The following is a 120,831-nucleotide window of genomic DNA, read 5'->3' on the forward strand; positions in this document are numbered from 1 at the left end:
AACATGTGAGCACGTATGACGTACCCAAGAAAGTAAAACAGACAATAATCAGCATCTCTACCGTCTTCAAAGCTCAAATAGGAAATAAAATTTGTTAAAATGTACATGAGAAGTGAGCCCAGTAGAAAAATGGAAATGTAATAACACAAATGCAAACCCAGATAGGAAAACATAAAAATTTCACCCAGAAATGTAATGAAAGACCGAAGGGTCCAATACTGTGTATAAAGAGAGAATAAATATTAAATCCAAAAGGCAAAACATACCAAATGCGCAGCTATGGCAAAAGAACAGATAGAATATACGAGAAAAAAAATGGAAGTTAAAGGCTTATTGACAGAACTCACCCGTCAGCAATGGTGGAGCTGTGACGGAGGACTCAAAGCACATTTCTCGCCAAACCCATCATCTACCAGGAATCGAAGAAAGAAATCGACACGCTGCAGAAATGATAGATCGAGAGTGAGAGGGAGAAATACACTTTCGTGGGCTTAATAAATATTGAGCTTTAATTTGGACCCCTGACCCGAAAGCCCACTAAAATCAAATGTGGGCCTTCCGTTTGGGCCGGGTCATCGATATTTTTTGGAATAGTCCTAATCAAATGTGTTTATACGAATGAACAGATATCAACCGGCAGCATTAATTGCTTATATATATATAGATTGGTAATGTGACGTCGTTTCAGTACATATGTTCAAAAGTTAATTATAACGCAAATAAATATAATTGTAGATTAGGTGATAAGAGTTTGTGTAGTTTGAATTCTTAAACTCTTTTACTATCATGATTAGGAAATAAAGTTCAACTATAGCTTGGATTCTTGAATTCCTCCACTATATATATATTCTAAGATCATAAAACAATATCCCTCGTAGTGTTTTGTGAAATTGATTTATTATTAGAAAAAGAAAGATGGAGAACTGGAGACGGATCTCTTCCCTTGTTGGATTGAGTTTGGTGGTTTGCTTCTTCTTCTTGGTTGTAAAGATCCCAATTGATATTGCTTCTATCAAGATCCCAAGGTTAATTGAATTCTTCCTCATCGATTAATTCTTAATATGTTTTCTTCGATCTTTTCATATATATATATATATATATATTGGTTGTGTTGCCTTCTTTTCATATAATCGTAAGATAAGAATTTTTAAAATTCTACGAATTCAAAACCACACGTTCTCTCTCATGCATGCATACATACAGTACTACAAAGTACAATGCAGGAAAATATATTATTGAGTTTGTATATATTCCAATAATTCTAATAATATATTATTGAGTTTTTATATATTTTTGTTTTTTATATACAATGCAGGAAAATTCTATCGGACGTCAAAGACCAAGAATTTAGTGATGTTAAGCTGCTTACCCGCCACCGTCAGGTAAATGCATTAATGCCTCCCACATTATATATATATATATATATATATATATATATATATATTGGACATTTTATGGGGAAAGGCCAGCCAAATTTATTTTTTTTCCGGTTCTTTAGAATTTTTTTTTAAAAAAAAATATTTTTTTTTTGTTATTTTTTATGAACTAAAGACTATCATATGGGCCAAAAAATTTATTAGCCCTATCCAGAATTTTTTATTGGATAGGGCTAAAAAAATTTAAAAATAGGATTAAAAATTTTGTTGGGAAGCCGAATGACTAAAATTAAAACTTTACTTTTTTTCCTTTTTACTTATAAAATTTTTTTTCCTTATTTTTTGGGGGGCCATGCTCCTCCCTTCGACACTGTATACATGTGATTTGAATAATTTCACGTGCAAACATATTCCTTAAATTAAAGAATTTGATCATTTAAATCATCTAAATTCAAGAATTTCTATCTGTAAATTTATTTTTATAAAAGCAATAGAATTTACATTTTTTTTTTTTTCTCAATCCTAAAATGTTATTATAAATATCTCTAAACATTAATTACTTTCTCAGGTAGTGGTGGATAATGGCATTGTGCGTGTCACATTGTCGAGACCGGACGGTGATGTGTTGCAAATAGAGTATAATGGTATCACTAATTTACTTGAGGATCATAATAAAAGAGAAAATAGGGGGTACGTATATATATCACTTGCTTTTAAATTTGATCACTTAATTAAATATTCTTGCTTTTAGATTTTTCCATCTTATATATTATTCTTTCTTCTATCCTAGTTATTGGGATGTAGCTTGGAATCAGCCAGATCAAGGTCCTAAGGGTTCAATTGAGAGGTAAATCAATTATCTAATATTTTACGATCATTTATTATACCAACTGCACATTATAATTAAATTAGTGTAAACTATTTTAAGTAGTTGACATATAAAGTTACTTAAAACACGTCACATCACATTAGCCAATGTAAGATGAGTGAGATAAATGGATTCATTAATTACTCGCTTGAATTTGTAGGATTTACATAAAAAATAAAAATAAAAATGCATTTTTCCCATGCTAATAAGATATGTATATGAATATTTGCAGAATAGCAGGAACAAAATTTAGGATTATAACCGAGAACAAGGACCAAGTAGAACTTTCATTTACTCAGACATGGAATGTTTTGTCCCATGAAAAAGGACGTGTTCCCTTAAATGTAGACAAAAGGTACATGTGCAATTAAGCCTTTTCCTTTCATCAATTTTGGAACTAATCAATGAGTGGTAATTCTAATATAGTATTACATATATATTTTAACTTTGTAGGTACATATTTCGCCGCGGCACTTCAGGATATTATACATACTCAATATTTGAGCGCCTTAAAGGATGGCCGAAGGTAGATTTGGGTTATATTAGGGCTGCTTACAAGCTCAAAAAGGACAAGTGAGTAAATAAAAGATGTTCATTTCATTTTATACAAAATAAATTGAATGTCAAAAGGCGAATAATTATAATCATTACATTTGAAAATGAATGGTCAGGTTTCAATACATGGCACTATCAGACGATAAGCTAAGGATCATGCCAACGCAGAAGGACCGAGAAATGAGTCACACCCTAGCCTACCCAGAGGCAGTTCTTTTGACGAATGCAACCAATCCTACACTTAGAGGAGAGGTGGATGACAAGTATCAGTACTCGTCGGATGTGAAAGACACCAAAGTTCATGGGTGGATATCCCTTGAACCACCTGTTGGGTTCTGGATCATAACACCCAGTGAAGAGTTTCGTTCAGGTGGGCCCACCAAGCAAGAACTCACCTCTCATGTCGGCCCCACTGCCCTCTGTGTAAGTCCACCTATCCATACACTACTAATTCAATTACTTATTTTCACTACCACATCGTCAAATTATATGATAGTTATATAATAATCTACTAAATGTGATTACTTTTTGAGATGACAAACGGAGATGACGAATAGTGGGATAATGTTTAAAAGGAAAACACTTAACTAAATATTTTAGTATAATTTTTAAACAAATTCAGATCACATTTCGTATGAGTATCATGTGACATAAAATGAATAAAAAAAAATTAGGTACTAAAATTTAATAGATACATTTAATTGTTGAGTAGCTGACATAGTAAATAACTAAATATCACGTAAATTGTCACGTAAATTGTCACGTCAACTTATAATGGAAAAAAAAAAAATATATATATATATAATGTACTTGTGTTAAATATTGTAATACTCTTAACAACATTCAAAATTAAGCATAAACTCTATTCGTAGTAAAAATAGTTAGGCATTCATAATTTTTTTTCGTTTATAATTAATATGATAGTCAACTTTCTAATTCAGTTATTCATATTCAGGTGTTTATGAGCGCACACTATTCGGGAATGGACCTTGAGATAAAATTCAAGGATGGAGAGCCGTGGAAAAAGGTCTTTGGACCTATATTCATTTATATGAACTCAGTTTCTCATCAAAATGATTACCAAAAGCTTTGGGTAGACGCTAAGGAGAAGGTATATTTAAATTGAAGCACTCTTTTCTCTGAATCTTAACTAAATCTTGAATTAACTCACAATTGATTTTTATTTAGATGTTGCTTGAGGTTGATAGCTGGCCATATAATTTCACTGAGTCAAGAGATTTCCCTTCTGTTGATCAACGTGGAACTGTTGCGGGTCAACTGCTAGTTAGTGACCAGTATGTCCCTTCTCTACTTGCACATAATTTTTTTTTCGACGGGTTAAATTTGGGTTCAGTTCTAGTTAAATCTAGATTCTTTGGGACTGAAACACTTGTTCAAAATAAAAGGGCCACGTGTCTTGTCACAAAACACAAGAAACATGTGTTCCAATACCAATAATTTCAATTCCAGCTAAAATCAAACATGAGTTAAATCTTTTTTATACATAAGATGATTTTAATTATCTTGCTTTTTCAGGTATATCAATAAGAGCTTAATTTTGGGGCGATCTGCTTATGTTGGTTTGGCAGCTCCCGGAGAGGTAGGGTCATGGCAAAGAGAAAGCAAGGTATTTTTCTCCTACATAATTTCACTTTCAATTAATTATGAATGTTGATCGAGCACTAATTAGCTATAAATTTTGTTTCTTTGTTTATTTCTTTTAGGGGTATCAATTCTGGACCCAAGCTGACGATGAAGGACATTTCGTGATTAAAAATGTCCGACCAGGGGACTATAATTTGTATGCATGGGTCCCTGGTGTTATTGGAGATTACAAAAATGACACCAAGATTGCTATTAAACCAGGTAAGCATATAAATGAGCATCTCTTATATATTGTTTACTTAAAGACCAAAGCATAACCCAAGAGACTAGTCAACTTTTTTTTAACATAAGAAAATGAGTCCATAATATTATAGTAAAATTTTAAGGATAATATAGCTTTTACTACAAATTCTTTTCAAACTGAATTAATAGTTCATACATCATTAAATGGTTAAGCAAAAAATATGTGTTGTCACATTAATTTGAAAAGAGATTGTCGTAAAATACATAGAATCTCAAACATTGTTCAAGTGATGAACTAATGACTGAATTTTATTGTCACGTCATTAAGTTGTATGATAGTAATAAAATAATCTATTAAATAAAGTTGCTTTATTTGGGTGGGTCGCATCGTTAAATCACATGTAGCATATGTTTCATACTTTAAATATTGTCATAAAATATCTTACCCCCTATACTAACTAATTTGACTTAATCAAGAGAGAAGTGTACTAGCTTTCCATGCAACTCGGTGATTGATATAGATTTATTGACATCCAATGCAGGTTTGCAACTCAACTTGGGAGCCCTTGTGTATGAGCCTCCGAGACATGGTCCAACCCTATGGGAAATTGGCATTCCTGATCGCACCGCTGCAGAGTTCTATATACCAGACCCATATCCAACGCTCACTAACCGACTGTACAACCACTCTGAGAAGTTAGTCACATGCACTAACATCACAAATTGTTGCTGCAATCTTTATTAAATTTTATTGCTTAGTTTTGAATAATTTATGTTTGCAGGTTTAGACAGTATGGTTTGTGGGATCGATATACAGATTTATATCATGACCAAGATCTCGTCTACACCATCAATGTTAGCGATTATCGTAAAGATTGGTTCTTTGCTCATGTTAACAGGTATATATATTTGTTTCACCTTTCTTAACATGTTTTTTTTTTTTTTTAAATGAAGTGTAAATCCTTCAAGGTATAGGCATTTTTGTTGAGTAAACCTTGGATACATGACACCACCCATAAGAACCATGTATCGATTGAGTGAGGACTCGAACATTCGATCTTGTGATATTAACAAAAACGAGTTGACCATTAAGCTAACCCTGGTGGGCATGCCCTTCTTTATTTTCTTTACCATAATTCTCGATTCTAATAATGCATTACAGGAATATAAATAATGGGACATGTGAATCAGCAACGTGGCAGATCAGATTTGAACTTGTTAATGTGAACAAGAACAGAAATTATACATTCCAATTGGCCTTGGCATCAGCCCATTATGCGGTAGTACAGGTACAAAACATCAATCTCGATCTCGTACAATAAGTTTTCCTTTTGCACTATAATATATAGGGCAATCTATGTGAAAGTTATAGGGAATAGGCTCTACTTCCTCTGATAGGTGTTTGAAGTATTTGAACAATTGTCCAAACAGATCAGGTTTGTTCCTACTTTCATGCGAGGCTATCATTGCTTTGGATCCGATAGCTTTACTAAGTCCATCAAATGAAATAACTTCTTTTTTTTTTTAATTATTATTATTTTAGTTAATATTTTGCTTATGATTTGATGATTGGATTGTAAGGTTCGATTCAACGACGCACGCGCCAGACCAGCTCACTTTTCAACAGGATATATAGGAATGGACAATGCCATCGCAAGGCATGGAATCCATGGGTTGTATTGGCTCTACAGCATTGATGTAAAAGGCAATCTACTCCAGGAAGGAAACAACACAATCTATCTTAGACAAGCAAAAAGTGAAAACTATTTTCAAGGAGTCATGTACGACTACCTTCGTCTAGAAGGGCCTTCAGAAGCCTGATCATTAATTTAGAAGATTCTAGATCTTGTTTCCCCACTTGGGAACATATAGTCACATATGGTTGTCACGTACAATTGTATGTAGCTATACGAACAAATTTATTTACTATGTTTTAAGGCTAATTTAGCATCAACCTTAATTTCCAAGTTCAAAAATGAAACGAAATTTTTGTGGTTATACATGTATTCCACCTGACTTCAGATATGTCGCCCTCCATCTTTTACATCCTTTTAAATACCTAATTTCTTTACCCTTTGTAACGAAATCATAAGAAACTGTGTGATGCGGTACAAGACAATTTTATTGGGTCATGTAATTTCATTTGAATTTTTTTTTTTTTTAATGGGCTTGGCCCAAAGACAATTATGAGCCCATTGATCACATTTTGTAAAATGGCTTTCAGGAAAATTCTTTCAACCAATCTCTAAAAAAATTTTGCTTGCTTTTTAATAGCAATAACTAAAATATAAAAATTACAAATTCTTCTCATATGCTCAAGAAAAATATGACATTTTTAGATACTGGTTTGAGAAATACCTACGATCCAGTTTGTAAGAAATTTATATCCTTTGTAAAATAACCTACAAATTATAGAGGACGGTAATGCCCAATTCAACATTCCAAAATAAAATTTCATAAGTGTCATAATCACACAAAATAATTTAACAAGAAATTAGGAGCTTAATTGTGCATGTGAACTTTGACATTCCAAAATACATTGCATCTTAAGGTAAATGACACATTCTATGTCATCACCTAATTATTATTATTATTATTATTATTATTATTATTATTATCACCTAATTTAACCAAGTCTTAGGATTAGTTAAAAAATGATGATATTCCAACACCTTTATTGCCTACCAAGGTTTAATTTATGAAATCGAATGTGTTACGGCATTGTGGCCGAGTCATGGGGAGCAACCTATAGGATGGATTAAAATGTCTTTATACTATGTATGAATATAATATTAACTCATTGAATATTGGTAGATGAAGAGAACCGCCAAAATAAAAGGTTTATCATCGGATCAATATTGATAGAGTGGGTCGTCGTAGATGTTGGTTGCGGAGCATAATGATATATTACGATCCTTAAATGTCGCATGCAGGTTAAGAATGAATTCTACCTCAAGTTTATATGAATCCGCGGTCACAAAATCTATAGATTGATTTTATTTTATCTTGATGAGTTGCTACAGACCCCTTTTCATGGCTGCATCTCCTTTGACCATTAGCTAGGCATGTAAGTAGAGTAGGCTTCCTTTTAAGCTTTGTTTAGAATTCATTCATCCCTGTATTTAAGGGAGGGGAATTGACGATGCTTCAGCAATCACATGCACCTCCGTTCCCTTTACATAATTGCAAGGTATTTTACTCCCTAATATATTAGAAAAAAGACTACTATCACCAATGGGGGCATGCATTTTTGTGAGTTTTGAGGACATGTAACCCCACATATTAATGAAGTATGAACAACCTTGTCTGTCGTTGTTAATTTGTTAGACAAAGAGAATCAATTCTTTAGGTTGCCGTTAATGCAAGTTACTTAGTAGAATTCTTTTATTGCATATTGTTGCCACTTAACAACAATTCTACTTTGAAAAATTGGGATTAAGATTCTCTACAATTTCAAATAAATTGTAGATTCTTACATTACAAAATTTAGGTTATTTCTTAGTATCAAAACGCTCGAAAAATATCACATATTAAAAATGTTACATGTTATTGAGACGGTCAGAAAGAATTTTCCTCTCAAAAAGTTTTTTTTTTTTTTTTTTTTCTCACTTTTGCAAAGATGCTTATTGTTCAGATCAAAACACAATTTTTAGCTCAAAGCATTTTTACAACATAGAAAGCAAAGATTTTATAAGAATATACTTAATTATCAATTGTAACGTGTCATTTTTTTAATATGTGACATTTTTCAAACATTTCGAGTCAATAAACGACTTAATTTAAAATTGTTGAGAATTGTAAGAGAAAGCTTGTCAACATAATGCATATATTTTATTGGAAACTTTAATGCATGAAGAAACATAGGAGAGTCAAAGATTCTTAAATGGAAGATGTGTACTCTAAAAGAGAAGAAACTTTTAATGGCATCACATGCTTGCTTTTGCCACCCATAATTCATTTTTTACGGTTGGTTTTTGACTATCATCATTATTTTCCCCCACTTTATTTTTAACTGTCTAAATGTTAATCTTTGTTTGGTCAAAAGGGTTTTCTTTAAAATGGTATCTAATATCACCACCACTGTAAAGGCAAAGCGTACGTGTGGAGATGATTTACATGTTTTTATTTCCAGAAAAGTATTTTAATTTATTAGAAGTCTTGTGTATTACGTTTCTTCCTTGAGTAATATGAATTATTATTGAGCAAATAGTCCTATAATGACAAAATATATTGACTTTAGAGCAGAAAGAAAGGCATGTATTTAACACATTCTAATACATTTATCCTTGAAAAGTAAATTATAAAAAGAATGTGCCCAATCATTTATATACACATAATTAAAATTATACTTTATATTATTATATACTAGTAGGTGAAGAAGTTATTATTCATTTACAAGCAATATGAATGGCTAAAGATAGACATTATGCTGATTTTTATATAATAAATTTATACGGTTTCGAACTCCAAGATATTTTTTGGTCCAAATGAATTGAACAGTATCTGGTCTATTATATCACAAAGACAAAATTATCCTTCATATTTTTTGACAATTTTATCCTTGTGATATAAAAAACTGAATCTTCTCTAATTCATTTTCAACCGAAAATGGTCCTTTTGCATTGTTTTCATCTTAAAAGATAAAAATAAAATTCATGGTATCTAGGCATTATAAAATTGATCCGTTGAAGAAAGGTGGTTGAGAAACAAAACTCCTACGACGAGAGAGAGAGAGAGAGAGGAAGCAGATATTGACAAAACCTGCGTCATAACTGCTTTGAGTATTAACAAATAGTTGGTGTTCTGATCCCAATGAAAGTCTTACCAATGTGTCGACACAAACATGAAACACCTCATAAATATGTTATAAAACTGTTTAGTATATGATCTAAAGGTTGTTAAATCTTGTTATGTCACTGTTATGAGATGTTTGTGTGGTATATAGCTTTTTTTTTTTTTCTTAGAGAAATATTTCTTTGCATTTTGGCGCCCATCTCGTGTACGTTTCCGCTAAATTGGCTACACCCTTAATTAAAACTTATTAAAAAAAAAATTGATGGATGAAACATGCCTACTCAGCAAAGAAGTAAACTAAATGGACGGCAGAATACAAAAAAGTATTTATCATTTTCTTAATGTGTACACATGAATAGTATCCTTAAAAAAGCAAAGGGGGGCAACATAGTTATCATTATAAAGTAGAAAATGATGGAGAGGGAATTATGTAAACATGCAAACCATTATCGTCCACAAAGCAAATACTAAAGAAGAATCTCTCAACCACCCCTCCTTAACTTCTCATTAGTTTTTCTTTATAAGAGGTTCCTCTACTGTTAGCAGACTCACTCACCTCATGTCCTCAACAACATCAGCAATAAAAACAAAAAAAAAATGCAGAAGCAACGCACCCATTTGCTCTTCATTCTTTGCTTTTGTTTTTCTGCAGTGGCAGCTCTTTCATGGAGCCAAGACAAGCAGTTCAATCAGGCTAAGAACTATGAGGGCTCCTCCGATCTAGTGGACCTTCAGTACCACATGGGTCCTGTCCTTGCATCTCCTATAAACCTTTATATAATCTGGTATGGAAATTGGAACCCAACTCACCAATCCATTATAAGAGATTTCCTCTACTCCTTTTCTTCTTCCTCCTCCTCCTCTTCCTACCCGTCTGTCGCCGATTGGTGGCGGACGGTCCGGCTCTACACCGACCAAACGGAATTGAATATTACAGGGAACATCGTCCTCTCCGGCGAGCACTACGACACTAAATACTCCCACGGTGCGTATCTCAGCCGTTTAGCAATCCAATCCGTCATCAAAAGTGCAGTCACTTCATATCCAAGGGCTTTACCTCTCAACCCTCACAATGGCCTCTACTTAGTCCTGACCTCTTCGGATGTTCGAGTTCAAGACTTTTGCCGGGCAGTCTGCGGCTTCCACTACTTCACCTTCCCGACCATTGTCGGTGTCACCGTGCCGTACGCGTGGGTTGGTTACAGCGGAAAGCAATGTCCGGGCATCTGTGCCTACCCTTTTGCGTGGCCTGAGAATTCAGGAAGGCCGTCACCAGGCACAAATGAAGGCAACAAGATTATGGCTGCACCTAATGGGGATGTGGGTGCTGATGGGATGATCAGTGTGATTGCTCATGAGCTCGCGGAGGTGACGAGTAATCCGCTGGTGAATGCGTGGTATGCCGGCGATGATCCGACCGCACCGACCGAAATAGCAGACTTGTGTGTGGGTGTTTATGGCAGTGGAGGGGGTGGTGGATATGTGGGGAAAGTGTACAGGGACTCTTGGGGATCTGGGTATAATGTGAATGGAGTGAAGGGAAGAAGGTTTCTGGTGCAATGGGTATGGAACCCTGTGAAAAGGAGATGCTTTGGTCCCAATGCCGTGGACTAAAGACTCTGTTCAATGTATATAATTTCAAAAGATTTCTTTCTTCCACAACCTCTTGCTTTTGATGTATTATCTCAGAAAGGGCTGGAGCCTGGAGGGAAAGAATATGGGAATCAAATGGGCAAAGGCTGACACGTGCTAAAGGTGATGAGCAGCTTGCTGCATGTGGAAGTAAATATGGTGCTTTTAATAGAGCTGATTGCTTTCTATATATACTTGTATCTCTACTTCTGTGTATGCAACGAAGGATATCTGGAAAACAGTTTATGTTTTGCAAATATTTAGTGTTGTACAACACAAGCATGAATAAACGAAATATAGCTTTTAGTATACAAAGTTGTCTAAACAGTACACAAAAGAAGTTCACTGTGAAAGTTAATTCAATAGAGCTGGATCATAAATTTTACCTGTGAAAAATATTGTGAAAGAAAGAACCATTTCTCTCAAAATACTAAATAATTACTCTTGGATGTCACACCAATCCATTTCTCAATGTTTTACGTGGCTAAAGAGATAAGGCATTAGGTGAATAAGATGATTATCTCATTAGTATTTTTATTATTCTTAATATTTTCAATAACCAGTCATGTTATTGTCGCCTAATAGCTTGATGTCTTCTTGACACGTGTTACCAAGGTTTTATTTCACACTATTGGTTTTCAATTGTTCAACAGAAGTCTAGTACCAAAGAACAAATCTCACTTCCTACAATTTCTAGTCAACTAGAATTACAAAAATTCAGACAGCCTAAGAAACGGGAGTAGTAAAACCAACCCGCCCTGGACAGGTAGACAGATGGGTCCTGCAATCTGTCTCTTAGAATACATGAGCTTCTCTTAAATACGGGCAACCCTAATAACTGAAATCCATCCCTCTAATGTGGCGATGTCAAGAATGTCAACCTAGAAAGAACATTCACATAAAATGAAGCCTAAGGAGATAGCATATGCACCATCAAGAAGGAAACCTTCATCCACCGAGTGTAGAGAGAAAGAGAGATTATTCCAGCATCCTCAGGGAATAATTACAACCAACATATATACCCAATAAATCTGTACAATTGCCAACCTAAACTCAGATGGCCGATACAACTCAAAGCCTCAGACTTCTCAAAGAATAGCTACAAAAAATGTAAGCTTCAACAAGTTTGGATGCCATTTGCTACATTCTATTTTAACAGGTTTTGGACAAAAGAAGTCTCCCATGAAATTCACAACACGTCGAAACATCGGATACAGGGATGATCAATAAGCCTAGTTACAAGGCTGTCTGGCTCTGGGATGAGAGCAGATGTCAAGCTGTTCCAAAAATGAAAAGTCAACGAGCCATTCAGAATCTTTCTGAACAAAGCATCTTGTTGAGCTTTATCAGCCTCGGTTGCCGGTGTAGTAAAGTATCTGTTTGCAGCTCAAATGGGTTAAGGAATAAACAAGGAAGAATAGGAGAGGTATGTGAACAGTAGGTGCTACATAATTTCTTTAAAGGCAAAGTGTAGAGCTATCTAATAATTCTAAAAAAAAAATAGTAAAGCTATATAATAGGGAAAATAGAAGAAAACATAAATCAGACACACCCACATGGTAACTATATTGCTCTGGGGAGCAAAAATCAACGATGTAAGTGACCTGGCTTTCTATGTCAAGCTTTAACATATATCAATTGTCCTTATCATATGATAAATAGCCTTTACCAAAAGCTATAATTAAGACAATAATAGAATGCAACCTATATTGTTTTTCATTAGGGACTGGAAACTTATAACTTTGTCGTTAGGTATCGGAAGCTTCTATTCTGGTTAAACAGGATCTGGTAAGAAAAAAAATATTACTAAAAAAGAAACAAAAGCCTAACCACTAAAAGTCACTGAAAGCACAAAACCAACAAACGGCCAAAAAAACAAACAAACAAAAAATCCAAGACCTACAAAGAGGAAAGGAGACACTACTAAAAGACCAGGGAACTCCAAAAGAAATTTAAGAAGAATATTTCAAACTTTAATAACACACCAGAGGAGACCTACTGAAATCAATATTTTTAATTACTTTTGCTCTTTTTGCACCCAAACCAACCATCCATCTCAAAATGCCCCTCAGACCCAGGAAATGCCCAAGAATTGAAGAAACAAAAAGAAAAAGAAAAGCGCGGGCCCAAATGAAATAGATAGATCAACTGAACCTGGCTACTTAAATCACCACCATAAGACACATTTCTACCCTCATCAAAGTAAGGGGAAACAGAGATTGCTGTTGATTTGAAAAATTGTGCTGGCAGCTGAGTTTCAACATTGAAGTTAATTGAACTCTTTTTTTTTTTTGATAAGTAATAACTAGTTTTATTAAAAGCGTAAAGGCACCCCAAAGTATACCGAGAGTATACAATAGGATCACCTAACTAGAAAGGGAAAAGCGAATAAGAAAGTCATCGTAACTAATCGACACCGGGAATTAATTGAACTCTAAAAAGGGCCCAAAATGTTAAAAGGGGTTCATAGACTTAAATGGGGTTAGTAGATGGCAGCATGGGCCTCATGATAGATGTTAAATAGCCTCAAACTTAAGCCCAAAACAGGTAATAAGACTGGTGCCATGTTTCAGGCATTTGCTGGGAAGTGTGAACCAAGAACACTCTATGGCAACCACTTCTATCCTGCAACATGCTTGTAATGTCCTGGATCTTTTTCTTTTAGAGATGGGAAGAAAAGTAGGGTCCCACCAGGCATGAGAAGCAACTTGAAAGTAGAAATTTCAGTCTTAGGTTTAGTAGGCATAAAAATGGTAAAACCAAATTTGCTTTTTGAAGATTATAGAATCACCAATCAAGTAGAAACTTGATTGTTATATGCACATATAGCTACCTTCGATTCTAAAAGAAAATGGCAATACAAAGAACTTAAATAACACAACATATACAAGAAACACTCTGGATTCTTTATCAAACATATTTACAGGAGAGATTGATCCTAAGAATTTAAGGAAAGAACTTAAATAGCATAAAGATAAGCACAAAGAATAACAAAAATCGGAATTCTATTCCATTCTGCTAGCAGGGATTTATTTTGGTGTCTCTCACAAGAAAATTCAGCGAAACACTTGAGTATGTTTGATAACGGTTTTGAAAAGTGTTTTATAGTTTTTATTTGAAAAAGTGTTTTGATGTGACATAACAGTGAGAAGTGGTTTTTTGTGAGGTCCACATTTGAGAGAATGTTTATTGTGTGCGGTCCACTTATGAAAATTGTTTGGTTGTATTTTCAAAAAAACAAATACTAAACATGCTTATTTTGAGAAAACACAAGTGGGTGTAGAGCTGACTTCTTGCATATAAAAAATTAAAAATAATAATAAAAAATAAATAAGTAGAAAGTTAACTCCTTAAATTTTCACGTGATTTCAATTTACTCCTTCAGTATTTAAATCCAACTCCTTTGGTCTTTCACTTCACTCCTATCCAAAATTTCTTACATTGCATTAACGGGATTAAAGCCATGTAGGCAGTTTTGCCACATCACATGCTGTATTTTAAAAAATCTTTATTTATTTATTTATTTTTTTATTTTGTTAAAAAATACCAAAATCCAAAACAAAAGTCCAAAACTAAAGGTGTGGGAATGGCTTGCGCGGTCACCCCTATCGAAGGGTGGCTCCTGCCACCAATGGAAGGGGCAGCTCTTGTGGACAACCACAGCAAAGGGGTGGCTTGCGCAGCTGCCCCCAACTAAGGGGCTGGCTTGGCAGCCAACCCCTGCAAGGGTGTCTCCACCCCCACTACTGGGTGTGGCCTTGCGAGTCACCCCTTGTGTTTTAGGGTGGCTGCACAAGCACCCTCGGTTAGAGGCGACTGTGCAAACCACTTGGGTTTGGATCAGTCATGCATGCCACCCCTTCTGTTTCGAATTTCCTCGCTAGCCACCGCCTATGTTTAAGGGTAGCCACACGAGTTGGAAAATTGAGTTTGTAGATCTCCTATTCATCAATTACTTGTATGCTTAGATGATATGGGCACCTAAACTGATGTGATTTTGAAGTACATCTCATGGTGCCTGCGAGCAAATGGAAGAAGTCTTTTTCAATAATAAACCAAGGCTTTATTATAGTGCCTGCTTGTGATGGATCTTGACTTTGAGTTGCAATTTGTTTTCTAGGTATTCAGTTTGCAAATGTTTTAGTGATCAAAATAGATTTTACTTTATGATTGTAAAGTATTTAGAAATATAATTTCCCATCCTATCTTATTGAGGCCTTATAGCCGGATGCCTAAGATTCATTAAATAGATTTTGTTTCAAAAGAAGCACTGCAAAGAATTCATGACCCTTCATAAATCATAATATTGATTAACAAACCCTGAAATTGCAAAGAAAATAAGTTGACACTGCAACAAGGTGTAGTGCATCAGCCATTTGCCTCCCACTCAGGCACTACTTCTAAAAGTTTGACACCATGAAAATCATATCAGTTTAGGTGCCCACATCATCTAAGCATACAAGTAATTGATGAATAGGAGATCTACAATTTGAGGTTAATACTAGAAGATTTCTGTTTTATTTGTCTCTCTCTTAAATATATTACCATGCTCATGCTCAAACAATGTGTGGATTGTCAATGCCTTTGCATGTCTATGCACTAAAACCTATAAGATGGTAAAGAATTTAGAAATATACCTCCTGATATTCTGAGAACTGAGAGGGAAGAAAATGTAAGATGCTTGCACATTCAACTCAAGTTGTTTACTGGATGTCTTCTCTTGACTTGAAAACCTTCTTGCAACTCTTGTCAAAAGATCAGCCCCATTCCATCTCAAACGGGTATCATCATATGTCATATAGAACTCGTTCAAGCATTCCATTATGAAGGGACTACATGGAAAGTGGAAGAATATATCATATCCAAACTTTCAGTGTATAACGCAAAGAAAAATAATTTATCAAATTACTAGACCTCTTACAAAATAACTAATGGAACAAGGAATGCCCGTAAATTAGAGCATATATGTACATATATATAGATGTGTGTGTGTGTGTGTGTGTGTGTGTGTGTAGAAAGATAACATCAGCACCTCATCTGACATCTCTAACATAATTCATTCTTCTAAATTCTAGAGAAAATCTTTCCCTTCAACTCCATGCTCTTTTACCTCAAACTTCCTAAGAAAATTATTACAGTTCAGTGTGATGTTGAGAAACAGAACAGGGTTGATAACAAAATGTATCACAAACAAACAAGCAACCATCCACAGAAGAAAATTTAATAATGTTGTTTTTGAAGAAATCCTGCATATCCCCCAACTCCAGACTCTCTCCTCCCCCAACAATTCAAGGAAAGATTTCAGTTCAGTGCAATGTTAACAAACAGAACATAGAAAGTAGCATTGTTCCTGATAAGAATCCTTATCCAGCTGGATGGTGAAGAGGAAAGAAGAACAGCAGGGGCAGGTGGGGGCACGTGCTAACCATATATCTGGCAGAAAACTACTTCTAAATGCACTAGAACCTCAAAATCAAATGAAGATAAATGACAAATACCAAGTGTAACCAAAAACTGATTTCAAATAAACTAGCAAATGAATTCTTACTATCCGAGAATAAGTTCAGTTAGTACCTGTGCTTTCTAAATGCCATCACAGCACCATTCAAAGAACTTTCAGTGAGACGATCCTCCATACCAACAGAGTTATTAAGCAAAGACAATGGTTTCAAAACTATGATATCGGAATCAAGATATATTCCACCATATCTGGACAACACAACAAAAGAGAAACAAATAATTTAAGTTGAAAACACAAACAAAATCAACAAAATTGCTCATATTAGAAACAATGTAGTCTATTCCAATCCATTATTAGATGACCAGATATCAGCATCCAGAAAATTATAAAGGATACATCCAACTAAGAATAACTTGTTCAGCATTAGCCACTAAAAACAGACGCTGTGAGCTTAAGAACTCAACACATGCATGGTTTCCTCCTCAACATGTCAAAGGGAAACAACCTCTTGCGATAGTATAGTCTCTTCAGATAGCAGTCAAAAGTGCAGTTTTAAGGAAGCACATATAACATGCAATTCATCTATTTGTCAAAATCTCTAGAAACAAAGTGAAATGAAAGTGCTCCCATAACTGCTTGGCTTACAAGAAAAGTTTCGAGGAAATAATACACTACTTTCCCACAATGCATTATCCTGTAAAAAATCCAAGATTAAATTTGAGTCAACTTTTTCTTGCAGGAAACTACTACCAGTGAGATCAGCATCTTTTATTGACAACCAAGCACATAAAATGAATAAAAAAATAGGGAAAAGGTACAAATCCCCCCCCCCCCCCCCCCCTCTCTCTCAAACTACCACCCCATTATCAATGTCCCCCTAAACTACCAATTGACATTTTAGTTTATTCCAGACGCTAGAAGAGTAAGACTATTCTTAAGTCTCTTGGCCAAACGTCAACTTTGGATTTAGGTAATCCTATGCCTACTTCTACTTTAGACACCTCAATACCTGTAGTTAATGATATGAATCTTCTTATTGCCAAACGCAAAGGAACTAGATCTTGTACTTGGCATTCCATGTCTGATTTTGTTTCTTATAATAATCTTTCATTATCCTATCATACTTTTATTTCCAAACTATCTTCTATGTCTATTCCCCTAAGTGCCCAAGAGGCACTTGGCAATCCAAAGTGGAGGGAAGCAATGGAGGAAGAGATGAAAGCACTTCAGAAAGACCTTAGGAGGGTTAGTAATGACACAATTCATTGGGACATTAACTTCACCAGGTTGTTGCATGCTTGGGAGGTGGACTCCACCTCCTTTTTCTTCAAGGTTTTGTATTCCGCTAGAGTGGGTAGGGAGGGTGATGATAGCCTATGTTGGAAGCCCTCAAAAAGAAGATCTTTTGAGGTCAAAACTTTTTATAAGGTTCTTCTTCCTAATGTCGCTTCCCCTTTCACTTGGAAGAGTGTTTGGAGGACTAAGGCTCCTTTGTGTGGCTTTCTTTACGTGGACAGTTTCCCTTGGGAAAATTCTCACTTTGGATAATCTCCACAAGCGTCACATCATAATGACAAATTGGTGTTGTATGTGTAAAAAGAGTGGAAAAACTCCGGATCATCTCCTACTTCATTGTAATGTCGCTAGAGAGCTGTGGATTATAGTTTTTCAAATGTTTGGGGTAGAGTGGGTTATGCCTCAACAGATGGTGGACCTTTTGGTGTGTTGGAATAGGAGGGTCGGCTGGAGTGACAACATTATTGTTTGGAATATGATACCTTCCTTCTTATTATGGTGCATATGAGAGAGAAAGGAACGCTCAAAGTTTCAGTGATCAAGAGAGAACGAGCACGGATCGATGGACCTGTCTTCTCAAATTCTTATTTGAGTGGAGTGGTTAATGGTAAAGTGTGTAAATTGAAGAAGGCATTGTATGGACCAAAACAATCTCCTAGAACGTGGTTTGAGAGATTTTCCAGAGCTTGACTATAGGTAGACAAGGCTTATCACACCTTTTTTCATCATACATCTTTACAAGGAATGGTAACTACTCTAATTGTTTATGTGGATAACGTAGTACTGACTGAAAATGATGATGAAGAAATTTTTTTTTTTTGATAAGTGATGATAAAGAAATATAAAAGTTAATAAAATACTGCCAATGAGTTTGAAATAAAAGACTTGAGAACTTTAAAATATGTTTTGAGCCTTGAGGTAACTAGATTGAGACATGTTATATTCGTCTAGTAGATAAAGGTAGATATCAACAATTAGTTGGTACGCTAATCTATTTGTCTCACACTCGTTCAGACATTGCCTATGCGGTTAGTGTATTGAGCCAACTTATGCACCACATGAGTCTCATACGGAAGCAGTTAACAGAATTCTTTGCTATCTGAAAACCTCATTAGACATGATCATTTGAAAATAGAATTCTATTTAGATGCAAATTAAGCTAAGTCAATCACGAATCGGAGATCTACTTCAAGAAATTGCACTTTTGTGGGAGAAAAACTAGGCTATGCTTGGAAATATCCCTAAAAACTTTTTTTTTTCTTTTTTTTTTTCACACCTAATAAGAATATTTTTACAAAATAGGTGCATAAATTTTTTTTTTTTTTTAGGTAATATCAATTTATATAAAAGCGCAAAGAGGCGCAACCCATGTACACAAGAAGTATACAATAAAGCCCACATATACAAACCCTCAACATAGGAGACGGGTGGTCGCGCAGCCACCACAACAGGCCAGGGGTAGCTCGACCACCTCAACAAGCCAAAGGTGGCGGTGCAAGCACTCGACTAGATAGGGCTGACTGCAAGGCTTGTACTGGTTAGAGGTGGTTGTGCAGCTATCACAATAGGTCACGGGTGGCCGCATGGGGACACCTCAACCAGATCAAGGTAGCCGCGCAACCACCCAAACCAAATTAGGTTGGACGGATGGCCACCTCTGTCCTGATCGAAGGCAGCTACACGGCCACTCTTTTTTTTTTAATTTTTTATTTTATAAGTAACAAACTAGCTCTACATCTGCTTGTGTTTTCTCAAAATAAGTATCTGCACCCCCGCGGAAAACATTTTCTCAAATGTGACCAAAAAATACTTCTCACCTTTAAATCACATCAAAACACTTTTTCTTTTTTCTTTTTTTATAAAAAAAAATAAAATTAAAAAATAAATAAAAACACTTTTGAAACGCATTATCAAACATACCCCTAGTTACCTAGTGTAGTAGGAAACAGTGAGTAGTTTCTAGATCAAGTGTAAAAGTTGAATTTCAAGCCATGGCACACGAGGTATATAATTTTTTTTCATTGAAGATACTATTGAAAGAACTTAGATACGACTATAACAATCCTATATGATTATAGCACTGTCTGGCAACCCCTTCCCCTCTCCTCAACACTATTCACGCTTCATTTTCCCAAAAAAATCAACATCAAAACATTCTTTCTTTTTTCATTTTTTTATATCACATCATGTACTTTTTACTACTATTCAAATAAAAAAAATACCACAAAACAAAGCTTTTTCGTTTTTCTATACCAAACATTCTTACTTTTTTCTACATCAATCCACGTCAACTATAGTAATAACGGGAAAAAAAAATTTAACAAACACTCCCTATATTGCGACATTAGGACTTCAATTAATATTGTTCATAATTTAGTTCAACAAGATTGAACTACATACATTGAAATTTATAGACATTTTATCAAGAAAAATATTGCATGCAAGATTAATTAGCAAACCTTATTTGAAGAAAGGAGAACAACTTGCAAATATTTGGATGAAAGTGTCCAGTAGTGTTCCTTATGCATGAGAGAGATCTTTTTTTTCTCAGCTTGAAGGGGAGAGTTGAAAAAGGAGACTTACTGAATTTATGCTCTAATTTTATTCTATGAGCTTATTGCCATTATTCTCTTATTTTATTGTCATTATTAGTGTAATCTGCATTAACTACATATCCATAATAATTTGTATTACTTTTCGATTTAAACACATGTATATGCCGTATGCATGGTAGGTGTATCAAGTAAGAATACAATTTCTTCTTTCTCTCTTCCTTCTTCTCTTCATTTTCTTTGCTTTCAACTTTTATAACAGACATTCCATGTCCAGAACTAAGATGGGAGAAAAAAGTAGAGGTTCTAAAGACGGTTCAATATGCAACTCTATAGTCACAGAGAATTAAGAGACAAATGGCATAATTAATATATATATATATATATATCATAGTGCAAGTGTCTACCCTTGATCTGAACATCAAGCAATATTAGACCAATTCAAACTAGAGATATAGTTGAAGATAAATACAATGAAGATATAGTTGAAAAGGGGATTTGTTGTGAGTGACCTTGGAAGGTAGGTGGTTGATGAGGTAAGCGGTTGTTTCAAATGTAGAATCCCATAGAGTTAGGGGGGCTTGAGCCATGGCAAGGAGGGTGAGGCCGGTTTCGACAATGTGTCTATGGCGACGCTGAACAGAACCTATTTGGTGATGAATGTGAGGACAGCTGGATCTATAGGTGATGCCTAGTGACGGTAAGGAGGATTGGAGAGGGCGAAATTCCTCTCCATTGTCACTTTGGACAGATTGTATTTTATGGCCAAAATAGGTTTCAACCAGATTCTTAAAACGAAGAAATATAGTAGGAACCTCAGATTTGTGTGTTACAAGAAAGAGCCAGATATATTTGGTGAAATCATCAACAATGCAAATACCTTACCTCCAATCCTATGTTTCATGGACGAACAAAGCATATTGCCATTGACTACCACTTTGTACGTGATAAAGTGGCTGACAAGATTCTAGATATCTGATTCATATCTATTAAGGATCAAGTGGCTGCCATTCTCACTAAGCCTCTAGTCTCCAAGAAGTTCACACTACTCAAGTCCAATCTCAGCGTTAGACCTCCACCGTCGAGATTGCAGGGGTATATTAGACCAATTCAAACTAGAGATATAGTTGAAGATAAATACAAGGAAGATATAGTTGAAGATAAATACAAGGAAGATGAACATCAAGTAGAATACTCACAATAGGACTCTAGTTCTCATCTTGAGTGTAACGTGTATTACTGTTATAGAGTTTAAGTTAGAATTGTTTTGTATCTCAATTGATTATATATATACAACACTGCTGTACCGGTTGGGGTAAGCAGCATTGCAGAAACGTACATCTCATAAGCAAGCTCATATAGAAATCACATTTGTGTGTCAAAGTACATCTCATTCCCAAACAAAAACTTATAGGATAAAGCTATTATTTTCTAATATGAATGTACAAATCCTGCTTCTGATAAATATTTGCTTTAACTTGAGTAGAAAATACCAAAGATCTGCCTCATAGGCATGTGAGGGTTGTGGTTTATCAATGACGCAATTATGGAGACATCTTTGCAATAGTATGCTTCACAGAGTAATTAGTGAAGTGATAACCATAGAGTATTTATTGTTTTCATGAAAAATAAGAACCCTAGCCGTTAGTTTCAAACCTTCAACCTCAAGATTTGTAGTTTCAAACATGCAACCTCAAGATTTGAGTTATTCATATTAACCTTGCTGAATGTGATTGTGTAGCAGAAATTTTGTAAAATGTTCTGCATTTTTCTCATTCAACCTTTCTTTTCTCTCCTCACAAGAAACTAGAAGGAAAAAAAAAATATTCAAGACTCGCCTATTGATTACCCAATCTTCACATTATGCCTCTGCTTCTCATATCCATATATTTGCATGGGTTATGACCATAACTTGTTAAGGTTACTCATGTAAAACAAACAAAATATACATACTTTAATATAAGATGCTTTCTCTGGGATTACAGCAAATTAGCACGTTCATATGATAACCATGCCTACAAGTATAATGTACTAGTGTTTATCAAATCTTCATGTGTATGACCACCCCCTTTACCAAGTCCTGCTGCATTTCCCTTTTATATGTATATCTAGTCTTCATGATCACTAAATAGAAACTTACAATCTTCATGCTAACTAAAGTAGAAACCAATCAAAGACTTCACTGATAGATAGTCGAAAGTGGAATGAAAAGAACTCACGAAAAGAAAATACTAAAAATTGGCTACCCTATATGATAATATAAATCGTACTAAGCACACTTACTTGTAGAGAGCGGCAAGACGGACAAGCTCACTATAGTGAGTAGGATAGAACTTTGTGTTTCTCCATTCAAACCAGACAGAAGCAAATACATGTGTCCGCGTATCCTTCAGCAATTCATCAAGATTTGGCATGGCCACAGCAACTTTGTACCTGAAAAAATAAATGTGTTTTAGACAGTATACTATAAAATGGTAAAACAAATCAACTAAAAAAAAGGGCAAATAGGATGAGAATATACCCATCATTCACAAAGCTATGCTTAAAAAAATCAAGCTCAATCGTCTCTGAGAACATCACAACACAGGCATCTGGATGCTGAGAGAGCAAACTCTCAAGCCCCCGCTGGTGCCTCACACTATGCATCCAAGGCGGCGAATTCCACACCATAAAAACTCTCATATCACACTTCCCCTTCCTGAAAAACGCATCCATGAAATCCGAAAACGACAAATGCGGATGCAGACCGGGGTAGTACCCCCATCTCTTTCCATCCCCATATATATGACCCGAAAACTCAGTCTTATCCCCAACCTCACCACCCTCTAAACCCAACTCATCATTCAACTTATCATTCTTATTGGAATCCATAATTATATTGCTATCCAATCCATTACCTACATTTTCAACAAAAGTCCTATGCTCTGCTCTCTTACTGTCTCTCTTATCAGACAAATTCAATACCCCATCCTTTTTATTTACAGTCCTACTATTCAATCCATTACCTAAAGTTGTACGCTTTGCTCTATTCAATCCAATGTGGTTTTCTCCGGATTTCGAAACCCTAATCGTGTCCGAAACGCTCAACGGCTTCTTGGCCGAAAATGGGGTTTTCTTGAACTCGTTTAACCACCATTTCTGGACCAGGCGATCGCCCCTCGTGAGCGTGGTGACACCAATGCCATCGGGGTCTTGAAGCATTGGATTGTTGAGAGGGTTCAGAGCCTCCAAATTGGACTTGAACATCTTGTCCCTCCTCAAGAAATCGCTCTTCTTATCGAACCAACTCCCCCAGCCTTCCCTCAATGGCGAGGCTCTCCCACGACCCGTCGTTTTCACTAGCAACGCGTCCTCGATCGAGACCACCTCGCTCGCCTTCCTCCGCACCGTCTCGTCCACCGGCACGTCGTCGGACCCGAACGCTGCCTTACTCCGATCCTCAGACTCAGACCCTGAGCGATCGTCTTCCCACTCGTCGATCGAGCGCTTGTTAAACGACCTCCTGATGGCTCCACTGACATGGTCGAAGAAGTAGCCCGAAACCCGAGGCCGATCCGATCCGTCGCCTTCTGCATCTTCTTCTTCGTCAGATTCGTCTTGTTGCTGTGGATCTTCTTCGACGATGTCGAGCTCGTCGATTTTGTCTTCGGAGTTGGAAACGTCGTCGTCTTGGGTGTCGGAGAGGAGGGGGTTGGATTCCACGTCGTTTCGTGAGTTGGTGAAGTAGCGGTGGTGGCGAGTGTGAGATGGGGCGTGGGAGAGGCGCGTGTACAGGACAGAGACTGAGAGGAGGAGGAGCAGCGCTGAGATGACGGCGCAAGCCTGCGCGCCGTAACGCGGCCGCCGACGTGTCCGGAGGTTACGAAGCATTTTTCCCGCCGTTAGCCTTAACGAGAAACGGTCGCCATCGTACGGGAATGTGAGAGAGAGAGAGATAAAGCGTGAGGAAGAGTGTAATTTCTCAGTCACATCACATGAGACCCGCGGTGTTGTCTGTGGGCCAATCTAACCACGTGTCAAATCTGTAGGCATTTGGAGAAATCTTTAGAGCTCATGCTTTTTTTATAGGAAAAACAAATCTATAGTTTTGTTGTGATTTCAATTTTATCTTTCATTTTTCAATTTCGATAATTCTACCCTCTTTTTTCAATTTCGATAATTAATTCTTTATGTATTACCCATATTTATCATTCTTCCAATTTATATCACACCGGTTAATATGCCATACGTTACGCTCGTCTACCGCATCTAGACCATGTCATACACAAAAAATTAAAAATAAAGGCAAAACTAAGCGAGTGAATGTGATCTAGCCACCACCTTCTAGATAGACGCTCCTAACCTAAACACACGTGGTAATTCATTTTAATCGAAAGTTTTATTAAAAACTCCTTAAGTTTTGTCTAGTTTCTAATTATTTAGAGTTTGGGCCGAAACCACCGGAGGAATGTCGGAGTCTATGTTACTAACAGGGCGGGTGGATAGGATTTTCACCATTACAGTTGATAACGCCTCGTATATTGATCTTGTTATTTTTTTTTTTCTAATAATAATGATCTTGTTATTGATTATATGGAATGAGAATAAAAGATAAGGATTCTACCATTTTGGGAGGTGAGTTTCTTCACATACGGTGTGCTGCACAAATTTTGAATCTTATTGTCACTAATGATTTGAAACACGTTCATGACTTGATAATAAAGGTTAGAAATGATGTGAGATACGTAAGGTATTAGTCAATGAGGTTGGCCAAGTTTAAGGAGCGTATAGGGAAGGTAAAGATTCATAGTAAAAAACTAGTGTTTATAGATATTTTCACAAATGATACTCAACGTACTAAATGTTGAGCGCAGCTGAAAAGTACAAAAGAACCTTTAAACTAATGGGGAAGTGGATAATCATTTAGCACCTCCTAAATATGATGATTGTAAAAAGTTTCATATATTTGTAAAGTTTATATATATATATATAATGTCACATTGAACCTTTTGTGGTTCAATTTATGTGACCTTCAATGTGCATTTTCAGTAAATTTGTATCATTCAAAACACCTTGAATGATATGTGTAGCGGTGATGATCCTATCATGAATGTCATGGCAATTAATATGAAAAGTAAGTATGAGAAGTATTGAGAGAGTATGAAATCTATGGATAGGATAAACTTAATGTTATGTTGTTTTTGTCCTTAACCCACCCCTCAAGATAAACGCTTTGGTATTTTGGATAAAAATGTGCAATGGAAAGTAGTGGTCGGGTGACATAGAGACAAAAGTGAAACACCTTATGAACCGTTTGATTAAGCAATACAATAAGTTACATCGAGGTACTAGTAAAAGTTTTGGTGTGGCTCAAGGAAGTTTTAATGCTACTTTCTTTAATATTATTGATGATGACTCGGTACCGGCCACAGATAAATTTACATTATTGTTTACCCACCTTTAGAGAGGATAATAATTTGGATGGTAGATTAGAGGTGGATATGTATTTTTTGGATGGGCGTGAAACATCAACACTCCGAGTTTAATATTTTAGCTTTGTGGAAAATGAATTCGGTCAAATATCTTATCATTGCAGAAATAGCACGTAATGATTGGTCATCTCTATTTTCGCTATTGCCTCTAAGTCAACCTTTAGCACTGTGGGAAGTATATTGGATCCCTTTACAAGTTCATTGCCTCCATTTACCGCTGAGATCTTGATTTGCACATAAAAATTGATGAGGAACAAACCAATTGATATTCAGGAGTTGGAGGAATTTGTGGAATCCTTTGATAATCAAGGTAAATATTCAAAATTGAAGACTCCGTTTACTTCGACGTAAAATGATTTTCTAGAAAATGATTTCCATATTTTATGGTGTTTACTGCAATGTAAAATAGTGGTCCACGAAAAATATTTTCCTTTTGACCGAAAATTCTTCTTTAATTTTTGGAAAATTGTACCATTTTTCGACTTTAAGCATCTCATTCTCAAATTGACGGACCCTGCCAAGACTCGCCTAAGACCTCACCGGGACTTGCCCAGGACTCGCCAGGACCTGACCGGGACCCGATCAGACCTAAACAGGACCCATCCAAACCTGCCCAAAACCCGCCCAAGACTTGACCAAGACCCGCTCGAGACCTGACCGGGACCCGCCCAAGACTTGTCTGAGACCCCGCCAGGGCTTGCTCAGAACCTGCCCGGGACTTGACCGGGATCCCGTCAAGACCTGTCCAAGACTTGATCGGGACCCTGCTGGGACCTGCCTGAGACCCGCCCGTGACTTTATTGGGACCCGCCCAAGACCCCGTCAAGATTTGACCGAGACTCGCCTAAGACCCGCCCAGGACTCGTCGAAAAATATTTCGGCACAATGAAAATGATTTCTTAGAAAACATTTTTCGGTATTTTGCATGTACGAAAAATCAAGCGGGTCCCGTTCGTCGGAAAACATTTTCAGTAGAAAACATTTTTCGGTATTTGTGTGTACGCAAAATTATATTAAATACTAAATTACGAAAATGTTCCTATCGGGTCTTGGGCGGGTCCTGCTAGGATCTCAGGCTGATCCCGACGGAGCCCTGATAGGGTCTAGACGGGGTTCGGGCAAGTCCCGGGTGAGTCGCAGTGGGGTCCTTGCTGGACTTGGTTTGGACACCTCTAAGACTTGGTCAGGACATTTTTGTAATTTAGAATTTAATATGATTTAATGAAAAAATATATAAAAAAATTTTAATTTTCCATGCGCGGCAAACACCATAAAATATTTTTGATATAAAATATTTTTAGGAAAAATGACTTTTCTGAAAATATTTTATGACGAAAACCATTTTTATGTAAGCATGTTCTTTTTTTATTGTAGATGAGCCTCCACCTTCAACTTCAAGAAGGAAAGCATCTCTTGGCTAACAAGGTTAGTTATTTTTTTTTTTCAACTTTTATTTAATTTTCTTCTCTGTACTGCTGTTATTTGGGCATGCAATTTTCTAGTTAAAAGTACATATTGTAGATACATATTCTAGTTAATCAATTCTAACACTCTCTCTGGTTTCCGGGAAGGCCAAGGAAAAAGAAAAATCATTCATTTCACAAGCTCGTATACCAGAAAGACCATAAAAGACCGGAATCCGAGTCTTTTCTCGGCAGCCAAACAAAGCATAACTCGAAACAACAAGAAGAAGAAAAGTAGGCCTTGAGGGGAAAGAGAACAGAGGATCTAAAAATTTCCTGTACACGAGAATCAAGCCAAGAGCCACAGAAAATCAGAAGGAAATAAAAACCCATTCGGTTGAGGTTCATCTCAAAATCAGAACTTTCAAGAATCAACAATCAAAAACAACCCATAACAACAAAGATCATAGAAGTTCTCATTTTCCAAAATCCACACCCTAGACCCAAAACCTAAATCGCAAATCTGATACGTTAATAGGGAAAGAAACCAAAATCAAAATCGCTCCATGATTTCCAGTTGTCCAACAGAGAAAGAAACCAAAATTAAACGAAAATTACCAAGAGAAATTCGTAGATTTGAATCACTCCATACATATGGTTCAACAAAGAAAGAGAAAGATGAGAGTACCTGCGTCGGGCTTGAAGAGTGAAGCTCGGCCGAGAGAGAGATGAGCGGTGCAGGTGAAGGAGAATCAGCAGCTGTGCGTGAAGGAGAAGGTGAAGGTGAAGGTGAAGGAGAGTGCGCGAAGGTGAGGAGTCGGGGGGGGGGGGGGGGTGTTTGGTGTTTTTTGTAATCAGGAGAGTGTCGGGATTTTTTTGATTGGGCAGGGAAAATGGTTTACGAATTTAAAAAGTGTAAACCATTTTCCCTAGAAATGTAAAGGTTTTTTGGTCAAACCGAAAATGATTTCGGTTTGACCACCATTTTACGGCGTAATAAACACCGTAAAATGCGAAAAATATTTTCTGAAAATTATTTTACGTCGAAGTAAACGAAGCCTAAATTGAATTGTACTTGTTGGGGCACCGACTTGGTTGCTATTGTCTGCGACATAATTAGTGCATTTTGTAGTGTTGCTTGGAATTCCATAGACTATAATTCCAGCCTCTGACAATAATTCAAGGCAATTGAAGTCAATTCATTTGTATTTTTTTCTTCAAAGAATATAATTCAATTCAATTGTATTTTTTAGTTTGTACAATTACATTTAGCAAATTCGAAGTGTATTTACAATCCAATTTACATGAATTGCCCAAAGTTTATAATAGATGTATTTTTTTTTTTTCCAGATTACAATTCAGTTTATTAACACTTGTATTGTCAAATATTTACTATTTAATTTACTTGTGTTTTCATATTACAGGTCTTCTTAATTATTATAATGCATTTTGTTAAAAAAAAAAAGAAGAAAAGATTAAACTCATCTAAAAAAGGCCACATAAGGCTTAAGACTGGTAAAAAAAATTGGGCTAAAAACGACATGCCCATGTAAAAGAAGTCAATAGTTAAAAACCCAAAGGCCAAAAAATCCCAAAACATGAAGCTAAGCTAATGTGCATGGGCAATTAGTTTTAAAAATAAAATAAGATAAAATATAACTCACTAACAACCCTTGAATTTTTACTCGTTTTGAAATCTCCAAAATTTAAAAACTTTTCAATTTCTTTTCATTAGCTCATTCGATTATAATTTTTCATTAATTTTGTCAAAACATCCAAAATACCTATAATTTTTTATAAAAAATAAAAAATAAAAAAAATAAATTGTAAAAATGTTTTTTTATAAAAAAAATAAACGCTTGAATCTTCACAATTTTTTATAACAAAAAATATGGGTATTTTGAGAATTTTGAAGACTTAACGAAAAATTCTAACGGAATGAGATAATTAAAATTTTCAAGGTAAGAAAATTAGCAAATACTGATAGCCCCAGCTAAATGCATTCTTCTGGAGAAGAAAAGAAGCAACATCAAATTAAAATAACGTACACCATTAGGACCAGGGGGATCCTCAGCAATAAAATATCTTCCATTTGCCAAAACACAAGACATTGAATTCTTTCAAGACTAAGGCTTAAAAAAAAGATATTTATCATCTGTATTGAAAACTGTAGCAAAGCAAAAGCATCACTTGAACCTGAAAGAAAAAGGTCCCAATTGCATTAAGGCTATATTTAAGTAGCAATTAAAGTGAGCAACATTCAGACAAGCTTTACAACAGCAGAATCAACTTTGTTTGTACTGATGATACGTGGCATCAAAAAAAACAAAAAAAAAAAGCCCTAAAGCACTTCAAAGTGTGTTTTATAACAACAGCAGCATCTCTATGATTGTCTTCTGCATTGTTACTCCACCACGTTTTAGTGTGTTTTATAAGCCCTTGTAAAAAAGAATTTCAGATGCTTGAATGTGAATGGTAGAACGAACATTTCAGAGGGTGCTTTTGCCCTTTACCTTTCATCATTTGCACCAAATGTCTTCAAATACCCATTGCATTTCCACAACTGCTGAGAAGTTCATTGCTATTTTCAAAAATCTGAGGAAATTCCAATTTCACACCTTCAAACTCCATTGGCTGCAGCCAATATCCATCCGGATCCAATATTTTCCTCGCAAATTTCTTGATGATGCTACTACACCTAGAACTTTCAAAAGATGCCTCTGAGACAACGGCCCCAAAAGCGAATTGCAGATTTCTTTTTCTTACCTTCATATACAGACCTATAAAAACAAAAAACAAAAAAAGGCAACCCCTTTCCGCGATTGATATCACCATAAGCAGTTTCTCTGTAACCATTTTCTTCTTCTATTCCTATAAATCTCTGTTGCAGGATGGAGTGGTATCAGGCAACTCATCCACCACAGAATCCATATTTCTCAAGCCATTCTCAGCATTTTGACTCTTGTCTTCAGAAGCATTTTTTATGACAGCATCTTGTGAAGACTCTTTTCCGTCTTCATATCCAGTTAGTGAGAATGCCTTGCAGCTCTCTGCTTTTGATTCTCCTTTACCATTTGAATCTTTTTCAACATTAATATTCTTATTCTCGCCACTGACTAGAGAAATTACACGCTGCAGCAATTCAACACTTTGAGATGACTTATTTTCTTGATCCTGGCTTCCAACCAAAACCTCACAACTTTCCCTTTTATCTTTATTGTTTACAGAACTTTCTTGTGATAATACATCCGTACTTTTAGAAACATCATCATTGATGCCTTGTTCATTGGAAGGCTCTTTCTTACTGAAGCTAGGCCTGATCAACTTTCTTCTTTTGTAGTGCTGATCTGATGAGATGCCTTGTTCACTGGAAGACTCTTTCTTACTGAAGTTAGGCCTGATCAGCTTACTTCTTTTGTGGCCCCTGCCTGATGAGCCATCGCTCCCAGCAATTTCATTAGTTTGTCTACTCTTGATATTATCTTCACCTTTTCGTATTTCACTCCGACGTTTGAAATCCACACATGGTGTCCGTCCAGCACTCGAATACTTGAAATCCACCAAGCAATCCATTTCCAACTTGGGGCAAAAGGTTGTTTGTTTTGTATCCCTAGAGTTTTCATGCTCCTCATTTTGCTTGACCAACGTTTTAGACTTTCTAGTCTTTGCCGATTGGAAGAGACTTTGACGCAACATTGACATGACTTCATCCACTGATGTATCCCCATCACATTCCTTACTGCCAATGTCATCACCATTTTCCTTTACACGTACATCTGAAGACAAAGTTAAGCGAGAAAACACACTATTCCTGTTCTTCTGACAGCCAGAAGACATGTTTTCAGAACCCCGATAATACTTGAGATCATGATTAAGTGAATTGTATTCATCCACTGGTGTATCCTCGTCATATTCCTTATGGCCAAAGTCATCACCACTTTTCTTTACATGTACATCTGAAGCCAAAGCTAAGCGAGAAAACACACTATTCCTGTTCTTCTGACAGCCAGAAGATGTGTTTTCACAATCCCGATCATACTTGAGATCATAATTAATTGAACTGTGTTCATGGTGGTAGTCACTCTTAGGTTCAACAGAATAATCACGGCCATGCAACTGAAGCTGACCATGATTTGACAAAGGAACATCATCAGTAAATGCTTCATTCTTCTCCTGTCGTGCAACCTCACGCTCAAGCTTGCCTAGTGACTCTCCAGGAAAGCCAGAGTAGAAGGAAGAACCCTTGTTTTCCCTCCCATTATTTTCAGTCTCTGATAAATGTAAGGGAGCTGAAGCATACCGTAAAAAGGAGAGGCCCTTGTAACCTGGATTTTCAGAAGATTCTACTGCCAAGTTTTCAGAATATGCATCCCTGGACAAAGGCATGCTTGTCCCGTAGAGATAATCATCATAATTGTCAGGGGTAGAGACAGAAACAGGGTTCCCAAAACCAGAGCTATCATCTGGGCCTCTCTTTCTACATTTTGGATCCACAGATGGGAAATACAATTGGTTTTTTGGGGAAGGAATGAGAGTCCCAGCATATGTTTTATGAGGGGAAGCACATTCTTTCACTGAATTAGAGCTGTGGTCAATCCTAGGAGATGACGAGTACCTAGAGTAAATATTAGCGGATTCAGGATCAGAAGGAAGTGTACTCATACCAAGTGCATCTCCATAAAGTGTTGAATAGGAAGGGTAACAGATTTGTCTCTCTGTCGAGTCAGAGGATGCAGTGTATAACCTATGTTGATCTTTAAATACAGAATTGTTGGAGTAGACAGATCTATCAAGGTTAGGTTGAAATAAACTACGGCGCTCAGTAGAGATGGGCAGCACAAAGTCATTGTCCATTATATTTTCACTTTCTAGCCTATTAGTCATTGTAAACCTATCATGATCAGGAACTTGTCCAACTTTACCTGAAAGATACCCAGAATGGTCATTTGACACGACATGCCCATGCTCAATGGCCAAGTTACGCGCACTCCCTGACCTATCACAAGCTGCAAATCTGCCTCCATCTCTTCCAACTTTAGCCGAAGAGTCCTCAAAATACTCATTCATTGGTCCAGCTTGACCTGAAAGATACCCAGAATGGTCATTTGACACGACAGACCCATGCTCAATGGCCAAGTTATGTCCACTCCCTGACCATTCACATGCTGCAAATCTGCCTCCATCTCTTCCAGCTTTAGCCAAAGAGTCTTCAAAATACTCATTCATATGTCCAGCTTTACCTGAAAGATACCCAGAAAGGTCATTTGACACGACACGCTCATGCTCAATGGCCAAGTTACGCCCACTCCCTGACCTATCACAAGCTGCAAATCTGCCACCATCTCTTCCAACTTTAGCCAAAGAGTCCTCAAAATGGTCATTCATTGGTCCAGCTTGACCTGAAAGATACCCAGAATGGTCATTTGACATGACAGGCCCATGGTCAATAGCCAAGTTACGTCCACTCCCTGACCTATCACAAGCTGCCAATCTGCCTCCATCTCTTCCAACTTTAGCCAAAGAGTCCTCATAATACTCATTCATAGGTCCAGATTTACCTGAAAGATACCCAGAACGATCATTTGACAGGACCGGCCCATGGTCAATAGCCAAGTTACGTCCACTCCCTGACCTATCATAAGCTGCAAATCTGCCTCCATCTCTTCCAACTTTAGCCAAGGAGTCCTCAAAATACTCATTCATTGGTCCAACTTTACCTGAAAGATACCTAGGAGGATCATTTGACAGGACAGACCCATGCTCAATAGCCAAGTTATGTTCACTCCCTGACCTATAACATCCTGCAAATCTGCCTCCATCTCTTCCAGCATTAGCTAAAGAGTCCTCAAAATATTCATTCCTGGTCACTAGCTCAAGCTCATCATACGATTTATGTTTATTCCCTAACCCATCGCTTTTTGCAAACCAGCTTTCATCACTTTCTCTTTCAGATTTAGCCAAAGAGTCCGCAAAAAACGCTTTATGTTTATTCCCTAACCCATCACTTTTTGCAAACCTGCTTTCGTCACTTTCTCTTCCACCATAGCCAGAGGATTTCCCAGAGTACTCATTCAAAACAACTGGTCCATAATCATTATCCAAATCATTCAAATCTTTTACCTCATCCCTCATTATAGCCCCACCGTCATCAACTCTTCTAACTTTACCCTTATCATTTGCTCTTGCACCTTTAATTTTGCTAGATTGTCTATGAGGTAGATGATCTGTTGCCCTTCTCAGACTGAACAAGCATAGAAGCCTCCGAACCTATAAAAAGCAGAGTAAGTAGCATCAAAATAAGAACTTTATAAATAGATTCCCTTGAAGTCTAACTTCGATAGCAAAGGCGCAGACCTGCTCTTCAGACAAGCCAAAGTTAAACTTCATAGGTGAAAAGTAATTTTCTTTGATTGTGTCACGAAATTCAGCTTCAGTAAGTGGGCTACAGTTCCAAATTTGAGTGAATTTCACCTGGCAAAGAAATCAACAAAAATGGCTATGTTTGTTAATATGTTTTGGAGAGTGTTTTTCTTTTCTTTTCTTTCTGAAAAAGCGTTCCAATGCAATATAAAGATGAAAACAGATTTGAGTGTTTTGTAGTTGTTTGTTAATGTTTTGTTTTGAAAAAAGAAAACAGAAGGGAAAAGGAAAAAATCTTTAACAAACATAGCCATGACTTTTTATACAATAAGTTAGGGAAAAGAAACTGAATCAATCTCCTCAAAATCAACTCTCAAAACCCTTCTCCCTGCTAGTAATTTAATGGAAAAAGAAGAAAAGGGAATTAAATGGACACAATTAAAGATACACATCCACACCTGTGCGGAGAATTGCTTTCCGGATGAACCGAATGCATGGGGCACAATATCAATTGCACCATCAGAACATGCCCGGAAAACACCATGAAGGTGTCTCTTATCATAGTCAAACAAAAACAAAATCATCCCAGCTTTAACCTGCTTTACAAAGTGGCCATGAGAAGATGGAAGGCCAAACAGTCCCCGTCTTAAACATTCTTTTTTGGTTGTACTGTTCGACATAAAAATTGCACCACATTTAGGAACTCTTCCTGAGACACCATGCTGCTCATCATCAAACTCCATCAATGCTGTTGACTTCTGTCAAATTCAATAAGGTTGACAAATATAAAAAGCCACGAATATCAGCGAGACAAGATGCAATAATATGGGTTAAAGCCTTAAAAATTGGAAGTCCCACTGTTTTGTCAAGAACCAATAACTTCATAGGGTAACCCCAATGCAGAAATTTTAACAGACTGCTAAAACCAGCACAAAGACAGATAGAAGCACCTTTTTAAAGCCTATTAAATTATCTCAGAATAAATTAATGAGATCTCTAAACTAGTTCAAAGCAACCAACTCCTGGACTAAAAAAAACACACTCTGATTTCAGGAAAAGGAAGAAATCCCAAACAAGTCCATAAAAACTGAACTCAGATGATAATATGGAGAAATACGATAGCGTTTGTTTAATAGAAAAAGAAACCAACAAATTGAACGCTATTCAAAGGTTCTTTTCTTTTCTTTTTTTCTTTTTTCTTTTTTTTTTTTTTTTTTGGATCCTTTTCACTGTCTAGAATAGGCATAGGACAATGACTGGAACAAAGCTGTAAAAGACGATCACAATCAAGGAACATTTCAAATGACTTTGACAAATTTGCCAAACATTCACACACAAAAAAATAAGAAACCATTGTTATTTTCAGAGAGACCAGGTTCTTTTCAAATAACAACATTTAACTATTTAAGAAATCCTCAAAACAGGACAAGATTTTTTTTTCCCCTGTTTGTTTCCACAGAAAATACTTATAGAAATATCTCTCCCCTAAGAAACACATATATGCATCCCAATATATACATACATACATATAAACGCATCAACGCACTCCGTGTCTGCCATAAACATAACACATATTTCTATTTCTATTTCCTGGAAAAAAATAATTCTACGAAAACAAACGGAAACAGGAGGCCATGAAATGAAGAAATCGAAAATCAGATGTCTGTGCCAGTGTGTGTGTAGAGAGAGAGAGAGAGAGAGACCTTAGGCCCTGTTTGGCTCCAATATCCTGAAGAAAGAAAACGACGAATGAAAATTGGAGAAAAAAAGGGGAAAACAGAAAGTGCGATTATCTTTCAATCGCCATTCACCGAGAAAACGAGAGAGAGAGAGAGAGAGAGAGAGAGAGGATTAGGTTTAAGCAAACATCAAAAGGGCGCTGGTTGTTTGAAAAGAGAGAGAGAGAGAGAGAGAGAGAGACGTGGAGTTTGGTGAGTCCGAAACGTTGCGCAGTTTTGATACGATACGATTGCAAGAGATTAGCGTGAGAGGGGAGGAGAATGTCGCGTCGTGGGTCTCTGGGCATGCGGCGGGTTTTATAGCTTTTTGGCTTTGTCCCCATTGGCTCATACAATGCACCACGGCTACGTCTTCATGCTTTATTACTGATTAGCCATTTTTTAATATCAAATGGTTTAATCAAAACTTCCTTTTTGTTAATTTAGCTTCACCAATTTACAAAACCTCATACATCAGCTTATCTACAACTTTTTCTTTTTCTTTTTTTAATTAAATAAATTATTAATGGTATTATTATATTTTAAGAACTCCACTCCAACCACTATTAAATGATTTTAAAATTCTGGAGGATTCTTATTCAAAATATCTTGGCTTAAAGTAGGATCACTCACTGGATACAAAAAAAAAAAAAAAAAAGCCAGTGTTTTGTGTGGTGGTGGCTCTGTACGTTGGCCTTGTGCGTTTTTTTAACAAAAAAAAAATCACATATTTTAAAATAATTATTTTTAAATTTCACTTTTTGAAACCATAAACTCAATAAAAAATCACTTATTTTAAAATCGTTATTTTTAAATTGCACTTTTTGAATCGCAAACTCAAATAGACTCATATTAAGGTTTTTGGTTAAATTCACTTTACTCCTGAAATTTTAGGGGTTTTTCAATTCGAACTACAATGTTTAAAAATTGGCAATGTACCCCCCTAATGTTTCAAAAAATTTCAAATTCAGACCCTCAGTTACTAATTTTGCGTCTTACGTGAGATTTTGATGCCCTCTATTCCAATTTTGCCCTCATTAAAACTTATAAAATTACATAATTACCCTAATTAATTACGTAATTTCATAAAATTAAAGGTAATTACGTAATTTCATAGGTTTTAATGAGAGCAAAATTAGAATAGAGGGCATCAAAATCCCACATGAGACGCACGTGAGATGATTTCTGTCAAATTAGACAAAAATTAGTAACGGAGGGTTTGAATTGAAAATTTTTAAAACATTAGAAGAGTATATTGCTAATTTTTAAACATTGGAGTTTGAATAGAAAAATTCCTGAAACTTCAGAGGGTAAAGTGAATTTTCTCCTAAGCTTTTACATTCAAGGTTTTCTAACATCACTTTTTTCTTTTTTCTTTTTTATCACTGATTAGACATCTGATTAGACATTGAATGATTTTAAGGATTTGAACAGTTAGTTGTTGGAAAATAATGAGAATGAAAAAGAGTAGAATAATTCAAATTTGAATAAGGATCTGTTTGGGTTTGTGGTTTCAAAAAATGCTATTTAAAAATAGCGATTTTAAAATATGCGATTTAAAAAACTTGATTTTTAAAAACGCAATTAAGCATTTGGCTAAATCGCGGTTTGACTTTTAAAATCCCAATTTAGCCTTAAAAATTATGCATTTTCAAAAAAGCACTTCCTTACATGTGATTTGAAAACACATATTCTCTTTATTTTCAAATCGCGATTTTTTAAAAATGCAATCCCAAACAATCCATTTTTTGATATTTTGTATAAATCGCACTTTTTGTCTATAAAATCGTATTGACAAATGCATCCTAAGACTTGAATAGAGAAATAGAGAGAAAAACTAGAAACTTATAAATAGGAGTTTGTAATTGAATGAAATATTTAAAAACTTTTCATCTTCTTGGCAGTTAATTGTTTTAACGTTGGAATCCAATACTAAATTCATATATTTGTGGACAAAAGCAACATATGTCTCACATTAAAGAGAGAAGAAAAAAAAAATCATATCTCATGCAATGACGATCCAATTGTCAATTGGGACTTGAAATCATAATTTATTAGCTGTCATTGTAAATTATGATAGGAATCTTTGGATGTTCATAATAGGAAACAGAGAATATTGCCCTCTTAAATGCACTAAATGAATCATCTAAAATGGAGAGGATTCTTCTCCCTCATCACCAGGCTCAAAATATCTTTATGACCAACATGAGAATTTTATTTATTTTATTTTTTTGACATGTACGCACAAGAGGGGGGAAGGAGATTCGAACTAGTGATCTCCGCTTTATTAGGCGTGGTCCCAGCTGATTGATCTACCTCTTGGGGACATGAGAATTTTATTTAAAGATGACTTTAATATTAATATTTTATTTTATTTCCTTATTTAATGATATCAATTATTTTAATATTTGTTTCAAGAATTGAATGTTTGAGATTTTAATAGAATCGAAAGATATTAATACATTGGGTAAAGTCCACTTACCCCCCTCAAACTACTACTACATTTACAATGTCCCCCCTAAACTTTCAATTGCGACAATGTCCCCCCCAAACTACCACTAGAATGACAATGTCCCCCCTTCGTCAAATAAAACCGTTAGTACTAACGGCAGGGGCATACTGGTCTTTTCAATGAAATCTAAATGTCTAAAATAACCTTAACAATTACTTTAAACATTTCAACACTTAAAACGACGTCATACCCATTGGCCAAAGAAACCCAAAACACCCGGTCTTCTTCTTCTTCCCTAATATTCTCTTCTAGTCTTCTTCTTCCCCCATTCTTCTCAGCACAATTTCTGTACTTGCAGGAGCATGATTTTCGCTGCTCAAAACGATGTCATACAATTTCTATACTTGCAGGAGCATGATTTTGCAGGAGTATGATTTTTGCTGCTCAAAACGCTGTCACTGCTTGGAAAATGGCAGAGAAAATAAATGCAGAACTCCAAGCGTGAATGTAATCCAACCCGAGTAAATATACTGTGACTCATCTATTTTATGTTGGACGTTAATTTGGCATACATGTATGAAGGACAATTTCTATACCTTTAAGGCTTGACAAGCAATTGGTTGTCAAGCAATTGGTTGGGTCCATGAAACAGAGTATATCTATTGTAATGGCAGATCAGTTTATTTTTTAATGAGATTCAGTGAGCTTCTTCTCCCCATTTTCTTCATCTTCTTCTTTTCTCTCTCTCTTTCTAGAATTTGATATGAAGGACAATTTCTATACATGCGCTGACTATTGAGACGATTGAGATTGAACTATTTCTCAACGGGCGTTTAAGGCTTGACAAGCAATTGATTGGATCCATGGAAATAACTCTATAGAAGTCCAACCTGAACTCTTTAATTGGGTGAAAGAGCTATATGTCTAGGAAATTATCCAAGCATACTGTCATCTACGTACATGTATCTGGAAAACTTTTAGATACCCATAAGTATGCACTTTAGGTGTTTGATAAATTGACTAAATGTCAATTGGTTAATATATATATTTTTTTCTAATTTAATTGGTTAATTGTATATACAATAAACATCTAAAAATAGTTGTTTTACCAAAAGCAGAAGCTTTGCAAGATTTTATATTTTGCTTTCAATTCTCCATTTTGATCCTAATTATGTGACTCATCTAGTCATCTGTATGTTTTTTAGTAAACAAAAAAAAATGGTTTCTAACTAATTTACTTTCATTTTCTTTTTCTTCGTGAACCAAAAAAAAAAAGGTTGCATGATTTATGTTGTTTTAGTGGAGTGTTGTGATTTATCATGTTCCAATTAAAAACAACACCATCAGGCCATCAAAATGTAATATGGATGTCCATGTGAGTGTTGAGAGAAGAAGCAACACAAGACCATCAAACACAAAACTCAGTATAAATTAAGATAAAATCACAAGCATTTAAAGTTTGAACATCAACTTACAATTGACTGTCAACATCATTATTGCAAAATTATGTTAGACGCTTGACAAACTTAAGAAGCATATAAAATGCGTCCCTTGACTCACAAAAGCCTCTATATCCACTAACCCCTAAAAATATTTCATTTGTCACCTAGATATCAAAGTTGAAGCAGAAGCAATGCCAAAATAAAGTGGAGATCCCAATGTAAATTACTCCAAGAAGAGTATGTACACCCTGCCCACCAACACCAAAACCCAAAACAAATATACCCAAATACACACTTGAAACTAAAACATTTAACATTTCCAATTGGGCTTGTTTTTGCTCCTCTTTGCATGTGCCTCGTCCACTGCATCTTTGACAACTCGTTTTCCTTTTGCAACACCCTTCTTGGATGTTATTGGTCCTGGAGCTGGAGCTGGAACCTTCTTTGTAGGAGCCTGCTTTGCAAAAATGAATTAGTACGAGAAATAAAAAATTTCATTGAAGTAAATTACTAGTGCACAATTAAAATATAAGTCACATTGTGCTAGGCATGAGTGTAGCTTATAGCTTGGAGCATACCACTGATGATTTGTTTGGTCTCTTTTCTGGCCTTCCAACACCTGTGGATCCCATATTATGTTCTAACTGCACGAATGGATTATTATTCGAGTCCCAGTGTGGCATTAGTGAGATCTGATTAAAAAAAAAAAAAAATGAGATTAGTTATATTTATATTGCAGGAAAGTGAAAAACTAACTACCCTAAAAAAAGTTCATAATGTTTAGACAATGTAAAATCACCTCTGATATCTCATATGGTCTGCTTTCTGGTCTTCCAACCCCTATGGACCCCATCTCTTGTTCTGACTGCACTGATGGATTAGTATTTGAGTCCCATTGTGTCAATAGTGTGATCTGATTTATTTATAAAAAAAAAAAAAAAAAAAAAAAAAAAAAAAAAAATTAGTTATATTTACATTGCAGGAAATTGAAAAACTAACTACCCTAAAAAACTTCATAGTGTTCAAACAATGTAAAATCACCTCTGATCTCTCATATGGTCTGCTTTTTGGTCTTCCAACCCCTATGGACCCCATCTCTTGTTCTGACTGCACTGATGGATTAGCATTTGAGTCCCGTTGTGGCATTAGTGTGATCTGATTTATTTATTTATTTTTTATTTTTTTTTAAAAAAAGATTAGTTATATTTACACTGCAGGAAATTGACAAACTAACTACCCTAAAAAACTTCATAGTGTTCAGACAATGTAAAATCACCTCTGATCTCTCATATGGTATGTCTCATTGCGGCATTAGTGTGATCTTTTTTTAAAAAAAAATTAATTAAAAAAAAAAAAACAGTTATATATACATTATAGGAAAGTGAACAAACTAATCTAAATTTGGTACAATAGAATGAGGTTTAACTTACATCATCCAAACTCCTGTTTGTTCTAGCATGTTCTGCAGTCCAATTTCTTTGAGCTTTCCTTATTGCATCTTGCCTCTTCTTAACGGGACATGTTCTTGTGTTGTGACCCACCTTTCTACATTTTGAACATTGCATAGTAATACCACCTTTTCTAATCCTATTTGGATTCTTTGGCTCATCAGGCCCCCTCCTCCTTACTTTTTTAGGCCTACCAGGTGTCACTCTATACTTAGGTGGTTCTATCTTCTCCATGTCGGTCTTAACCCATTGCTCTTCACTAGGCATAGGATACACTATTGGCTCATATGCTTTTAAATACATTTCCTTGCTATAATAGTGGTCAACATAATCCTCAGGATTTCCACCATCATATAATATAGCTGAAAATGCATGAGCGCATGGGATACCAACCATCTCCCACTTCCTACAACTACACGTTTTCTTCCCCAAGTCAACCACAAAACTTTTACCCTTGCAATCTACCTCAAATAATCCATTCCCTGCATAGGTTGATGTACAATAAGCTGCTTTATCTCCCTCAGCCTCAATCTTCTCAACTATCCTTGGGCCGAATTTTCCTTTCATAACTTTAATACCCTCCTTCTTCACTTGATACCTCCTCATTAATTTCTTCATAATCCCCTCGAACATATGTAAGATTGGCTTGTCCCTGAATTTTAAAATGTAGGCGTTCCAACTTTCACAAAGGTTGTTGACCAACAGGTCACACTTTGAGTAAGAATGGAAGTATGCCCTACACCATGTATGTGGATCAACTTTTGCAAGGTAATCATACACCTTCTGACTTATTTGCTTCAATTCTTCCATATGTGCAAGACATTCAGCCTCCGTATATGCCGCAGCTATCTTCCAAAGTTTATCCTTTAGTAATACTCCTCGATTACCATCATTTCTAAAATTATCGTACAAATGCTGGACACATGTTCGATGGTCAGACATAGGCAATACTTGCGCGAAGCTTGGAATAAGTCCCTACAAATATCAAACAAAAAATACTTATATAGTAGACATTAAGCACGTATCAATACAAAAGCATAAAAAAAATAGCAACAAATTACAATTAACTGACCTTTTGGCGATCTGAGATGAAAGTCCACCCATGTGTCGAGCCACATTGACCAAGATCACCCACAAGTGTTTCCAAGAACCATGACCAGCTGTCTTTCGTCTCAGCTTCTACAACTGCCATTGCTATGGGGTACATGTTATTATTGGCATCCCTGCTAACTGCACTTATGAGTTGTCCCTTATGAGGGCCCTTGAGAAAACAAGCATCTACCCCAATTACAGGCCTACAACCTACTTTGAACCCTACTTTCATGGCTGCTAAGGAGATATACATCCTTTGGAATCTTGGTGGCAATTCAAACATTGGTCTTTCAACCCTCAATAGTACACAGCTACCAACATTTGTTTTCCTAATAGTTGCAGCATAGTCCCACAATCGATGGTATTGTTCATCTAACTTCCCAAATATTTTTGACTTTGCCTTTCTTCTAGCCCTGTAAAGCTTTCTATCATTCACATCAACATTCCACTTATCTTTCACCTTTTCTTGGAGGGCTTTTATTGGCAAATCAGGTTGGGTTCTAAACTCACCCATTAATTTATCAGTTATCCAAGTAGAATTTATGATATTATTCTTGTACTGCCTCGTGCATGAATGCTTCGGCTTCAAAGACCTTACTTGAAATGTCTCTTCGCCCTTCACTTGACGCCCATATACTCTATACTCACAACTACTATCTTTGCACACTATACACACCCTATCCTTATCATTTTTCTTGAAAACTATATCCTTCCTCCTTAATACATTATATTGTCTAATAGCTTCCCTGAACGTATACACATCTGGAAATCTATGTCCATTCTCCACGTTTGGATTAATCAAGTCAATTGTTTGGAATGTGCGACACCTAGTCACACATTTAGGTAGGGATGACACATCTTCATCACTACCACGAGGGGACTCTAATATATCACTCGGATAATCATATGACTTATCATCATCATCATCTGATGATGATGATGATGAGAATGAGTGAACCTCCTTACCCTTAGATGTGCCTGCATTTGAGATGTCATCAACATTTGAGTTGTTGTACGCAACCATTTGTGACCCATCACCCACATCGCTTCTATCACCCCCCACCGCATCAACTTCTAACTCATGACATCCATCACTTCCATCCTCATCCCCCTCCGCATCAATTTCTACCTCATGACATTCATTATCATTGACTTCTAACTCCTCGTCGTCATCGACTTCAAAAGCATCATCATCATTACTAAGTACCTCAGACCAAAAAGGATCATTCCTATTAGAACGTTGCCTATCACCATCATCATTCAACTCATCTTCGTTTTCATTATCTTCAAAAGATAACAAATATAACACAACTACTTGGTAGCCTATATGGCGCTGAACCATTTTGAGTATGTCATGGTCAGATGACAAGAGCCTTAACCCATCAACAAGGCTTTTGTCTGGTTCTTTGTAGTATATTAGGTCACCTTGGTTGTACCCATATGTCTTTACTATTTTTTCAATTTCCAAATAAGACAACTCATCTGAGTCATATGCATCAGGATATACATGACTATCTCCTCCCAAGTACATGCAACTAGATTCTCGGTTAAACTTACCCCCATGATATGCTTTAAATAGTAAATTATGTCCAGCCATCATATGACCTGTAAAAAAAGATATGAGACACAACTCAAATTTTTATTTTTGTTACAAAAAAAAAAAAAAAAAATCATTTGTCTAATATTTTATTTATTGTTTAATAAAAAAAATATATTGTCTTTGACCACTAGAAAACAAACAAACCTTTATGACTTGTCTTCTTGTGTTTTTCACTAATTAAAAACTTAAAAATAATAATAATAATAATAATAACCAAAAAAAAAAAAAGAAAGACTAGCTGAACCATGAATCAAAAGCTTAATTCCTTCTATCATCTATTTTTTCAAATCATTTGTTTGTCTTTTATTGCTATACTTAAAAGAACGTCTGGTAAAGAACAAAAAAAAAAAAAAATGCAGTATTATATTATTTCAAACAAGAAATCAGAACTATACAAGAAAATAGAACTCTTCATATATATATATATATATATATATATATATATATATATATATATATATATATATATATATATATATATATATATTACATGCTAAGTCATACCTTGCAGGTCCTGCGTCAGTGTTGGCTATGGAAGGGCTATACAAGCGTAGTGCTCTTGGCTGCGTCACTGTTGGCAAAGGCTAAACCCTAAAGGTTTGATAAGTGGACATACCATGTTTAATGCAGGATGTCTTGCGTGAAAAATTGGTAATACTTCTGCAAGGTAAAAAACGAAAAGACACATTAAAGTAGGAGGGTATTGCGGTCATTTTAAGTCAAATAAGGGTATGATAGTATTTTTAAAGTCAAATGTGTGCACATGACATGCACATGATGCCTCTGCCGTTAGTATTAACGGTTTTATTTGACGGAAGGGGGACATTGTCATTCTAGTGGTAGTTTAGGGGGGATATTGTCGCAATTGAAAGTTTAGGGGGGACATTGTCAATGTGGTGGTAGTTTGAGGGGGGTAAGTGGACTTTACCCTAATACATTTCTTAATTACTTATTTACCATTCTTTTGGACCTTAATTAAAAAAACGTTGATTGTAATTAGGGTCTTAAATATTATTTTATTAAAAAAATTATTCATTAATATTTATTAATTAGGGACTTTATTAAATTGGGGGCCGTAGGCAGGCACCTAATTCACCTAAGGATGATATACTTTCAACCAATCAAAATGGCCTAGGAGAGGTACATCCGTTCCATCAAATGTTCCTAGCGAGCGTTATGTTATGCCAATGAAAATATGTTCAAAGTCGAGGATAGTTTTCTCTCTAGAAACCCTAGGAGAGAAGGATAAGTTTTCCATGTGTCGGTGGAAGGTGAACTTTTGTTTTTATTGAGAGAGATTGTGATCATGGCGGACGATTTGTCAAAGATGTAGATGAACATATCCTTCATGGAGGAAGAAAGTGTGGATTTTGAGACACTGGATGAGGAGTTGACAGACCGGGTAACGTGGGGACAATCATGCATGTTGGGAAAACTGATTGTGGATCGGATGGTGAGCAAGGAGACGATCAAAACGACCCTAATGCGTTGGTGGAAACCATCGGGAACACTCTCGTTCCAGGTACTAGGGGAGAATTTGTTCTTGGTGGAATTCACAAACATGGGAGATAAGAAAAGGATTCTGGAAGGCAAACCTTGGGTTTTTGAAGGGAGCCTCTTTCTAATTGAGGACTTTGATCACCACCATCTAAGTTCAATTTTGACATAGCAGCTTTTTGGGTGAGAATGGTGAACCTTCCTTTGGCATGCATGATTAAGGCAAATGGGCGGAGGATTGGCTCTTCCATGGGGTTGGTGGAGGTGATTGATACCGGTGTGGATGGCATCGGATGGGGTGAGTTTTTACGTGTTAAAATTGTAGTGGATTTGGAAAAGCCTCTTGCAAGAGGAAGAATGCTCAAACTACAAGGAAACTCGATTTGGATTGCGTTCCAATATGAACGCCTTCCAAAATTCTGCTTTCATTGTGGAGTTATCAACCATGGGAAGACAGTTTGCCCGTTCTTAAGTAAGATGCGTCATCAAGAGAGTTCTATTGAATTCAGACTATGGCTGAGGGCATCTTCGCCAACACGGAGGCAGGATAGGAGCTATAGGCGCCATACCCACAAGACAAACTAGCCTACTCAGCTTAATCCGCAATTGCAAATCATTAATCCGAACGTGGGTGTAGAACTAGTCGTGAGGGGACAAGGCCGGGAATAGAGTCCGGTGGAGGGGAGGATTCTGATGAGCTAATTCGGGGAAGGTCCAAATCCCGAAGGAGTACTAGGGTATCTCATGGTGAGGATCGTGGAGGTGTAACGGAACCTTTCCATATTGACACACAGATGGAAAAGGAAAGTCAACCTAGGAGTAATCAAAACGGAAACGATGTGCTGTGAGAAACTTGAGAAGTGAAGGGGGGGGGGGGGGGAACATGGCCCCAGCCAGTCCCCCCTCCCTCTGTCTCTGTGTGTAAGAAACGTCATTGCAAACGTGTATTAATTATAGAGACTTTTTGGAAGCTAGCTATAGCAATTTGAATAATCGGTAATATCCTTTTTGAGGAAGTGGGGGGGGGGGGACTATGGCCCAGCCGGTCCCCCCTCCCTCCGTCTCTGATTGTAAGGCTTGTGTTGCCTAGTTGTGTTGGAGGGGACCAAGGTTATAAAGAAGTTGCATCTACTCTTCTATGTTTTTTTTTTTAAAAAAAAATTTGTCTTTGTATGTGATGAAATTGAATTTGCTTGATCCAAATTATGCATATGGTAGAAATTATGCTTGTCTTTTTTGAGGAAGTGGGGGGGGCATGGCCCCAGCCGGTCCCCCCTCCCTCCGTCTCTGTGTGTAAGCAACGTCATTGCAAACGTGTATTAATTATAGAGACTTTTTGAAAGCTAGCTATAGCAATTTGAATAATCTATAATATCTTTTTTGAGGAAGTGGGAGGGGGGGGACCATGGCCCTAGCCGGTCCCCCCTTCCCTCCGTCTCTGATTGTAAGGCTTGTGTTGCCTAGTTGTGTTGGAGGGGACCAAGGTTATAAAGAAGTTGCATCTACTTTCCTATGTTTTTTTTTAGTGATTTTTTTATTTTTTATTTTATTTTTTATTTATTTTTTTTTAAATTTGTCTTTGTATGTGATGAAATTTACTTTGCTTGATCCAAATTATGCATGTGGTAGAAATGAAATGGAATAGTTTTTTGAAACACTTTTTGTATAAAGTATTTTAATATAATGTTACTTTCTAGTATTGTGGTTTTTCGTTTTTCTAATTAAAAAAAAGTTTTGTTATAGTTTGATGTTTTGCTTTGTTTTGTGTTTTCTTGTAGTTTAGAGGGTTTTGAAGAAAAGCAAGCGTTTCCGGCAAATTCCACACTTAAAAGACATTTTTGGGAAAAGCTGGAGGCTGGGATTGATCGCAGGCAGCAATAGGCAGAGCGCACCTGCACACAAGCGCAAGTCGGATCGAGTGCATTAGCGCTCAATCACACACGCAGCAGGATCAAGCACAACAACTCTTGAGCACCCAAGCCAAGGATCGATTGCAGAATTGCGATCGAGTGCAGTCGTGCGCTCGGCAGCCAAGGACACGGTTTCACATGGTTTCAATATGGCTACCTTGTAGTGTATTGTATAGTGAGGTTTAATTTTCATTGCATTGCCATCTGATAAGAAGGTCCTAGTCACTCTTCAACTTATTTTCTTAATACACAAAAGCTCGAAAAAGTTATGCTAACACTCACAAGTTAATTATTGATTAATTAATTCCAGGGGCGTTGCATGTACAATGTATTGAGTTTAAACATACATTTTTTTTTTTTTGTAAGAGAACTTCACCGTTTTTTTTTTTTTTTTTGTAAGAGAACTTCACCGTAGCATGTATTTCATACTACATGTTACACATATAATTATCGGCCCGAGCCCATGGGCCTGGTCCAAGTCAACCCAAAAATATAAAGCATCATCAAAGCCAAAAACCCAAAGGGCACCGTCAAAGACCAGTGCTACCTCAGGAAAACATGAGCTGAATTGCATGTTTCATAGGTATAGAATTTTGATTGCATAGAAAGATGGCTCGGGACAAACTACAACCGAGCCTATCAGAGTGATCTAATAAAGACTTCCGAGAACAAATATAGAAAGATATCGTATGCATTACTCATGGGATATGCAGTGTGCCATTCACGGGATATGCAGTGCGCCATTCACGGGATATGCAATAACAACCGATGCGGATACGATTTGCCTATAATGGTCACAGAATCGGATCCTTGATTTGATTACGCTCCAATTACTCTCAAATCCCAAAAGTCTAGCCAACTTACCATCTTTGGCCCCAGGCAATCCAACCTATAAATATATGCCCACACACGAACTATGAAGGTACGCAACATATTTTTATTCTTGGAAGTGGAATCAAGAGAATGAACTAACTTAAGCATTAGAGAAGGATCCACCGAAACACTCCCGATGAATTCTCTTAACCCTTGTTTGCATTGCAGATTGGCAGAGCGTAGGAAAAGATCACGAAGTTATCCATGTATTCACCGTACTAGAAACTGTATTAACACTACACGTGCTAGTTTAACTAACAATGAAGGTGAGTGAATTGACACCTGCTTCCTCACCATGTGAGCGCCATAGCTCGTTGTTAATGACTTTATTTGTGACTTTTGACTACGTCACGAGGTCAAGATTTAGTGTTTCTTACTCTAACATGTTGCCTATGACCATATATGATGCGGTCTAAAGGAGCATTGCTTAGAAAGTGATTGGACCGAAATTGACTTGAATTGTTAAGTGCCAAAAATATTCATATTTTAGCCCTTAACTTATATTTGTTAATTCCTTAGTTTTGTTAGTTTATGCCATTTTAGTTATTTTATGTGTTTTTTATGTTTTCATAGGCTTTTGGAAGAAAATGAAGCAATTCTGAAAGTATCGGGCTTAAATAGCAGATTTGGGAAAAGCTGGAGGCTCTGGTGGTGCGATCGATCACAGAAGACCTGCGATCGAGCGCACAAGCAGCAGCCTCGATCGCACCTGCGATCGAGCGCCCAACACCAAAGATCAATCGTAGTCTTGCGATCGAGCGCACCCATGCGTGAGGAGCAAGTTAGCCGCAACCCTATTCTAGAAAGTGTTTTCTTTTAGGGTTTTGAAGCCTTGTGTGAACTATGGCTCAAATCCTACGATTTTTAGGGTTTCTAGAGTATTCCTAAGGCTTATAAATAGACCATTAAACCTTTAGAATAGAGAGACAATTTCGAAGGAGAAGAATTGGAGCTCTTCAAGTTCAAGTTTCGAGTTTATTCTTTTCCTTTCTATTTTATTTTATGAAGATGTTTAACATCAAACTCATGTGTAACTAAACTACTTAGTAGGACTAGATTGAAGCCCTAATCATGTTTATTTAATATTTCAATATTAGCGCATTTGTGATGATCATGTTGTGATATTTAACTTGATTAATTCATGTTTTATTGAATTCCTCATGTGTTTGTCTGATGAACATATACATGTTGTATGGATTAGTTAATTAAATCAATTTGTATGATCGAGTCCTGGGTTTAATAAGAGTGACAAAAGAAATCCATACCTGGGTCTTGGGTTAATCAACATGAAAAACCGGGAGTATACACTCATGCCCTAGGTTCCACGTGTTTGTCGATTTCCATAGATTTAATGCTTTCTTAAAGGACAACTTAGTATACACCCATGCTAAATCCTTAAAGAAATAAAAGAGTTAGAGTATACACCCATGCCTAACTCGTTGCTTAAGAAAATCCATAGTTTAAGGAGTATACACCCATGCCTTTAGGTTGGCAAACATTAGGTATGCATAACATGATTAAAGCATGATTAAACCGAGAGTATACACCCATGCCCTAGGTTCCATGTGTTTGTCGATTTCCATAGATTTATACTTTCTTAAAGGACAACTTAGTATACACACATGCTAAATCTTTTAGGAAAGAAAAGAGTTAGAGTATACACCCATGCCTAACTCGTTGCTTAGGAAAATCTATAGCTTAAGGAGTATACACCCATGTCCTTAAGTTGACAAACATTAAGTATGCATAATATGATTAAAACATTTGCATATTGTTATATTATATAAGCATGATTAGTGGTGGATATCAAAGCCCTACTTTTTTATTATTATCAACTCAAAATCAATCTTTGTTTTGTTTTACTTACGAAATTTATTTTAAGCAAAATTTAGCAATTCTCATGGGAATGATCTCATACTTGCACCCTATATTACTATATTGATCTTGTGCACTTGCGAGTTAAACGTACAATTATTTGTCTATTAATTTAGGTGAATATTTGCACAACATAAATGAGGCAAATAGTATAGAAGACTATTTGGTAACATATGTGTGTTGTGTTTATACTAATTGTTAGCAAGTTGTGTTGCTTCTTGGATGTTGCGATGTAACTATGGGTACACCATGTTCTGTGGAGGTTAAAAATTGCTATGACATATTGGAATCGAGAGATATTAGAGATGCTTAGGGCATGTTTAGGTGTGCGTTTGAGGGGCCTAAAAGTACGTTTAACACTCAAAAAGTCTGTTTGGTAAAAAATACAGAAAGCGCTTTTAAGAGTCCAAAATACACTTTTGACATAAGCTTAAAAATGAAACTTTTACCAAAAAGTTTTTTTTTTTTTTTTTTTTTTTTTTTTTTTTTTTATATAACTTAAAAGCTATATTTCTCAAACGCAATCCCAAACAAGCTCTTAATATGATGTGACCAAATAAGCCGGGGCATAATGAGACACTTATAGAGATGTTGTTATACTTGTCTTCACAAAATTTGATATAGTGGTCCCAACCTTTTATGTAGGTGTGCTCAATGGTTTGCACATTCAATTTGCAAGTATGAATATTATTGAAAACATATAGAGATATGCGACTCAGGTTGGGCCTGGTATGTGTGAGTGGTAGATGTAGTATGTAAGGTGCCCATCAATGGGCAACTCAAGTAGAGTAATATTAAATCGTTACTTCAAAACACAACATACAGAATACAACAAATGTCATGAAACAATTACATGCAAGTTGATACTAAATAGTGTATAAAAACACCATATGCAAGCTGTTTGCAAGTGGGTGAGAAAAATTAGGAGTGCAAGTGAAACAACTCGTTACAACAATGTAACAAGTCCAGCGGGAAAATTGCATCTCTCTCTTTTGATTTTTTGAGTGATGTAAGGTTCTTGAGTAACGCTATTTAGTAAACTCTCATACGATTGTCATACAACCATGATGATGTGCAAGTGAAATCAACATTTAGATCAACTAGGGCTTGTAAAAATAAAAATCGATGTATGATATTCACTGCCACATCATAATAATTGTATGATAGTTATATGAGAGTCTACTAAATATCATTTCTCAAGGTTCTTAGATTGTGAAAATGTGTGATTTGCTTTAATAGCAAACACCACTACGAATAAAAAAGGTTTGAACGTGAGGGCACGGTGACAACGGAAACCAAGTAAAAAGGTATTGGAGGTATATTTCTATGTTTCCTAACATAACCGTGAAACAAAATAAAATTTCAACCATAAAATGACTAATCTCTATTTCACTTGAAATGAAATTTATTATTATCTTATCTTTTACGTAGCTTAATATATAGGGTTAATAACTTTTTTAGTACCTCGATTTTAACGTTTTTATTTTTTTCCCTAAGTTTTAAAACCAGACAAATTTGGTATCTCACCTTTGGGAAAAGACAAAATCAATTGTTCTGTTAGTTTCCGTCAATCCCAATTAATGGAATTTCACGTGTCACTCCCATAATACGCCGCGTGACCTAAAAAAATAATTAAATAATAATTTTTTTTTTAAAAAAACTAAACCTAAAAAAAAAAAAATGAAAATCTTATGGGGGTGGCCGGCCCCCATTTTGTCGAAACCACCCCCTTTGGCCTTGGGGGTGGCTCAGAGGCCGGCCTTGGGGTTGGTTCTGCCACCCCTAGACCAGCCTTGGGGCTGGCCAAAATGGGGTGGCCAGCCACCCCATAAGATTTTATTTTTTACTTTTTTTTTTTTTTTTAATTATTATTATTTTTTAATTTTTTTAATTTTTAAGACACGTGGCGTATTATGAGAATGACACGTGTAAATTCTGTTAATTGGGACTAACAGAAACTAACGGGAGTATTGATTTTGTCTTTTCCCATATATGACTAATATGAGGTACCAGATTTGTCTGGTTTTAAAACCTAGAGGTGAAAAAATAAAAACGGTTTAAAAAATGGTCAAATTCTCTAAAAAAGAAAAACCTTACCTTATACATTTTTTTTTTTAATTAATTAATTTTTTTTATTTAATCATTCCTTTTAAAGTAAGTGGTTTCAAAAAAATTATTGTGTTAATATTTTTCACACATACTATTAATAAATTAGAGGAATAAATACAAAATCAGTCCCTTTAGTTAGCATAAATTACAAATTGTTTCCTACGACATAAAAAATAATTCACCCATGGGCCTGAAGATAGAAATTTGCTACAAACTGACTTGTAGTTAATTCATAGAAACTCATCTAATAAAGTAACATGTATCTTATAACTATTAAAAAAATAAAATACATTCAATCAAGATGTGGTGTAAAACCCATATTTTAAAGCATCTAATAAAAAGATGACACACCATCTAATAAGCCCAAAGAAAACAAATCACTAGCAAAAGAAAACCTAATGCAACTAAAGAGAAACTTTTCCCTTTCAAGATTTGGTAACACCGCCTCCTCCTCCACATAATCTGCCCAATGCTACCAGATCTTATGGAATGATGATTGTTTCCCAGCGCCCATAACTGTTTCCCAGCGCCAGATTTTTTTGAAACAATGATGATTTAATCATTCCTGTTTTCTTGTTTTTATTTGGTGAATTAATTGTTTCCCAGCGCCCATAACTGTTTCCCAGCGCCAGATTTTTTTGAAACAATGATGATTTAATCATTCCTGTTTTCTTGTTTTTATTTGGTGAATTAATTGTTTCCCAGCGCCCCATCGCCAGGTATGGTTGCTTTCTTGCACACATGTTGATGCCTCAGTCTCCATGACGATTGTCGCACAGGACAAGCAAAGAATTAAAGCTCTTCGTTTACTTGTTAATGGGTGGTAGCTCCATGCCTGGCTATGCTTCCCAGTGAAGTGGTCAGATCTGTGCTGGTTTCGCCAAAAAGGCAAAAACGGTGGCCGAGGCGGTGATGGGTTTATTAATTTTTAAAAAAATTATTATTATTATTTATTTTTAATTATGTATATCAACATGTATGAGTTTTTAGGGGCATTAACATAGATTTTCATCAAATTTTGGACAAAAAGTTAAACGAAAGTACCATTTTCGTCTAAATATATATCTAATGTACTTTTTATAATAAAAATTAAATTTTAAAGGACAAAAAATAAAATTATTAAATCAAATGGAAAAACTATATATTTAAGCCAAATTGTATTCCCGAGGAGTATGAAAAAATTCATCCGTTTCCAAAGGCCTTGTTTGCCAATGCCCCTGGAACGGTATTGTTCCAGGGCCTCCCTCAATCCCAAAAGAAAAAAATTTCACCTCAAAATTAATCCAACATCTCTACTTTTTATATCACATTAATTATTTTTATTATTATTATTTAAATAAAAAAAATTATTACAAAACAAATTTTTTACATTTTTTCATATAAAATATATTTTTTCACTTTTTTCCACAAAATATTTTCACTAAAACCATTTAAACACTTATTCTCATAAAAATGCTACAGTATCAGCTTAGGAAGAATCGGAACAATACCGTTCCACGGCCATTGACAAACAGGAACAAAAAGTCTAAAAGGAGAAGAATCCGGATCTAAACGCCCATAACTGTCTTGATATGATGTGATAGGTAAATAGACGGAGAGAGAGACAGAGATCTGTTTGAAATCTGGACGTGCTAGGCTGCTAGCTGGGGGTAGGGTCTATTAGAAGCATTTTCTTTCAAAAGGCAGGAAGATGTACTTGTGATGTGATGCTCTACTGTTCTATACATCCTTGCTTCTTTTTGGTATCATACCCCCCAAGAATTTAACTTCCTTTTTCATTCACTTTTTTATTTATTTATTTTTCTTTAAGAATACTCCTTCTATGTGTATTAGAGTATTCTTAGTAGACTCTTATAAGAGAATTTGTTCTTTTAAGTTTTTAAAATATGTTCAAAAAATCACAAAAAATATCACACCGCAGACTCCCTAAATGAACCATAAACATTATGATGACATAAAAAAACAAAAAGTAGTTTAGATTATTAAATGTTGATAAAATAACGAGAAAGCTACTACGAATGCTCTAAGCCTATAAACTTAACCTATATATAGTATTAGGGGAAGAAAATGTTCTAAATGTCTTTGAAATATAACTTTTTATTAAATCATTTTCTAAATTGTAAATTTTATCGATTTACTCCTTAAGGTTTCAAACGTTATCAAATATATCATTACGTCTATTTCCCATTAAAATTCTAATGGTACTATCATTCCATACCAAATCAAAAAGCGACACATACCTTTTAATATGTATAGCCCAAAGGTTGGGGTGGCTGATTAGATGTTTTGTTTACACGGTCAATATTCCTTATATTCGAAGTCTCTCACAAGAAAGACTTCCACTTTACAGGTACAAAGGCAAGCGGTGAGAACACCGACCAAACTAACTTGGCTCTTCCTCCTCATGGCCCACCGTACGTGCCGTTGACGATTTCTTCAAAAATCTCTTTAGTTGGAAGCCATACCCATGCCCAGTTACGTTGATGAAACCGGAGCAATGCTTTGGGATATTAGGGGAATCCTGGAGACAATAAAGCCAGAACCATTAGCCTACTTGGATGGACACACGGGCCCAATTACATTCTTGCCCATGGATCAATGCAAAATAGTTACATGAGAAACCCCAGGATTCTCAAGTTATTGTTTGGTAGGCTGACAATGGTTTAGACCAAACAAATTTGTTGATTTGCTCACAATGGTACCCCACCTTTCGAGTATATTTCCCAACCCGTTAAGACTAAGTTTGTCAATTTATTCACTCAGAAGTGCAAAGCATTATAAGGTCTAAAAAACAATTAACCGAATATAAAAATAAAAGATATGCTATAGTTCAATAAAAAGACTATTTTTTGCCCATAAAATTCTTAGGTAACAAAAAGCCACATGCCCATCAGTAGGTGGGACTACAGTAACTACAGATAAAGCCTATGGCCTTTTGCCACCTAAGACTTTTATGAACCAAAAATAATATTTTTATTGCATTATAGCATTTCTCTAAAAATAAATGCAATATAATGAAAATGACGCAAATTTAAAACTTCATTAATGCAGAAACGATTGGTCAAAATCTCTAATAAAGTTTAATAATTATAACATTTTCCTCGATGTGCAACTACATTTATTAAAAATAAAAAACTTTTTTGGATGACAACATTGGGAGGCTGACAATGGTACACAAACAAATTTGTTGATCCCACAACATTTTGAGTCGCTCAAGTTTGCATATTTAAAAGACTCCCAGCTAGTTCAGAAAGCCAAGCACTTAACCTGCAACAACATTAACCATGCAGGATTTAATTCAAAAGTTTTCTGTTCTTGTTCCCATGAAATGCTGCCATTCTGTCAAGGGCACAGCAATTAAGAGATTTCATCTTCAATAAGTGCCAGAAAAGTCAAGGGAGCCTCGACATATCCAAAAGCAGAAATAAAATACAATCTTTTTTCCCCAGCAAAATAATTTAACACAAATATTTCAACAATAAGTTGGAGATAATTGCTCATGCAAGGGCTTGTGCTCATAGGCGATTGATGACAGCCTCCACCTCAGAAGGGGTATATAGATGGTATGATGGAGCCACCTTTGCGATATCAACATTACTTGGAGTCACCTGGGATCAAACACACAGTTAAAGCAATTTGATTTAAAGAAAATAAAAATAAACTATAGACAAAATATATTAATCTCCAATTCCAAGAAATTATTTTTTACCTTTTCTTCCATAACCTGCCTCAAAATGGAAAGAGCAATGGTTTCAGCTTCTTTAAGAGAGATGTCCTGCAAATATTAACCATATCATATACCTCATCAACTTTTCAAGTTGACAAGAAAGAAATTCTTTACAGACAAAAGTAAGAGGAATATTTCATCTTGACATAGATCAGCACCACTTCAATTATTAGTACATCATTGAAGCATGCACTCAAAGATTTTTTAACTAGTTGACAAGTTTGTCTAGGTCCTTAACTTACAAAGTTAGCATGTATTTAGCCTTCTAGAGGCGGAACAAACCATTTGCACAAAAAGCATGCACACACAGACATATAAGAAGGCAAAGATAACTCATTATATCCACACATGAACAAGAGAACTGCTTGTATTGCAGTGAGAGAACATATAAATGCGAAAGGATACCTTGTTGTACTGCTCTTGCAGAGAGCTGTCTGCACCCTCTGAACCCGAACCAATAGCTTTTGCATTGCATTGCCAAAAAGTGCCAGATGGATCGGTATAGTATCTGCATTAAGTGAGTTTAATTCTAGGGTCAAAGTACGAGGAAAACACCATATGCATATAGCATAAGCAGCAACATTTTAACAATTACTCAAAACTGAAAAAAATAACAAGTTACCTAGGAATATGCACATCTTGGCACTATTACACATAATTGTCACATTCGTGTCCAGAAGAACAAACTATAAATGGAAATCTACAACCAGCCTTTTTTGCTAGTGAATGTGTAGGGAAGGAGCTAAGGTGAATAGTATAGTCATAAAGATGATAGTTTGCAAATAAAATAATAATTAAACCACAGGATTGAGATTACAAAGGCAACAGGTATTGCCGTTAGAATCAGGGATGGCATGACATGTGACTACAGATACAGAGAACTTCAACACTTATCATGTAAGTTTCACACTTAATTGGTATGATGTTGAAACACTGAACACTCAGAGATTGGTGAGAAGAAGTGATAATCATAGCCACAATGTGCCGTGTTGATCGGGATTTTGAGCAGTCCAAGTACCACAGGAATCAAAATGAAAGATACTGTTGTTAGTCTACCCCTTGAGTAATACACATCCACAGGGGTGATTCTACAAATCATCCTAACAATCATTATAATGGTTAAATTTTAGTTGGCAGTAGCAGTTGTCTGGTGTCTCCCACCACCCACACCCCAACTCCCTCAACCGAAAGCAAGAAAATAATCAAATTAAAAAAGAAACAAAGAGAACAAAAAAGGGCATTGATATATACTGGAAGAACAATTATATTATGTGATGCAAGAGCAAGAACACAGGCATGAAAGCATTAAAGCCGGATGTTACAGATTTTTAAAGAGCAGGAGCACCTCTAGAGGATGTCTACATAGATGTGGAAGGAACAAAAAGCACAAAAGGGAAGTCAAAAGTTATGTGGGTAAAAGTTATAAGGAAAAACATAATTGGTAGAAAGGTAACTGTGGACATTGGCCTAAATAGGGCTGAGTGACGTAAAATAATACATGTAGGAAACCCTAATTGGTTGGAATCAAGGCTTTTTTGAATTAAGTTGAGAAGCGTGAGATATAATCGAAGTATGCATAATGACGTCACCTTAGATTTATACAAGAAAACTGCACTTGCAAAATATGTATTTTAGTTTTCTTGCTAGGCAAAAAAAAAGTATACAAACAATGCACTTGCAAAGTAAGCAAAGAAAACAAATACTCACAGGCTGGGCCCATTCTCATCATGGCCAGCAATGAGAAGAGAAACTCCGAAAGGTCGAGACTGCACAAAAGAATACCATACATCAGAAAGCATTTAAGAATGACAAATCTAGGATCTAATATCAAATAGTCAAAGAGGATCCAATTTAAAACAAGCGAAAACATTTTAAATGCAATAGAAGCAAACAGCACTCTATGGACACTGTTCTGCTGTCTCTTTCTCAAGAATGAAGGTATCTGGCACACAGCACAGCGTCCCATACAAAAAGTCCTAGAAGGTGAGTGACAGTAAAATGATTTTTTTTTATAAGTAATAGTCAAGTTTTATTAAAAGCGTAAGGCGCCCTTACGTACACTGAAAGTATACAAGCGGAAACAACTAACTAAAAAAAGAAAAAACCGAAGCTTACCCACATAAGAACCCCAACAGACCCTCAAAAACAAACACCAAGAGAAGCCCAATAGCCCGCAAAACCCACACGAATCGTTACAACAACCCAAGAATCTCAAATAAGAGCCACAGCCATACATAGAAAGCCCAAGCTAAAGCCCAAAGTAAAGCCCAAAAGAACCAAACACAGCCCTAAAAACCCACGGCAGTCACCACCAGCCTGTGCCCCTACTGCACCTCAAGAGGGAAGGAAAACTTATTTTTGGATCCAAAAAACCCCCGCCAGAGCAGGCCTTACACTGGGGTTAGCTTCAAACCCGCCATGGGAAGCTGCAGCTCCCGACCCATAGTGCAGTAAAATGATTACAGAATTTAAAGTATGAAATGCGAATTTCTGCAAGAACATGCAACTTTACATAGGATTTCCTAAAACAGACGGTTTTTTTTCCCTACGAAGTAAATACAATTCACCTGTAGGAACTGAAACCATGACAACCTCCACCTCTTTTTTATGGAGCCGTAGATGTCATTCAGTCCAAAGACCATTGGCCTATCCCCAGGCAACTTCAAAGCATACTAACTTGTTTGGGTAAGAAACAAAATTTCCAAGACTAACAAACTGAACATTGGAGTAGAGCATGTAGGTACGTGTTGTTAGTTTTTCGCTTGTGTTTGTTGAGTCCAAAACCTATGAGTTATCAATGCCAAAAGGGAAGGGGCGGGGGTGGGGGGGTCTTTGCTTTGGATGGTTGAAAGAGGCCAAGGGTGATCCTGTGTGGTGTTGCTTGGTTGTCTTCCACAGTGGAGGATTTGGTTCGTAAGGCAGAGGTGGCTGAGTTCTTCAAATCGTCTAGGGAGGGGTGTGGTTTGCTGGAGGATCCACCGCAAGCTCATGCCGGCATCGTTGCTGGTGCGCAGGTGGAGCAGCCTACTAGCCAGGCGTCTTTGCCAACCATCTGCGATGTTAGCTTGTTGCTTACGGTGGAACCTTTGGGTAAGGTGGCTTAAGGCAGAAGGCTTTATGGATAGGGTAAGGTGGCGGTGGTCTTCTAATCACTTTCAAGGCTCTCCTGTCTTCATTTCAACTCGAAAATTAAAGGCCTTTAAAGCTGATTTAAAAATCTGGGATGAACAGGTGTTTGGCAATGTGGAGTCTCACAAAAAATCTCTTATGGTGTGGAGCTGCATGTTCTTGATGTGTTGGAGGAAGTGAGAAGGCTTATGATTATGTCAATTGGGAATTTTTACTTGTTGAAGAGGTATGGTTTCGAGGAGGTGTGATTTCGAGGAGAAATGGTGCTCTTCAAAAGGGCATTGTATTTCTTCTATGCGTTTTTCCGTCTTGGTGAATGGCAGTTTGTTTGGTTTCTTTAGTAGTTACCATGGGTTGAGACAAGGCAATCCTTTGCCACCTTTTATCTTTGTTATCGTGATGGACTCATTGAGTACAATGCTTTTTGCTACTATTAATGAGGGATTTCTCTCATGCTTTTTTATGGGGCCTAGGCACTATGGTGTGGTTGATATCTAACATCTGTTTTTTGCGTATGACACTTTGGTTATTGGTGGGTCTAAGACCTTCGCCTTCTGCATGCTTTAATTTTATGCTTCAAAGCTGTCTCCGATTTAAAGATTGATCTAGCTAAGTCGGAATTGGTTCTTGTGGGTAATGCGGATACTGTCGATGGGTTAGCGGGCATTCTAGGCTACACAATTTCTTCTCTGCCTTTTAAGTATCTTGGTCTTCAGTTGGGACCTCCTATAAGGCCAAGTATATTTGGAAACATGTTATTGAGAAGATAGAGTATCGGTTGGTTAATTGAAAAAGGTTGAACTTGTTTAAGTATGGTAGGTTACCTTATAAAGAGCACACTTTCCAATTCGCAAACATATTTCATATCCCTTTTTCCTCTCCCTACGAGTGTTGCAAACCGAATATAGAAGCTTCATTGAGATTTCTTATGGGACGAGATAGGCGAAAAGTTTAAATTTCACTTGGTAAGCAGGTCCAAGGTTTGTTCTCCAATTTCTAAGGGATAGTTAGGGGTTCAAAACTTGAGATTGTTTAATCGTGCTCTCTTAGAGAAATGCTTATGACACTATGTGCCTAAGAGAGAGGCATCATGGAGAGTTGTGGTAGACTCTAAATTTAGCAATTCATGGGGTGAGTGGTGTTCTAATGAACATCTTGGGCCGTATGAGCTGGGTTATAGAAGAATATTAGGAGGGGGAGGGTGATGTTTTCAAGTCACACTAGATTTGTGGAGGAAGATGGCGTCAAGATTAGTTTCTAGCATGATATGTGGTGCGGGGACAAAGCCCTAAAGGAAGTTTTTCCAAATTTATATGGTATTTGCTTAAGCCAAGGATGCTTCTGTAGCAGCTCATTTGGAGCTTTCTGGTGGCTCTAATCAATGAATGTAAGTTCTGCTAGAGCAGCTCACGATTGGGAGGTAGATGTCTTTCAATTTTTTATATGAAGTTAGAGTAAGACGGGAATGTGAAGACAAACTTTGGTGGGCCCCTTTCAAAAAAGGGTTGTTCGTTATTAGCTCCTTCCACAGTGTCCTTGCTTGTAATGATAGCATTCCTTTCTCTTGAAAGAGCATTTGGCTGACCAAGATTCGGTTGAGAATAGTTTTTTTTTTTTTTTTTTTTTTCGCTTGATTGGTGGCCCTAGGGAAAATACTTACCATCAACAATCTTAGGAAGCGTCATGTTGTTGTGGTTGATAGATGTTGCAGGTGCAAGAGGAATAGGTAGTTTGTGGACCATCTTCTTCTCCATTGTGAGGTTGCTTGTGCCTTATGGAGTGCGTTCTTCAGTCGTTTTGGGCTTTCTTGGGCTATGCCTAGTAGAGTTGTCGCGTACAGGTGGTAGCACTCAGAGTGCTATTGTGTGGAAGATGGTGTCTTCTTGGCTCTTATGGTGTCTTTGGACGAAAAACAATGATAAAAGTTTTGAGGACCATAAGAGGGCATTGGCATAGCTCAAGTCTTTATTTTTCAATACTCTTTATATTTGGACAGCTATGTTTATGTCTCCTTTGGTGCTTAGCTTTCATGATTTCCCTTTTTTTTATACTCACTCTAATTAGTTGTTCCGCTTGTATATTTCATGTGTTCTAGGATTGCGCCTTCCACTTTTAGTGATAATTTGATTACTTATAAAAATAAATAAATAAATAAATAAAAAATATAAAAATTTAACATTGGGATATAATAATATTGTACAACCTGCATTATCTTCTTTTCTTATTCGAAGTTTTGAAGAGCCAAGAAAGTAGGCTATGTATTTTGCAGCACTCTTGGGTTCTAAAAAATAGGCACTTGCAAATGATATGATGCATTGAAGCATCTGATATTACTTTTCACTTAACAGGGACCCACAACTTATATAACGAAATAGAAAATTAATTGCAGAGGAAAGCAATTAGCCTTTAATAAGAGTAAGGGGTAATTACTTTTTCCCCCCATCAACTACAAGTCTACAACGCATTGTCACTTTGCCCCCATGAACTGACAACCCTACTGCCCAACCCTATCAAACTACCATTTTGTGCCCAAAACCCCCATTCCGTCAGTCAAAGGCGTTAACTCAGACGGTCAACCACTTTTGCCCACAGTAGGGTTGTCAGTTCATGGGGACAAAGTGACAATGCCCCCATGAGTTAACGTCTTTGACTGACGGAATTGGGGTTTTGGGCACAAAATGGTAGTTTGATAGGGTCGGGCAGTAGGATTGTCAATTCATAGGGGCAAAGTAGCAATTCATTGTAGTTGATGGGAGGAAAATGTGAGATAGAAAATTTCAAGATGGCATGTGGGGCGAACATGACAGGTTGACCGTTTGAGTTAACGCCTTTGACTAATGAAATGGGAGTTTTGGGCACAAAATAGAAGTTTGATAAGGTCAGGCAGTAGGGTTGTCAGTTCATGGGGGCAAAGTGACAATGTGTTGTAGTTGATGAAGGGAAGAGGTAATTACCCCTAAGAGTAATAAGTCCTCCAGCCAACTTCCTCATCAGATAACACCACTGCTTTAACTTAAAATATTGGATTCAACTCCATGACTACTTCAGTCTGTTGCTCTTTCTTATGCTTTAGTCCTTCCATTAATTTTCAGCCATCATTACTCGACAAGAGGAGCTTTATTGTGTTATTTGCAACACATTCCCTAGTTGAAACTCCCTTAAAAAAAAGGAATCCTCTGTAAAGTTGGCCGGTATTTCATGCCGATTGTCATTTAAATTAAAAATAATACCACTTCAAGATTTTAACAACAAATCTCTCAATTTAAAAGCATCCAACAAATCCCTATGAATAGTGGGTAGAAAGTTTAAACCACAGAAAAATCTCCAATATGTAATTGGAATAGACACAACAACAGTGAATAGACAAACAAAATCAGGCTGCTAGAACAGCCAACATGCTAACATCTATAATGTCATATTCACATTTAAGTAAAAGACAGGCAGAAAGGAAACAACTTAAAGCAAGTGGAGAAGAAAGATAAGAGGACAAATAAATCAGGTTCAAGATGAAACCATGTATATCTTGAGCTGAAAGCAAGCAAATAAAAGAGAAAAAAAAAAAACAAAAGGGCTATATATAGAAGTACTCGCTATAATTATCAGTTGCATTGTGAAATGCCCAACTTCTGGCTTTTTTTTTTCTTTTCTTTTTCATTAGTATCATATATTTCACAATAAAATCATAAACAAGTGAATCAGTTATTACCATAAATCATGCAAAGTTAAGTGATTATTACCATGGATTCTTCATCACCTTCGCCAAATCGTAGGGCCAGATCACAAAGAGCTTGAGTTGTAGACTCCACAGTCATTGGCTCACCATAGGAGAACCTATGGTTCTGAAAAATAAAAAGAATATAAATCTATTGGCATAGAGCTATTGCTTCCCACTAACACATTGATAACAAAAACTATACCTGAGTTTCCACCCGTGCATGCTCAACAAGTGTTCGAGCATCAGCAATCAATCCACTCATGGCACATCCAATATGGTCATCAATTTCCATAATTTTCTCCACACTGCTGGGTTCCTAAAAGAGAAATATAAACAAATAAGGTCTTGACCAAGTGACAACCCTCTATATTTCTAACATTAGCAAGTGTGGTTAATCTACATCAAGAGAAAAATTCCCTAATCAAAATTCAGATGGTACCACTCTTAGTTTTTAAATGAACAAAAGATTAGGTTAGAATAGAATTTTGAAAAGAATATCATATTTAAATCTGATTGCAAGTTTTATCAATCCTAATGTCGATCCATAATCCTCACTGTCACATTAAATTTGTGAGTTCCTTAATAATGATTAACATATACACAAAAGCTCTTTTCCAGAATTCTTTTATTCTTTTCCATAGCTCGTAGGTTTTGGTGTCAGATTACATGGATCTTTCCAGTCCCCACATCCTTTGGAATCCTACCTTCATTAGAGGATATCATGATTGGGAATTTGAATCTCTAGATTCTTTTCTTACTCTCTTATACTTCGTGAAACCCCATCCGGGATAAGTGGATAGTATGGTGTTAACTCCTTCTAGCCGCCACGGCTTTGCGGTGAAGACTTACTATACTATACTACAATCAGGTGAGCATGGTTCATTCCCTTGGAAAAGTATCTGGAACGTGAAGGCCCTTCCTCGCATTGCTTTCTTCTTATGGGCGGCGGCTTTGGATGGAATTCTCACAGTTGATAATCTCATAAGGCGGGGATTCCAATTAGTTAACTGGTGTTGCCTCTATGTAAAAAGGATGACGAAACTATTAATCATCTTCTCATCCATTGTGAGTATACCGCTAACATCTGGCACTTAGTTCTTAACAACTTCGGTGTCTCCTAGGTCATGCCTAGTAACATCCTTCAGCTTCTCCAATGCTGGAATTTTCAAGGGTGGGGACATCCCAAAAAGGCTATCTAGAAATTTATCCCCGCTCTTCTATTGTGGAGCATTTGGAGAGAAAGGAATTGACGTCTCTTTGAGGATAACGAGACCTACGTGCTTCTCCTTGAATCTTCTTTTCTGAGATATCTTTTGGATTTAGCTATTGTATATGTTCCTAACTTTCCCTTCGTGAAACCGGTAGATCTAATTTGTTTTCTAGATTGTAGGAGTAGCTAGGGCCTCAACTCTCTTATATACTCTTTGTGTACGAGGGCTTTGCCCTTTTTTCTATAAAAATTCTAATTATACATCAAAAAAAAAAAAAAAAAAAAAGCATTCCTGTTAGTTTCACCACTTAAAGAACACAATGTTGTTCCCTGGTAACGAACACACACAGAGATGCATTCCTCGTCGTACCTAAATAAAACAAATAGGATAGGACATTTATAACTTACACTCTTAATAGCAATACAAATCAGTAGGTTATTATCATAACACCGATCTGAAAAAAACATATGCTTTCACAAAATGCATATAAAGTTATCCATAATAAAAACAATAGTGAAAGGCTTTGTAGCCCAATGGTAAAGGACGGTTGGCTTTTGATAGGTCTTAGGTTCCAATCTTGCAAAGTGAGCATACACGCGCATACACACACACACACACTTATTTGTAGTCTAGTAATTTTCATAAAAAAAACTAGCGGTGATAAACAACATCTACCACTAAAGGTCAATGCCAACAAACCTAAAAGGCCTCTCCGCAATGCATTCCTCTAAATATAATCAATTTCTAAATTGAGCACCTTGTGTATATTCAAAAATGCTTTGAAAAATATGGGACCAAATAGAAAGACAAACTCCTAAATCAAGATAAGTTCATTAGGCAACTTTACCTACATGGAAATTGAACTGTAAATCGAAGTCTCAACTCATAAGGACAGATTTCTAGTTAAAAACACCAATCTGTTTTTGCTTCTACTGGATTTTTATTCAATATAAACCAATCAAGACCTACTAGACATTTGTAATCTATACACACACACAGAAGCTAATACCATCTTTTATCTTATGGCCTGTATTCCTTTAGTAGTGTGCTTTGTGTACAAAAGCATACATCTAAAGGTAGCACTACTACTAATACTCATATGGGGCAGAAGATTTGCACTTCATCTAAAAAGGAAATTTCTTTAAGAGTCTAAAAGTTAGGAGAGGGCTTCTTTAACATTGAGCGAATACAATGATTTTCCGGACTTTCTAAACCATCCGACTACTTTTAACATCTGCCTAAAAAGAACGTGAGTTTTACAACAATTCTTCCATCAGAAACAATTAGAAAAAATAAAATACTGTTCAGGACATTTAACAATTAACTGATTACAACTATAAATGTAAACATAAGAACAAATACATGGAAATCACAGAAGGATAAAGTCTTACCAGTAGTGGCGAAGTGATACGTTTCTCAACTGCAAGCACAACTCCTTCTTTCGTCTTCAACCCAATTGCAGTTGAACCCAGCTGTCAATCGATGAACACCCGTATTACATTTACAATCAGAACCATTTGACCACAAAATAAGAAGATATAAAAATAAAAACACATAAATGAACGAATAAGCAAGACCTTGATCTCGTCTCCCCTAATAAATAGCTCGCAGGAAAAAAAATTATTCCAAGGAAACAAACAGAAAGTAGAAAAGAAGAGTGGATTACCTTGATGGCTTCAATGGCATACTCAACCTGAAACAACCGCCCTTCTGGAGAGAAGGTGTTCACTCCTCTGTCATACTCAGTCCTTCACACACCCAACCCACAACCAAAATAAAAACAAAATCAAAAACCAAACATACAAGACAAATAATCAAAATAAACAAACCCTATATATATAGTAGCACCAAATGTCGCTAACCTTGTGAGAAACATTTCCGGTTCAATTCGATTAAAGCCCTAGAATCTGCGTGAGATAAACCCTAGATCAGTATCAGAAAGAGATTATTAAATCAACGGTTTCACACAAAACAGATGAGCACATGAACAACGCCTCAAGGTAATCGATTTTCTCAGGAACCAAACAGAAAAGTATATTAGAAGTTTCTGAAATTGTTGAAAACCCAAAAAACAATGGCATAGATATAGTAACAGAGAGAGACTAACGGATCTCTCGGATATCAAGCTCAGGCAATGAGCTTTTTCACTATTAGTGCATGGATAGAGAAATCAGAAAAACACAGAGAGAGGGAGAGAGATTTACTGGTTTGAATGATATGTGCGAATGTGAGAAAGAGAGAGAGCTGAAGAACGAGCGTTGTACTCTGATGGAAAGCAGAGACGAAAAAGGTCTGGTTTCTTGTTGGGGAAGAAGGCTTTCTAATGGGCTTGGGCCTTTGTTCGGACTTACCCGGGTCATGAAATGTGTTCCACAATGCGGCACTAGCTCCGTCCGATTGGAGCTCAATTTTTCACTACATATTTGATATGAGTTAAAACTTTAGTCCGGTTGAGCCTTAAAAGGCTAGTTTCCCAATCACACACTGCCACATAAGCAAAATCAGACCAGGTGCATAAAATTATCCTACAAGCAGTAGGACCGGATGAAGAAAAGAGATGGAAGAAAAGAAGAAAAGAAGAAAAGAAGAAAAAATGTCCTGGAGAAAGAAAGAAGCAGCGCCATGTGACCATGTCACCCTCTCCGGCGCTGCGGGTCACCTTTCTCTTGCGCTGGTTTTCGGCCTTTAGGTAATAAAATTTTAAGGGTTAAATTTTCGCCTTTAGATTTTAGATTTCAATCCAAAAACGAGTTTTTAGGCATTAAAAACGAGTTTTGAGCATTAGAAACGGGTTTTGAAACATTAGAATTGAGTTTTGAGGTAAATTTCGGCGTATCTCGATGGGTTTGGAGGCGGGTCACAGCCGACCAGCCGCGTGGGTCAAGCCAGACCCACGGCCACTATCGACAGTCTGACCCACGACCGGCATGGGTCTTTCTATGGGTCTACTGGGTTTAGGGTCAGTCTTTTTGGTATTTTTTCACTTTGATTTGCTGTTCTTGTTCTCATTTTGGTTTTTTCCAATTTTCTTGAAATGATGATGTGGCTCATATTGATTGGGTGCTACAAAAGTAGTGTTTTGCATGAGGATCGGATCATAGGGGCTCTCATTAGATATTCACATAAAAGAACCTTAAAGAATAATATATATAATTTATTAAGTTTATAATCATGATGCTTAATAACCTATAAAAGGTAAATTGACATATGTGTAAATTTCAATTTAGCCAATAAAAAAAAAAAAGGAAAATAAGAGTACATTTAAAAATATCATTGATCCAAATCAATTAATAAAAAATTGTTTTCGAAACTTTTTATTCCTCAATGTCAATGTCTTTATCTTAGAGTCTGTTTGGGATTACGGTGGAAAATAGAGCTTTTGGATATAGAGCTTTTGCCTGTGAACTTTTGACAAAAGTATTATTACTGAAAAGCTATTTACATGTTTGGTAACTGCGGGGTTGTTTGGATGACACTTTTTTTGGATTTGTTTTGAAATTAGGTTTTTTCGATTTTGTAAAAATTTTTGGTTCAAATTTCTGGAATGCAACAATTTGCATGTTGACCATGAAGTACAATTTTCATTTTGAAATCCTCATTTTATGTGAATTCCAAAATTGTAGGTAACATTAAATGTCAATTATTGGGTCCTGATTTTCACCCAAGTGTTCAATTATGTTGTCCTAACATGTTTCAAAGAAATGATTACCGAAGATCAACTTCGGCTTTGAAAAACCGGCAAACCATTACTTCATGCATGCTGTTGAGTGAGTAATGGTTTTTTTTTTTTTTAAGCAAAAATGTAAACTATCAAGCAAATAAAATGTGCATGCATACGTTTTGATATATTTTTGTTTTTTCTAACAATGACTAATAAATGCATTTTGCTTTCAATTGGGTGAGGTTAGGAAAGATTGCATTTGATAACGATCTATTTTGAGGCAAGTTTTTGCTATGTCATGTATTTTGCTCCCCAAAAAGGTAGCTTAATCGGTTGGAACCACACTTAATAAAGTGGAGATCACTAGTTCAAATCCTTCTCCCCCCCTCTTGTTAAGACATGTCAAAAAAAAAAAAAAAAAAATACTAAGGGGTAATTACCTTTTGCCCCATTAACTATAGCGTCATAAAAATTTCGATTTCATCAGTCAAAGGGGTTAAAATTGACGGTCAACAATCATGTACAAGTCATGTACAATTCTAATTTTTTTTTTCCCACTTTTGCCCTTATTTTAAATAATAGGTAACTTTTTCAATAATTATTTTGCCTATTTTACTTAGATATGGCATGGAGCGGATATGGGGTTACTTGTGCAGCCAGATTTGAATAGGTGGTCATCTTCTTCGATTGCATTATCACCACCATTCTAGTAGTTTTATTGTTCCATGTCAAGTGGAGTAAAAAAGTTGGTCACAGATTTGACAAGTGAGATTTGGAGTAAAACAGTTAGGAATATTGGAGTAAAAAAGGTTTGGTCTGAGCTGAGATGAGATTTGATTTGATTCATTTATTGTGAATTGTCCCATTTGATGCTAGAAATCAGATCAAATCTTTATGCAGGGGGCATTGAAATTGCCATCCATTTCGAGTCTTTAATGGGTAAAGCTTCCACTTCCGTCAGGTTTTGATATTCTCCAAATTGGTGTAAACTCATCACATTCTTCAATGCTTTATTGATTGATGATCTTGACAATCCGCAAAAGCAGGAAAATGTGTAAACTCATAATCTTATATTTTAAATAAATAAATAATTCCTCCCTTATTATATTGTTCAACTTGATATGTTGGTTGATTTTTTATAAATTCAGTATTGAATCTGAAACTTCTATGTCTCCTATTGCTTGGCGTAATGTCATAGTTATTATTATTTTTTTCAAATCTACATGCAAGCTTAATGAAAAAAAAAAAAAAAAAAAACCAATTGTAGCACAACTACATCAATCATATTGAGACACATTTCAATTACAATTAAAAATTAAATTATAAAAACAGCCAAATAAAAACAAAGGGGTGGTCCCTTCCTTGTTTGGCAAGCACTTTTTTTTTTTTTTTTTCCCTTTTTCAAATCCAAATTTTATGATTTTGTAAATTATTCTGTTTAATATTTCTAAGTAAAAATAAGTTTACAATGCGCTTGGTCATGGTGACTCCCACTACACATTACACTAACGGTCAAAAACCATTCCCCTTATTTTTTCGTTAAGGAGCTAACATTGTGGAAATAGATATACACATAATACAACAAATAGGCAACCATCTTCAATAGATTTTCAAACAATGGTGCGCCCGAGCTACATATAATATCAAACCATGCATTACCGTGATCCTACTAAAAAGAGATCAATTACCAAAAAAAAAGAAATTATCCTTCCAGCAAATTCAACAGCAAAAGACATATAAGTTTAACAGCAAAAGACTAGCAACAACCAGTTCCCATTAATGCAATGCCACCAAAACGCACTTCAAGCAAATAAGAGCACTAATATTAGGAGTACTCCTAGGCAACATAAACAGCACAAGATCGAACCAACATAGCATCGTACTGCAGTATTGAGCCACTGGTTGCCCAATGCACCGCTATTACCATGTTCACCCTCTTCTAAGACATCAGCCGACGGTGTTGATACATTTTCCAACTCATCTTCCCAATCTACTCGCCCTTGCTGGGACGTGGGTGGCGGCAAATTTTGTAGTAGCTCATCTTCCCAATGGAAACTACCTCGATGATTCTGCAAGAACACCAATTGAGCATGGATATAATACCAATGTATTAAAAAAATAAATATAAGCATATTAATAGTTGAAGCAAAAACATTGCATACCTTGTAAAGAGGACACTTGTAAAATCGCCTCATGTAGTTTTTGTCGGTCCTAGAAACGAGTAGTTTCATCGGTCCAGCACCACATGGACATTGCATCTCAAGCTCCATAACTAATTTATTTAACACATTCATAAAGCCAACCAAAATGACATACATGTACAATATAAGGAGTACGACCAGATTGCGCAATACAAGAACAATTATTAAAATGGCATAGATATAGGTATGAGACCACAAGTTTTGATAATTATACATAGCAATCACCAAAATGACATAGCATATATGAGTCCACATCCGACATAATTATACATAGCAAGTACCAAAATAACATAGATATAATACGAATCCACTACCGACAAGCCTATACATTGCATGTTCACATCACACTTGTCGCACACACCATACCATCCATAGTGAGCATGTTGGCACACACAAAAGTAGTCAAGCACAAGTAAATGTGCTATAATGGTGAGCCATACAAAAAAATAGTCCCATGACACAACACATACCATAAACTAATAAACGGTACTGCAGGTACCGTAACAAAACATGAACTATATCACCATAGTTCCATTGCAAAACCCAACACCACGTCAACTAGGCCCAGCCCTATTATCCCACATCAACTGCGCAATCTGGTCCCTAGTGTTTGCCATGGTCAAAGCAGAATCATCAGAGAAGTCATAGTGGTTGGGGTAATCAGCACCATCGCCAAGAATCACAGGAGGGGCATGTTCAAAGAACATATCATTCCGGTCAGCTTGTCGGATGAAGTTGTGTAGTGTGCAGCATGCATTGACTACAAGGGGCTAGCGACAAACTTTGTACTTAGGCATGCCGTTCAAAACATGGAAGCGTGTTTTCAGCACTCCAAAGCATCGTTCAATCACCATACGGAGTGAGGAATGACGGTAGTTGAACAATTCCTTAAACCCCTGCGGGTCTCCACCACTACGGAAATCTTGTAAGTGATATCTCTCCCCACGATAGGGTGGGAGGTAACCCATATAGCATGGAAACCCCGAATCAACCAAGTAGTAGTGATCTGAAAATTACCATACAGAACGTGTCATGATTGAGACCAAAGTTTAAAACATAAACATAGTTAATAGAGTTGGTTCGTGTAGTGAAGAATATTCACCTTCAGGCGCTGTTGGAAATTCATTTTCAGGTCTCGTTATAGCATCGAAGAAGACCCTCGAGTCATTAGCGGTTCCCTCCCACCCGGAATACACGAATGTGAACATCATGTCGAAGTCACATGCGCACACCACATTTTGAGACACGACCCCCTTCCTCCCCCTGAAGGCATTTTGTTTCTGCGCCGGGACCCACGCTTTGATATGGGTGCCATCAATAGCTCCAACACAATTCTACCATACCAGTAATTGTCAATCAGTGTAATGATAAAGTATGGCCCCAAAGACAAGCATATAATTGAAATTACATATTACTATTGTTTCATACCTGAAACCAGGGGTAATATTTCGAATTTTCTTGGATGTATGGGTGCACACCGTCAACATTCCTAGGTCTTATAATGCTCTTGCCTAGGTTGCATAAAGCCCTCATGACACACTTGAAATGACGTGAAATAGTCTCGGTGGAGTGTTGGAACCTATCCGCCGCAACCCTCATCCCTTGGCGGTGCCCAACTATCAAGCAAAATATGGCTAGCGATTCTTCCACACTAACGCTGCGAGTATCTTGTATGTAGTTCGACCTAAGGACATCTGCTAAGGAGACAAAAGTATCTCTTTTCATGCGAAATAGCTCGTAGCAAGTGCCCAGATGCCCATGTAATACCTCATGCACGAATGCAGCACCCGTGAGGGCTGACGTGCGCTGGGGTATCCTGTCCACTTCGTTTTCTTCATCAAACAAGGACTCAATGTGAAGCAAATTCAAGAACATCTCCTCAAACCAGTCATCGTCATCCATGACATGGTCAGCAGCACCATAGAAAACAAAATTGGGGACATTTGGGTTCATCTTGTTTGGAAAATGTATAAAATGGCATGGTCAAACACAAATGATTGTAATTACATGGTCATTACCAAATATTTTGCCATCAAAATATTGTTGTTATCTCGATATTTTGTTTTTTTTTTTTCCCCTCTGCACAGTAAGGAGATAGAATAATTTATTAGTGCAAGTATTGTTCTTTCAAATACAACAAACGATCGGTGTTCCCTTTTGATTGGTGCTATGTCATGGATTTGTGTTAGTCGGTACTGTTATATCTATCAAGTGAGCCACAATTAAATTAAATTATTTAATAATAATATGTAGTAAGTCATAATGTGACTTGTAACATTAATTTATGAAAAATATATAATAAGTCATTATTTTATGAATAAATTAATATATAACAAGACATTACTTCATGCATAAAAAAATATTCTTCAACCTAATTCTTAGACAAAACAGTTGTATGCTCGTCAAATGATCGGTGTAAGTATTGATTATTCAATGTTGGTGTTGATCATAATACCCATTTTGTACAATGTCTTAACTATTCTCATTTTAACACGAGTTAAGGTAATTACAACAATTAAATAAATCAAAAAAAAAAATTTGGAATTAGGTTTTGTAGTGCAAATTTAATCGTTCACTTTTTGTTCTTGTTCCTTTTTTTTGGGGGGGGGGGGGGGGGGGGGGGGTGTGAACATTGATTTAACATGCTATTAACACATGTGTTGGGCTTTAGGTTTTAGATGATAATTTTTTTTCCCATCTTGTTAAGTAGGCAATTTAAACAGAAAGTGAAGTATACTTTTCCTAGTCCTATGAACTTCAACAATTGTGTGGTAATTTAACATATCTACCTGCTAAAATAGAAGCATATAACAAAATCTACTGCAGACTGAAACTCAAAACAATTACAATCAAAAGCTCTTAAAATAAAACCACATATTTATATTAATTTTGGTACTTGGACATTCAGTAAGTGTTAATTAACTAAATTTTTTAAAGTGTTTTGCATTCCTTTTATTATATATTGTCGATCACAAATATTAAAAAAATCACAATTTTTTTTACTTTTTTTTTTGAAAAAAAAGTAGGTAGCAGATCTTTCTTATTTTCTATTTTTAAGAATTTCTATAAAATTTAAGATATTTTAACATATATACACTCAGCCATATTTTGGATCCAGATTTTAATCTAACGCTTATATTGTTTTAAGCATAAAATAACTCACTCTGGAAATTGAGATACAATGGGGTAAAATAAAATGGGAAATTTAAACACAAAGTGAAGTATATTTTCCTATTCCTATGAACTTCAACTATTGGGTGGTAATTTGTGTTTAGCTCTTATATTGTTAAACATACATAATTCCTATGAACTTGACCTATTCCTAATTTGTGTTTAACTCTTATATTGTTTTAGGCATAAACTAACTAAGTCTAGGAATTGAGATACAAGGGATAAAATAATTATCACCAGATTACAATATTCATTCTAATGTTAATGCAATGTACTAGAAGATAGAAGGGTACAAGTATGAACATTAATCATAGGATTTTTCTTTTTTCTTTTTTCTTTTTTTCTTTCAAAAAGACGTAACAGGTGATTCATTTTTTTCTATTTTAAAGAATTTCAATAAAAATTATGATATTTTAACATATATACACTCAGCCAGATTTTGGATCCAGATTTTAATCTAACTCTTATATTGTTTTAAGCATAAAATAACTCACTCTGGAAATTGTATTACAATGGGGTAAAATAAAATGGGAAATTTAAACACAAAGTGAAGTATATTTTCCTATTCCTATGAACTTCAACTATTGGGTGGTAATTTGTGTTTAGCTCTTATATTGTTAAGCATACATAATTCCTATGAACTTGACCTATTCATAATTTGTGTTTAACTCTTATATTGTTTTAGGCATAAACTAAGTAAGTCTAGAAATTGAGATACAAGGGATAAAATAATTATCACCAGATTACAATATTCATTCTAATGTTAATGCAATGTACTAGAAGATAGAAGGGTACAAGTATGAACATTAATCATAGGATTTTTCTTTTTTTCTTTCTTTCAAAAAGACGTAACAGGTGATTCATTTTTTCTATTTTAAAGAATTTCTATAAAAATTATGATATTTTAACATATATACACTCAGCCAGATTTTGGATCCAGATTTTAATCTAACTCTTATATTGTTTTAAGCATAAAAAATGAATCTCTGGAAATTATATTACAATGGGGTAAAATAAAATGGGAAATTTAAGCACAAAGTGAAGTATATTTTCCTATTCCTATGAACTTCAACTATTGGGTGGTAATTTGTGTTTAGCTCTTATATTGTTAAACATACATAATTCCTATGAACTTGACCTATTCCTAATTTGTGTTTAACTCTTATATTGTTTTAAGCGTAAACTAACTAAGTCTAGAAATCGAGATACAAGGGATAAAATAACTATCACCAGATGACAATATTCATTCTAATGTTAATGCAATGTACTAGAAGATGGAAGGGTACAAGTATTAACATTAATCATAGGATTTCTAACCAGATAAACTAGCAAACCATAACAAATCCAGGAAGTTGAGGATAAACCATGAGATAAACAAGAAGCAGGTATAGAAGATAAATCAAACATGTCACATTAGTGGCACAAATATTACATGCCAATTGTTCAAGCAAATATAAAAAGGTGCCAGTGGCACAAATATTACATGCCAATTGTTCTTGGAAGTAGGACATAACAACATTAAAGAAGCCGACAAACCCATACCAACATGCTGAAAAAACAAATAATGCCACAAGTAGCATTAGAAACGGTCCAACCCTGGACATAGCAGTCAGCATGCATACAAACTAAAACCACAAGTGCAACAACATAGTTACAACTTCTCAATCCAGGACTTCTTCCTTTCTGGAGGTAGCGCAATAAAACCATTGCGGACATTCTCATCCCTAAAGAGCTCAAATGCCCTAAAATACCTATCATCATCTAAGTTGGGGGCAATCTCATCCAACATGCCAATGGCCCTACTCATGGCATTGGAAAATGATGCACCACTACCTCCAGCACCTGCACTACCTTCCCCACTACTCATTCGCAGTTGATCTTGTAACAAGATTTCTTTCTTCAAACGGCTAACCTCAGTAAACTCTTTTAATGCATCACTTCGAAGAGAGTCTAAGTGAGATATACCCTTACCTTTCCTCTTGTTGTTTTCTGTGCTAGGCCCAGAATTGTCAATTTGACGCTTACCACGTCCGTTACCCCCAATGACTATACCCCTATTTTGAGGAAGAGATTGGCCACTCCCCTGACTCGAACCACCCACAGAACCAAGACCATCTCCACTCACATTGTTATCATCAGCTGCACTGGTTCCTTGACTAACATGCATTCCAAACCGCAAGAGTTTCTCATTCAACTCGTCCTCTTCGTCACTACTCGGTGGTGTCCTAGCGGATGAATGGCGGAGGACCCCAGTGGCTGTTGAGCCATTGAAGAGTATACCCAACATTTCGTAGTTTGGACAGCCCTTCCTTCGGAAACGACTAGCCTTCGGCTTGATCTAGGACAGACACAAAAAAATAAAAAATAAAAACGTTTGTGTGTGGCCTAAAATTAGAGAGTGGGAACTGCTAAAAGTAGGGAAGGGTTTACCGAACTTTACCCTAAGATACTGCTGCCACTGGGTCTCCGTCCCCTGGACTGTGTTTGATATTGGGTCCCAACCAAATCCAGTTTTGTGCTGGAGGAGGTCGGAGAAGTCACGATGGTTCATCCTAAGTCTGGAAAATTTAGTCCGACACTGGACGGCAGTGTAGGTCCGACCGGTCATGGTAGAAAGCTGGGAAGCTATAGGCGACCACAAGTTCAAATGAACTGACCCATTAACTATTCTCCCCGTATTGACCAACTCAACCAACATTTGCACAAACATACGTTCAAACTCAGGAGACCAAAGTGATGGGTCTTCGCCTTCAACGGGTTCCATCTATGCAGAAATATACCAACGTAAAAAAAAAAAAATCTTCATGTCTACATGTTATGAAGAATTGTATTTCACTGCTAAACAACCAAAAAAAAAAACTCAATAGCAGGCTTGAGGCATACCTTACGCCTTTTGTAGGAGATGGGTGACTCTGGATCCCGCGATCGCTTGCTACTCCTTGTCCAATACGTCTGCAGAAATATAGGTCACTGTGGGTTTGAAATGGGATAAAAACTAAACAAATTGGACGAGAAAAGAACATAGAAATTGAGAGGGAGTGCGATTATAACCTTCCAAAACCGTGTCTTCGAAGGGGTGCCCGTGTCCGTAGATGCCGAAATGATACAGGGTCGCCGTTGCGTACGAGGTGATTGCGGAATAGTTGTAATGGAGTAAATATCGCAGGATTCCACAGACCCCTCTGAAGAAAGGTCTATGAAGATGGACTTCTGCATGTCTTTGTGAGGGAAGATATATGAAGGAGTGGTAACTATTCACATATCAGCTCAGCTCCAGGGGATGTGTACCAGGTATTGATGAAGAATCCATTAGCGCGCGGCTCGGGGTTGAAGGAGTTGAGGGCATACGGATTGTAGAGACGCTGGGCTTCGTGATGGAGAAGACGGGTGTAACTATGGCAGTGGGAAAATTCATTGCAAAACATTGATATCAAACCATACCAAATCAACGATAATGGAAGTGACACGTTGTGCTAACAGTAACCATGGACGGTCCACGCTTGTTAAAAACAATGAAGGAAAGGCCACCGACATCAGACGCGGTTCGCAATGTTCTAATCTTAAGAGTTTGATTCGGTGTGGTGTAGGTGCATGGCAACCATCTACGTGGATAGATCTAAACGTTCATTATAGACAAAATTATACTTTATTGGTGAGGTGGCGTCCATCCAGCGAGTTAATGGTCAGCAACTGCAACCCTTTAACATGCATGCGATTCCATCTTGAAATCCTCTACGCAGAAAACAGACGGTGTGATGAGTTTTCAATCTCAATCGGATGCTCCTCGATGCACGTTGGAACTCTCCCGCTTCACTGTCGCTTTTCTTCTCATTCATGAGCTTTTGCGGCAACCAACGCATGGAGAACAGAAGGATCACGTGCTTTGTAGCCGTTGGAAATCTGTACAAATGATTTTATTCCTTATTATAAACCCAAGAAAGCATTGTCATTTGTTTTGCTGTGTCTCTGCATGGGATGAGTTCATAGAGAGCTGCCACATGTCAGCTATAGAATTACCCAACAACAAGATTGATGGTTAGGATTAATTCAAGCATTTGTGGTGAATGCGTCTCTTTTCCCAAGGCGAGTTGAGCGCAAGTCTGGGTGCAGACGATTTCAATTTCCTTGCTGCAGGGTTATCGAGGCCGACTGACTTCAGTTGATTTTGTGATCCTCAATTCCTCATGTCAATTAATAAACAAGAAAAAATCTATTGCAGTGGGTGGGGGTTAGTTGGGTGGGCATTAATTACCCAGTGGATCTGAGCCTCATTCCAGCTTCAATACTTGGCCTTAAAATCAGGGCCTGTCGATTTTCATAGGGGTTCGGGTGTGCGAACTGGGCGAACATGATTTTCGACTTGGATCACATTTCAGAATCAAACTCCACTTGCGTTTTGTGACAAATGGGCTAAACACGATTTCGCATGGGTTTTTTAAAAAAACCCAAAACAAATCCAAAAAATGGGCTTGCCAAACAAGGCCTGCATGTCTTAAATGTTTTTTTGATATTACTGATGTTTGGTAACAAAATTTAAAAAGTGTTTTTAGTTGCAAAAATGACAATAAAGGACATGTAATATTTTTTTTAGTATAGGCTAAAAAAATCATTATCAGTCCCACCAAATATGTCATTTTACGTGAAATCATTACATGTTTTTCAATAAACACTACAAAAAAAAAAAACAGATTCTCCCAACGTTTCCAATTCCGGCATTTTGTGCGGCCGCCAGCAATGGCGGCGTTTATAGATGAAACGCCGTCTAATGGGTCAGCAATGGCGGGGTTTTTAGATGAAACGCTGTCATTGGGTCCGCGTTTGCCAAAAAAACGCTTGCGCCGTCCATTTTGGGGTAAGGCGTTTCTTTGGTAGGGTTTAATCTGAGGATGTTAAGCCTAACTAGCTAAGTGATAGAACTAGGGAGAGAAGAAAGGAAGAAGGAGGAGATCGACGTCTGGTTTGCAAAAATAGAAAGGAAGGAAGGAAGTCTGGTTTGCGAAAAGAGAAAGGAATTAAGGAAAAGGAAGTCTGGTTTCGAAGGAAGGAAGAGTAAAAATAGGTCTGCAGTTATTCAATCAAGTTGGACACGTGGAGCTAATTGCATGGTGGATGAAATCAACTGGCAAGCATTATTGGTATAATGCTTAACAGCTGGCAAGCATTGTTATTATTTTATTTTTATTTTTTGTAGTTCTGCAGACTATGAAAGGGCAGGGCTTAAACTACCGCACACGACCGCGTTTTGGTTTATAAAAGAAATAACCTTTTACATTAATTATTAAAATAATCAATAATGCTTAAATAAAAATATTAAAAAACTGTGTCTGACCCTCCCATCTCTCTCTTTCTCGCCCTCCCTCAATTTCTATCTCGATCAGTGAACTCTGACTCTCCCATCTCTCTCTCTTTCTCGCCCTCTCCCTCAATTTCTGTCTCAGATCAACCCTCTCCCTCTACTCTCTCTGTGTTTATGAAATCTGCTAAGGAGAGGGGGATTCAATAAAGAAAAGAGAAGGAGAAGAAAGTCAAGAAATGAAACAGAAGAGATGAAAAAAATTGGGAAAAGGAGAAAAGGAATTAGACGGTGGGCGGAGGCCAACCACCCCCAAAACCAAACCTTTTTGTTTTCTTTTTTTTTTTTTCTTTTGGCTCTTGGGGTGGCTGGACCACCCCAGGCATGGCCAAAATGGTGTGGTTCGGCCACCCTATTTTGGCCCAAGGCCACCCCTTGATTTTGATTTTAATTTTCCTTTTCTTTGTTTTAATTTTTTAATAGTTTTAGTTTTTTAATATTTTTATTTTTTAATTATTAATTATTTTAATATTTAATGTAAAAAATTATTATTTTTATTGACCAAAACACAATCGTTTTGAACGGCACCTAAGCCTTGCCCACTATGAAAAGGCTTAAACACGATCTTTTTATTTTATTTTATATATATATACCAACGCTATGGGAAAATGTTGTGAGAAGAATATATTGCACAGTTGCGTTTCAATTTCGTAAATTAATTAAAGGTCGTGATTTTCTCCTTAAATTTCGATCAATTATCATATATGATTTAAATAATTATATGACTAATCTATTATATTTGTAAGTTCCTACAATCCTACAGTTGCATGTGATTAACAATTTAATATAAAATAAAAATAAAAGATAGTGGGTTCAACTAATATTTATCTATGCAAATCAACGTCCTGAAAATTAAGTTCAACTAAACGATCTAAATATTAGAAAATCTCTGCAAATCAACAGTACTCCTAAATCAAATCAATATCTTGCTCTGATCTTCTTCAGTAATATCATATACGATTTAATTAACTATATGACTAACATATTATATTTGTAAATTCATACTGTTGTCATTAATAATTTAACATAAAGGTGCAAACAATTCCTACTTCACCCAATTCCTAAAGGTGCAAACAAAACGTATTTGCCCGCAGCCTGTTTCACAATGACTAAGAATGAGAAAATGGACTTTTTAAAAGTTATACAGAATGTAAAAATGCCTGATGGACATGCTTCAAACGTGTCACGTTGTATCAGAGTTGAAGAATGTAGTATTGTAGGTTTGAAGAGTTATGATAGTCATATTCTAATGCAACAAATTATACCAATTGCTTTGTGCGGATCCTTACCGAATAAGGTTGTGAAACCTTTAATTGAGTTGTCTGGTTATCTTAAAAATATTTGTTCAAAAACCCTAAAATTGGAAGATTTGGATCAAGTTGAGTCTAGAATCTCTTACATACTGTGCCAATTGGAAATGGTCTTCCCACCAGGATTTTTCACAGTGATGGTACACCTTCTCGTACATTTGGCTACTGAATGTAGGTTAGGTGGACCCGTTCACTATCGGTGGATGTATGTCTTTGAATTGTATGAAATTATTATATTGCAAAATAGTATTATTTTTTTCTTATTTGACATGATACTTATATACTTGATTTAATATATGTGCTTACATCGATATAAGGGTTATGTACGCAATAAAGCGTCACTTGAAGGTTGTATTGCTGAAGGGTGCATAGTAGAAGAATTATTGACGTTTTGTTCGTGCTATTTGGAATCATCGCGAACGGTATTCAGTAGACCCATTAGAAATCATGACGATGCTAGAGAAGAGGTCAAGAGTTTCAATCTTGATGAAAAATCATTGGCTCAGGCACATCGATATATACTCTTCAACTCTGATGATTTCATTTCATTCCACATGTGAGCTTCATTTTTAATTTGTACACTTAGAAATTCATTACATTTTGAAAAAGTAATCGTAACATGAATTTGTGGTGCCACCACAAATATAGGATGCACAAGGAGGAGCTAAAAATGAAAAATCGTAGGAATTGACGAATGACAAATGAATTAGATAAGTTGCACATAAATCAATTTTGTGATTGGTTCTGGGGCTATGTAAGTGTTATTTTTAAGTCAAATAACTAATATTGCGAGATTACACACTTAGTTGTTATACTAATCGCAAATAACAATGTGCAAATATCAGGTTCAAAACATGGATGACTTTTGAAGAACTGAAATTGATGGTAAAATTGCATCTTATTCTATAGGTCCTATAAAAGTAGCCCAAAAATTTAAGCGATATGTTGTGAATGGCATGCTGTTTCGCATTAAAGATTATGAAAATGGCAAATCAACACAAAATAGTGGAGTTTGTGTATTTGAAGATGACACTACATACTACGGCCAGCTAACACGCATCATTGAGGTTCAATATTATGATGGATCACGATATGTACTATTCAAGTGTGATTGGGCAAACATTGTTCCGAGCAGGGGTTACAAGATTGATGACTTTGGCTATAGCCTTGTGAATTTTTCGCGTCTAATACACACTAGGGAACGGATTACTGATGATCCATTCGTATTGTCTTCCCAAGTTTCTCAAGTATATTATGTTGCTGATGAAAGAAACCCGAATTGGGTTGTTGTTGTGAAGACAAAACCAAGAGACGTATTTGACGTTGGTGAAGGGCACGTGAATGAAAATTATGTGGATGACTATAATGATAATGAACCTTCCAACCTTAACATTGAGGGAGTACTTAAGGATGTCATTGATAATCTTGTATATGATCGAAATGGCATAGAAGGAATAACACTTGATACCCCTAAGGGTTTGAGAGATGAAATTCATCATGATGAAAGTCAGGATGACTTAACATAGTCATCGTTATGTATTCACTTTTGAAATGTTCATTTGTCCATGCAAAAGTGTGGATGTAAGTGTTCACATGATTCCTATGATTTTTTTGTGATTATTACATACTTTGGTGCTATTAGTCTGATATGATGTTGAATGGTGTAGGCATATGGCCTCGAACAAACGATTGAGGACTACCCGATCTGTGCAGCCTATGGAGGCCCCTACACAACATGATTCCATAGGCGATGGACCTTCACTCCAAGGAGCTACTAGTAACGATGATTTATGGGCTTTTCTCCCTAATGAGGATCCTAAGCAGACAATTCCCACGCCTGGGGAGGTAAACACTAGCGGTATGTGTAACATATTGTTGCATTTTTAAAATTAATTGAAATATATTTTTCGAATTCTTAACATTAATTTTATTTTCTACACATTGCATGCAACAAGAGAAGGCGTGGTGTTACCCGCATGCCAGGCATATGGAATTTATCGGAGGATGAAAAAGTAATAATTGAATTTAATGCCTTGGGTCAGCCAATTTGCGATCAAGGCGGGAAGTTCAGTACTTTCGCTGGCACACTTGTTAAGGATAAAAACATTATGCCTATAGATGTTGCGAATTGGAAGAAAGTTCCTAATAGACACAAGGCGGATGCGTGGAACTTAATACAAGTATTAAAATTCCATTTTATGTTGACGTCTTCTATATATTTTGTAATAATTTTAAAAATTGCAACAATAACATCATTCATTTTTTTATTTGATTGTAGAAAAAGTTCTTCATACCAGAACGCCAAGCTTCGAAAATCAAGAAGTGGGTATTGCAAAATATGGGAAAGCAATTGCGAGAGTACCGGAATGCATTAAAGACTACTCACTTCAGCAATTCATTAACTGCTGCAGAAATTGTGGCGAGTGCTGACTCAACCAAAATTAATATCATGCAATTTGCGAATCTTGTAAACTACTGGAAAGATGGAAAAGTTCAGGTACCAAACTTATAAAAATAATTTATAAACAACTATAGAATTATAAATGTTTGCCACTATTATATTGACAACGTAGGAGAAGGCGCAAGTTGCTAAGGTGAGCCGATCAAAGCAAGAAATCCAGCACGCATCAAGGGCAAAAAGCTTTGCTCGATGCGCCAACGAAATGGTACTTGGTTTTTAGTTAGTAGTACAGTTGAAGTTGTTGATTTTGCTTACAAACCTGATAAATTGAAATGTGTAGAGGAAATCTACTGGGGCTATACCAACCAGACCTGCAGTCTTTGTTGACACACATAAGCATAATGATGGCATGCATGTGAACGATAAGACAAAACGAATTGTTGCAAGTAATATTTAATACCACTAGCTAATTAACTAGTATTGTTTTAAATTTTATTTATTTCTTCACTAAGCTTAATGTGTTTACTACTGTATTTCATGGCTTCACTTGGTTACAGTCTAAAGTTGAGGAAAGCATAATGCAGGAGCCTCCAAACTCGCAAGAGGGTACCCAAGTAGGCAGCATGATGTACCATCAAAATGATGCCTACTCAAAATCTTTGGGTAAGGAATGTCATGGTCGCATGCGTGGGTTTGGACTAGGGATTACCCCTTCATCCCTTCCAGGTCATGGTAGTTCACAATCTATTGCCAATGCTTCTACACCAGAAGATGCACAAGAACTTGCGGCACTAAGATTAGAGGTAGCAGAGTTGAGGCGACAACGAGAGGTTAAATTATAATCCATCTATTTCCTAAATTATGTTATGTTGTATTACATTCATTTGGTTTCGTCAACTATGTTCTAAATGTTTATTGTATACATGAAGATGCACAAGAAATAGCGGCATTGAGGGTAGAGATAGCAAAGTTGAGACCCCTACTTGAAAACTTTAGGCAACGATGAAAGATCTTACTCATTCCACCTGACCAAATGATGCAAAATGTAGTAGATTGTAGAAGTTTTTATATTTACGTTGGACATGACTTGGAGGCTAACAATATTATGGTTTTGGTTTTTGTTTTATAACTAGATATTGGTTTGGGTTTTTCAATTAGGGATATATGAATTTGGTCACAGTAATTTTCAATGGAATGTGTTTAAGGGAATTTAAGATAATATTTCAAATTTTTAATGCCTCATAATATCATATATCTTATGACTTATAAGATTATCTATGATAAGTATGATCATTATGACTCATAGTTATCCAAATTCTTAAATATCATCATATGAATCTCATAAGACCATATGTTGTATGATTTATATTATTACTATATGATATGAATATAATCATTACATCTTAGTATTATCATTAGTTACATATGAATCATTAGATCATGTTGTCCAAGATCTAAGACCATATGATCAATATTAGTCATAATGATCATAATTCCTAAATATGATAATATGATCTAATTAACAATTATCATAAATATAATAATATGATTAATTCCTAAGTATGATAATATGATCTAACAATTATCATATAATAATATGATAATTTTGAGTCATAATGATCATAATTCCTAAATATATGATGACATGATCTACGTATTATCATATGATCTCTAACAATTCGTACAATTTTTGATTTTATATAACATGATCTAATGATTATATGATTAAGCATTAATATTATTCACTTTTACTATTTAATATTCATATTTAATGATTATTGTGATGTTATTAAATTGCACATATTTATTCAATTACCCTTGAAATATAAGGATTATATTATTTAATATTCATATTTAATTGATTATTGTGATGTTATTAAATTGAACATATTATTCAATTACCCTTAAAATATAAGGATATTTTTAAAATAACAAAGGGTAAAACAGACATTTCCTTAAATTTTTTGCGCTAGCCGCCGAAATGAGTGAAAATTTAATTCACCTACCCTTCTCAAAATTTCCCCAATTTTCGCAAATCCACCCCTTCATCTCCTTCATTCACAGCGGCGGTTCTCTCCAGACTCCCATACCCTACAGAGTAGTGCAGACTATTTATAGTTTTCGTACTGGCTCTTTCTTCTTTTCTTGGGTGAAATCAATAGCATATCCCTGCTACCCCCTCTTCCGCTTTCTCTCTCTGCGAAATCTTTACCCTAGTTGCATAGGAAAAAGTGGGGAACCTTGCAGCTGGAAAAAATCTGGAAAATGTGGGGGGTTTTGATCATTCAGTTGCAGAAAGCCGGCAATCAGAGCCTATTTTCTTCCATCTATTCTTTCCTTTCCATCAAAACTTGAAATTCAGTAGTATAACATAGCTTTCTTTGCTGATATGATGCCAAATTTTTATAAAGCTAACATTTTATAAAATTAGAAAGTCACTTAATTGATTTGGCTTGTGTTGTGTTTTCAGAGCTTCCACAACTAAGCGTGACGTCAATGGAGCTGGGTTGTGATGCTCGAGGCTATTCTCGTGCAGGGGTGGATACGACAACTTGGTACTGTGCTATTTTAGCAGGAAGGTCTGGGCCTGAACTTGACAAAATGCGTGAAGTAAGCTTCTTTCCTCTGCTTGTCTTTTATGAATTATGTACTACTCTGTGTTGGTAGTCTATTTCCTAAATCATTTCATCGACTTTATGTTTGTATCATTTTCTTAAGGTTCTTTTCAACACCACATATATTTGGTATTTCTAATATCACATATAAATGAAATATTGCCATGAGTGTTTTCTTCCCATTTGAAGCCACAGATGGCACTAATCCTGGAAGATATATTATTTATTTATTTTTATAAGCACTGCACATAAAAAATTTGTAGATAATTTTCATATAGGATGACGTTGGGGTGTGCAGACGCACAGTGTGTTTCTTGTGTCTTGATAAAGGAGCTTTCGCATCATTTTGTGTGGAAATTTAGTAAAATTCCTTTTGCAAGAAAAGCATTTCCTATTTTCTTGTTCGCACTTCTGTGGTTTGAAAAGAAACAGAATAATCTATGTATTTAAGGTTATTAAGTTGTGGATGACAATTGTCATGGTTTGTTTTGTGCACACTATTTTGGATTTTTAATTAGGCAACCCACAACTATAGATTTCATATAGGTTTATTGTATATTTGTCTAATTTTATTCCATAGATTCCCTTCCATTTTTTTTTTTTTTAACATTATATGTCTTGGAATGTATTTGATAGTTTTTATTGCTCCCCAAAATAAGGCTAAAAGGATGGAAAGAATGAAGAGTTTGTGTGTGTGTTGTCGGGGGGAAGTAATATGGTATGTATCTGTTTGTCAGTATACTCAACCAGATTGTCTAAAATCAATGTGTGTTTTAAGATCCATGTGTTTTGTCTAGTTTAGGAAATGGTGTAAATTACATTGGTTCATAGACCATGCGCAGGGGTAGAAGTGAGGTAATATGTCTCATTGTGACATTATCTAGTTACTTGGTTTCATTTCTGGATCATTTTTGGATCTTGAAATCATATCCTGGATGAATTGTTCCTTATGGCTTTTCATTTTTGTGCGTAGTGATCATAAAACTTTAAAACCAGTTAATATCAAGTTTACATGGACATCACCTTTCACATAAGTCTTGAAAAGGAGTCAGTGCTGCCCCTTTTGTAAAGAAGTCAAAATGCTCCAACTAAGAAGACTTTCCTGGGATCTTTTTTCTTATCATATAAGTGAAAGATGAACACCACTAGAAGTGTAATAAATATCCTTCTTTGGAAATATAGGAATCATGGTCGCGGTCTTCAAGTTCTCATTCAGCTGTGGAAAAAGCATTGGCTACAGAAGCATTGTACCAAGCCTCCACATTTGTGCATAGTAACAAGTAGGATCTCTTATTGGAAACTCAATTATTTTCCTTTGGATTAGACAAGTATTGCTTAGTACTTTGGCTTCTTTGATGGTTTCTTATGACCTCCCTGCCAGATTTTATATCTAACGCTGCAAGGGAAAAAGAATAAATTTAAGATGTGAAAAGTAGTTTTCCTTGAAGTGGGTTGAAAAGACATGATAAACTTTTCCAAGTTTCATATCACGATTTCCATCAGCATATTTTTTGAAAGAAGTTTTTTTTGGCGCAAACTAATCCTAACAAATGTATTGATGTAGAAGGATTCGTGTGGAAGAAATTCCTGCCCTCATTGTGTAACTTGAGAAAATTTTTAAATTTGTTTGGGTGTTGTGTCTTTCTGGTGGCCGTCAACATTAGGGGTCTTTCACTATTTTCACTCACCCAATGGTCTAGGTTGCATACCTCTTGCTTTTCAATGTGTATCGTGTGACTATTAAATGATTTAATATTCTGTATTTTAATTGTGATGATATGGACTCTAAGCCTTTGTGTCATAATAATGTAGTTACTCATCCAAAGCTATCATTTTAGAGCATCACTTTTAATAACAAGACAACAAAGATTGGTTCACCTGTGGGCACCCAAATTCACAATGTAAATGCTAAGCTGGAAGATCAAAATATAATTTCACTTTATTTGGGATTGTAAGTGATGCAGTTGGTGAACATTCGCTGAACCACATGTCATTCTTGTAACAACATGTATCTTGCTTTTCTTTATTTTGTCATTTTATTCTCTGGGTGTTGAGTTTATGAGGAATTTGTTATTTGGCTCTTAATTTAATCAGGACTTCTTTTTCCACCTTTGGGATTTGGCTCTTATAGGGATTTGTTTAACTAAAAATTTAGTTGCTTTTTTTTTTGGTTCGTCTTTTGTCATTTTTCCTTTTTAGTAATTGAAATACAATTTTATGGATTTTGATCTTGCTTGCAGAGTATATGCCTGGAGGAAGTCTGTATGATTACTTGCATAAGAATCATAACATCTTGGAACTCCCTCAGCTGCTAAAGTTCGCAATTGATGTCAGCAAGGGAATAGAGTATTTGCATCAAAGTAACATACTTCATAGGGACCTGAAGACAGCAAATTTGCTAATGTACAATTATAATGTAAGAATTTATGAATATTATTGATTTTATTGATTGACAGCTAAAGCAATGTCAAAGTTAATGAAATGTACAAAAATTAAGTTTTCCCTTTGACGAAAGGATAAATAGAATGAGATCATCTGTTACATAATGATACATGTATTTCACTTGACAAAGTGTATGAGGTGCCAAAAGTATTCATTTTAGTTATAGGCTTGAGATGACTGAAGCAGCTAACTAGTCACTGTTTCTCAATTTTTCATATTGGATTTGAATACTAAAAAAAATGTTTTCATTTTTATATTACCAAGTCTTATATTGTTACAATTGAGAAGAGGAATTTGTATCAACCCATTGTTAACATTCTTCTGGTGAAAGACCCCTTATATCGACGCTTTATTGCCACTCCCCTAGAGGTGCCTCTTGCTCTTTCTTCCCATGTTGGTTTATCTTTGTTCATCGAGCAGGCAATAGTGAGAGAAGAGTACAGATGAAAAAAAAACAAAAGCAATTAAATAAAAGCAAAACGCCGGCACAACAACCTTCGCCGGCACAGCAACCTTCGCTGGCGTCCTCTGTCGACGCCTGCACATCCTCATCTGTCGACGCCGGCACATCCTCATCTGCCGGCGTTCTCCGTCGATGCCGGCGCAACCTCTTTTGCCGGCGTCAATAGAGGATACCGGCGAATTCATTTTCTTCACCGGCGGTCGCCCAAAACGCAGGAAAACAGCATTACCAACACTGTTTAAGCCGGTGTTAGCAACAAACGCCGGGAATTGTATTCCCGGCATTTTTTTCTCTTCCACGGCGTTGTTTAGGCGCCGGGAAAACCTGTTTTTTTTGTAGTGAAAGGCCTAAGGTTGTTAATGATTTTTTTTTTTTTTTTTTCCATTTTATAACCTTTTTATATAAAAATGTTTAATGTTAGCTTTCACAAGTAAAAATTATTTTGTAATGGTTTATGTAACAAAACGTCAACATTTTCTTTTTTTTGTACTTATATGTAATAAAAAGTGATGTCAATCATTTTCTTTCTTTCTTTTTTTAAATTATTTAAAGTATTTAACACTTCAAAGTATTTAACACATAAAAAAGAACAACATTCAAGAAGATCCTTACAACTTTTTAAGTAGTTTATAACAAAACAACATTAAAAAAAAAAAAAAATTAACGGGTCATAAGTAGATTAGCAATATTATCACGCTCAATGTTCATAGAATTTTCATTGGACGTCTATGATTGTTGTATGCTTGACTCATCTTGTGCTTCGTTATCGCCTATAGTGTCAGTAGGTAGTAAATCCTCATTATCATCATATGGTTGAAACTCAGCATCCTTTATTGCATGCTTCCTAATAAAGTTATGAAGAGCCATAAACGCCACCACGATCTTCACTTGTTTATCATAAGGAAAATTCGACATGCAATGCAATAATTTCCACTTATTTTTTCAAACTCCAAATGTTCTTTCAATAGTGTATCTAAGTGATGAATGTGCATGATTAAAAATTTCATGCATACCCCTCAGTTGGCTTCCGCGACGAAAGTCTGGTAGATGATACCGCTCCCCTTTGTATGGCCCCATGTATCCCTTCATGTGAGAATATCCTGCGTCTACCAAGTAATATTTTCCTACAAACAATATACAAAAAACAGTCATAAAAAATATTGAAAAGTATATTTTTTTTCATGTAATTGTTATTTTAATTAAATACAAACTTCTAAGTGGGTGTGGAAATCATAATTATTCCTTTCGAATAGCTTCCAAAAAAAATACGTGTATCATGTGTAGTACCTTCCCATCCAGCCCAAACAAAAGTGAAATACATACGAAAATCACAAACAGTCATAACATTATGAGTAGGAGTCCATTTTCGACCAATATATGGTATTTGTTTTGATAGATAAATTTTAACTGGCACATGGGTTCCATCAATGGCTCCAATACAATTTTTGAAGTATAGCCAATACCGCTCATCATCACGAATTTTGCTTGGAACACCCCTAAACTCCCTATCAATAGGATTAATAATGTCAATTGTCATTCTCGAAACGGCCATTAAAACACTAGTAAAATGTCTACTAATTGTTTCTCCTAAATGTTGAAACCTTTCTTGCATTATTCTATTCCCAAACCCATGGCCTAAAGTATTCAAAAACATAGCCACCAACTCTTCAACAGTTAATTTCCTCGTACCTCTTAAATGATATCTTTCCTTTAACTCTTTACACAAGTAATTGAATACGTGTATTTCCATTCTAAAATTTTGTTTGTACCTATCAGGATTACCTTGTAGAATCTCTATAACCCACTTATAATCTGTTTGAGAAGAGATCCTACAAGGTTCATTTGCAATATATAGCATATTATAGTTCTTAACAAATTCTACTACTGCAGCTGTTAGAATAAAAAACATCATTTTCATTTTCCTCTTAACCATAATCACTATCACTATCACTTGTATCATTTTGAGTGCTATAATCACTATTGTCCATGTCTGTAAGAAAAAAAAAATAAAGAAATAAACACAAAATAAATATATAAGCACCCAATAAAAAAAAAGAAAAAAAAAAGATATCTACGTAGTTATGAAATATTATAATATATTCACCTTAGCACACAAATCAACACGTAAAAAAAATAACATTCAAATAAATCATTAGAGCTTTTCAAATAGTTCATAACAAAACAACATTAAAAAATAAAAACATTATTCCATGCTACGACGGTTAATTTCTCTATTTCCCATTCGCTTGATCAAGTTAATCTGCAACCTTGGTTCTTTAATAGTCACAAACATATCTCTATGTGATCTCTTAAGAAATACCTATGTTGCAAACTTAAGGATGTCAATGTCATTTTCTCTTTCAACAATCCCCTGAACAACATCCATAACCTCTTCAATATTACATCCAGGTTTATCGTAGCTCTTAGATGTCAGTGTATTCTTACTTTCTATTACATCACAAATCCGACTCAAATGTTGACTAACGATTTGAACTCCTTTCTTTCTTTTCTTACATTGAACCGCAAGACCAAACTTCTTATTTCTTTTATCCCGCGTATCTAAATCAGCATGAATATCATCAATGCCATGTGTATTGAGATTTGGTTCATCATCCAAAACATCTAAACCTTCTACAATATTATCATCTTCATTAAGCATTACATCTGTAGCATTTATGACACCAATATCATTAGGAACAATCCTATGGATGGTGCCCAAGATCCCTCCCCGGTGACAGTTATATCTCTAAACAATATTTTCACCTTCATAGCATAAGCCAAACCTGTCGTGCAAAACTTTGTTGCTTCTGGAACTTCCTATATTTAAGTACATGTAAAAATCAATAATAAAACAATTTTTAAATCATTTAAACGAAAACAAATAAGTACAAATATAGTACCTGCAATTTTTTTTTCTCACTAATCATTGGGCGCATCAATTGTCTTTTTCACCGGATCCCATCCAAGGCTAGTTTCCTTGCCTATCAATCTCTTCCAAATGTTCTACTTTTTTGTCAAACTATCCCACTTTTTCTTTAGTTGTTTATAGCAATATTGTTTTCCAGTTTTTTTATTAAATTTATCTATCACATTTTTCCATCTTGTCTTATTGAAATGTGTTCCTAGGCGGTTACCAGCATGAATTTCAGTAATACATATGTCAAGATAATCTTCTAACATTTTTTTTTCAGTCCAAACTACTTTCTTTATATGAGTATCTACAATAGCAACAGCAACATTGCTTTGACCTTGTTTACTCATGTGTCACACAATAAATAAGCTGATAAAATTATAAATAAAAAAAAATATGTTAAACACTATTAATAATTAAAAATTTGTTTAAAGTAATCAACTGATGATAGAGTGCAGACATTCATATTTACATGAATAATATATATGTCCATCAAACAAAGGGGCAACAAAAAAAAAATAATGGAACCAAGTTTCTACAACAGGAAAAGCATTAAATAATTCATGTTTTCTTATGAGGCGTGATCCCTATCCGATTGAACTACTCATTAAAGACACAAAATATTAAAATATATTAATATTTGAAGAATTTTTTTAAAAAATTTATTTCTTTTGATGGTTTCTCATGAACTAAAAAATACATTATACTATAATTATTAGTTTGATGGTTTCTCATAAATGTGTTCCTGGGCGATATTTATTTCTTTTGATGGTTTCTCCTTATACTAAAAAATTCATCAAAAAGCAAGAAACAAACCATAAAACGAAAAGCTAAAAAGGAGATTTTGCAAACAAAAAAAAGAAAAGAAAAAGAAGAAGCTAAAAAGGAGATACAAAACACAAGAAGCAAAACATAAAACCCAGGAATTAAGATATTGGATGCCAGCTCCTATTCTTGTGTTCCTCTATTGCATGTCAGTCTTGGGAAGTGTGCATCACTTGCTTGACTACCCCTTCATTTCCATTTTCGGTACTCACTCACCTAAACCCATCTCACTTCCCCTCCCACTTGGCCATTCACTCTCGTCTCTCAGCCCAGGCCATGGATTTGTTGTAAGTCTCATACTCTTCAATCACTCTCATACCCATCTTCTATCACACACACCCAAAACCTTTAATCACTCTCAAACCTTATCTCTCCTTTATCTTCTTCTTTTCTATTCTTTATATTATTTAATCTTCATCTATACTTTTCCTATATGTGTTATGTAGATATGTGTTTTATTGGAAAAAAAATAGATGAGCAAAAGCAAAATCAAACGGAGCTTTAACTCACCTGCGACGGGATAACAATTCTGCCTGGATTTCCCTTGCTTTGGAGCAGCTCAAACCGCGGCAACGAGAAGGAAAAATCGAGCCTGTTTGGGAAAAGATGCTTATATACAGGTATGGTTGCTATTACGTGAAATTAGTAAGGATATATTTGTCTGTGCATATATTTCATTAACCACAAAACCGTGGCGCGCCTTTCTTCCAAACGCACGTTTGAGCAGAAGCCTCGATATCCAACTTTGAGGCAAACGTGTGTTTGGAACGTTTGAAACCTCAAAAGCCCGATCGATTATTTTACCAAACGACCATGATTTTTCTGAAACGGGCTTTTCAGGCTTTAGAAGTGCGTTTTGGGTCTGCAATCGCAGACCCAAACATGCTCTTAATAGATGTAGTACTTGTAAAGCACTTTGAGACCATCAAGAGTGGTGGCTCAATGACCCAAAGAAGTTCCCAAGTGGTCAAGGAATATACTAGGTGTAGGTTCAAATCTCCGTAATGCAGAATCTCTACATATACCTGATTAGTATTAGCTATCTTGGATTATCATTGATTCCCTGGTGGAGCTGGGTCAGGCTATGGCTCAGTCGGACTTGAAAGAATGCTTGCGGTCTCCACTGTCTTAGGCCCCTCCTGTGCGGCTCCCAGCGGGTAGATGCTACTATGATCACGCCCAAATATGATAGCCACAATTGGTCTCCCCGACCTAACCTTTTTTTATTAAAAAAAAAAAAAAAAGCACTTTGAGAGGCATATCTTCATCATCTGATTCTTTGTCTTCTACAAGTACGGAAAAATGCATAGAAAAGTTTTGAGTAAAACATTTGCTCGTCTTCTATGTTTTTCTATCAAAGTTGTCTTCCTTTTTTGGTTTAAAATTGGATCCCTTAAGCTTTATAATTTGGGTTTCTTGTAAAATTACGTTTCATTGGAAGATACATGTAATTATGTAGGACAATATTATATAGATTTTGTACGACAAAAAATATAATGAATTGTTATCTCTTGGATGTTAACTTCTTTTTGCAACCTATGGTAATAAAACTATAAATAACTAGTGAGACACAATGAAGAATAAAACATAATATATTACTTGATGATAATTGGTTTATACGATAGGGTGTTTATACAAGAGAATTGGGTTACGTAGCTGTTGTGAAGTAATGTTGTAATATTTTATACATGGAAAAATGTTTATGTTGAAGGAATGTGTACGTTGTTGATTTAAGGTCTTCCTTTCTCAATTGACTTGTGATTGTTACTCATATTTATTTCCTTAACACTCCCCCTCAATTTGGAATGAATATTCATGACACCCAACTTGCTAAGCAAGTGATGGAATTGGGTCAAACCTAGCGCCTTAGTGAATAGATCAGCAGGTTATTGAGTGGTAGGTATATAAAAAGTATGAATTGTGTCATCCTGCATTTTTTTCCCCAGTGAGATGACAATTAATCTCTATATATTTTTTTCTTTCATGAACGGCGGGATTTGAGGCGATGTGGATGGCTGCTTTGTTGTAGCAATACAATTTCGCTGGTTGTGGATACGAGATATGAAGGTTTGCCAACGGTTGTTTCAACCATGCAATTTCACAGTAGGTGAAGGCCATAGCTCTGTATGCCACTTCAGATGAAGAACGTGATACTATTGTTTGTTTCTTTGTTTTCCAAAATATTGGTGAGTTTCCAAGGAGTATACAGTATCCAGTCACTGAATGTCGAGTGTCTCTACGTCGTGTGCAGTATGCATCACATAATGCATGTAAAAGAAATTATGTAGCAATATTTTTACTTTAAGACTATTGGCCCCTACCAACAAAATCTTTTGGCCCTATTCACTATTTTTTTTTGGTTCACTCAATAAATTTGTTCGCCCTTACCCATTCAAACCTATAAGCCCTAGTTGTATAAAGATTTTGTAGTCCCTACCCAACTAGGACTCCAACCTGACTCCCTTGATCTGTGGGAGTGGTTTTAACCAAAGATTATCCTTCAAAATAATTGTGGAGAATGTGTGGAGAGTGTATCATGTATCTGGACTCCCTTTGGGTCGTTATCCTCCAATTTGAGTCGTTGAGTGATAGATATGCTTCCTTGTTTATAGGGCTGGCATAACACGTGTGTAACTGCACGATTTGGAGTGGATTAGGCGATCGTGCCAAGATTGCAAGGGCTTGGGCTTTGTGACTTAGTGAGCTGCAGGCCCTTTATTTGGAGTGGGTTCTTGAATTGGGCTTTAGGAGATATTTTGTATCAACACCATTCAAGCAAGGTTTTCAAAAGAGTGGTAGCACCAACAAGACATTCCAAAAATCGTAGGGCAAGAAATTATGAAAATCCTTGGAATGGCATAAAATTTAAGGGTTTCATTAGATAATCTTGAATCGCACACGTCCAAGAAGATTGAGAAGATCGAGTCCAAACCATTAGTGATTGAAGCAAAAGATCAACAAATTTTGAAAGTACAAGAGATTTTCAGTATTCAAGTGAAATATGTTGAAGAAGAAATTCAACAAATAGATCTGAGAAACGTTCGGGCTCGAGTGTGAACGTTTGGTCATAATACACAGAACGTTCGGTCTATGACCAGAATGCATGCAAAGCTCATATTTCCAACTTGTCACGTAACAATTATCATCTTAGGCTCTTAATGAGTGTATGTAAACATAACAAATCATAATAGCATGCAATTCTAGGCCAACACTAGGTGTTTTTAAAACGTTTGAAGACCCTTTTTCTCTTCTTAAATAGAATGATAACACAATTTATCAAGGCACTTTAAAACTTTTAAAGTGCAAGAAAATCATAAGTATAACATAAAAACCAAGTAGATGTAGAAGAAATTACTTTGAAAATGGCAAATAACTTCTAAGCCTTCTCTTTTTCTCTAAAAAATCTCATCTTGCTCTAGGGTTGGTGTTTCTAGTGTTGGGATGGATTTTGGGACGAGAATGATGGGTATTTTATAGTAGGAGAAGGCGTACATGGGTCTGAAAAGGTGGAGAACATGTTAAATTTACTTCTCAAACTGTGACCCAATGTTTGGTACTTGGGTGAGAACTTTGGTGTACTATTACATAGTGCTTCTAGGGTTATATGTTGAACATTCGGTCAATACCCATTGGTTTACAATTTGGTGAGCGAACGTTCGGTGTGGTCCCTATGCAAACGTTCGCACGGAGGTTGGGCTTAAACGTTTGGTGGTCCCACAGCGAACGTTTGGTCAGAAGGTGATTTTTGGTCTTTTGGCTATTTTCAAATAAAAGGTTTTTCTCTCAAAAAGGTTGTGCTTTTATGATTATAATTAAAACTTTTTAAAATTAGGGTTAATTACCTTTTTAATACCTAGGTTTGCATATTTTTATTTGTCCCCACATCGGGTTTAAATCCTATTATAAATGGTACCTGACTTATGGGAAAATACTAACTTACTACTGCATATGAACCCATTTTGCATTTGTGTTTAAATAAGCTATTATATGGGTTTTTTGGACTTTTGTTTAACCATTTTGCTTAAAAGTGCAAGATGGCGAATCCACTGTGACTACTCTTACTCTTCCTTGAGCTTGACACCACTCTTAAGCCCAAGTTATCCAAAAAGCTTCATCTTTTATCTCACTCTCTCCTTACATGCTACAAAACGAAGGGAATTGAAAGGGTTTCTATAGACTTTTAAAGCCTTGCTCCATTTTTTGTAGTGTTTTGAAGTTATTTGATTTGCACGTAGGACGTTCTTGTTTGAACGATAGTTTCAAATTATTTAAGACTAGACATTCTATGAGGCATGTTTGAACGGTGTTCAAACAAGTTTCCTTGTTCCAACGAGTTGTCCAGTTAAAACGCAACTCGGGTTGTTCGAATGTGGCACACTCCTTTTGTTGTTTCTTACAATTAAATCACATAACGCATAATCCTTCCTTAATTATTGACCATCTCATTTTCTTGCCTTAATTTTTTTCTCAAAATTTGTTAAAATATCTTAATTTGTTTATGATTGCCATGTGTTCAGGTGGAGAGTTACAATCCAAAATCACTCCAAACCATTTGAGGGTGGCTGAAGCCTGAACCACTCCTAATGGCCGTTGGGAGTGGTTCGGTCATCTCCCATTAAGGCCAAATAGGGCAGCTCAACCACCATTTCTCCTTTTTCTTTAATACATTGTTTCATTTTTTAATATTTTTATCATAAATGACACGTGTTCCAATGTAATTAGTACTCACGTAGCATATTAACATATTTTGTCAACTTTTCTAATCGTAGAAACTTATTTGATTTTTTTTTTTACTTGCCTCAAAAAAAATATTAACTCATTTTTTAAATATTAAAAAAAAAACATATTTGTCACAACTACAAAACCAAGTGTGCCAATTTAACAATTTTCTCCTATTTGTTCTGTTAAAAACCCCATTGGCAAGCACACCCCGTCCTTTTACGACCCGACTAAAACGTGGGCCGACCCAATTGAACCTTGTGAATATTGACTCGAAGCCTTCTCACACAAAAAAGAAAAAAGAAAAAAGGAAAATAGAAAACCCTTCTTCTCCAACAAGAAATCTCCGATTGCTGTCACTTTGCAAAAAGGGAAATCCCGCAGCAAATCTCTCTCTCATTGACATTTTTCTCTCCTCGACGTTCTCTGAAGCAACACTCGGACTAAACTCTCTCTCTCTCTCTCTCTAAGACAGCAAGCATGGGAGACAGTCAGTACTCCTTCTCTCTCACCACTTTCAGGTTCGTATAGTCTGTTGTTTTTTTGTTTCTTTTTTTTCGATGTTCATGTTTTTAGACATTTGTTCGTTTATTGACTATTTTCTCAATTTTATTGTTGAGCAGTCCTTCAGGGAAGCTGGTGCAGATTGAACACGCTCTGACGGCGGTCGGATCCGGCCAAACCTCTCTTGGGATTAAAGGTATTTTGGCTACTTTTATTTTCCAATTTTGGGGTTTAATAATCTTGTTCAAATTCATTATTGTGGTCAGGCTTGATTTGCACGGATGGTTGGGCCCGCCAAATATTTGCAAAACTTGCTAGGGTGATAAACTTTGATTTTGTTTTTTGCGTACCCACTAGGTCTTTTTCTATTTTAAAGATTAAATTTTCGTTTTTGTTCCAGTTCATTGTGATGGTGATCTTGGTTTGCGTTGATTCTTATAAGAAAAAAAAGGTGATCTTGGTTTGCGTTGATAGATAAGTCTCAGATGCGAGGGTGGATTTATATATTTTGGATTGGAACCATGAATCGAATTGGTGGATATGAAAATTTTAATTGAAGTTCTTGGTCTTCAATTTGGAAAAGATATTGAGAGCTTTGTGGTGTATATTGAGTTGCAATTTGGAAAAAATACACATTTTTTTGTTCGAATTCAAATATACTACAGTAGAACTGAAAATATTAATGTAAGAATTTATTTTCCATATTTGGTGGCAAATTCAGCAATTTCAGGAAGTGCTTTTGATAAATTATATATTTGGATATGAAATATGTGAAATCATGGATGTGCAGCAGTTTCCCCATTTTGTTAAGTATATGTTTTTCAAAGTACATCACAGTTCTTTGGGATATAATTTGGTGTAATCCATTGTCTGGCGATTAGAGGTGTATTATGTGCATATGTGCCTGTACGCGTTGATTTTCATTGCATGTGGGTATTATATTTTTTATGTTCTTGAATTTATTGATGATATATTTCGGAATTACAGCTGCTAATGGTGTTGTTATTGCGACTGAGAAGAAACTTCCTTCTATCCTGGTTGATGAAGCATCTGTAAGTAATTCTTTCAGTCTATAATCACCGGATTGATGTTCTGTTACTCCTTATTTTATTATTAGCTCTCATTGTGGTTTAGGGTAGGTACTCCGTACTTGTAGTGATATAGTGGTTAAGACATGGGCTTTTAGCACTTAGCAAGAGTGGTAATAAGTTTGTAGTTCTTTTAACAAGAGTGCAGTGTATGACAAATGGACGCCTAACTATTAAAAGTTGAATTGCTATGCACTTTGGCAACCTCACTCCAAAAGCCTTGTTTCTACTTTGCACTTAGAATATGTAAACTCAGGCTGTCTTTTTAGTAAATAACAGGGTAGGTACTCTGTTTTTGCCTTATGCTTTTAATAAAACTTGATTATTACTTATCAGATAAATAAAGCAAGCTAGATGCTTTCTTCTTTCCTGTTGTGAAAAAGCATTGGCAGTTCCAAAAAAAGCCTGAACCGATCAGGAATTGTAGAAATGATTGATTGTTATTCTTACAGTTTGGATAATCTACATAATATACCGAATGGGCTGTAGATGCTCATTAATAATAGAGCTCTATGTACATTTACATGCTATGGACATAACAGTACGTTGTTGTAATTTCTAGCCTCTTGTTTGTTGGACTGCTTAATGATGAAAGGGGATTAGGTTATCATCGTATGAACCTTGTGATATGAATCTAAATATTTATTCGACATTTTAGTTTTATTATATTTCTATTTAAAGCATTTGAAGTTTATTGAGTGATATGAGAATAAGTTCAAAATGCCTTAATTTTTTTTTTGCCTCTGGAAAAAGAGTGGCTTCCTTTGGTGGTGCTACTTTGTCTCAGCTGCATTTAATCACTTTCATAAAACCTTCATGATGCGCGGACCCAACTATTCAATCAACTACGCATAATTTTTTTGATGGGACCCACACCTGTGTGACTCAGGATGCATTCACAGCAATTCTTTTAACGTAATCCACATCAATTCTTTGATTGTGCGAGAGAAATTTAGAATTGGCCTTTGCATAGAAACTACTAGTTTGTAATTATGTGGGGTTGGACATTTTATAATTAATGGACTGGGTGAATCTCCATAAATTTTTGAAGGGTACAAACCTGAAACAATAATTTGGTTGACCTTAAAGCAACAAGTTATTTCAAAATCTTTTATCTGGACCTTGTCATGTACAGTAGCAGAAATATCAGATATTTCTCCAAGTTAGGGAATTCCATGTACTTATCAAAAAGTTATGGTGTCCCATTTAAGCTTTTTGTGTGCACTATGTTCTTGGTATGACCATGTGTGTATCCTTAAAAAACTTGTGGTATTTTTAGTACGGATACTGTCCCATTAAATTTAAAATATTCGTAGTCTCTCTCATAATTTTGGAAAAACTTATCAAAAATATTCCTTAGTGGGTGTGCTTTGGGGTTTCTTCTTGTGCAGTTTTTTCTTCTCTTTTTCCTTTTTATCTCCTTATTACTTATCAAAATTTTTTTTTTGAAAAACTTATAATTTTATGTAACTGAATTGCCCATGGTAAATAATTTGAAATTTTATCAAAAAGATGAAAGACAGGTGGAACCACAATTTAAATAAAAGAATGAAAAAAAATCAAAAGAAAAAGAAGAAATAGGAACATGTAGATTCATATATTTATCTTCTTATACATTGTCAACAAGTTTAGTGGCCATAGCATTCGTCACAATATCTTTAGCATATCCTGATATCACAAAAAATTATCCAATATGAAACTTTTCTTTTGTTTTGAATTTCCTTGTCCAAAGGTGTTATTATCTGTGTAAGTAGGTTCGGGTTAATAAATTAAAGATTGTAGTAGACCTAATATGATAGTGTAAGTAGATTCGGTTAATAAATTAAAGATTATAGTAGACCTAATATGATACATGAAAAGCAACTCTAAAATTTTATTTCTTACTTCACTGGTTTAATTTCTAAGTAAATGAATTATCTCATTAATGTTTTAGAATATTGTGGATGCTTGCTTTCAGAACCATCCCTCCTGCCCTCCTAAAGTTACCAATCACCTAAGATTTTTGTCTGTCAATAAGATGTGATTTTGTTTTACTTCAGGTTCAAAAGATACAATCTCTCACACCAAATATTGGAGTTGTATACAGGTTTGCTTTCTGTGTGCTTCTTTGGAATTTTGAAGGTTAACTTTCCGTTCTTTGATTCTTGTTAACGGGCATTGTTGCATCACATTTGTCTGGAGGTAGTTGTAAATTTAATGTCTCATGGCTTTGATATAACCGTTATTTTTCAAGTTATTCATTAAGAACTCGGAGGTTTTGTTTTTTGATAAGTAATCAAAATTTCATTAAAAGTATAAGGCGAGGAAGTATACAAGAGAAGCCACCTAGTTAGTAGGAGCAAAAATAACAAGAAAATTATGATAGCCAATCACCAAAGGAGAAACAAAAGCACCTGTCCAAAGATACCGGGTGGTGAAAAATAAAGACCTAAATCTCATACTATGATCCCTAAGTTAAAAGGTTCAGCTTAGAATGTGCCTAATAAGCTAGAACTTTGTTAGTCAAATTAGTTAGTTCAATCCCTGTATGCTTTGTATTTGCTGTGAGAGGAAAGTTTATTTTGCTAAAAAGGGCATGCAGTATGCCACGGTGCTGAATCATTAACATATTAGAGCTTGAAGATTAGTGAAATGTGATGTAAACACTCAATATGAAGTAATGCAGTGTGATGTTGACTTTATGACTCAACCATCAAACAACTTGGATCTGGCTTTATTTATTAAAGACACCTCAAAAGGATGAAGTGTTTGTGTCAGCCACCAAACTACAATTCTGTGGACAAATAATCAGTAGCTGGTTCAGTTAAGGAAGATGGGAATGCACATTAGGTTCATTGGCGAAGGTTGAAGACATGAAAACTGAGCCTTTTTTTTTTTTTTTAATTACTGAGATTTTCAGATTACAATTTTGGCTCCGGAATGAGCATCCACATATCATTGACACTACTTGAGACCATGTGGTGGTAGTTTTGGGCCTATTAATATATACCCTCTCTTTGTTATTTGGTTTCTCTTGCCTATTTTTAAAGTCTATGGAAATTTCAGAGTAATTATTTTTCTTCTGCAGTGGTATGGGTCCAGACTTTCGAGTTTTGGTTCGAAAAAGTAGGAAGCAGGCAGAACAATATCATAGATTGTATAAGGTATTTATTTGTTTATTGCACTTCGACTGCTCATTTAACATTTGATAACTAAGCTGTGATATGACATATGTTTATCATCTTGATGCAAGTTCTTTAAATACTATTATCATCAGTTCCTTCTTTGTCTTAATGAAATATTATTATAATCAGTCCGTTCATTGTGCATTTTAATCTACTTCCTTACACGTGCTTGCTTAGTTTGGGACTTTATCAAATGGCTGACTACTATTTTTGCTTTTTAAATAGTATTTTTTTTATACCTCTTTTGATATTCAGAATTATATCTTGTTTGGGTGATAATGATGTGTTCATGAAGAGTTTCCTTGAACATAGTTAACGTGGCTGTGGTTTTTATAGCGTTTTATTGCACTTATTTGCATGTTTTCTGCACCTGTATTTCTTTTATCAAATTAATGTACATTTGGAGGGGTGGGTCCTGCCTTGGAGAGGTAAAAAAAAAAGTACATTTGGAGTAGAAGGATTTATTTTCTTTTACTGCTTATCTTACTAAATCAGCTGCATGCTTTTGTATACTGCAAAGGTTGTAACTTGTGTAATAATGTCATGATTGTAGGAACCGATACCTGTCACGCAACTTGTTAGGGAAATTGCAGCTGTTATGCAGGAGTTCACTCAGTCTGGGTAATCAACATATCCTTTTGTATGATACCAAATGTGTTAAGATCATTTTTAGAGTTATAATGAAAGATAGATATGAGTATTAGGAGTCTGGAAAATTAATTGACCCCTATTAGGTTACTTTTGGATTCTTTGTTATCTGAATCCAAATGGTTTATAAAGCAGCATTTGTTTTTTTTTGATAAGTAATGATGATGATATAAAAGCAGCATTTGTATTCATTGATTTTTTTGGTTCATTACTTTTTTCTTAATGTATAACCATTCACACATAAGGGGCCTAAGGATTCCCCTGCCCTGGTTTCCCTTATTTGAATAAAAAATTAAAAAATTAAAAAAAAAAAGAAAAAAAAAAAAGGCCTAAGGTGCTATGCATATGGGAAGCATTGCTTCCAAATTTAGAACCTTAAGAGTTTTGTAATGCTTTCTCTGCTCAGAATGGAGCAAGTGACCCTGCATAAGCATTGATCTGGATGATGCCATTTTTTTTGGGTACAGAGATCTATATGTTTGGCTTTTTTCCAGAGCCATCGTGTCTGAACTTTTAACCATAACTTTTACATTGTAGGTTGGAGTTGCCTATTTTGAAAAGGAAAGAAAAGAATGCAAAGCTTTGAGCAATCTGAAAGTTCCTTTTTTTTTTCCCCCTGCAAACTTGTACAAATTGAATGCTTGAAAAACCTGCACTTTTACTGTGATTAAATTTGGGAAATTTGGTTGTTGGCTCCTCTGTCCCTGTCTTTCTCATTCCTATGTCAAGTAAATAGCTATGCTTGCCTTTTGTTGCAAGAAATGGTAGTATGGTTGATAAGGTCTGAAAACTGTTTCAAGCGTCTGAACTAGGGTACCATATTCATTCATTTTTTTTTCTTTCTATAATTATTGATTTTCAATATGATTGATACTTTCCTTTTCTTTGTAGTGGTGTAAGGCCCTTTGGAGTATCTCTGCTGGTTGCTGGGTTTGATGACAATGGAGCGCAATTGTACCAGGTAGTTCATTGCTTAGATTATGACTTTGATTCACCTCTTATCGTAAGGTTGGCCGAGTTTGAATTGATTGTAGTTGGATACCAAGTGCTAAGTTTTTTTTTTTTTTCCTTAATTTAATTTGAAATAACTCCAATTCTTTTACATCTTCACAAAATCAGCATTCTGACTGGAGTATCTAATAATAGGTGCACCTCTGATACTTGTTGGCATGTAGATGCACTTTTTCCCCTGAATTTATAAAAATTCTTCTCTTTCCCTTGTTCCAATTGCCAATGTAGTTTCACTCCTTAGATTATTATTTTGATTGACCTCTTGTTATAAGGTTGGCTGAGTTTGAATTTGGTTGTAGTTGGGTTGCAATTGCATAGTAATTTTTTTTGGGGGGTTTCTTGTTTCTCTAGTTTTTTTTTTCTTAATATAATTTCAAATACCTCCAAATCGTGTTCATCTTCTCAAATTCAGCATTCTGGTTAGCTGGAAATGTGAAATTTCCACTCAGGTTGTAGCATCAGAAGAGAAAGTATAACTATGATGAAAATAAAATTATTTCTTTTCTTTTACAACTGGTATATAAAGTTATTCATGCTAATATTGATTATTATTTTATATTTTTCTCTAGGTGGATCCATCGGGTTCGTATTTCTCATGGAAAGCCTCGGCAATGGGGAAGAATGTCTCAAATGCCAAAACATTCCTAGAGAAGAGGTATTTGGATTTGAATTTTGTTGCCACTTGCATTTTAAGCCGGTTTAAGTTTTGGCTCTTAATGTAGATTCTTTAATATTTACAATAAACTAAGTTCTAGAAGATGTTAATCCTTTCACATGCACTCAGGTTGTAATGTTATATTTCTTTGTTATGATAGCATAATCTGGATAAAGAAGGGACTAATAGCCTACTACTGGGTAGACTCTTACACTATTGAATTGGTGTTATTTTTTTGATAAGTAATTTAATCTTATTAAAGCGCATATGTAGTATACAAGAGAAACATTCACTTAAAGAGAAGAGGACTGTAAATGGCTTTGGTGCAATGTGCGTAATAGAGAGGCTTGGTGGAAAGTGGTGATGGACTCTAAATATGGCAGTTCATGGGGCAAGTGGTGTTCTAATGAGCTTTTTGGAGCGTATGGGTTGGGGCTATGGAAGAATATTAGGAGGGGTAAGGGGTTGGAGAAATTTTTCAAGTTACATTAGATTTGAGGTAGGAGATGGCTCCAAGATTAGATTTTGTCATGGTATGTGGTGTGGGCATATGGCTCTTGAGGATTATTTGAGAAAAAGTCCATTTGGGGTGGGGGGGTCTATTATTAAATCTCCCATAATTTTTTTTTTTGGTATTTATCCCAATATTCAGTACAAGTTTTTCTCAAACTCATCTCTCTCTCTCTCTCTTAATGGTATTGCAAATTATCCGTTATCAAAAAAAGAAAAGAAAGGTGCTATTAGTGTAAGGTGCCTTGATCTTTTGACTATATCCAATTATCCATTGTTATTCTCTAGTAAGTTTACCTGGAACTTTCAGTTTTAATGTTGTCCACTATCTATCATATTATATGATGGGTGAAATTGAAACTATAATGACATAAACTTTGTTTTTTTTGTGGCATCATGAAGGGAGGCTTATTGGTACCACATATAGGTCATCTGAAGTGCTCCATCCAAGATTGGCTTTAGGGTTGTATGATCATTATTGCTATTCCTCACTACTAGTCCAACTACACACACACATTGGTTCTGCAGTCAGCATGCTTTGCCTCTGTGTCAAGCAAGCTCTTGTAATTTATGCATAAATACCAATGTTGATCATAATAATTTTGAGTTTGTGGGAAAAATCTAAAGTATGGTTTGTTGTAGATGTTTTGCTAAACATGTAGTTTCATTCCTTAAAACATATATTAACGTGAATTGATATATTTATGCATTTTCTCAATTACTAATTCCCCCTAAAAAAAAAGAGAGATTAATTATCACCAATTGTTTTAATTATAACTTGAATATGAAGTTGACTGTGTTCCTCTTTCCATTAGGTATACCGATGATATGGAGCTTGATGATGCTGTGCATACAGCTATTTTGACGCTGAAGGAGGGGTAAATGACTCTAGATTTTTTTTTCCTCTATCTTTTAAAATAAATATATTTAGTTGAGGGTCTACTATACTTATAAAAGGTAAAAATGTAAAGCAAGGTGTTTAATTGTCGTGAGGCAAGGCATGCAAGTTTTATTGAATTTTATTTTTAAAATATATAAGTAGATCATCAATGGAATTTTTTGCAAATATATAGATCTTATAATGATATTTCGATTTTTTTTTTGTTGTTCTCTCCTTTTTTCTCTTTGAGGATAGTGAGACCAATGTGCTTCTCCTTAAATCTTTGTTTTTGAGATCTCTTTTGGAATGGTCAATTGTATATGTTTCTAACTTCCCTTCTGGGAATCTAGTAGATCTGATTTGTTTTCTAGACTATACTAGCTGCCAGGGCCTCGGCTCGCTTGTATATTCTTTGTGTACGAAGGCTTTGCCCTTTTTTCAATATACTTCTAATTATTCATCAAAAAAGAAGAAGAAATTTTGTATTTTAGACTGAACAACTTGGTTGTTTAGACAGAAAATAGACAAGTGGCATAACCCATTAATTTATTCTCGGACAGGTTTAGTTTAATACTAACCATTGTTGGCATAAAAAGGCATAAATAATTTTTGTTTTTTTTTCTTTCTCAAGCATATGCCTCAATGTGGGCAGCTTTGGCTATTTGAGGCACATGCTTCCCACCTTAAGCATGAGTCTTGTTTTCTAAAGCAAGTGCTTCCAATTTTCTTTTCTTTCCTTTTTTTTGTTCAACCAATGTTTATTAGTCCACCTAAGTGTACCTTTCCTGGAACAAGCGTGTCTGGCTAACATATTTTATATAATGGTACAGGATTCAGTAAATTATTCAATGGTTTACTTTTTTATGGGGTGAGGAGGGCAGCTTTAGGGTACTAGGCCACATGGCTGTTCTGGTAGTGCTGAGTTCTAGATGCTCTTTGATAGAGTTCAGAGAGTTGGATCGAGGGTTGTTGGTGAGGTTGTAAGTTGGCCAAGACATGCCCCATTAAAGCCAGAAGTTGCACCGAGGCATGAGAGCACAAAAGTAGGCATAGAGAGTAACTAGTTCAATGCTTAAAGTGGACAAAACACGAGATGAGTGAGGGAGGGAAGAGAGAGCCTTGGGTAGGGAATATCCCTCATGCAATATGAGTAGTAGTTCTTCATGCCAATGGCTTAGACTAAATGGTTTCTTTTCCTCTCATAAATAAGGGTTGGAGACTGAGGTCAGGAACTTAATCCCATATGGATGCATAAGTTGTTTCACCTATCAAAAGAAGAGAATAGTATTTCCTCAAGGAAGGATAATAATGGCAAGTAGTTGAAGGTAGAGTGAACGTCCTTGTGAGCTTTGTGGTTATGACTGATTCTTGCTGTAGAGAGGAACATATAGTGCCATGAGCTAGCAACATTGGCTTGATACCCAAAAATGGCTAGTCACAATTCGGGCTTTCTTTATTAACTTGTATAGCCCGATTCCATCTAGTACACACATAATATGGGAGTTATCTTATATAATGCCTTCACAATCTCTCCCATTCAAATCTTCAACATCTTCATCAGGATCCACATTAGTGTTCTTGCCCCATGTGTGGCATTACTAGGTTGGCTTTGATGCCATTTTTCATGACCTAGCGACACATTCGCCGTATTTGCACGATACACCAAAATGACTAGTCACAATTAGGACTTCCTATAATCATTTTAGTAGAATATTTTCACTTTGTACATCTCAAAAAAAAAAATTCACTTGGTACACAACCAATATGGAACTTAGTACATGCTCATACAACGCATTCATAATCTAATGCGATCCAATCCACAGTAGCACAGGTAGAATGATAAAAACTACAGCTTAGAAGGAGCTTGATTTGTATGCTAATGGGTTGATGCTTCTTGGAGAAGATGTGGATGAAGATGAAGGCTGAGCATTTCTGAATAATGTTTTGGTAGGGCCTTTGGTTGGTCTAGACATTGGCTTGTTGGAGAAGCCACAAGTGCAGACAAGACATTAATTTTGCTGTCAAAATGGGTATGACATGGGGCAAAACCTAGAGAAAGGAGATTTCCTTTTGCGGTCTTTAATTGCCTCTTAAATCGTGTGGTTGCAGTTCTAGGGCTAGTTCTTAGCTCATAGAGAGGAAATTGACCTAGGAATGCTGAATGCATTGGGACTAGGCTTGCTTCTGCTGGTCGGCCTATGTGTATCCACTTGTCAGTCTGTCTGATCAGGAGCTCTTTAAGTTTTTGATATAGTTATAGATACGAGTTGTCATGTGAGTGATGTAAATTTCAATTGCTTGTTATTTAATACAAGTAGCTTGATCAGGAGTTCATCAGTCTGATCTTGTTTGTTTTGTAAGAACTTTTTAGTGTTCTATTTTGTTGCTTTTATTTTGTGCAGATTTGAAGGACAAATTTCAAGCAAGAACATTGAGATTGGAATAATTGGGACTGACAAAAAATTCAGGTAAGCTCTGTATTCCTTCCTCGTTAAGCTTGTAGATATTTTTAATCTGATGGCCATTGGACTGGACTTGCTTTGGGTTGATATCCTGAGTAACGAGTGTGCATTCAAAAGTGTTTTTGAACTTTTGTCTGGGTAGCTCCTTGCTATGCATGTTCATGCATGGCCAAGGTTTTCTTTTGATATTTCACATTAAAAATGAGTTAAAGAAGAGCCTTAGTAAATGACGTTAATGTTACCCAAACAATTATAGAGCAACTATCAACTTTTCTTTTACCCCATATGCATTGCCTTTGCTCTTTTTTGGCGGGTGAAAACATTTCGCATAAAAATCTTGGCTGTTTTGCTATCCTGCAAATGTGGATGACATGGTGAGCATTTGGTCATTTAAGAATTCTGAGGGAGCAAATATGTGCTGGTGATTTCTGCTTCTTGATGATTTATTAAATTGTTGGTCCAATCAGTAGTGATTCTGTAATTAGATCCCAGGGGGCCTGGGTAGATAGTCCAACGGTTTTTCTGGCTGTGATTTTTGATATCAAGTCTAATACATGTTTTAAGCTGGTGTGCTCTTCAAACAGCCAACTGTTTCTGCTGGAATGCTTAAAATAGTTCAGGTGGACAAAACACCACAAACTTTGTTGCAGTTTCAGATCATACCTCTTGTTTGGTAACAATGTTTATATGTTGGTACAATAATCTATGAATATGGCCAGTAATTCTCAAATGATTTACTATTTTTGGCCAACTTATTTCAGAATACCAACGTATGCTGCTTCTTTGTCATGAGTAATTTCAGAATGGCTTTTTCCTATTCCTCCTCTTTAATTGCCTTCTTGCTGCAAAGTCTCAATCTATTATACCGTCCTCATTGATTTTGTGATTTTCTATTCTAATGGTTCTTATTCCTTAATGATTCTCTAATCGTGATGTTTTTAAGAGTTGTGTTACTAAATTAGTTCTCTTGTGCCTTGCTTTTTGCAGAGTGCTAACCCCAGCTGAGATTGATGATTATTTAGCTGAAGTGGAGTAGTTTGCTGGCTGCTATTGCCAGACAGCTTTGAAGAGATATTTTTAATCAAATTTGTGTTGCATTGTAGGAGGGGTGATCAATTTGATGTACACTAATTTGTTTTGAATTGATAGGATTAAGCTGCTTCCTAGAATTGAATTGGAGCAGCAAACTTATGAGCCTTTAGACTTTGAATGCCAAAACTTAATTTAAAAAAATGGCTTTTCCATGCAGTCCCAAAAACAAAAATAGAAATGGAAAAAGAGAAAGATCTGTGTTTGAGTTTGTCCCCTTCCAGTTTCTTAGTACTAAAATTATTCAAGCTAATTCAATGTTGGTAGCTTCTTTTGAGTTTATTGGCCCCAATAGCCAAATCACAGCTAAGTTTTTTTTATTTATGTTAATTTTGATTAAGATGGGTAAAAGCTAAAATTTTAAAAGAGAAATAAAATTGTTTCTTCATCTCCTACTCCGAATTCCCCCTTTTGGCTTTTCAGTGACCGAAGCAAAGAACAGTTGCTTGGACACAGACATTATACCCAAACTATAGAGGATCTAGCTTCTATGCGGTGGTGAAGCTACAGCATAGAAATGGTAAATCCAATGAGAAATGTTAAACATCCTAAATTTTCTTTCCAAAAGTTAGTTTTTAAAAGTTGTGTCTTCATCTTATGAGTTGGTGACACATTTCTCAAAATAATATATTTCATGAGATGGTTACCCATCATTTGACAACAAATTTTTGGGAATAAAATTTGTGATGTGTAGCACTTCTCAGCTCTAAAACTGCATCGTGAGTGAAAAAATATAATTTTTAAAAAACCTATTTAGAAATTAAAAAATATATAATAAAAAAAAACTAATAATTAAAGACTATAAATATTAAAACAATTAAAAAACTAAAAAAAAAATAAATAAATAAATAAAAATAAAAGGGGTGGCCCAAAATGGGGTGGTTGGAGCCACCTCCCATGGCCATTATGGGGGTGGCTGAGTTCGGCTAGGAAAATATATATATATATATATATATATATAGGGTTTGGTTTTAGGAGGTGGTTTTGGCCACCCCCTTTAGCTTGTCCGGAGTGGTCGGACCACCCCCAAAATGGTATTTGGAGTGGTCAAAACTACTGTGATAAGCCTTGGGTCCCAAGGCCTGTCGGAATGGTTTTGGGCAACCCATACGGCCAGTTTGGGGGTGACCGTACCACCCCCATGGTCCCTTGGACTACTCCCAAAAACCAAACCCTATATATATTTTTTCTTTTGGCCTTTTGGAGGTGGATAGTGGTCATGGGGTTGGTTCAGCCACCCTCACACAGTGGTCGGACCACCCCCAAAATGGTATTTGGGGTGGTCAAAACTACTCTGATAAGCCTCGGGTCCCAAGGCCTGTCGGAATGGTTTCGGGCAACCCATACGGCCAGTTTGGGGGTGACCGTACCACCCCCATAGTCCCTTGAGGTGGTTTAGCCACCTCCAAAAACCAAACCCTATATATATATATTTTCTTTTGGCCTTTCGGAAGTGGATAGTGGTCATGGGGGTGGTTCGGCCACCCTCACACCGACTATGGGAGGTGGCTCCAAGCCACCCTTTTGCTTTTTCTTTATTTTTTTAAATTTTTATTTTCTTTAGTTTTTTTTTAATTGTTTTAATATTTATAGTTTTTTAATTATTAGTTTTTTTAATAAGCCGGATCCTTCAGCAAATTATATATAGAATATGGGAGCCACTAATGCTACCCGGCGGGTATGCAACTTAACATCACTAAATTCTTAGTCCTTGATGTCCGATAGAATTTTTCTGCATTATATAAGAAAAAACAAAAATATACCCCAATTTAATTAATTAGTGAAAGAAAGGTTTTTTTTTTTTGTCGATGGGCCCGACTCAAACTGAAGGCCCACATTTGATTTTAGTGGGCTTTTGGGTCAGTGGGTCCAAATGAAAGCCCAATATTTATTAATTAACCCTCTCTCTCTCTCTCTCTCTCTCTCTCTCTCCTAACTCCCAAGTAGAATTCTCCCACTCACTTTCGGTCTATCATTTCTGCAGTGTGTCCACTGTCTATTACTTTCTTTGATTCCTGGTAGATGATGGATTTGGCGAGAAATGTGCTCTAGGGCATGTGAATCTTCAAGAGGCTTTGCTTTGATTCCTCCGTCACAGCTCCAGCATTGCTGACCGGTGAGTTCTGTCTGAACTTCAAGTTCCTTTTATTTTTTTATTTTTTGCATATTCTATTGGTGCAATTTTGGGTCGTATGCGAAAAAGGCCGAAAAGCCGTCTCCGTATGGTGGGTCAACTACACACTTTCTTGTGGATCTGGGCTTTCGTAATGAGCCTTATTCGGCCTTTGAATTGACAGCATTATGGAATGAAAATGATGATAAGAACAATAATTAAACACAACATCAAAATTATAGTGGTTCGGCCTCAAATAAGCCTATGTCCACTATGAAAATTGTTATGATCTTATTCAATTATTGACAAGATTACAACCAATGCCGGCCCAACCGCTAGGCGAGTTAAGCTAGTGCCTAGAGCCCCAGATTTTTAAGGCTCAATTTTTTTTTTTTTAAGGCCACAGTATTTTTTAATAAGGCCAAAAAAAATTTGCATAAAGGCCTTTAACATACTTTAAGAAAAATATTATTATTTGTTTATAATATCAAGGCCCCAACATGCTTTCTTGAGGCCTTCAACATGCTTTAAAAAAACAATATTATTATTTTTTATAATATGAAAGCCTTTTGCACAACAGCGACGAGGCCCTCAACAGTCAACATGTTTTTAAAAAAATAATATTATTTGTTTATAATATCGAAGCCATCTATAAAATAAGAATGAAAAAAAAAAAAAAAAATTGAGAATCCCAAAAATTTGTCTGTTGCGGTTATTTTGCAAAAATCTAGCCCCTCACAAAAGGTTAAAATGTTCAACTTTTCACATTTCAAAAAGGTTAAAATGATTATTTTGCAATCTACGAAAATGCTGAAAGACAAAAGTAAGGGTAAAATGGTAATTTTAGTCTCAAACAAAAAATCACTGAGTGCGGAATCGGTGCTTATTAGGTAAAGATCTTTTGCAATATTAAAATAAATATTATTTAATTAATATTTAAATATTAAAAAAATAAGGCATAATTTTAAAGTTTTACCTAAGGCCACCAAATACAATGGGCCACCCTGATTACAACATACATTCTTCCAACTCTTTCTTTTCATTTTTCTCTTTCTCCTACCCCTCTTTTTATCGCCGCCCCTCCTTCACTCTTCTTTCTCTTCTTTATAGCCTTCTTCCTGTGCTTGGAATTTTCCGGCTCAATACTTATTAACTTATTTCTTTAATAGGTAATACAACTAACCTAGGGTTAACAAAATAAAATTAGGGGGTAAATAGAATAAAGGAGAATAATTAGTTGGGGGAGACTTTTATCACGTGAGCTATATATAAATTATCATACAAGGAAGAGAAAAAGGCTGATTTCAAGTGCATAAAATGGTGTATAATGTTTTTTTTTTTTTTTTTTTTTTAATTTTATTTTATAGATGGGCCTAGAACTCAAACAAACCCAGCCCAAAAGGTCTGCACCTACCCAGACAGCCCATACCCAAAAGAAAACTATATATATACATATTGCAAATCCTATTTTCCACTACTTTACTTTTGCGTTTCTCTTGGTTGTTCTCTCAAATCCTTCGCTTCCTGTGCTCTCAAATCCTTGGCTAGTTTGGTTCTCACATTTTGAATGCCCTAATCATGCCGTCAAGCGGCAGTTTCAGATTTAGAGCGTGGGATTTTCGAAGAATACAACCCATCGAAGATCTCTCCGCGAAGTGTGGGATTTTTTGGGCAGAAGAACTCACATCTGAGCTTTCTCACTGCACGCTCAAACTCAAACCCATCTTCTATTACTGTCTCACTCTCAAACCCATCTTTTATCACGATGCCAAAAACCATTTAGGCGGGTGAGTTATCTCTCCTTTATCTTCTTCCCTTTGATCTATTCTCTATACTATTCGATGTTCATCTGTATTTTTCCTATACGTCTTATGTAATAAATGTGAAGATGTGTTTTATTGAAAAAAAAAAAAAAAGAGATGAGCACAAGCAAAATTAAACGGAGCTATAGCTCACTTGCCTTGATCTCCCTCACTCTGGAGCAGCTCCAGCCGCGGCAACAAGAAGGATTTATCAAAGAGTGGGAAGAGATGCTTATATATGAATTTGGTTGGCATTTTGTAAAATTTGAAAGGGTATATTTGTCTGTTCATATATTTCATTAATCACAAAATTGTGGCGCGCCTTTCTTCTAATCGTCCGCTTGAGCAGAAGCTTCATTACCTAGCTTACACTCAAACGTGGGTTTGAACGTTTGAAACTTCAAAAGCCCTTTCACAACCATTTTACCAAACGACCATATTTTGGCTGAAACAAGCTTTTAATGCTCCCTTTCACAACCATTTTACCAAACGACCGTATTTTGACTGAAACGAGCTTTTGATACTTTAGACGCGCGTTTTGGGTCTGCGGCTCTTAGAGAGAAGAAAAGTTGGCAAATTAAATTATCATACACTTCAATCAACAAGGAAGAGAAAAAGGCTGATTTCAAGTGCACAAAATGGTGTACCATGTTTTTTAATTTTTTAATTTTATTTTATAGATGGGCCTAGAACTCAAACTAACCCAGCCCATAAGTTCTGCACCTACCCTGACAGCCCATACCCAGAAGAAAACTATATATATATTGCAAACCCTATTTTCCCCTACGGCTACTCTTTTCAATACTTTTGCAATCCTCTCACGATTGCGTTTCTCTTGAGTGTTCTGTCGCTCTCAAATCGATTTTCGCTCCCCAGTTGTTGCCATCGTATTTTCGCTAATTTGGTTTGCCCTACTGTCAAGCGGCAACAGCTCCGCCGAATCCCACCCATCGAAGATCTGCCATCCTCTTGCAAACCCTATTTTCTGCCATCCTCTTGCCATCGTCTCACGATTTTCGCTCCAATTGCAAACCCTAATAATGCCGTCAAGCGGCAGCTCCTACGGTTTCAGCTTTAGAGTGTGGGATTTTCGAAGAATCGAAGATCTCTCCGACTCGCGCCCACACGCGCCGGATGAGGTTCCCATCCAATTTCGCGCGACTGAGGTCCTTAAAATAAAGAAATCCATCATCGGCAATGACGATCGTCAGGTGTCCGTCGCGCAAGCGCGATCTCGCACGCGATCAAAAACCTTCTGGGTCCCCAAACGCGTGGCTCTGTTGTGCGATGGTGGCGCGCGCATGCTATCCTTGCTTTCGGACGTGGGTGCCCCCGCAGAGCATCAGGAAGCGGTAGCGCGAGATATCTCATCGGCCGCCGCGGCTCGATCTGTCGGGATGGGAACGTCGCCGATCGCGGTAACCTTTCAACACACCACGCTTGTGGTTGTGGATGATGTGAATGATGATGATGAAGAGTACGATGAGATGGATATGGGTTTGAGGGAGTCCATGGCGGTAGATGTGGCGAGGCCCATCCCGGCCACTCGATCTGCGATTGAGGGATTGAAGAAGGTAACCTTTGAAGAAGATGGGCTTCGGTCGATCGGAGAATGCATAATTTGCACAGAGGAATTTGAGGGTGGGCTCGAACTCACGCGGCTGCCGTGCTCCCATGTCTATCATGGAGATTGCATTGTCAAGTGGCTGGAGAAGAGTCATCGCTGTCCCCTCTGCCGCTACCCATTGCCCTATGTTCGGTGAGATGGGGAAGGATTTTAATTTCTTGCTCAGGTTTTGTTTTGTTTTGTTTTTTTGTTTTTTTTTTCTTATCTAGGGTTTCATTTTTTATTAATTTTTTTTTATACGGATATAATTTTTTTTCCTCTCAATTTTTTGTTTGTTTATTAGGGTTTCGTCTTCTTTTTTGTTCTTTTTAATGATTAGTTGTTATTAGTTCTTTGTAAACCACAATTTTGATGTTGGATTCAAAGTGAGTCCCAAATTATTTGAACAATCTAATAAAATCGTACAGTTTTCCAGAAAGTTCAAGATTTTGTGTTTGTTGCAATTTGCTGTTGAGTCTTATTATTGTTTGTCTTTGGATAATATAACATGTACTTCCATGCATTCATAAGTCTAATCCTCACTGTGTCTATGCATTTCAACCGGTCTGTGTTTGTATCGTGTTCTTGATTTTCTGTTCTCAATTTTATGTTGATTCTTTCTGGGCAGTTTTCTTGTTGAATCGATATGTTAGTCTTGCTCTGTTTTTTGGTTTTTATGGCATTCGCATCAATTTGGAGATGTGTTTTTGCGAAATAGTACACAACATAAGCAAGAAAGAGTTTCTCCAGGCACATGTGTTATAGTGGCTTTTATGCTTAACCATTTTGTGCTTGAAGTAACACACTCACACACTGTAAGGTACACAATGGATTTCATGTCAAGTTCACTTATTTTCTACACTGTTTTTGATCATTTTATAGCATTTTAATTGGTTTCAGGACATGGGTTCTTATAATTATCACACAAACAAGTACACATGCAATGAAGTTTCAAGAATTTATCTTCATTGGTTGCCATACTTCAGTGTTTTTTTTTTTTTTTGTTTTTTCCTTTGCATGTGATTTTAAAAGAATTGTAATTGAGTTCTCAAAACAATAAATAATCATACTTATCTAACTGCGGGTCTTATAATAGTTAAGACTTACGAATACGGACATAAGGAGCTTCCATTTATATGAATTATGGCTTCTATTGCCACATATTTGCCTTTTAGTTTGAAAGAGGTTTTAGAACCTCTTTTAATTCAGTTTGTGCACCAAAGACCATGCCTTGCATGGTTCTACTGTTGCCTTTTATGAGGTAATGGCTTTTGATGAAAAGTGTACATTGTGAGAACATGTTTGGGAGATTATATTTGTGAAATTTTAATTAACCATGAATGAACTTTTGTAGGTTGATTTTTGGTTGTCCATATAGCTATATATTCATAGATCCAAGAAGCTATAAGAGTAGTTTCAAATGCATAGCCAAGAATTCAAGTTGTGAGGCTGTTGCGAAAAGCAAACACATAGCCAAAAATTCCAGTGTTGAGGCTGTTGCGAAAAGCAAACGTGAAGGTCTTTATATGACAAACGTGGCAAATGGGGAGGCTTTAATCCCAAGAAGTTGTCTAGGCAACGATGTAATGCAAAACTTTACACTTATATTTATGCGCTTCAAAGTATTCAAGTATAAATTAGAAACAAGTATTCAAATATTTGATGCATCATCTTTTTACAGGTGGCTCTTTAAGAGCATTCCCAATGGAGGAGCCATATTTTTATGTAAAATAGCTTCTCAAAACTCACTTTTATCTAGTTTAGCTAAGCCATTTTTAAATGTCTCTACATCCAATTAGCTATATTTCTATCTATTTTATTAGAATATTTTTAAAAGTAAGAAAAGTTTTGGGAAAAAGAGAACATGTGAGAGAAAAAATGAGAAAAGTTTTGGAAAAAAAAGAACATGCAGAGAAAAAGTATGAAAAGATTTGGGAAAAAAGAGAAAACAAGTGTGAGAAACAATGAAAAAGAAAATAGCTCCCTTGAAAAGTGCTGCTACATTTAGCTTCTTTTTTAGCTCTTCCAATTAAATATCTATTTTACATTTTCTTTTAGCTAATCCAATATAGGGGGTTTTTTAAACATTTAAAGAGCCATTTTAGATAAAAGTAACATTTGGCTTTTTCATTGGGAATGCTCTAAGAGGACGAGGATGGAAATATGGATCTGGTTTTGTTGATGGAATTTTTCCAGTACTGAGCCCCATTGCTCAGTAAATTTTGCAGTTTGCACAGAATAACCTGGATCCCAATAAACTCCAGGGTTCTCTCGACACTCTCCCAACCTCTCATACTACTTGGGATGCTGTCATCAGTGTAGTTCAACTTCATCTCGGTAAACATTATGATTCAATTGTGTTGGTGAGAATTTAGTACCTCTTTCTTATTTTATTTTGTTTTTCTAATTCCTGACACAAAGACCCAGAAAAGAATTTATCTGTAGTTGATTTTTTTTGTTTCTTTGGCTTTGGTTTTAGTTGAATTTTAAAAGGCCAAGTATTTGAATTCTTCAAACTGCTTATAGAATGGAGTTGATAATATTTCTTTCGCACCAATAACTTTGTCATTTTACTTGGTTTCTGTTAGCTCTCTATACTAGCTCAACATTGTCAATCCTGGTATTTTCAATAAATCCACATTGGAATCTTCATGTTTTTCCGATTCTATATTTGTTCATAAGATCCTGTACAAAGCAAACTTAGCAATTGCATTTTTGTAACTAAACTTAGCACACCCGCCCTTTTTGTTGCTATGTATACTTACATTTGACTTTATTTGACTTTTTTTACTGTAAAATTATGAACATATTACCAGATATATGAATGGGTTTTGCACTAGACTACCTTCAAACCAAATGTTATCTGCTACAATTTGCTTATAGATGCTTACTGGAAGAAATCACCGTATATGGATACAGAATCTGCATATTTAGAACTTATGGAAAGCTGGTGCATCCCTACTGAAGATACTTATGCCCTTCTTCTCAAGGCTTACTGCACATCTGTGCTGCTAGAGAAAGCCGTATTTGCTGAAATGCGAAAATTTGGCCTTCCCCCAAGTTAAGTCTCTGTGTGAACTTATAGCTGTTTATATTTTGAGAAAATATGTCATAAATTTTCAACAACTTTGAGAATTCAATTATTGAGTTCATGATCTTTTTTTGTTTCTATCTATGCAGCCAGTATTCTTTTAGCATAATAACTACAACTATAAGAATGCTCTCAAAGGGGCAATATCCTTAAAATCTCAGAAATTCTTCAACTTATTTCAGAATAACAATGTATGCTGCTTCTTTGTCATGAGTAATTTCAGAGTGGCGACATAAGCTTCTTCCTATTCCTCTTTAATTGCCTGCTTTCTGCCAAAAATCTCAATCTATTATACTGTATATCCTCATTGACTTCTGATTTTCTAATGGTTCTTAGTCCTTAATGATTCTCTAGTCGTGACCTTTTTAAATTGTGTTGCTAAATTAATTCTCTTGTGCATTGCTTTTGGCAGAGGGAACTGGATTGAGAGGTATATTTGAGAGGTATTTTGTCCTTTCACTTTAAGGGGGCAAAAGTACCTTTTAAATATAACTAACTTGATATTTTCCGGTTTAAATCAACTGGAGAAGATCCTAATTTTTTGCAGAGTACTAATACCAGCTGAGATTGATGATTATTTACCTGAAGTGAAGTAGCTTGCTGGTTGCTATTGTCCGATAGCTTTGAAGAGAGATTGTTTATCAAATTTATGTTGCATTTTCCTGATCAATTTGATGTACACTAATTTGTTGTGAATGGGTGAACCAATTTGATGTACACCAATTGAATTGTGCATTTGCAAGCTTAATCATTTTCTTTGTATTAAAATAATTATAGTTAATTCAATATTGATAATTTGATCTGAGTTCTTATGGTTTATGCTAATTTTGATTGAGATGGGTAAGGGCTGAAGTTTAAAAGATAAGAACCATTTCTTCAGTGAACCAAACTGTTCAACAGAGTATATAATTATTTTCACTTCAGAATTGGATATCTAATTCTGTTGTTGTTTTGAAGATACTTGGCATGCTTAATAATTTATCAGCTGCGCACCTTTGCAGTAAAATCAATTTTTTTATAACATTGTCTTCTTTTCTATATTTTGAGAAAATGCTCTAGTGATCTCTGAGGTTTTCTCTTTTATCAAATTATTGTTTTAAGGTTTAAAAGTTATCTAATAACTCATTGAGGATCGCACCATTATTAAATAATTCTCTCTATACCTCTTTTGTTAACTTTTTTATTGTGATGAGTGATACAAGGCCATCAAGATTGTCATGTCCAATAAAAAGGTAACACGTATCCAAACAATCAATCAACTCGCTTACATTAGAAACACACCACACTATATTTGCCAGGTTCATATTTGTCATGTCATTGATACGAACGGCAGTCTAAACTTGAAAAAAGTGATGTGTCAACCAAAATTATATATATACATATTAATTTTGAGAATTCTTTAACCAAATACATGTCTTTTTTTTTGGCTCTAAAGAGAAACCAGCTGATCAACTTTTGAAGTGCAATACATTTTGGTCATTATAGGACTATTTGCTTAATATATAATTAATTATTTTTTTATAAGTAATTATAATTAATTATTCATATTACTCGAGGAAGAAACGTAATACATAAGACTTCTAATAAAGTAAAATATTTTATTTTTTCAGGAAATAAACATGTAATGAAACCACACGCTTTGTCTTCTAAAGAAAACTATTTTAAAAGCTTTCGGCTAAAAACTATCTTTTAGTTTTCTGAACAATAAGCATCTTTTTAAAAGTGAAAAAAAGAAAAAAAAAAAAAACCTTTTGGAAGGAAAATTCTTTCTGGTTGTCTTAATAAGATTTAACGTTTTTAATACGTGACATTTTTCAAGTGTTTTGATGCTAAGAAACGACCTAACTTTTGTAATTTAAGAATCAACAATTTATTTGAAATTGTAGAAAATCCTAATCACAAATTTCCATGGTAGAATTGTTGTTAAGCGGCAACAATAGGCAAGAAAATAATTGAAAGTAACTTGTATCAAACGGCAACCTAAAGAATTAATCCTCTTTGTCTAACAAATTAACAACGACAGACAAGGTAGTTCATACTTCATTAATATGTGGGATTGCATGTCCTCAATACTCACAACAACAACAAAAAATGCATGCCCCCATCGGTGATAGTAACTTTATCTTCTAAAAAGGGCATTTCAGTAACTTTATCTCAACAAAATGACGTCGTTTTAACTTTTCCATCCATTTTAACGGTATTACCTAACGGAGTGGCCAAATTGCAAAATGTTGGTAGTTTGGAGAGCTACTTTATCACATTTTGAACATTAGGGGACTAAATTACAAATGACTGGTAGTTTGAGGGGTCATTTTATATTTTTTCCTTTTTTTTTTTTTTTTTTTTTTTTTAAATATATTAGGGAGTAAAATATCTTGCAATTATGTAAAGGAAAGGAGGTGCATGTGATTGCTGAAGCATCGTCAATTCCTCTCCCTTAATTACTTGGATGAATGAAATCTAAACTAAGCTTAAAAGAAAGCCTACTCTACCTGCATGCCTAATACTCAAAGGAGATCCTCCCATGGGTGAAAAGGGGTCTATATATAGCAACTCATCAAGATAAAATAAATTAAATCTAGATATTTTGTGAAGGCGGATTGATATAAATCTTAGGTATAATTTATTCTTAAGCCGTATGCGACATTTAAGAATTGCAAGATATCATTACGCTTTGTAACCAACATCTACAATGACCCACTCTATCGATACTAATTTGATGGTAGGACTTTCTATTTTGGCGGTTCTTTTCATCTACCAGTATTCAATGAGTTAATGTTATATTCATACATAGTACCATATTTTAATCCATCCTATATGTTGTACCCCGTGACTCGGCCACAAAGCCGTAACGCATTCAATTTCATAAATTAAACCTTGGTAGGCAATAAGGAAGGTGTTGAAATATTGTCATTTTTTAACTAACCCTACGACTTTTAAATCTGGTGATGATTTTTTTTTATTTTTTTATTTTAAAAAAAGTATTAGGTGATGACATAAGAATGATGAACCTTACAATGCAATGCATTTTGGAATGTCAAAAGTTCACATGCACAATTAAGCTCCTGATTTCTCGTTAAATCTTTTCGTGTGATATGACACTTATGAAGTTTTATTTTGGAGTGTTGAATTGGATATTATTGTCCTCTATAATTCATAGGTTATTTTACAAAGGGTATAAATTTCTTACAAACTGGGTTGAAAAAATTTCTTGAACTAGTATCTAAAAATGTCATGTAGTCCTTGAGCATATGAGAAGAACATGTAATTTTTTTTTTTTTTTTTAGTTAATGCTGTTAAAAAGCATGTGAATTTTTTTTTTTCAGAAATTGATGCTTAATTAGCCTTAAAACATTTTTGAGATTTCATTTCTTTTTTGAACTAGTATAACCACAAAAATTTAATTTCATTTTTGAACTAAGAAATCAAGGTTGATGTTTAATTTGCCTTAAAACACATCAAATAGAGCGCCGCCTACAATTCTGCTAGGGTTTCTTCTCCTAGCAGAGAGCGCCACCTAGAGGGGGGAGAACTTTTGTTCTCCCCCGCCTCCCCTCTTCCTCCTTGGTTTTTCCTCCCCTTCCCTCCCCCTCTTTTTCCCCTTTGCTTGTCTTTGTTTTCTGCTTATTTGTTTGGTTTTGGCACACTTTGTGCGTTCCGTTCTTGGGGGATTCACTCAAACTACCCCTGGTTTTTAGAGTGCGCCACTTATCTCATCTGCGTCGCTTTTTCGTCCACCGTCCACTGCCGGGTCTGTTATCGCGCCCCCCCACTGTGTTTCACTGGCCCTATTCACTTCCAACACCAGCTTCGATTTCCAGCAAGCACGCGATCAGCCTTTCTTCCGGCCGTCGTCATTCGCCTAGTGTGCTCCTGTTTTTTGGCTTTCTGGTTTTTTTGCTTTCATTTTCCCAGCATTTTTTCATTTCTGTTGTTTTTTCCCCTGTTATTTGTTCCTTATTTTATATTTCCTGTTGTTTTGTTGCTTGTAATAAGGCTATGTTCTCTTGTTGATTCAAGAGGTATCTGTTTATGGTCCAAACCCTTGAGTTGTGGATGAGATCTATATTCTGGCTTTCGGGTCGATGAAGAAGAGTTTCGGCATGAGGGTTTTCTACTCCTAGGTAGAGGAATAAGAGTTATCTATGCATTGGAATGAGTTTGTCTGGAGCAGATCTGTTGTTATATCTGAAGATTAGTTATGGATTTGCGGATTTTGTTTGAGATTAGGATGGTTGTATCTTTGACGTTATCTTCAACGTTTTGTAACCTCGTAGCTTCGGCTATGGTTGCTTCAGAGCTTTTTGCTTTGTATTATAAGAGCTTCATGCTCGTATTATCTTTGAATGAATGTGACTAGAATGTTTTCCTCTACAAAAAAAAAAAAAATTTGTTCTTATAGTTATATACAATTGTACGTGATAACCATATGTGACTATATGTTTGTTACGGGTCTATGATTCGGTAATAGTATATTAGAATTATTATTAAATAAGGTAATGATATATTATTATCCTTATTAGGAAAATACGAGACTTGTTCATAAAGCAATATCTCTAGTAGGAAATATGAGATTTGTCTCCTATTAGAATTATATTTTCTATTTACGTGTATTTCTATTTTTACCATGTAATAATCTATATAAACCTAAGAGTGATCAATAAAAAATATGTGAACTTTAATATTCATCTCTAGTAGTTGTTTTGGGAGGTCTAGGGTTCT

The 120,831-nt window shown here is 35.8% G+C and overlaps 10 protein-coding genes and 1 pseudogene across 12 annotated transcripts in view; 5 read left to right on the plus strand and 6 right to left on the minus strand.

Moving 5' to 3' along the window:
• LOC132171691 (uncharacterized) overlaps nucleotides 1-438 on the minus strand; it is a 4,794-nt pseudogene extending 4,356 nt beyond the window's left edge. The window contains exon 1 of the transcript XR_015911781.1: nucleotides 348-438. The product of XR_015911781.1 is annotated as an uncharacterized LOC132171691 (transcript). The remainder of the gene's footprint in view (nucleotides 1-347) is intronic.
• Nucleotides 439-10,010: 9,572 nt separating this feature from the next.
• EXL7 (EXORDIUM like 7) lies at nucleotides 10,011-11,265 on the plus strand. The gene has a single exon (XM_059583300.2). The coding sequence runs from the start codon at nucleotides 10,039-10,041 to the stop codon at nucleotides 11,053-11,055; it is 1,017 nt and encodes a 338-aa protein (XP_059439283.2). The 5' UTR covers nucleotides 10,011-10,038; the 3' UTR covers nucleotides 11,056-11,265.
• A 707-nt stretch (nucleotides 11,266-11,972) lies between these two features.
• On the minus strand, nucleotides 11,973-24,336 carry LOC132170738 (alpha 1,4-glycosyltransferase family protein). The gene is made up of 5 exons (XM_059581824.2): nucleotides 22,904-24,336; nucleotides 22,666-22,815; nucleotides 16,648-16,782; nucleotides 15,711-15,905; nucleotides 11,973-12,449 (listed from the first exon to the last, which is right to left on the minus strand). The coding sequence occupies exons 1-5, from the start codon at nucleotides 24,250-24,252 to the stop codon at nucleotides 12,263-12,265; spliced, it is 2,016 nt and encodes a 671-aa protein (XP_059437807.2). The 5' UTR covers nucleotides 24,253-24,336; the 3' UTR covers nucleotides 11,973-12,262.
• Nucleotides 24,337-30,045: 5,709 nt separating this feature from the next.
• Nucleotides 30,046-35,604, minus strand: LOC132171905 (uncharacterized). Its single transcript, XM_059583315.2, has 4 exons — nucleotides 35,320-35,604; nucleotides 34,075-34,374; nucleotides 33,611-33,727; nucleotides 30,046-33,523 (listed from the first exon to the last, which is right to left on the minus strand). Exons 2-4 carry the CDS (start codon nucleotides 34,357-34,359, stop codon nucleotides 30,128-30,130), a joined length of 3,798 nt encoding a protein of 1,265 aa, XP_059439298.2. The 5' UTR covers nucleotides 34,360-34,374; nucleotides 35,320-35,604; the 3' UTR covers nucleotides 30,046-30,127.
• A 3,934-nt stretch (nucleotides 35,605-39,538) lies between these two features.
• Nucleotides 39,539-43,299, minus strand: LOC132175432 (uncharacterized). The gene is made up of 6 exons (XM_088514948.1): nucleotides 41,749-43,299; nucleotides 40,659-41,651; nucleotides 40,270-40,383; nucleotides 40,028-40,093; nucleotides 39,807-39,920; nucleotides 39,539-39,682 (listed from the first exon to the last, which is right to left on the minus strand). The coding sequence occupies exons 1-6, from the start codon at nucleotides 43,297-43,299 to the stop codon at nucleotides 39,539-39,541; spliced, it is 2,982 nt and encodes a 993-aa protein (XP_088371074.1).
• Nucleotides 43,300-54,894: 11,595 nt separating this feature from the next.
• Nucleotides 54,895-65,746, minus strand: LOC132172479 (proteasome subunit alpha type-5). The gene is made up of 10 exons (XM_059583993.2): nucleotides 65,619-65,746; nucleotides 65,277-65,321; nucleotides 65,081-65,162; nucleotides 64,806-64,886; nucleotides 62,406-62,519; nucleotides 62,226-62,327; nucleotides 57,067-57,125; nucleotides 55,765-55,867; nucleotides 55,342-55,407; nucleotides 54,895-55,240 (listed from the first exon to the last, which is right to left on the minus strand). The coding sequence occupies exons 2-10, from the start codon at nucleotides 65,288-65,290 to the stop codon at nucleotides 55,148-55,150; spliced, it is 714 nt and encodes a 237-aa protein (XP_059439976.2). The 5' UTR covers nucleotides 65,291-65,321; nucleotides 65,619-65,746; the 3' UTR covers nucleotides 54,895-55,147.
• Nucleotides 65,747-69,830: 4,084 nt separating this feature from the next.
• LOC148589751 (uncharacterized) lies at nucleotides 69,831-71,229 on the minus strand. Its single transcript, XM_088514951.1, has 4 exons — nucleotides 70,705-71,229; nucleotides 70,379-70,610; nucleotides 70,128-70,282; nucleotides 69,831-70,046 (listed from the first exon to the last, which is right to left on the minus strand). Exons 1-4 carry the CDS (start codon nucleotides 71,227-71,229, stop codon nucleotides 69,831-69,833), a joined length of 1,128 nt encoding a protein of 375 aa, XP_088371077.1.
• A 9,552-nt stretch (nucleotides 71,230-80,781) lies between these two features.
• LOC132170375 (uncharacterized) lies at nucleotides 80,782-82,353 on the plus strand. Its single transcript, XM_088514953.1, has 6 exons — nucleotides 80,782-80,955; nucleotides 81,066-81,290; nucleotides 81,389-81,607; nucleotides 81,684-81,776; nucleotides 81,852-81,926; nucleotides 82,069-82,353. Exons 1-6 carry the CDS (start codon nucleotides 80,782-80,784, stop codon nucleotides 82,351-82,353), a joined length of 1,071 nt encoding a protein of 356 aa, XP_088371079.1.
• Nucleotides 82,354-95,767: 13,414 nt separating this feature from the next.
• Nucleotides 95,768-107,708, plus strand: LOC132170879 (proteasome subunit alpha type-2-B). Its single transcript, XM_059582019.2, has 11 exons — nucleotides 95,768-96,007; nucleotides 96,110-96,186; nucleotides 96,978-97,042; nucleotides 99,118-99,164; nucleotides 100,146-100,221; nucleotides 100,796-100,863; nucleotides 101,782-101,851; nucleotides 102,471-102,556; nucleotides 103,882-103,944; nucleotides 106,349-106,414; nucleotides 107,396-107,708. The coding sequence occupies exons 1-11, from the start codon at nucleotides 95,967-95,969 to the stop codon at nucleotides 107,442-107,444; spliced, it is 708 nt and encodes a 235-aa protein (XP_059438002.1). The 5' UTR covers nucleotides 95,768-95,966; the 3' UTR covers nucleotides 107,445-107,708.
• Nucleotides 107,709-112,212: 4,504 nt separating this feature from the next.
• On the plus strand, nucleotides 112,213-116,914 carry LOC132172077 (uncharacterized). 2 transcript variants are annotated; one of them, XR_009439110.2, is made up of 3 exons: nucleotides 112,213-113,171; nucleotides 114,373-115,355; nucleotides 115,835-116,914. XR_009439110.2 is itself a non-coding variant. In XM_059583512.2 (3 exons), the coding sequence occupies exons 1-3, from the start codon at nucleotides 112,453-112,455 to the stop codon at nucleotides 114,709-114,711; spliced, it is 960 nt and encodes a 319-aa protein (XP_059439495.2). In that variant the 5' UTR covers nucleotides 112,213-112,452; the 3' UTR covers nucleotides 114,712-114,801. The 2 variants fall into 2 exon arrangements, 1 of the variants encoding a protein (XP_059439495.2); XM_059583512.2 differs by lacking the exon at nucleotides 115,835-116,914 and having other exon boundaries at nucleotides 114,373-114,601; nucleotides 114,700-114,801.
• On the plus strand, nucleotides 115,928-116,914 carry LOC148589752 (pentatricopeptide repeat-containing protein At2g35130-like). The gene is made up of 3 exons (XM_088518506.1): nucleotides 115,928-116,078; nucleotides 116,522-116,552; nucleotides 116,657-116,914. The coding sequence occupies exons 1-3, from the start codon at nucleotides 115,928-115,930 to the stop codon at nucleotides 116,703-116,705; spliced, it is 231 nt and encodes a 76-aa protein (XP_088374632.1). The 3' UTR covers nucleotides 116,706-116,914.
• Nucleotides 116,915-120,831: the final 3,917 nt, after the last annotated feature.

The sequence above is a fragment of the Corylus avellana genome, chromosome 1, assembly GCF_965113065.1.
Source record: "Corylus avellana chromosome 1, dhCorAvel1.hap1.2, whole genome shotgun sequence".
NCBI lineage: Eukaryota > Viridiplantae > Streptophyta > Magnoliopsida > Fagales > Betulaceae > Corylus > Corylus avellana.

Coding starts and splice junctions, on each gene's coding strand:
- LOC132170879 (XM_059582019.2), top strand. CDS start 95,967: ATGGGAGACAGTCAGTACTCCTTCTCTCTCACCACTTTCAG. Junction 96,187..96,977: donor AACCTCTCTTGGGATTAAAG/GTATTTTGGCTA, acceptor TCGGAATTACAG/CTGCTAATGGTGTTGTTATT. Junction 100,222..100,795: donor AATATCATAGATTGTATAAG/GTATTTATTTGT, acceptor TCATGATTGTAG/GAACCGATACCTGTCACGCA.
- LOC132172479 (XM_059583993.2), bottom strand. Junction 57,126..62,225: donor AAGGTGATGAAGAATCCATG/GTAATAATCACT, acceptor TCTTTTGTGCAG/TCTCGACCTTTCGGAGTTTC. Junction 55,868..57,066: donor GATGAGAATGGGCCCAGCCT/GTGAGTATTTGT, acceptor CACTTAATGCAG/ATACTATACCGATCCATCTG.
- LOC132171905 (XM_059583315.2), bottom strand. CDS start 34,359: ATGGAGTTTGATGATGAGCAGCATGGTGTCTCAGGAAGAGTTCCTAAA. Junction 33,728..34,074: donor GAAAGCAATTCTCCGCACAG/GTGTGGATGTGT, acceptor TTTCTTTGCCAG/GTGAAATTCACTCAAATTTG. Junction 33,524..33,610: donor TTGGCTTGTCTGAAGAGCAG/GTCTGCGCCTTT, acceptor TGCTTTTTATAG/GTTCGGAGGCTTCTATGCTT.
- LOC132175432 (XM_088514948.1), bottom strand. CDS start 43,299: ATGTACTTGGGAGGAGATAGTCATGTATATCCTGATGCATATGACTCA. Junction 40,094..40,269: donor GACCATATGAGAGATCAGAG/GTGATTTTACAT, acceptor CCATCAGTGCAG/TCAGAACAAGAGATGGGGTC. Junction 39,921..40,027: donor GACCATATGAGATATCAGAG/GTGATTTTACAT, acceptor TTTTTTAATCAG/ATCTCACTAATGCCACACTG.
- LOC132172077 (XM_059583512.2), top strand. CDS start 112,453: ATGCCGTCAAGCGGCAGCTCCTACGGTTTCAGCTTTAGAGTGTGGGAT. Junction 113,172..114,372: donor TACCCATTGCCCTATGTTCG/GTGAGATGGGGA, acceptor GAACTTTTGTAG/GTTGATTTTTGGTTGTCCAT.
- LOC148589752 (XM_088518506.1), top strand. CDS start 115,928: ATGGATACAGAATCTGCATATTTAGAACTTATGGAAAGCTGGTGCATC. Junction 116,079..116,521: donor AAAATTTGGCCTTCCCCCAA/GTTAAGTCTCTG, acceptor TGCTTTTGGCAG/AGGGAACTGGATTGAGAGGT. Junction 116,553..116,656: donor TTGAGAGGTATATTTGAGAG/GTATTTTGTCCT, acceptor AATTTTTTGCAG/AGTACTAATACCAGCTGAGA.
- EXL7 (XM_059583300.2), top strand. CDS start 10,039: ATGCAGAAGCAACGCACCCATTTGCTCTTCATTCTTTGCTTTTGTTTT.
- LOC148589751 (XM_088514951.1), bottom strand. CDS start 71,229: ATGAACCCAAATGTCCCCAATTTTGTTTTCTATGGTGCTGCTGACCAT. Junction 70,283..70,378: donor ATTTCCAACAGCGCCTGAAG/GTGAATATTCTT, acceptor GGTAATTTTCAG/ATCACTACTACTTGGTTGAT. Junction 70,047..70,127: donor GTCATTCCTCACTCCGTATG/GTGATTGAACGA, acceptor GTTTGTCGCTAG/CCCCTTGTAGTCAATGCATG.
- LOC132170738 (XM_059581824.2), bottom strand. CDS start 24,252: ATGCTTCGTAACCTCCGGACACGTCGGCGGCCGCGTTACGGCGCGCAG. Junction 16,783..22,665: donor CGTCTTGCCGCTCTCTACAA/GTAAGTGTGCTT, acceptor TGTGTTGTCCAG/ATATGGTGGAATATATCTTG. Junction 15,906..16,647: donor ATGGCATTTAGAAAGCACAG/GTACTAACTGAA, acceptor CTTTCCATGTAG/TCCCTTCATAATGGAATGCT.
- LOC132170375 (XM_088514953.1), top strand. CDS start 80,782: ATGGCCTCGAACAAACGATTGAGGACTACCCGATCTGTGCAGCCTATG. Junction 81,777..81,851: donor CTCGATGCGCCAACGAAATG/GTACTTGGTTTT, acceptor TGAAATGTGTAG/AGGAAATCTACTGGGGCTAT. Junction 81,927..82,068: donor AGCATAATGATGGCATGCAT/GTGAACGATAAG, acceptor ACTTGGTTACAG/TCTAAAGTTGAGGAAAGCAT.